A 131,700-nucleotide genomic window follows, 5' to 3' on the forward strand; every position below is an offset into this window, starting at 1 on the left:
TACTCTCACTTGGTCAAAAGCGTGCTTAAGGGTTTCATCTCGCGACTGCTCCAAGGGAAGTCCCCTCCGGGAATTCCGAGAGGAGGAGCGACAACCTCGCCCCTTCCCACGTCATTCGAGCAGCCGAGGGCGGCCCGGCTCCGCCTCCCCGCCAAAGCATCGCACATCACACATCCCTTTACTTCCATGCAGGACCCATCCGCACAAACCCCCTCCAGTAATTTTCTAAAATTCGGCCAATCAGTACCCAAGATTAGCGGATGGGTGAGGCGGAACTAACCGCTGCCTCCACACTATGTTTTTCTCCCGAATTTGATCGCCAGAGTCACCACGGGATACTTGTGAATATCCCCATGCACACACCTCACCCTCACCAGTTTAGCTGAGCCCAGAGCCCGGGTTGAACCAAGCGTTGGTGGATGGTGGTCTGGTTACAGCCGGTATCCAACAAAGCTTGGTATGTACCCCCTGGATTCTTACCGAATCCGATGCGCTCCAGCCCGATCGGGGCAGCCTGCTGAACATCGGAGACCCGCACCACTGCCCCTATTTCCATCAGCGGACACTGATCCGGAAGTGGTCCGGTCTCCGCACCTCCAGCAGACTGGCCCAGGCGCTGCGGCGCACCCGTGCTGGCGGGTGCCCCCACCTGAGGAGGAGAGCGGCTGAAGGACGGGGAAGGGCTAGGCGGGTGTTCCCAAGTCCGGGAGGCTGGTCTCACAAGCGCTCCGTGCCTGCGGGGGCAGGAACGGACCCTGGGGAGAGAGCAGAGCGAGAGGGAAGAGGGGAGGGAAAAAAACAGGGGAAGACACAGGGGAAGGGAGAGAGAGAGAGGGCTCATCCGCCCTGGGAATCGCCGCCATGTGGTCCTCCGTGAGTCGGACGGCTTCCTCCAGCGGCGCCGGGCGGTGGCACTGGACCCACTCCGCCGTCTTCGGGGCAAACGCTGGACAAACTGTTCCAGTACCACCTGGTCGACTAGCTCCTCTACGTCGCGGTCCCGCGAGCAGCCACCTCCGACAGGCATCACGGAGCCGCTGGGCTAACGCAAATGGGCGGTCGGATTTATCGAGCTTCAAGGCCCGGAAGAGCTGGCGGCTTTCTTCCGGACTCCGACCAACCCGTTGCAAGATGGCTCTCCTCAGATCGGGGTAAGCCAGGAGGCTTGTTGCCGGCAGCTGTTGCGCTGCGAGCTGTGCTTCCCCGGACAAGAGAGGGACTAGGCGGGCTGCCCACTGGTCTTGGGGCCACCCCCAAATTTCCGCCGTTCGTTCAAACAGATCGATGAAGGCCTCTGGATCGTCTGCCGGCCCCATCTTCTGTAACGCGGGTGGGGGCAATGTGGCTCGGGTGTCCGGGGTCGTGGCTGCGGCTGGAGCGGCCTCCTGGCTGAGGAGGCTCCGGATGGCGTGCCGGTCCTCTGCTTGAGCCCGCATGATCTCGAAGAACCGACGATCCTGGTCTTGCCGGAGCTCAAGCAAGGATTGTTGGTGGCTCTGATGGAGTGTCGCGAGGGACTGGAGGACTTCCGCCAGCTGGGAGGACTCTATGGGGCGACTCTGTTCCATTATCAAAGTCCCGGGTTTCGGCACCAGTGTAGTATCTTTCTTTAAAAGAGGACAGGAAAACAGGTCTCCGGCTCAAGGTAAGCCTTTTTAATTATCTTTTATAATGCACACACACACGTCAACACAGAAACGCTGGATTGCTGTAGGTCGGTCTCCTCCTGCTCTGTGGCTGCTGGCTTTTTATCCGCTCTCCTCGTTCTACTGCAATTAGAGACAGGTGTTAGACATAATTTAGCTCAGGTGTGAGCGCCCTTACCGCTTTTCTCTCCCGGACGGGCGCTTGACCACGCCCCCGCTGCCACATATGGTTTCATTTGTAATTTGTGGCCATGGTTTATAATAATTTTGAATGAGTGTTCCCACACAACCCATTTATTAATGATTGGTATTCATTAATGCACAGGCTTTGAATTCCATTTTATGTGCAGATTACTCCCAATTTACTCATATTTACAAATGTTTTATGAATGAAGCCTGTAAATGCAGCGCCACTTAGACAATGTGATATAGTGTAATTGTAAGTTGTGTCGTTAACTACAATTTATTCATATTTAATTAATATACTCACAAGACTCCAGTACCTGCACGCTGTTTGACAGATAGATTTCTGTGTGCGTGCGTACGCACAGAAAGACCCCTGTCAGACATAATGCCGGTACCAAAATCTGTTTTTTTCACAGCTTATTACGTTTTTAATAAGCCTTTAACATCAAGAACATCCCTGTCTTTATTTTCTGATTCATGCATGTTTCTTTAATGCTCAAATGTGTCAATAACTTTAAGCAGTCCTGCCCACTGAAAGCTGCACGGATATATTTACATATTACGATATAAACAATATAATTCTTTTTTATAAATTTTATAACGTCGCAATGATGTATATCGTCATATTGCCCAGCCCTATACCACAGATGTCACACCTGTTTTAATAACAATTTCCTCTTGCTCTGGATTCCATTGTGGGTCCTCCTGATCTGTGTGTTTATCTTTCTCCATGTTTCTTCATCTCACTCTGACTCAAGTGCAGGAGCTCTGCAGGTGAGAATGAGTTAGCCACGCCCACGGCGGTTGATATTTTATACTGTCACAATTATATGTATCGTCATACCGCCCTGCCCTACTTCAGATGAAGACAAAAAAGATTTTTAGAAAAGTAATCCATCTCTGTTAGTCCATATAATGCAAGTGATGCATACAATGCAAGCCCTCGTTTTAATAATAACCTGTGTATGTGTAGCAATTAATGTTTTATTTTTGGAATGAAGAGATCTGAATTCCAGAAAAACATTTTTAATTACTAAAGCCCTATTCAGACAGGATTAGTTTTCAGGATATATGTCAGTAGAGATATTTGTTACTGTGGACGTATTATCATTAACAGAATAAGCGATGCCTGTAAAAATCATTAAAATGAGTGTATCTACTGCCTTCACATGTAACTTAAATATCCAAAATGTATTTAGGTGCTAATGAATCCTGCAATATATATTAAACATTAAAATACAACAGAACTGTAGACATTAGAGAGTCTGTAATCCTATATTGAACATTATGCAATTTGTTTCCAAAATGCAGCCAAACACCACATACATACACACCTCATCTTATAATACATCTTTTCAATGAAGTGCTCAGAATGGCAGTGTGGAGCTTGAGAAGTCCACATGCAACATGAATAAGTTATGAACCGTGTCTCTTCATTTTCTGGTGTCAACTCCTCATGGAAAACAAGACACAATCTTTCTCTCTCCCTCTCTTGCTAGAATATATTTATACACAGATTCATTTATTTTTAAAAAAATGTAGATTTTTGTTTTTGTTGTCTCTTATTAGTCATTGCAAAATTAAAAGGATTTATGCTGATATTGTCAATCTCCACTATGCCTAGGGTGTTTCCAAACCTTTGGAGGGCTCTAGTGTTGTCAAAAGTACCAGTACTTCGGTACCAAGTCGGTACTGAAATAAAAAAAGATGTAATGATACCAGTGTTAAATCAGTATCGTTGAATGGCACACGAGTGATTTAAATGATCAAATGCTTATCTGAGCGTATGCTCCGTTACTCCTTTTACACTAAAGTGGACAAATAACACAAATCAAATCATGGGATGTCCTAGAGTGCTTATTAAACTGTGTATACATCATGAGCTACATGTTTAAATGAGTGTGTGAGATAGCCGAGCACTCATGCGCTGGAAACTCCACAGACATGGAACATCATTCATAAAAAAACATAATTTTTACAAACAATAGCCATGCACCTCTATTCTAGAAAAAAAGTGTATATACTGTACAGTGCCCTCTAGTGTTGTCACGGTACCAAAATCTTAGTTGTTACCACGGAAATTGATACCACAGTAGAAATATGCTAATTAGGAAATGTGCTATTGAACACACAACTTGTTACAGTTGTGTAATGATCAATTTAAACATGTTTAAACATGTTTCCTTCAAGTGTTTATTAATTAAGTGTGCATTGCTTAAGCGTTTTTAAGTGGGGCCCTACTAAAATGTGTATTTTTCCCACCAAATCCTGTATTCATTTTATTATTTTTCCAGAATACCATGTTTTAATGTTTAATTAAATTTCATCATCAAAATGGTGTCTAATCAAATTATTATTATTATTAGCAAGTATTAGTATTAGGGCTGTCAATCAATTAACATTTTTAATCGAATTAATTACATGGTGTCCCGATTAATTAATCGTGATTAATCGCATACAAATATTTGCTGAGAAAGCCCCTCATATAACAATAATTTATAATATATATATATAGGGATAATCACGGCTAGCCATGCATTAAAGGATTTTAATGCACGACGTAGGCGAAGAACCACCCGACGCGGCCGAGGGTGGTTGCCTCTACGTCGTGCATTTAAATCCTTTAATGCATGGCTAGCCGTGGATTATCCCGCTTATACCACGGTTATTTGCCAAGTTAAAAATAAGTTAAAGCTGTAACTGATGTTAATTTTGTAAAAATAATGTAATTTAACAGACGTGTAAAAATGACGGTTATTTTCTGAAGTTACGGCTCGTTAGTTCTAGCACTCCGTCCACTTTAAATAAAGTAGAGCCATCGGATTGCTTTTATTTGAATGAATTATCACATTTATTTAAATTCATTATTAAAAGAGAGAGACAAAGAACTGAAAGAGTCCCCTCGTTGCTTAAGCATATAGCTAACTTAATGATTATTTAATGGATTTATTAAAATTATTTATTAATGACAGGCAACACTGACAGTGACAAGGCAATCTTTATTTGAACTAATCATGTCATTTATTTAAATGAATTATGTAGAGTGTGAAATAAAACAGGTGTCTCTAACCACGATTAGGCTATATAAAGACACATTACATTTATTGAAATGCATTAAATTAAATGAAAACAAAAAAATCAAACAGTTGGAAATTTCGATAGGGGATTGTTTTACTCAGCATTATACTAATTGATGTTAAACTCCACATTTCCATTTATCGTGAAGTTAGACATGGAAAAGGGTAGGGTTATTTCAGTTTTAGGCTTGGAGGTGAAATTATGTTTCGCTTTGCTTGTTGAGGTTCTAGATGTCAGTATGTCACTCCATTCCTCCTCTCTGACAAAGATGGGGCCCAATATGACCGCAAACTCGCCTCGCATCGGTGGCCTGTCACTGACATGATCTGGCGACTTTCTAGTCCTGCATCAGAGAGTCGTCCAACGGCAGTGCTACGCAAACTATGGTTTGTGTACATTTGTGAGATACCTTCCACCTGAACAACAACAATTTAAAGTATACAATTTAGATTTGGAAAATAATATAAACACAGTTTAAATTTATGGGCAAAAACGAAATATCTATTACCAACCTCTTCACAAATACTTTTTAGCATATTGCCAAGGTAGTTGAGCCCCATCGGCTCCCTGGTGAACCACATTTCGGTGCTCTCGAGTTTGCACAGAGGGATGCGTCTCGGATGCAAAGAGAACGCTCCGGTATTTTCTGGACACTTTGACAGATATTTTTTAAAGCTGTCCACGGGACAAAGTGGGTCGCCGGGGCTCGCAAACATAAATCCTCGTAAATGTTCTCTATCCTATGCGGTGGGACCCTTGTGGTTTTTTGTCTCTGGGTTATGCGCCAGGGTCAGGTACTCTTTCCCATTCTCGTCTTGCCGGAGAACGAAAGACTCTTTTGATAGGTTACGGTTTCCTTCTCTTCCCTCCGTGCAAAAACACAGCTGTATGTCAAACCAAACTTTTCTTACAAGTCCTGTGGGTGTGAAAGGGAGAGTGCAGGTGCATTTCTAATTTTCTCCAAGTCAGACTCAGTAATACGCGGATGATGAACGCTGGTGTCTTTTCCATTTTTCCTGTAGCGCTTTAAAACTGATTTAAAGATGGCATTGCTTGACTTGAAGTCTTTATCACTTATGATGTTGTATTTTGTAATGTGACGGTTTATACCTGCTCTGAGACACATCAAACTTGCAACACTGTATTCGCGTCCAGCGGTAGACTGAACAGAGGCATAAAACTCCCGCAATGTCTCATTTAAAAGAGAAGCAGAGCAGGTCTCGAAATCAAAATTTTTCTGTCTTTGGCGCAAAAAGTCACTGAAAGTGTTAACTGCCCATTTAGTTGTCTTATTCGTATTGACCTCATCTTTGTCGTCTTCGCTCTTATCTAGCTCTGTCGGTGTTAATTCTTTGTGCCGCTTTTTGTCATTCAACGTCTTCTCCAAGTCTTCTATTTCGTCTTGTGCCTGGGCCCATTTCTCAAAATTGCCATATTCACCATACAAATTAAACGATATGCAAAAATCATCCATTTAGCCTACCTAAATAAACGTTTTCATGTTTCTCTCACTCTGTTTGCAAGTGTAACTGTGTTACTATGGTTACCAATGATTATAGTAGCGGATTAATTTCGAACTGTAATCAAACTGACTGGTACTACCTGTGCATTAAACGGTTTTACTGCGCACCTTCCAGCCAATCAGAATCGAGTAAATAAACAGCCCGTGGTATAAATATATATAATGATTTAATAATTATACATAGGTATCTTTATATATTAAAAATGATATATATATATATATATATATATATATCATAGGCGGAAATCGTGAGTGGGGGTCAGGACCCCCACTATCTGAGGGTTGTCCCCCCCTAAAATATAATTAAAATATGTGTATTGTAAATAATATAATGATATATTCTTAAAATAATTGTTTAAGAAATAAAATAATACAAATGCAAACAGGGCAACAACAAAAAACCCCTTAAAAAATTGCTCTTGAGAATTGTTATGTTTATTGTCCCCCCCAACATTTTGATGAAATTTTCGCCCCTGATCTATATATATAAAATAAAAAGTATATTCAGATAAGTAAAATGCATTACATTCCTGTAGCAGAAGTGTTAATCATTGATAAGACAATACAAAAAGCTGCTTTAGAATACAATGTATTGTTTACTACCATATTATTGATCATAAGTCAATCATTGTCACACAGTTCACAGCAATCCATTACACAAGTGAATTTGTCCATCAGTTGGAGATTTAATATGAGGGCTTGTTTAATTATTGTCCCGTTTATTGTTAGTAATTTATTGTACTGTCCCGTACTTTTGGCACACGTTTGCACGTGCACTTTATATAGGTATTTTATTTAGTCTGTGTAGTCTCATGTGGTTCTGTGTTTGTCCTATGATGTTTTATGTAGCACCATGGTCCTGGAGGAACGTTGTCTCATTTCGCTGTGTACTGTAATAACTGTATATGGTTGAAACAACAATAAAAAACACTTGACTTGGAGTGACTTTCTCCACAGCACATGCATGTGACTGGGTTTGAACATGAAAACTATGTGCTTTATTGGATCTGTTTGGATTCTTTTAGTTGTTCCCCACAACACTGTATGTTCTAAACCCTGTGCTTGATTTATCTGATGCCTTCACATTTGTGATGAATGAATTAGCCTTTGAGTGCTTAACTTCTCTATGTGGCTTTTCTTCAGCTGACTTCAAGGCGTAAAAGGATGTTGCAGGGTTGCATGCTATTTCTGCTTCATGTGACAAACAATCAGCAAACTCCTTGAAATTAGGGTATTCCTCTGTTTGTCTCAACTGCTTTGTGACATGGCAGTTCCAACGAGACGTCACCCAATCAGGGAGTTTTTGTAGAACGGCAGATCAGGACAGTTATGATTGTTCTAAGCTGGGTTCTTTCTCAGAGCGCTGGAAGACTAGATGATGCTTCCTTGAGAACTTTCTTCTATGAAGCTATGTCTATATCATAAATAGCCGCCCACTCACCACTGACACCATCAATGACCCCAAGGGTCTAGAGCCACTTACCCCAAACCATTTACTTACTATGAAAGCCTCTGTCCCTCTGCCTCCACCAAGAAAATTTGTAGCAGGAGACCTGTATGCTAAGAAAAGGTGGCGGAAAGTGCAATATCTGACAGAGCAATTCTGCGGAAGATGGAGGCAGGAGTATCTAGCAGACATCACCCTCAGACAACGTTGGCACTCTCCAAGACGAAATGTGAATATTGGAGATAGTGTCATTGTTAAGGAGGAAGGAATTCCCACAATGAGTCAATGAGACTTGGACGAGTCCTTGATGTTTGTAAAGATGAAGATGGACAGGTGCGAAAAGCCTCAATTCAAGTAGGAAATAGGAAGCTAGGGAAAGGGGGTCAACGACTCAATCATATATTCTCGAACGTCTCATTCATAAATTAGTTGTACTTGTAGAAAACCACTTATATCTGATGCAATGGAATCAAACTCTAAATGTGTGGAGAGTTTTTAAGTATCAAGAGTTTAAAGTGTTAGTCTTGATTTAAGAGTCAGCAAATAGACTATTTTGTTCTGGGATTTTGTTTGTGAAATTACTAAATTTATTCAAATATTTGCATAAAGTTGATCATAAATTATAGTAAATTGGTGGGAGTGTAACAGTCATAAAACATGTTTGTCATATGTTTTGTCAAAAATTCATGCTAATGCGAGTTCATTTAGTCTTTAAAAGGTGAAATGTATGAATGTGATGTTTAGAGGGTTGCAACAACCCCTTTTCTTTTTAGGTGTTACCCTGAGGGGGTTCAACAGAAATTCAACTGGTACTGAATGATAAAACCACTTCATTCAACAAATATTCTTTTTTTCCTCTATTTTATTCTACACGTGTGTAATATATATATATATATAAAATTGCCCCAACAAAAAAAACTATATAAGAAACAAGCAGTCTTTGTCTCTGTGTGAATGTGACAATATAAGGAATGAAACTTATCGTCAATGTCCAGTCTTTAGATGAGTTTCACTGATGATGGTGATGGGGATGAGATGATTATAAATCCACAAGGTTATTTGAGAGCGATGCAATGATATAATCCTGTATGAGTGTGAAGTGAAGATAGTCAATGGCATTTGTTGCCTTGCTACAGCGTGGTAACACCCAGATCCCTATTTTTCGCTTCCCAGAGAAGTGTAGTGGATCATCCCAACAAATGCTCATATAATGAACATGGGTAAAATTGCACAACAAGAGTTGATATGGTCCAATAGTGAAATTATATTTATATAGATTGAAAAGTCCTTTATCTGAGCGTAAACTCAAGAGTTCTCAAACAGCACCATGTGGTTTCCCTCTACCAAACTGAACTGTCTTGTTCGTGGGTTATCATGCTTATATATGGTAGCCCCGTGCACTAGTGCCCTCAAGCGGCTCCAAGTGGTATTACACATGACCAGCTACCTCTATTTAGGCAATAGCCAGAAAAAATACATCAATAAAACCCAGGTAACGTTTAGACCGTTACAGGGTAATACTTATAAAGTGTACTTCTTTGAAATGTTTGGTTAAAGTTAGGGGTTCTTTAATAAAGTTTACTTTAATGAAGCATAACAGATCACGTGACCAATGTTAAGTTGAGTGTGGGACTGTGTCGTTGTGGGCCAGAACTAACATGGATGCAGAGGGATGACATACAGCCCCAAAAATACTTTTTTACCTGCATGTGGTCTAAGAGGCGCACACGGTAATTTACTTTTGTGTTTGTGTTTTTTACTGTGCAAAATGTTGTTTTATATCTCTTTACAAGAACAATGTGTTGTGTTATCTGTGATCTCATTGGATTTGTCGTATGTCTGTTGTGTGAACATGTTCAGACTTGTATATCAGCGGACATTTGCATGAGAGACTTGAAAAGGACTGAGACATTCATCTTTTGAACATTGTATGGTTTTGTGTCTGCTGAAGAAAGAGAGAGGGACAAGAGAAAATAAATAGCAAAAAGACATCTGTATGATGCGTGGCCATTATTTCATTAGACCAGTGCAGCTATAACATCTCAATGAAAAACGTGTTTTATGACAATTACACCGCTTGTTTCCCAAAATTGCATCTTCCACATCACTGATCCTTTGCTCAGCCATACTAATCCAGCCTTGCATAGATGAGACCAACACTGTGAGAGTATCAATTGAGCCCTGTATGGAGTTGCAAATCAAATCAAATCAAATCACTTTATTGTCACACTACCATGTACACAAGTGCAACAGTAGGTGAAAGTCTTGTGTGCATGTCCGAGCAACATAGCAGTCATGACAGTGACGAGACATATACCAATTACAGTAAACAACATACTTACACAACACAATTTACATATCAAATGTACACATAATTACACAACACAATAATTAGATACAATGCACAGTAAACAATACACACAATATAGAATACACAATATACAATAAGTGGGAGTATATGAAATATATATATATATAAGTAGTTGAATTGAGGAGAATATGTTGACAGTCCAGTGTGAGATATAAGATGAATAAAGTGCAGTGCTAATTATTGATCGTGATAGATCAAGTGTTCAACAGTCTGATTGCTTGGGGGAAGAAGCTGTCATGTAGTCGGCTGGTGCGGGTCCTGATGCTGTGATACCGCCTGCCTGATGGTAGCAGTGAGAACAGCCCATGACTCAGGTGGCTGGAGTCTCTGATGATCCTCCGAGCTTTTTTCACACAACGCCTTGTGTATATGTCCTGGAGGGAGGGAAGCTCACCTCCGATGAGGTTTCTGGCAGTTCGCACCACCCTTTGAAGGGCTTTGCAGTTGTGGGCGGTGCTATTGCCGTACCAGGCAGTGATGCAGCCAGTCAGGATGCTCTCTACAGTACTAGTGTAGAACCGTGTGAGAATGTGGTGGTTCATTCTCGAAGGTCAAACATTTGAGAGATCAGCTCCCAATGATCTTGCAAACTCTTTCAGCGCGGCTGCAAGCACCCCCGCAGAACTTTCCCCCACAGAGATGTTCCCTTCAGTGCCATTTTACAGAGTTTTTCTCTCAGTAGTTTCGGCGGTTCTATGCTCATCTTTCCTAGGATTTGGTCGACGCTCCATTATTCCACGTTGCACACCAGCACCAGGCAACAATTTACCACTTTTTGGGCAATGTTTCAGTGATTATTTCAACAAATATTTTTTGTAGAAAAAATTAAGCGATTTCTAGAGGGCTCTCTTGGTTGTGTCTAACTACCTAGAGCGCATCACGTGACTCCCGGTCTCAATCTCATCTTAGATGGAAATTAGAACAGTGAATCTGATTTTTTTTTTTTTGTTCTGAAGAGTCCACATTTCAAATAGTTAAAAAAAAAAAAAAACAGCTGTTGTGTTATCCGGGCCATAGAGGAAAAGCTGTAATCCAAGCTGTAATTAGCATCAGGTCCAAAAGCCAGTGTCTGTATGGGCCAGGGGTGTGTCAGTACTCATGGCATGGGTAACTCGCACATCTGTGAGAACACCATGAATGCAGACAGATATGTACACATTTTGGAGCAGCATGGCTGTGTAAGCAGAGTGTGGGTGCCAGATTGGCCTGCCTGCAGTCCTGACAAGCTTCAATTGAGAATGTGTGGTGCATTATTAGGCACACCATCTGGCGACGAAGACCCCGTACAATTGTGCAGCTGAAGACCTACATAATAGATGAGTGGGGGAAAATTCAGTGCTTCAGTGCTCAAATGCTTAAGTGTTATTAGAAGAAATGGTGATGTTTCACAGTGGTAAACACTCGACTGTCCCAATTTCAATTAAATTCACAAGGTAAAACATTATATGTGAAGTTGTAGTGCTTTCAATATAGCAAAGGGTGAAATATAATTTACAAATCACTCTTTGTTTTTATTAGCATTTTTCATACTGTCCCAACTTTTTCTGAATTTGGGTTACATATGCAGTGTGACTGTCATATTCAGGGTGTGATTTTGCTTCACTTTCTGTGACAGCTGTCAGTGTCACGATTCACTGCTGTCTGGCCTGTGTTTCTCCCCTGTCATCTGTTCCTGGACTACACTTCCCATAATTCTCTGCTCTCATCTCTGCCAGCTGTCCTTCATTGTCCTCACCTGTGTTTCATTTAGTCATTATCCTTTGTGTATTTAAGCCCTGTTGTTTTGATCATTCGTTGTCAGTTGTTGTATGTGTTTGACATCCCGTGTGTCCCCTTTGCCTTTCTTAGATGTTTGCTCCTGCTAATGTGCCGGTTTCCCATCGTGGATGTTTTATTTGTTCATGTGTCTAACCGTTATTAATATTTGTTTATCGTTTCATTAAAAACCCTAGCCGCACCTAGATCCAGCTTTCAGGGTTGAGTCGGTCTCGTCCCGTGTTTTGTCAGGTCCGAGCCTGTAGAACTCGGATAATGCGGAACAGCTGACCTTGCGCCCTTCACCAAGTTGATCCAGTGCACCTTATCTTCCAGGTTAACCACTAAGCTCCCGCTTCCTGGATGTTTTTGCAGGCATGCATCTGTCTGGTCAGGTTTTTTCACTGAGGAGCCGAGAATAAGGTACAGAGCGTCTTAACGCTATAGATGCATAAGGGGTTTTCTGTTCCTATTCTTTCAGGGGGATAAGGCTCTGCGGAGACCATAACCTGCTCAGACTGTGGCAGAGCTCCAAATGTGTGCCAGTGGAAATAAAGCATTACTTCTGCCTATTGTCCTAAGAGGAGCATAGGCCATCGACAAATGTTTTCCAGCTTCAATGTTTTTTTTTCTCTTTCCATCTTTCCCATCTTTGTCAGTTCTGCCTCAGTGTTTCCAGGTGTTTTTTGGTCACCCCCTTTCCCTCATTACCTGGGGGTTCCAAGTTAGGGAGTATTCTCAGATGATGTTATTTGAAGGCGTTCGAGTGTTTAAATATCCACTCTTGGTATATTCTTGTCCGAGGGGTTGATGATTTCTTGGATCAACTGAAACAGACGAGCAAGTAAAGAGAAAATTTGACAGTCAACTGGACTTTTCGATGTAGCACCCTGCGCAAATTTGGTTTTGGAGAGTCATTTATCCATTGGAATAAAACACTGTACACCTCACCTAGAGACACAGTAATCACAAACCAGGTCACTTCCCCTAGCTTCACACTTCATCAGGGAACTAGACAAAGATGCCCACTCTCACCATCCCTATTTGCTATTTTTATCGAACCACTCGCAGCAGCAATACGACAAAACAATAAAATTAAGGGAATCCAGGATACCAATTCACAACATAAAATTAGACTTTATGCAGATGATTTATTATTATACTTATAAAACCCACATGTGTCACAACAGGAAACATTCAACATCATTAATAAATTCTCTTATTTCACACTACTCAATAAATTGGAACAAGTCAACTATACTAGCAATATCTGTAGATGCTTGCGATTCGGCAGCCCATGACTCCTTCCCTCTTCACACTGGTAACATAAAATATTTTGGCATTAACATTTCACATAAGATGTCAGATCTCTTACACCTCAACTAAAATAGAAAATGACTTTAAACGATGGACCAAACTTCCACTCACTCTCATTGGACGAATCGCCTCAGTTAAAATTAAAATATTACCTCAGATTAATTACCTTTTCTCAATGCTTCCCATCTCTCCTACTGACAAATGGTTCAAAACGTTAGATTCACTAACCATTCAATATTACTGGAAAAACAAAAAACCTAGAATTTCACTCTCTACATTACAGAATAGGAAATCACAAGGAGGCTTGGAAGCACCAAATTTTCTTCACTACTTCTTGGCAAATCAATAACAATTTTTATTCAAATGGACCCGAAAGCACAACTTCAATAACCCATGGCTAGAACTAGAACAAAATCAATGTACACCCACGTCACCTGAAGATCTTCCCTTCTTACCAGCATCAATCAAGAAATTAAATTACTGTCTGAATATTACAATCTCAACTCTCACAGTCTGGTGGAAAGTTAATAAAATCACTAAGTCATCACGAGCACCATGTAAATACACCCCAATCTGGCACAATCCGGATTTCAAACTGCATAACGCCCCTGTCTATTTTCCAGCATGGCAGCACTGCGGTATCACCCACCTCCACCACCTATTCTAAAAAAAACAACTCATATCATTTAATGCACTAATCCAGAGGTATGAGGTTGGGAAAGACCAGTTCCTCCACTACCAACAACTAAAATTCTTAATTAAATCCAAAATTAACATTACTAATAACACACTACAACCTGCAAAATGACATGATGAGACATAAAAATTCACAAATTCAAAAAAAATGATCTTCAAACTTTACAAACTCATATTTAACATAGATATTTCTATAACACTCCCAACTACAAAATGGGAAAATGATGTAGCTGTTTCTCCCAACTCTGAAATCTGGACACAAATCTGCAATAATACTTTTTAAATGACCACCAACACAAATTTGCAACTCATACAATATAAAACTATCCACAGAACACACATCACCCAAGACAATTGTTTAAAATGGGACTGGCCGATACAGGTATTTGTTCACAATGCACTTTAGGTAACACAGATAATTACCTCCATGCCAACCAGTTCACTCCCTCTGGACAGCAGTAACAAACAAACTCTCTCAGATCTTGGGCTGCAGAATTCCATTGTCCCCATCACTATGTCTACTGGGTGATATTACACAAATTACTCTACCAAATAGATATAAAAACCAGCTACTCATTTCTCTAACTGTCGCTAATAAAGTAATCTTTCAAAACTGGAAATCCAACAATTCTTGTCACATCACTCACTGGATTAATCTACTCACAGAATATATAGAAACAATAACTGCTTACCAAATAAGCAATATATCAGTCTTTAATGAATCATGGGACATATATTTAACCTCTTTCAAATCACATCCACCCCAAGACCAAGGCGACGTACATATCCACAGACCCCAGCTATAACATCCAATTCCCCAATAATATAATAAATCATACCCAATAAGCACATTCACAGACAATTTCCCTTTCCTTCTCTATTACTCTCTTTATTTATCACTCAGATAATTATTTGTATTAGCAATGTTGTTGTTTTCATTTTGTTTTTCCCTTTTCCCTTTTTTCTCTCTTTAAATTGTTAACATCACACCCAAATCTTATGCACACATGCATACATACATACATATATGTACTATTTTGTTATTTGTTTGTTTGTTATTTTTTTCATCTTTTCCCTAACGATTGTCTGTTTTGAAACATGTTATTGTCCTGTATGTTCTAACACCCGTCTTTCCACTACATGTACCTCCAATCTGTTTAATTTAAATCAAAAAGTTGTCCTCCGAAGAGGGGGGGTGGAAGGCGGGCCATAAAAAAAAAAAAGAAAAGAAAAGAAAAACCTGTGCTTGTACGTGTAATCCCCGCAAATGATTGTCTTTCCAGGAAAAGACCATTCCAGATGTTTGATTAGATAAGTGAAGTTAGGAAACCATGTGTAGTGTAACAGAGAGGATGTGAGTAGGTGATGGTAAAAACTGCTGAGTTCCGTTCATTGTTGGACAACTTGTTTTTTTATAACAAATATTATTTAAAAACCTTGCTTCAGAGTACAACAACACGCATCTACCTCCAGAACACCGCATGCACAGCAGGTGTCCGAGGCCAGGATGAGGAGCTGATTGGAGGAGAGAGAGCATGATCAGTGACGTACAGGTGCATGGTGAAGTTCCAATTGGGCACAGGATGCGACTCGGGACTATATATGTACTGTGATATTTCTCTTCTGTCAATTTTTGCCTGTGCTGGGAACAAGAGCTGCTGTTTTAAAGAAATAAAGACTTGCACTGTTTTGACTTAGTCCAGAGTTTGGCTTACTGTAACTTATTTCTTTACTTGCAAGTGTACACCGAACTTCTGATAAAGACAAGTGACTCAACAGATTTATACTGACTTATAATTTAAACTATACCAAAATAGAAATATTTCAGGAATCGGAATAGGTCAGGACATCTTGAGTATAAAACAGTGTTTCTCCAGAGTAAACTTCACAGTGCTACAAACCTACGATAGCAAGAGGATTGAGAACGCTGCTCCTGAACACAATGATAAGTCTGTTACTCCTACTGTGCTGTACTTCATACTACAGTGCTGAACAAACCTGCCCTGGTAAGTACTGTTACTTCATTTCAAATGTCACTTTAATATGCATTTCACTGCAATATCATTTAAATGTGGAGAAGTTATACATGTATTTGAACCAGATCTGGGGAAATTAATTATTTCAATTAACTGTCATATTTTTCACAAAGTAAATATTATTTGAAAATATTTCAATATCTTTTACAGAATGTAAATATTATTTAAGGTCATTATAAATGTGTAGAATAACTGATTATATATATTAACGTCAAACATTAACTTCAAATATGGCTGCAACAGTTGCTTGTTTTTAAAACCTGATTGAAGAGTTAAGCTTTTATAATTTATAATCGTTATAATCATTTTACTATTATGACTATTAAAAATTTATAAGCAGACACTCCCCTTCACCCAGGGCATTTTACAGTTATTATAAAAAATACATATTTCAAGAATCACAGTACAAGTCTTGTATATATTAGAAGCATCATTATTTGCTGAATGGCTCCTCCTGCTCTCCTCTCTTAATCTGCTCTCCTCTTCTTTGTTCCAGAGGTGAAGCTGGTGGGTCTGAATGACAATGAGAGGCTGACTTTCCTCCAAGGGTGTCCAGGACTTCCTGGGGTGCCGGGGACCAATGGCATTCCTGGAACCCCGGGCAGTAAAGGGGATCAGGGTTTTGCGGGGGGTAAAGGTACAGTAACACTGTTTCATCTAGTATTCTTGTAATTTAATTCTATTGTGATTCTATTCCTGATTAATGTTGTGTACCGGAGGAGTGCAGCGGCTGTACTTCTAAAAATTCTTGTATCAAAATCAGAGGCGTAGTCAAGGCCAGACCCTCCAAGACCCAGACCAAGACTAGCCCCTTGAGACCAAGACTAGACCCCTTGAGACCAAGACCAAGACTAGCCCCTTGAGACCAAGACTAGACCCCTTGAGACCAAGACCAAGACTAGCCCCTTGAGACCAAGACTAGACCCCCCAAGACCCCACCTCTGAAAAATACCCCTGTTCATTAACAAATCAAAATATTGTTATTTTGAGAATCTTTTTTATTATTTTCCGAATCTTCTTCAAAAATGCTAATTTTACCACTGCAGGCTCTGGGAATCTTTACAAGATGCCTTCATAATCCAGATATATATCAAATAATACAACTAAAGTGAAGTGACTTGTATTGGCTAGTCTGCATGACATTAGTCTGATTTTTTTCACTGCACGTACACTATTAATAATTATGTATACTGTCAAACAATTCCAATAACTATGCATAAAGTTATGCACTGAAAATAACAGTGAAGAAACAAAGCAAGAAAAATTCTGATGTGAAATATTCACAATAATTAAAAGAACTGATTAATTTAAATTAGTCTGACTTCCCAAAAGCATGGTTGAGAAATGTGTATCATATGCATTATTATTCTAATAAAATAATATTGTTTATTATTAATGTCAGCTGACAAATGCATCGACCAATTAGAGGCGGTTACGTCACCGACTCGGCCGTGAGTTCTGTACGTGTTTACTGCCGCACTCTCAAGCAAGTGCAATTACGACGGTTTTATTTATTGATTATAATGAGAGTTTTGGGGAGAGTGCAGAACTCAGTGAGCTTGCGTTTAACTGAAGGGATTAGAGCACTTTTGCTCGCTTTCTGTGTATAATTTAATCACAATTTAAATACGTTTTATTTCATGCTGCCAAGAAGAGGAACATTGTAAATTTGTCAATTTAGTCACTGTCTTAATTTAGGCTACTAATAGAATGAACTAATTCAGGACCACAGTTCTCTGCATATTTGGGAGGTGTAGCTGCATAAATATGGCATGCAATAAAATTATAGTAATAGATCTTATTAATAGCGATTACAATATCAAGGGAAAAAATCTTTAATTATGATTTGAGGCATAATAATTCAGCCAATTATCCTGCCAATGAAGAACACCTCGCACCGTAACAAGCTTATTGGATTGTGCGATTACCCCGAGTGAAGTCACGGCTTCTCCATGGCAGATGTAATCATAAATCATTCATGTTTGCTTTGTGAGGTTAAACCACAGTTCTTGCACTTACATTCATGTGATGAGAGATGATGCTTGCCGACACACGTGGTACGACAGAGGGAGAAGTATCGTGCTTGCAAATTCTCAGTAATGGTAAAGATGCAGCGCCAACTAGTGGCTGAAATATGAATCGCATTTAGTGCACTGGTAAATACACAGCGGTCTTGACCATCAAGACCATAGGCCGAGATCCAGACCAATACTTTAAATGTTGAGACCAAGACCACGTTTATATGTGTGACCAAGACCACAAGATCAAGACCACAAGACCAAGACCTCACCTCTGATCAAACTGCATGTGACTGAGATACAGTCAGAACTCTGTTCTATAGGCAGTAGTTTGAGTAATCCCAATATACAGTAAAGAGTGCAGCGGCTGAACTTCTAAAATGTCTTTTATCTTTTTATAGGCATGAAAGGAGACCCTGGAGTACCTGGAAAGATGGGTCCAGTTGGTGACAAAGGTGAACAGAATCACTGAATTGTATAAAATTGCACATCTTCACATTTCAATTCCTCCAGAAGAGGTGCCAGGTGTGCTGTTCAAGTCCTCTCAGGCCTCCCATCATGTCAACATTCCTTCTGTTTCATTATCGCCCTGAACAGAGACATGTTTGGCGGTCCAGAGAGAGCATCAGGACTGCCTGTCTGCTGAACTCTTCTATTCTGTGTGTTTTTAGGAGTGAAGGGTGACTCTGGACCCATTGGAAATCCAGGCCCAGCAGGACCCAAAGGTAGGTATTCTATAGGAACATTGAAATGGCTAATGCCTTTATCAGTGTATCATTCAAAATGTGAAATCCAATCAAATATAACTGTACAAAAAGGATACTGTAAGTGTGCGTAAATAATATTAACATTTCATCAAACTGTCGGTGACTTGATTCATGTTTTCCGCAGGGGAAAATGGAGATTGTCAATCCTCAATTCAAACAGGTGAGTGGAAATTAAAAACACTTTAATTCAACTTTCACCAGTGAATTATTTTATTTAAGGGACCCAGACTGTTGTAACAACAACCATATGGAGATATGAACAATCCCCCCTGTATTGACTTCCTGATTTTAAGATGCTGCTCCTGACATATAAAGCTCTCATGACTGTGGTCCTCTGTACCTAAAGCCCAAAGCACACAGCCCGACTGAACCTGTCCTTACTGCACTGCTGACTGCGTGTGTCCTAGTGAGTCACAGGATGCAGCCTTGCTCAACAATCCAAGAGTACTCTATACAGTGTGCTCAGAAAGTCCTTGTGAACTTTTTATAAAAGCACAATTCAGAAAACATAACCACCACCTCACACCATCTTTCATGATGATACATCGTTCAACAACCCAATGATTTTCCAACTCAATGTTGAAGACATCCTCTAGTTGCTGTGAGTGATTTCAGGAATTGCTCTTGTGATCCTGGCCCTACAGTAACAATAACAAGATGTTGTGAATTCTGCTTTCAAATACCCTTCACAGTGTGCTTACATCATGTGTACATCCAGTGATTAAACTGACTGATCCACAAGGACTTTATAAATGTCTTGTTTATTTGTGACAGACTGTTTGCGATCAATGCAGGTGCTGTGAGCTGTAAGGAGCTGCTGGAGCAAGGAAACACACTGAGTGGCTGGTACACAGTGTACACCGCCAGCAAGAAACCCATCAGTGTGTTCTGTGACATGCACACAGACGGAGGAGGCTGGCTTGTAAGTGATCTCACAAACCCCTCCCTCTTTCCTTAGCTCGGAGGGTCCCAAACTGTGGTCTGGGGTCCAGTTTAAAACAATCCCCTATTTTATTGAGCGTGTCCATTTCAATAGGTTCAGAAACCACTGGACAGGGCCGGAGTGGCAATCGGGAAGATCGGGAGAATTAACGCTGGTCCGGTAAAAAATTGGTCCGGTTAGGTCCTCATGTTGATTGACAGACTTTCATCATATGTCTCATAACATTTGCCAACAGTCATCTGGTATTTAAAGGATCAGAATTGCGTAACCTGTGAGAGACGAAACTGATGTTGCTGATGTTGCGCCGCTTCACTTGACAGTGCAGAAGGATCATGGAAGATCCATCGAGAACAGATAAACTACTAATAGTTTAATGGATGAATGTGCTTCAGGTACAAGATCATCACAAGATTAATACTGAGTCAGTGTCACAATCTCAATCAATTCATCTCTGAAATCCTCTTCTCTAGCGGTGCAGAATTAGAACAACTAAATGATTTAATAACAGAATACTTAAAGTAAACAAATACTGATGCAACAGCACGACACGGTACAGAAATAATGAGACTTCACAGTTCTCAAAAGATAAAAATCAACTAAACAAACTGCACAGAGAACCTTCAATGTCCTATCATGCAATAAAAACCTCTTAAAGAGACAGAAACCATTTGGCCTTTGTCCTGAACATTTACATTTCAAGTCAAAGAAAAGTACAAATGTGTTATTTTTAGTCTTTTATTTCAGTGTTATCGCTGTAAAATGTAAAAACAATCACTCAACCTTCATTGTTTCACTGGAACTGTTTAATGATCTCAAATACAAAGCACTGATCATTTAAAGTGTGAGCCTGTACAAACAGTTACAGTTCTACAGTGTTGTTATGTGCCTAGATCATCTTTAACATAAACGTAGTTCACCCAAAAATGACATTTCTCTCATAATTTACTCATCCTCATGCCATCCCAGATGTGTATGACTTACTTTCTTCTGCTGAACACAAATTAAGCTTTTTAGAAGAATTGCTCAGTTCTGTTGGTCCTTTCAATGCAAGTGAATGGTGATCAGAACTCAGAAGATACCAAAATCACATAAATGCAGCATAAAAGTTATCCATACAACTCCAGTGGTTTAATCCAAGTCTTCAGAAGTGATATGATGGTGAGAAACAGATCAATATTTAAGTCCGTTTTTACTATAAATTCTCCTCCCTGTCCTGTAGGTGTTAAAATGCATATGTAAATCACCAAAAACAGAAGAACTCTAAAGAGAGAAGTGCGCTGATGAAAGTGAAAGTGGAGATTTATAGTAAAAATGACTTAATTATTGATCTGTAACTCTGTAAAATTTACTTACATTGACTGGACCAACAGAGCTGAGATATTCTTCTAAACATCTTCATTCATGTTCTGCAGAAGAAAGTAATACACATCTGGGACTGCATGAGGGTGAGGAAATGATCAAATATCCCTTTAACATTCACTTATTTTTACAACACATACAATGAAGTCTTATGATAAAGTGAAAATCTTATTGAATGCCGTATGTGGAATAATGAGAAAGTGAGCTTAAATCTTTTTCAAGTAATTGCACATATTTAATATTTTTGCTGTGATCTTGTTTTATTGTTATCATCTTTCACCTCCATCCCGGGCTGAATATGAATCCCACTCCGGCCCTGCCACTGGCTGTTGAGTGAATTTAATTCATTTAAAATATTGAATCAATTTGTATTCATTTACTCATTCAGGTATTTCACTACTCTTCTTTCTCAAACCTGTTATTGATGCCACTGCAGGTGTTTCAGAGACGTATGGATGGATCAGTGGATTTCTTTCAGGACTGGAATTCATACAAGAGAGGGTTTGGCATCAAGCAGACAGAGTTTTGGCTGGGAAATGAGAACATTCATTTATTAACAGCAACAGGTAAATTCACTGCACTCGCCGTGTGTCTCTTCATTTGACTATGTGGCAACTAATCTAAACTCCTGTTAGAAGCCCTGCGGCAAAAACTGAATTAAACAGAACTTGTATAATATCAAACAAATCTCTGTTTCGGGTTCTTATTTCCAGAACCGTCAGTAAATCTTCTTTGTGAAGTGCAGTTGGGTGCACATTGCTCCTAACATTGAGTTTTGTTATTCTTAAAGGTTCTCATGAATTACGCATCGATTTTGAAGACTTTGACCATGTAAAAACCTTTGCAAAATACGAGTCCTTTCAAATCTTGGGGGAATCTGAGAACTATAAACTCGTGCTGGGTGTATTTACAAGTGGTACTGCTGGTAAGTTGTGTTTTTATTTCCTGTTTATCCATGATACTCCTTCACAATACATATTTACTTCCTGTGAAAATCATCAAACTAATGTATATGGCATTGTGATGTCTGTACTTAGTGTTGGATTGTTCCCTGATATATGATCTCTTTTAATGGATTAAACACTAAATATCTGTTTTAGATTCACTTATAGATCATGTTATAGAAGTGAGTTATTCCTATTACTGTACACAATGACATATCGGACAGAAAAACAAGTGATGTGTTGGAATAAATGGTTTGACATTGATATTGTACCTGATTCACACAGTCTTGCTGAATGAATGTGTTTTGAAGGTGCTGAATTTCACTGGAACACATCTTTCATTTTGTCCTCAGGTGACTCTCTAACAGGGCACAACAACATGTCCTTCTCTACTAAGGATCACGACCTAACTGCACATCGGTGTCCTGAAGTTTATAAAGGAGCCTGGTGGTATAATCAATGCCATAACTCCAATCTGAACGGTCTATATAAAAATGGACCCCATGAAACATATGCAGATGGAATCAACTGGCTGTCAGGGAAAGGACACAATTATTCCTACAAATACACTGACATGAAAATCAGACTCAAATAAAATATAAATCATAAGAACTATCTTGCCACTGCTGTGATCCAATGTCATCACTCAGGACAGGATGAACTACTAAGACATGTTTATCTTAACAATGATTAATAGATTAATAAAGAGAGTTATATTTGTGCTGAGTTATGTCTGAGAAGTTTTGTCTCTTAATAAGTACCTTTAAAAGTACCGTTTGTTCACTGCACTGCAAAAAATGATTTTCTTGACAAGTATTTTTGTCTTGTATTCCTGTCAAATTATCTAAACTTTCTTAAAACACGATTTATTTACTTGTCAAGCAAAATGGGATAAGATATTAAGTCTTGTTTTAAGATAAATCTGACTAAATTTAGTGAACTTTAGACTCAAAACAAGAAAAAAAATCTGCCAATGTGGTAAGCAAAATAAACTTAATTTAAAAGGAAAACAAGTTTATTTTGCTTATCCCATTGGCAGATTTTTTTTCTTGTTTTGAGTCTAAAGTTCACTAAATTTAGTTAGAGTTATCTTAAAACAAGACTTAATATCTTATCCCATTTTGCTTGACAAGTAAATAAATCGTGTTTTAAGAAAGTTTAGATAATTTGACAGGAATACAAGACAAAAATACTTGTCTAGAAAATCATTTTTTGCAGTGTGTCGGACATACAAATCCTTTGCTGTGATTAATGTTCCTGTTATAATGAATAATTCAGAGGTTTATTTGAGCGGTGTTGTGGAGAGCGTTTGTTAGGAGTCATTCAGCAGATTCTGACACTGCTTTAATAAATAAATTAGCTATAAAGGCTGATGTGTGTGCTAATGGTGAGTTCTCACTTGTTTTTCTCTGTCAGTCAACAGGGAGCAGGTTGTAAGAATAGAGATGTCTCTTTAAGAAGCTGCATATGCTCTCAGACTATCTCAGGATGCATAAACGAATAACATGCAATGACATTGGGTGTGTGTAGTTCAGTCCCGCCCCAGGAATGGTTCTTGATCAAGTATAATCTTTAGCCTCCATTTATATGTTGCAGAATGATCAATATGTTCCCTCTCGAGAGGTCTCTCCTATTGCGTAAGTAGCTTACGCTATGGGAAAACTCAGTTTCTCGAGAAATATTGAAGTCTTTATGTAAAACGCATTGCAGCTGCACAGCAGACAGCAATGAGCGAGGCAGCTCGGTCATTGGCTGTGCTGCGGCAACTTGCTCGAACCAATGACGGGGCGACTCTGAACGCGCGACCAATGGGCGCGCACTTCGCGCTCGCGCTCAGAGCCCGCCAAGATGGGCGTGGCTAGGGCTATATATTAGGCACCCCGTCATGAGAGTTCTTTAGATTTAATCTCCTTCAGCGAAGACCTTCTCTTCGCTGGATCCTCCGGATTGTTGAAGTCTTTTCGCCCGCCGTTGACAAGCCTACAGCAGGACTGCTAAGAGGACGCCGGCGCCTTCAGCCGCCTTCGAAGCCTTCTGCTACGCCATCCGGCGCGCATCACTGATATCCTTTTTTACTTGCAAGTGTTCGCCTCTGCGACGCTTTTGATTTAAGTAAAAGAGCAATTTTCGAGGCGTTGTTCCAAATGCCTTTAACCTGCGCCTCGTGCAGAGGCCCTCTTCCTGACGGGGACCGTCACGTTATCTGCACTCGCTGCCTGGGACCTGACCATACAGAAGCTGCTCTCATTCAGGGCGGATGCCCCGAATGTGACTCCCTGGGCCTCGCCGAGCTGCGCGCTCGCTTTGCCTCCTTCGCCGCAAATGAGCCTGCTTCCACCGTGCTGCCGTCTCCTCCGTTCGAGCCGTGCAAGAAAAAGCGCCGCTCACAGAGGCTGCCAGAGCACGCGGAATTCAGTGACGTCATGCCGGGCCAGTCCCCGCGTGCTTCACCACTACCCAAGATCTCCCCGCCGCCAGTCCATTTCACGCAGGCGGACCAGCACCCCTCCAACAGAGCGGTGGGTCTCGTCTCGTTCGGCGCGTCCGGGGACGACGGTGAAAAGGATGACAGCCTTTCTATTGACGCTGCATCCGACGACTGGCCGGGCTCAGCCTTCGACCCCGTGCCGTCGACATTAGCGGACACGAGCACGGGCACCAGCATGGACTCTGAGATCGTCTGCATCCTGTCCAAAGCTGTGGAAGACCTCGGGCTCGACTGGTCTTCTCCAGAAGAACCCGCTCGCAGCCGGCTGGACGAGTGGTTCCTGCAGGGGCGCCGGCAGGCCCCTCGACAGAGACCCTCCCCTTTCTTCCCCGAAGTTCACGACGAACTCACAAAGTCGTGGAAAGCCCCGCACTCTGCTCGCCTGAAGCCTTCTTTCTCTTCCTCGCTGTCCTCGGTGGACGGCGCGAGAGAAAGAGGCTACGAGGGAACCCCGCCCCTCGAGGAGGCTGTGGCCAACCAACGCCGCTCGCATTCCGCTAACCGAAGGAAGCCGCCTGAGCAACAGGGTCCTCGGCCCAAGATCGCGCTGAACCTGGAGCCTCGTAAGTCTTCCTAGCAATAGGAAGAAAAAGAGAGAGTGCGTGTCTCGCAAAAGCCGGACCACTCTCTCTAAATCGTGTGAAACATTACCCAGTCCCCTTACAGGCGGCTGGAAATGTCTGTACAGCAGTCAATGGGCCAGTCACAGAACTCGCTCACCTGCAATCAAACGCCGTTTTAACGGCAACACACAGAAATCACAAAAAGAGTCATTTTCTGCCTGTGTCACTAAGGGGTCACGTCTCCACACTAAAGTGCGCATTCCCACGTATCAATACTGTCCAAACAGTGCTGAATACTTCCCCAGCTCCAGCTGGACGCACCATATATGTAGATCGTGTGCCTATTGTCATGTATGCACCACTACACGCAAGCACTGTTCCCACAGTTATAAACACTTCCCCAGTAAAAGCAGGAAATACTATAAAGGTAGCGCCTGAACCAGTGCCTGAACCATGCAGGACAGCAGGCTATCAGGCCTGCTGTCCTGCATGCACCCCTACACACAAACACTGTATGCATAGCCAAAAACCCCCCGCCGCGAGCGGGAGGCTTTATGAAAGTGGCGCGCGTGCCTACTACGGTATATGCACCCCCACCCATAAGCACTGCCCATACAGTTTCAAACAGTTCTCCAGCTCATGCTGCGAGCATTTCGGAGATAGCGCGTGTGCCTGTAATCTCACACGCACCCCTGCACTCGGCACTCAACAAGGCTGCTCAGCGCGCCCGCGCCTCTGACAGCTGTAAGCTCAGTGTTAGCACAAGGCAATTTGCCGGTGGGGCCCATACGTCACTGCGGCATGCCCCCAGCCAGCATTCAGCCCATATCTGTGCGAGCAAAAGCCTGGGAAAAAATCCCCGACATGCCGAAATGGGTTTTGAACATAATAAAACACGGTTACTCGCTTCAATTCGCTCGCAGACCACCCCGCTTTTCAGCGGTGGTCGAGACGAAAGTGAGGAGAGATGTGTCACATGTTCTACGCACCGAGGTGCTCAAACTAATAGAGAAGGGCACTATAGAAACTGTTCCTCCCTCTATGAGCGAGGCAGGTTTTTACAGCCGCTATTTTCTCGTCCCGAAAAAGGACAGTGGCCTCCGCCCCATCCTAGATCTCAGACATCTGAACAAAGCTTTAATGATTCGCTCGTTCAGAATGTTAACGACCAAACATATCCTCGCGCAAGTTCGCCCGAGGATTGGTTTCTATCAGTGGATTTGAAAGACGCTTACTTTCACATTCCGATAGCGCCTCATCACAGGCCTTTTCTGAGATTCGCTTTCGAGGGACAGTCATACCAGTACACAGTACTACCATTCGGCCTATCATTGGCCTCCCGTACATTCACGAAATGTATGGACGCAGCACTTTCCCCCCTGAGACAGCGGGGAGTGCGACTACTGAATTACCTCGATGATTGGCTAATCATAGCACAATCAGAGAGTCAGTTAACGACGCACAGATCTTGGATTATCAGCCATCTAGAATGCCTGGGTCTGAGAATCAATTTTGCAAAGAGCGTGCTATCCCCCAGCCAGAATATCTCTTTTCTGGGAATAGTGCTAGACTCAGCGCAGATGACGGCGCGCCTCTCATCAGAGCGCGCGCGCTCTATTCGACGCCTTGCAACATCATTCAGACCGGGCGCGCGCGCCCCCGTCAAACGATTTCAAAGGATGCTTGGTCTCACGGCATCAGCTGTACTCCAGCTAGGATTGTTGCACATGCGTCCTCTCCAACGCTGGCTCAAGAGCCGTGTCCCCACTCACGCGTGGCGCTCAGGCCACTTTTTAATCAGAGCAAATCACGGCTGTATAAAAGCCCTGACGCCCTGGAAAGCCGTCGACTGGTATCGAACCGGCGTGAGTCTGGGCGTGAACACACGGAGAAAAATGATCACGACAGATGCCTCCAAAATAGGATGGGGGGCCCTTTACGAGGGGAGGCCTGTCTCCGGCTTTTGGTCAAACCCGGAAAAGCGCCTACATATAAACTGTCTGGAAATGAAAGCGGTCGCCTTGGCTCTCAGAGCCCTGCTTCCGTACCTGAAAAACGAACACGTCCTGGTCCGAATGGACAACATGACGGTAGTATCATATATAAATCGCCAGGGTGGACTCAGGTCGAGCTCCCTGCACTCTATGGCCAGGGGGCTCATCTTATGGTCACAGCACCACTTGCGCTCGCTGAGAGCAGCGCATGTGCCAGGTGTCCTGAACCAGGGAGCGGACATGCTGTCCAGAGACAAGGTTCTCCCAGGAGAATGGTCTCTCCACCCCCTGACGGTTCAGTGGTTATGTCAAACCTTTGGCAAGGCGGAGGTCGACCTCTTCGCCTCCAGGGAAAATACGCACTGCCCCCTTTTCTTCTCAAAGAGCACGGACACGCTCGCCCAAGTCTGGCCGAGCCGCCCCTTGTATGCTTTCCCCCGATCGCGATGCTACCTCAGGTCATCAGTCGGATCAGGGAAGTGAAATGTGCAGTGCTCCTGGTAGCCCCTCTCTGGAAAAACCAGACGCAGTTTCCAGAACTGAAGCAGATGATGCAATCTGCCCCATGGCCGATTCCGCTGAGGCTAGACCTCCTCAGGCAGGCCAACGGGATGATTCTTCATCCCCGCCCCGATCTGTGGGCCCTCCATGCATGGCCCCTCAACGGGTTCCCGAGAACCTCCCCAGTGGAGTTTTGAGAACCATCATGGAGGCTGGCGCCCTCTACGAGACGCTTATATGCCCAAAAGTGGAAAGTGTTCAGTGACTGGTGTGATACCAAGAGCTTGAACCCCAAATCGTGCGAGATACCAAGTGTACTCGCCTTTTTGCAAGAGCTGCTGGAGGCGGGCCGCACACCCTCCACGCTTAAAGTCTATGTGGCTGCCATAGCGGCGTCACACAATCCTGATAAACGACGTTCATTAGGGAAAAACGACCAAATCATTCGTTTCCTAAGAGGCGCTAGGAGGATGAACCCCCCTCGCCCCCCCTTGGTGCCGACCTGGGACCTGGCCACGGTCCTGGACGCACTCAAGAGTGCCCCGTTCGAACCTCTCCGAACCATGCACCTTAAACAGCTCTCGCTCAAAACTGCGCTCTTGCTGGCGCTCGCCTCAGTCAAGAGAGTGGGCGACCTGCACGCGCTGTCATCAAGCGCTGCTTGCCTGGAATTTGGATCTAACGACTGCAGAGTTGTCCTTAGGCCAAAGCACGGGTATATTCCTAAAGTGCTCTCCACACCCTTCAGAGTACAGGTGATATCTCTGGCAGCGCTATCGTCCCCAGTGGACGAAAGCGACGCTAATTTACTCTGCCTGGTCAGGGCGCTCAGAGTATATTTGGAAAGTTCTGCCCCGTTCAGACAGACGGAACAATTATTTGTATGCTTTGGCGGCCGCACTAAAGGTCTCGCAGTTTCAAAGCAAAGAATATCGCGCTGGATAGTGGATGCTATAGCGCTGGCTTATGAAGCCAAGGGCCTTCAATGCCCCTTAGGCGTCAGAGCTCACTCTACGAGGAGCATGGCCTCCTCGTGGGCATGGTCGAGTGGGATACCCATTGAAGATATTTGTGCGGCGGCAGGCTGGGCCTCGTCTTCAACATTTATCAGGTTTTATAACCTACAGGTCCCCCCATTGCATTCCAACATTCTATCAGCCTGACTGTAGAATGGACTGGAGTATGTATATGCTGAGCATTATCTCCTCCCTTATAGGTCCGTCTCTGACTGACTTAGAGGATTTTTTATGCATATCAATACATAGAAAAATCAGTACATAAGTTATGTGCTTGTGTTTTTACAATGAGCGCCCCACCATGGACCTCCTTGGGGCAATTTTTCTGTATTTTCCCATTATATAGCTCGCCGTTGGCCGGCTTGTTGGATAATCACTTCGCTTTAAGGCTCAGGCATCCGCCTCTGGCTTTATAGAGCGAAGTCAGCACGCACGGCGTTTTGCATGGTGTTCCCATAGCGTAAGCTACTTACGCAATAGGAGAGACCTCTCGAGAGGGAACGACTTGGTTACTAACGTAACCTCGGTTCCCTGAGAGGAGGGAACGAGTTTTGCGTAAGCTGCCGTGCTTGTGCTTGGTCAGTTCGCTTCAGTCGATTGAACCTAAAGAACTCTCATGACGGGGCACCTAATATATAGCCCTAGCCACGCCCATCTTGGCGAGCCCATTGGTCGCGCGTTCAGAGTCGCCCCGTCATTGGTTCGAGCAAGTTGCCGCAGCACAGCCAATGACCGAGCTGCCTCGCTCATTGCTGTCTGCTGTGCAGCTGCAATGCGTTTTACATAAAGACTTCAATATTTCTCGAGAAACTGAGTTTTTCCATAGCGTAAGCTACTTACGCAATACTCGTTCCCTCCTCTCAGGGAACCGAGGTTACGTTAGTAACCGAGTCGATAATAGCAATACCGTACGGTAATATATTTGTACTGTATATTCAAAAATAACAAAATTAGTTTGTTAAAATGAAACATTGTATGAGCTATATACATTTTTTTAACACAAATGGACATAATGCAAACTTATACATGGGTTCATTTGCACTAGTCACCTATCTCAGACAACGCACTGACTGGTCAAGGTTTTGCACATTCCTACATTTTACTGTAAATGATATATAACATAGTGAAACAATTGTCATTTTAGACACAACTGTTCTTCAATAGACATTTCTTTCTGAGAAAAAATGGGTTTGATTTTTTTATATATATATTATATAATCTATATCACAAGATCGTGATGGGAGAGAGGTGCCCCAAATTAAGCCACTCCGCCCCTTACAGAGCTAGCGAGCTCACGATGGTGGAAAGTTGCCCGAGTTGTTCCTGACTCAGCCTAAAAGGCTTTAAATGGTATTATTTAAGATTATAGATGTTCATAATGCATTCTTCCATTCTGAACAAACATAAGATAACCATTATCAGCAGTATGGGTACACCGTGACACAGAATCGACTGAACATATGTATGTGAATGCTGGGCACAAAGTCGTTGATGATTTTGCATCAATGAAAACTAGGAGGGGAGGGTTACATTTGAAATGTGGAATTATGTATAATAGCACAAGCAGCAATCTGAAAGTATTTTGCCATTTTCTTTATAGTATCATTTAATTGTGCAATTTAAGTTCTGTATATAATGTACATGTTAATACCATTAGCCACATATATATATATAGTTTCTATATTCATTGTCTAGTTAAATTCTCATCATTTTCTCACCCTCATGCCATTCCAGAAACATGGCTTTTTTGCTTTTGCAGAATGCAAATGAAGATTTTTAGAAGAATATTTCAACTCTGTAGGTCCATAAAATGCAAGTGAATGTTGGCAAGAAACTTGAAGCTCCAAAAAGCACACAAAGGCATTATAAAAGTAATCCATAAGACTCAAGTGGTTAAATCTATGTCTTTAGAAGTGATGGGATAGGTGTGGGTGAGAAATAGATCGATAATCCTGTTTACTCTAAATCTAGGAAGTTAAGGGGGGGTCACGTCAGATCTCGCCTAGGACACCAATTAAGCCAGATCTGCCACTTTATGGGTATAAATCCAAACTAATACTGTTTTCTCCTGGACTAGCGTAATGTATGATGTCTTTTATATTTACAGATTGTTTTGTCAGGATAAATCCAGAGCAGAGTATGTGCGCTTCCAAAGTCCAGGTGAACAGAAGGAAAGAATGAGTCCCTCAATCCACATGTGACATCACTCATCAGGGACTTCATTGAGTATGACTGGCAGAACAACTGATACCAGGTGAGACGGGTTATTCATTTTACCTTGAATACTTTCCACAAAGACATTTCTATAGAGTTCAAGTTTATTTATAGACCTTATTCACTGTTACACAGAACACAGTAAACTACAGGAAAGTAGTGTTGTTGTTTGCTAAATAAAATTGTTTTACAAAATAAAATCTATTTAGTGACCTATGTATTTTCAAATTTAAAATGTTGAAAGTTGAATGAAGTTATACAATAAAATATCATATTTGTGACGAAAACAGTGTTACATTTTACAGTAATTAATTTACAAAACACAGGATTCATTTAAGAGACAAATGATTTTATTAAGATATCAGATCAAACACATTTGAAAATCACACATATTGATGTTAATCCTGTAACCTGTCACATTTTAAGGAGATTAAACAAAGTTCAGTGCTATATGGATATTTGTGTATTGGCATCAGAACTTTTCTTTTGTAACAAATTATATTCATATGTTTTCCCTTCCCAACACCCAAACAAAATCATGTGAAATCAATGGATAAATCAGTGATAAAATCATGAGCAAAAATCAAAATGAGACTGAAGAAAGTTGGCCTCAGGATGAACATTTCTAGATGTTGACAAACATTGTTAAATTCTCACAATTCACAATATACTTTTTAAATACTGGATTTCTATAATAAGGTGTTGTTCATATCCTTCTGGCCATGTATGTGTTTATACAGATGAAAACATCTTCAGCTCACAGGTTGGACTCTTTAGTGTTCACTTTGATATCGGTGTAGGTGACACCTTTGTATTGGCCGCTAGTTTCATACTGTAGCACACTGCCATTCTTGCACGTTATAATTACTGTGCCCGTGTAAGGCAGATCAAAACTGGATCTGCCAATGGTGATATCAACATCAACCTTCTTTCCTGGAGGAACTTCTATTTTGGAAGTCAGAGTTTCCGTTCTTTCTTCCGTTTGCTCGTGACTGTATGTGTTTTCTGTTCCAACAGTAAAACGGAATCCTGTTGAAACTTCGGCAATCTCTGGAATCCGAGCCTTGACTTCCATAGAAAATGTAGCTGTGAAGTTGTTACTCACAGACCATGAGGATGTAGTGGATACTGTCTTTGAAATTCCAATGTCTTGTGTTTGAGTGACTGAGGTGTCATTTGTGTACGTGATGGCCTTAAGTTCTTCCAGACTGACCTGAGGAACCTTTTGGTTAATGGTGGGATAATTGACATTGGTGAGAACCGCTGATTGAACGGCATTGAGAAACAGAAATCCCATAGAGTCGATGTCTGCACCAGCTCTTCCTACAACACCCAGACAAAATCCAGATCCGACATCAATAGGGTATTCTGTTTTTAATGGCCAGCTTGTCATTTTCACAAAAAATTCTCTAGACTGACTGGTCTTGAATTTGATGGCTCCGAGATGTGTTCCAGCTCCATTTCCCCACAGGGACAGTGAGGTGAAACACTCACCAGGCTGGAACGTGAACTCTTGATACGGTCCTGATCGTTCCCCAAAGGTTTGATTGTTCCCATCTGAAAGCCAGACCCTGACAGCCCTCACCTGCCATCCTTCAACCAAAACCCCGATCTTCTCTAGACTGGCACCGTTGTTCTGACCAGTAAATGAAAATGGAAAACCTCCTTTACCACCAATTTTATATAGAGTTGTTGGGTAGGGCATAATGGAAGTAATCTGAAAATGAGATCACAGTTTCACATCAGTAGTGACCAAGTAATCAATGGCAAAGCAAATCAAGTAAACACAAACTTTAATGTAACTTTTCTTAATATTCTTTGCTCTGTGTCCTAACCAGACCCCTTACAAAAACTGTAGAGTTACAGCAAATTCACCACTCTTCACATGCAAATGTTCCATGTTCAGTGCCAGTGCAACTGCATTTTTGATGTTGATTGGCAAACACACTAAAGTGGAATGACCGGAGCAATTTTCAGCATGACTAAATCAATGACAGCTCCATGTTTACTGGCAGACCGGTCTCAATCCCACTACACAGATCATTATTAACAGTGCTGCAAGAATCATGAGAAGTGCTGATCACAGACATCAATTCTGCACTGAATTCTCTGTTGCAAACCCCAATGAAAACCCAAATGTCTCTGTAATTAAAGTACATTAAAACAATATTAAATCACACCAAAGTTCTAAACAGCATTGACAAAGGAAACAAAATGCTCAGACATGAATTTGGAATCTTTTCATGCATAAATTCATACAAAATTTGACAATTGGTTTACTATTGAAATAAACTTACATAGATTGCTGCGGTCTGATGACGTTCCTTTGCTAGAAGCCAGAAAATGTGAATGTGTTTGACCTGACTTCTGTTTAAATAGAGCTTCAATGGCGGCAGAACACACCCGAATACCAAAACATACCCAGAAGCCCTCACACAGAGGTGTCAGCAGTATCAGAGCATACATTACACCTTTACAAAGCGTTTTTACACTTAGAACATCAGAACAATATAAGGGTCATTCCTGGGATTCTGTAATATTTCAACTTTTCTTTTTCTTTAAGCATTTCATTTTAGTGAACCTGCACTTTAAAATGACTGATGACTAAAACATTGATAACTGAGATTGATAAATGCTGTATTTATTAGTGAAGTATTTTTATATGTTTGTCCATGTTAACTTTTGTTAATATACTACAAAACTGTTCCGATTCAGTGTACGAATGATATCATTGCAGGGGCGGACTGGCCATAGGGAGAACGGGACATTTCCCAGTGGACCGGCTGTGAAACGGGGCCGAACGGGCAACGATAAGCTGAAATGGACAGCAAAATGGAGCTGCGATATTTCGAAGGGGGTTGCTTTATATTTCAAATCCATTTGAATTGTATATTTCTCTAACCAGTCCGCCCCTGTATCATTGACAGATTTAAATAGAAATTCCTGTTTGACGTTTACATGGTGATGCACACAACACGTGCACATTGGATGAGCTGGTAAAATTGTGAATTATATGGAAAAACACACAGATAAAACTACAAAATGATTTTAAATGCAAACCAATAAAATGGACATGCAAGAAAATTGTGTTTACAGGAAAGTTGAAATCATCAGGGGCCAGTTGTTCAAAACATTTAATCTGGATCAAAATGATCCGGATTTGGAAATCCCATTTTTTCCTATCCAGGATCAGGTAATCCGTCTTACTTTTGTGCCGATTTTTCAAAGCAACATTGGACTGGATCACCCTGATCCAGATACACAGTTTTCAAGATTACCAAATCCGGATTACCAGTGCTCTAAATGGGACAACATATCACAATGTGGGCTACCAGCTATGTAAAGAACAGGTAGAAGAGCCAACATGAGGTCACTGTAAGTGTTTCTTATTTTGAGACAAAACACAAAAATAACATAAACATCCACTTCTAATCATAATTTATTTTATGACCCACATCTGAACCACAACAAAATAAACAACAAACATACATTAACAAATACATTGTGGACATTTTGAAAACGTCTTAAAAAAAATGAAATGGCTAAATATCCAATAGTTAACGAAATAAAGAATGTTCAGGGTTCTTCTTCATCTGAGGAGGAGAGACCAGCATTTCCAAGCCAAGCTTTTAGGAGGTGGATCTGAAGTTTCGCTTTGGTTTGCTGTAGTTTGGTCAGCTTGATTTGTTCCTCTGCCAGGAGTATCTGTGCCTCTGCTCTTTCAGTTTCTCGTTTAAGAAGTGATTCATAGAAATCATTATTTTTATTCGGCAAAGGACGCTTCAAGCCTCTTTTCTGAGCTCCTGTGACTGCTGGCTCTACCAGTGAGGATCCAGGTTGTTCTTCAATAATAGGGCTGAGATCCAGAATGAATGTTTCCTCTGCATTAGGAGGAACTGGCTCACTTTCCTCTACAATTGTAGGCTCACCATCCCCTACAACACCTTGAATCCCATGCAGAGCTTTAGAGTTCTCACCTCCAATAATGTCCAGAATCACATCTGTGTATTCACCTTTCTTAAAGGATTTGTTGCCTGTTTGGGTGTTTTTTGCTTCAGCAAGGTCCTTCGTTGCTCTGGCCCTCAGATTCTTCCATCTAAATTTCACTTGCTCCAAGGTCCTCTTCTGGCCAGACCCCATTGCATTTACATTCTGGGTGATTTCAAACCAAATGTCTTTCTTCCTTTTGTTAGTCACCATTCCACCTGCAACAGAGCTTCCTACTATTGAGGCATAATGGCACTTAACACCCTCCAGCAGTGCATGGGTTTCTGCAACAGTGAAATTAGGTCCTTTTGAGTCCATGGTTTCACCGCTTCTGTTGTAGTGAACATAGTATTTATAGGCCTTGGGCATGATTTATTTAATTGAACACCAGCCACAGCACGTCAGCCAATTGGTGTGTGGGTATTTGACAGCCATCTTATATTCAGCCTTTCTCAGAGGACTTAGAGAGAGGCACTGACATGGCAGGTATTGTCCATCGCTACCACCGTGTTGGTGGAAGAGGATACCGTCAAAGGGTGTATGTTGAGCGTGCACAACCACTGGAGCAATACACCACTGAAGAACTGTATGGTCGCTTTCGCTTTGGGAATGCTGATATTAAGTACATTGCAGACCTTGTCAGGCCAAAACTTCAACGGAGAACCCGAAGGAGTCACAGTCTGTCTGTGGAAGAACAGGTCCTCATTGGTCTGCGCTTCTATGCATCTGGGACTTTCTACCAAGTTGTTGGTGATAATATGGGAGTGGACAAATCAACTGTGAGTGATGTAGTGAAAGCTGTGTCAATTGCATTGGCCAGCCTGGTCAATCAGTTTGTTTCACTTCCAAAGGATGTCCAGATTGCCCAGACCAAGCACAAGTTTTTTCTTTTGGGGAACATGCCCAATACTATTGGGGTTATTGACTGCACTCATGTGCATATCCAAGCACCTCATGAGAGGGATTGGGAGTACATCAACCGAAAGGGAGGCGCAGCATCAACATCCAACTTGTGGGCTGATGCTGACCTCATCATCACAAACTGTGTCGTGAAGTGGCCTGGGTCTGTTCATGATGCACGCATCCTGAGAGAGAGTGCTTTATACAGAGAGCTCCAAACCAACCGACCGGATGGCATAATATTAGGAGACAGTGCCTATCCACTCCTACCATGGCTGATGACTCCTTTTCTTGCAGCAACCACACCTGCGCAGGCACGCTTCAACACTGCTCATTGCAAAACAAGATGTGCAATTGAGCGTTTAAATGGAGTTCTGAAGAGACGCTTTGCATGCCTTAACTACTTGCGAGTGGAACCACAGGGAGCATGCAACATAATACTTAGCGTGTATCGTCCTGCACAACATCGCTACCAGGCGCAATGTCCCTCTCTGTGATGATGTTTATGATGCACCTGAGCCTGTTGAAGAACCAGACCAACCTCTGGTGGTCTGTCAGAATCAGGGACTGACTGGACGTATAGTAAGGGATGCAATTGTTAGACATTATTTTGGACAGGCTCATCTCTGATGATTGTTTCTTTGAAATTAATATACGGTGATAAATGACCGAAAAATGAATATATTATTTTTATATACATGTTTAGGACCTAACTAAACATGACAAAACTAGACTTGACATGACATGACATGACTACTACTAAGACTATGGCTAAAAAAACATAACATCACAGCTGTCTTTATTATTATAATTATTTTAAAGCAGTGCTCAGTGGTCTCGAGTGACACAATCAAATTTTAACAGCATGGGACCTGTTCAGTCTAGTAAATAAAACAAGCTGAATCTAACAGACTAGTTTGTTCAAATCACATTTTATGCAAAAATACATTTCCTTAAGTAGCGACTAGGTTATGCTCCTTTATTAGACTATGCATGATTAAATGGTTTCTTACTGGATTCAGAGCATCTTAACCCTCTGGGGTCTGAGGGTATTTTGGGCCCTGGAGAAGTTTTGACATGCCTTGACATTTGTGCTTTTTTCAGTTGCTTAAAAACATATTAATGGCTAAAGTCTGATAACACTGTATTTAGCACAAACTGGGCTACAATAATATGAGAGCAACATTTATGTACAGGTTTGTATTTTTGAGAAAATAACGTTTATGCATGGTTTTTGAAAAAACAAAAATTTTAAGTCACTGAAATAAGACCATATAACACATACTAAACATTTGTCCATCTTGATTCCTCATTCATACAAAACAATATAGTAAGACAATTTTAGTGTTGAAAGGTAATATGCGAGGTGGCGTGAACTATCATGAATATGGATTGTAATTCACACCTGAGGACACAAAAGACCCCTCCCCTGGGTCTATCAATGAGGAATGTGACAGAGAGAATTAATGTGAGGAGACTTAATGATCAAAATCAAGTTTTAAGTTAAAAGAAGTAATCTGACTATATATTTTCTTTATATAAAGACTTTACTTAATTTAGACCTACACTACCGTTAAAAGAAGTCTCTTCTGCTCACCAAGGCTGCATTTATTTGATCCAAAATACAGAAACAACATTGATATTCTGAACTCATTTTACAATTTAAAAGAACAGTTTTCTATTTGAATATATTGTCAAATGCAATTTGTGATCAAAGCTGAATTTTCAGCATCATTACTGCAGTCTTCAGTGTCACATGATCCTTCAGAAATCATTATAATATGCTGATTTTCTAATATGGGCATATTTAAAGTGCATTTTTCTCATTTAACCTGAACACATATTTGCAAGCACAAGCTTTGTTGATGATAATGAGGCATTATAAACACTAGATAAAATATAATCTAAACATTCATATTATTTTTACATCATATTAAATATCATATAAATATGAAATTATATCATACAGCATACAATTGATATACCTGATTTAGCCGAAACAGCATTTAAATGTAACTAAACAGTCCCACTAGTAAAATATGCACATGTTTATATAAAATAGCATGTCAGCTAATTAAAACTAAACTTACTCATCCGAGTAATTTGGCCGAATTGTATCCTCTGCTGGATCAAGTCTCTCTTCAAAATACAAATGTTAGTCCCGCTCTTCTTCTGAGGAAAATGTGAACTCTTTCTTACAATCCTGGAGCTTTCTCACCTGTGTATCATAGCAAATGTGCAGAAAAATGAATGAAATGTGTTTGTTTACATTATACCTCACAGATGGGGGCGTGTACATTTGTGTTGATGTCTCAGCACATTACCGTATGAATGGCGCGCTCTGCTGGTGGGTGTGATCACATTACAGATAATGAGATGGACCAGTAAAAACTTTACATCGCTTTGTTTCAAACAGATTACATTGCAGGAGAATATTTGTTTTAAATTTCAATAGTTTTATTTAAAAGTAGACATTTTAATTTTTCTTTAGACATATGTTTCAGGTTTGTGTGATAAATATTCGCATATTTTCAGTTTTCAGAATTATGCTCGTGAACATAGAGACTGCTGTGAGCTCACCCTTTATATTTTCTTTATTTTACAAAAGCACAAACTTTTGTTGTTATTGTGACATATAAAAGTAGACACTTTATAGTCTCTAATGATGTCTTACATTTATCTGTATACCCAAAAATGATGGAGTATTTTAAGTTTCTGCTGTAATGACGAAAATATCCAGCAGGATGCACCGGCGCGTCCGTCGACCCCAGAGGGTTAAACTAGTAATATTTGTCGGATCTGGCCGCTTCGAGTGGGTCTTCTCCTTCAGAATGTGTCTTTAGAACTCCTGAGTTCACTTTTGATGAGGCACACTTGCTCTGTTTCTCGGTTTCAGTGTAAGCACTCTCTACATGATTATGCATTGGGATGGGGATGCTCAAAGTGAAAGGTGCCAGTGCTGTCATGTTTGGGGATCTGACATGCTTTAAATGAAGGACATGGGAAAGCTTAACATTTCTGGAGTCATTAACAGTGTTTACCTCTCACGGCGTAGCCAAAATACACATCTGTTATTTACATTATCCTGATATCAGTGCACTTCAGTGAAAAAAGCGGCAACTGGCCCTGATCGGGATACACATCGGTGCAGTTTGCGACAAGAAACATTCAGCCTTATCCTGGAAAAGCAGCTTATCATTCTGCCTAACAGCAAGCTCTGTTGTGATGTGAGCTCAGGGTGGATAATAGCGCTTGTTGCTGAGATCTACAGTATATTACTACATTAGCTATCAGTGTTATGGGGCTTTTCCACTGCATGGTACAGCTCAACTTGACTCGACTCTGCTCACTTTTTGGGGTTTTCCACCGTGGATAGTACCTGGTACCTGGCACTTAATTTAGTACCACCTCTGTCGAGGTTCCAAGTGAGCCGAGCTGATACTAAATGTGATGTCAAAACCTTGCAGATCACTGATTGGTCAGAGAGAATCGTCACTACCAGTGTCACTGGATTTGCAACGCGGGACATCAACCCGCTAGTTTTAAAGATAGCAACAGCGATAGCAGTATCATTTGTTCATGCGGCTTTCGAATTGTGAAAAGAAATGGCTGTGTGCAAAACAATGCCATGGTCAATAAACGAGGTGCATACGTTCCTCTTGTTAGCAACGAACGATATGTCTTTCAGGAAGTGTCTCAGCTTTTGCCCGCATACGACTACCACCGGACCTACCAGCAGTGTAGGGAAAAGTAAAAAAAAACTTAAAAGTGACTACAGAACCATCAAGGAAAAGTGGAAGTGGTTCAACAAAATGGATGCAATTTAGACCGGCGAGCAATGGGAGGGAGAGTGCCCTGGACTCAGCCATGGTTGGAGTCCACGATGGAGGATGGTATGTTTTGTTACGTTAACTCTATACTCTGCTTGAAAGCTTCACTTTATTTAGTTGACCAGCTACTGGAAAGTTTCCTTCTAAAACAACCAGACCAATTTAACTGTTACACTTGTGTAAATTCACCATGCAACAACTGCTTTATGCAGCACAATGAGCTAGTAGCTAACTGCTAGTGGTCGTGTTATTGTTTATGGTCAGTAATGTTTGTGTCGCATTTAAGATGATGTCACGGCAGCAGAGGCAGCACAACTATGACGATCAGCCTATAATCCCACCCACATTGAGGTGGTACTAAACAGCAGTAACGTGCAGTGGAAAAGTGCCATTAGTCACAGGACAGGGGCACTTCAGGGTCCAATCAGATTTAAGCTGGGGTCCAGTGCCCCCCTTGCCCCACCCCTCGATTCACCCCTGGCTCAAAATGTTGACATGCACCTGCAAATCTCTCTTCTCTGAGAGATTCTCAAACCCACAGTACAGTTTGAGCGTGAGCACGCATACTTTGAGCAACAGCAGACCCAAGAGCGAGTGAGCAGATAGTTTCACAGGTGCATCAGCAACATTTTGAGAGTGCACACACACTCTCTGATTGAGAGCAAGAAGAATCCATGACACCATGTGTGCGCATCCAGTTTTGTTCTTCTTTGAAGAGTTTAAGTGCTCTGGTGAGCTGTTTCTTCCGCTTCAGTTGGTCTCCATCAGAGACAAAGCTTTCACTATGCTGTAAAGTGACATCACTGGTGGAGCTTCTCTGTGTTTACTGCACATATCTAAATAACCCATAATGAAATTAATTGTCCATGATTTTCATGATCGATAATTATTGATTTTATTGATATACAACAGCAAGAGTGTAAGAATGTACTCTTGAGTAAATGATATATTTCTCTGTGCAAGTGTGAATTTAACATTAATTAGACGTTTACTTTAACACTGACGGGTGTAAATATAAACTCCCCAGCCCCCATTAATTTACTCTGAAAACATGTGTATTACGCACTGTATGTTAACACTAAATCAATGCTTATTTAACACTGAAAGGGATCAATTATAACTTTAGCACACGTTCATTTACTCTGAAATAGTGTTTACTACTCAATGTATGGACTGTGAGGTAACAAGTACACTTAAACAAAGCACATGTCTGGTACAACATAGAAAAGTGAACCGGTTCCATAAAGCATCTTGAGAAAGGGCTTGTATGATCACAACTGACCAGGCATAATAACTGAAAAGTTGAGCACTTTCTCTTCAACATGAAGTGCATGAAAGTGCTCTACAAATGTAGTCTCCATGTGTGAAACTGTAAAGTAAATATGCAAACATTCTAACTAAACAGTGGCATCTCATTAATGAATCAATGCAAACCACAAGATGTGTATGATATTCAACAGCTTCTTGTCCATCACATCATAAAAGTTGCCTGCTTGCTGATGCTTAAAGCCGGTACGTTGCAACCTACACAATGTTTGATTTATAACATCTATAGTAAATGTTGAAACTTATATTAAACAAGAATAAAAAATGCTGTTAAAATCTTGTTCATTGTTGGTTCGTGTTAACTCGTGTTTTTAACTTCTGTTAATTAAACCTTGTTGTAAAGTGTTACAAAAGTAACAATGTTTTAAATACAATAATGAATCATGATTATTTAATATGTCGTCAGCACTATTTTGTGATTTGTCTAATCAAGCATACTCAAAACACTACCCGTATTCTCGTGACATTCAATACTTTATCACATTGTGATTTCTCACAAACATTATGGGTTACTGCACCTTGGCGCATCTCTTTGGGTCAGTTAAGCCAATGTCTGTTATTATAAGAGGTTTGCAGTTCTTTGTATGCCCTGTAACATATAAATGACATATGTGTGTGTTTCCTTCAGAAGAGACGATCTCTATGCCCTGTTTACGTTCCACTGTGAGTGTAATGGGGCTGATTTGTGTGAGTGTGTTCTCAAGCGTGATCGGTCCAGTGGTGGAGTGGGGTTGAAGTCTACCCCTTTAAGAATTCCCGCTGTGTCACAAGAGGAAGAGGTTTTTTTGGAGGAGCTGCATTGCACAGGCGTCTCTGAAAGCGTGAGTGAGCTGTGTGAAAGGCAGCACGAGGAGACACCATGACGAGGATAGTGGGGTGTATTTGGCTATGGATTATGAGACGATCTGACAGTTGATGTCTGAGAGGGTGGATCATTATAACAGTGTGACGGAGGCCACAGATCACATAGACTGGGTGACGAGGGCCGCTACACCATCATCCTGTGACTACGCTAAATAATCAGCGCTGGAATCCATTTATTCACACACTAGTTCTCGTGTTCGATGAGACACATTCACTACAGTCGTTTGTTTTTACAGTGAGATTATATGTCTATTTTAAAACAATTGAACAAGCCATACCATCTGTGTAGTGATAAGAACTGGGATGATTATTAACTATTAATGATTATTATTGAGTAGTGTGTACTCTGAACGTGGAGAGGAACGAGGAATGAGGGAATTGAATATTAGTATGTACTGGAATTGAGAGACTGGCAGATTTGATTATTTTTAGTACGAGCTCCAGTTCCCTTCTGGACTCTATGGAGGGAAAGTTGCAATGGGACTAAAGACTCTGATTGAACCATATTTATTCAATGATTGTTGTCTGTTTTTTTAATTTACTGTTGTGTTTTCACCTTTTTAACTTTTGGAATAAATTGTGTGTTTTTGTACCATTTGAGTCACGATTCCTTCCCCAACAAACAAACCAAAAGAAAAGAAAAGAAAAGAAAAGAGATTTATTCAAGTTCAAGTTTCAAGTTTGTATTTATTTATATAGCACATTTAAAAACAGCAAACAATGCTGACCAAAGTGCTGAACAATACACAAAGTGAGGAACAAGGACAAACCACACATTCATGACAAAAACTCACAATGAATTAAAAGCTAGAGAAAAGAAATACGTTTTAAGAGAGGATTTAAAAACAGTTAGCGATTGAGCTGCTCTGATGTGAATTGGAAGGCTGTTCCACAGCCTAGGGCCAGCGATCCCAAAGGCTCTGTCCCCTCTATTCTTTAACCGTGATCTGGGGACAGACAAAAGTCTCTGATCACCAGACCTCATGTTTCGTGTGGGATTGTGTCGACAGAGTAGCTCAGACAAATAACTCGGTGCCAGATTATTTACGGATTTAAAAACAAAGAGAAGAATTTTAAACTCAATTCTAAAATTCACAGGTAGCCAATGCAGTGATTTTAAAATAGGTGAAACATGATCGAATTTACGTTTTCGTTTGAGGAACTTTGCAGCAGCATTCTGTACTAATTGGAGACGAGCGATAGAGTTTTTGGGTATGCCATAGTAAAGAGAGTTGCAATAATCCAACCGCGATGTAATGAGCGCATGGACAGCAATCTCTAAGGTTTTTTCAGAAAGGGAGGATTTAATCTTAGAGAGAAGACGTAGCTGGAAGAAACAAGAACTGATCACCGCATTTATTTGTTTATCAAATTTGAGATTATGATCCCAGAGAACACCTAAGTTCTTAATGCAAGTTGAAGTTTGATGAAGATAATCCAGATCAATATTACTACTATTGTAGTTGTTATGGGGGCCAAAGACTATAACCTCGGTTTTGGATTCATTCGTAAATAAGACATTTTGAGAAAGCCATATTTTTACTTCTTCTAAGCATACAAAAAGAGATTTCAGAGCAGTATCTTGGTTGCGTTTCAGAGGCAAATAAATTTGTGTATCATCTGCATAACAGTGAAATGATACACCATGCTTTCTGAAAATGGAGCCTAGAGGAAGTAAATACAGGGAAAAAAGAATGGGTGCGAGAATAGACCCCTGCGGCACTCCACATGAGAGTTGGACTGGCGAGGAAGAAAAATTACCCAATTTAACGGAGAAACTTCTATTTGTTAGATAAGATCTAAACCAACTGAGGACAGTTCCCTGGATGCCCACAAAATATTTTAGTCGGGATAAAAGAGTTTTATGATCAACTGTATCAAATGCCGAGGTTAGGTCTAACAGTATTAGGATCACAGAGTCACCAACGTCAGTTGCTAACAGTATATCATTAGAAACCCTTAATAAAGCAGACTCTGTGCTGTGCAGAGGCTTAAAACCAGACTGGAAAGTTTCAAGTATTTGATTTGAGCTAAGATAAGACTGGAGTTGCTTGAGAACCGTTTTCTCCAATGCTTTTGTGATAAAAGGAAGGGTCGAAATAGGTCGAAAATTATTTCATCAAGAAATTACATCAAGAGAGCAGAAGGAGGGTTTCAAATGATCAACAATTTCTCTTAGAGATAGAAGAGAAACTGGTTCAAAGACACTCCATATGGCCTATGAACAACCCGGTTCAAGTGAGACTTTAGTAGATGAGTGCAACTGAGATCTTAGAGAGGTGATCTTCTCACAAAAAAACCTTGAGAAACCTTCACATAATGATACTGAGGGATTAGAAACCACATTTCTAGGAGGATTTAGAGCAGAATTTAACACAGAAAATAAGGCTTTTGAACTATTTATGGTATCATTGAGCCATGGTTCTGTGTTAGATTTTGACTTCTTAACTTTTAAAGGAGCAGTAGTATTTAAAACCTCGGAACATACAGTATTAAACAGACTCAGATGTTGTTCAGCATCCAAGTCGGGTAGGGGTGACTCCAGGGACAGAGACAGACACACCTCATTGAAGGTGTTAGTGAATTCATCATGGAAACAGGGAGAAAAGGAACGAGTCCATTGTGCAGTAGGAGAAATATGCGATTTTGTAGAAGGAGAGGACATAGAAAACAGTACAGGCATATGATCAGAGATCAGAGTGTTAAAAACCTGAACATCAGTAATGGAAACGCCATGAGAGAGTACCAGATCTAAAGTATGTCCATGAGTATGTGTGGAATCTTTCACCCACTGAACCATGTTGAACGAGTCAATGAGATTTAAAAACTCCATTGTTAGAGGCTTTGACTGACAGCACACATGAATATTAAAGTCCCCTAGTAGAAGAATTTTGCTGCAATTAGTTACACATTTACCCAAAAACGCAGTAAATTCACTTATAAAATCTTTCACTAGGTGAGGGGGGCGATACACCAGCGCTAACAAAACAGGATCGTCAAATTCCAGTCGCAACAGCTGTACTTCAAAGCTACTGTAGAATGTGGAAGGGACAGAATGACAGTAGCTACTAAAACTGTTTTTTAGAATTACCGCTAGACCACCCCCGCAGCCAGAAGAGCGGGGAGCGTTAAAAAATGTGCAGCTTGCCGGAATCAGCTCAGCAAAAGGACTTAGATCACCAACCTTCATCCAAGTTTCTGTGATGCACATAAAATCCAATGCATGGGTAGTGAGAAAGTCATTTAAAATGAACGTCTTATTGACTAGCGACCGAGCATTAATCAGAGCCATCCTGGAAGGTGTAAGCGAGTCAGAGATCGCGGGAGAGAAGGCTCTATTCAAAAGGCAAAGATTCTCTTGAGTAGCTCCACCGCGACGAACACGGATAGGAGGGTAATAGGGGATCGTCGAAGGAGAATCCTGAATGATGGTCCGAAGCCAGCGAACAGGTGGATCGAGCAAACGGCACCCAGCACATCGTCCAACGCCTAGATTCCAAATCATCAATGGAAAGTGGCTGGACGCGCGGGCGGCGTATAGCGTCATTTTCAGTTTGACAGCAACCCCTCCGCGCTTGCCGCGTCTCCTGCGGCGCTTTCTGCGGGGAACCCCATGAGGCCAACTGCGCAGATATTCTGGAATATCCCAGGTAGAGTTTGGGAGCAGGATTGTGATCCAGCCAGAGAGCTTTTTAACTCTGGGTTATATGTGGCCACAAAAGAGTCTCGAATATCCAGAAGTAATTGGCGATCATAAACCAGAAGTGAGTAGCAGTTAGATGTGTTTAAAACCACAAGTATAGTGCAGAGAAGCAGAGATATCAGACGGCATGCCACGTACACCGGCGCCACATTTATTGTGGATTAGAGTTTTCTGGGGTTTCTCACATCCAGGTGGTGTAGTTGGCTGCTTGATATTAAACTGTAATTGTGGATTGGCATATAACATGAGAGTTTTGTAGGGCTGAAATATGAAATAAAACAGACTGAACTCTCTTTTGAAGTAATTAATATTCAATTCTGTTTGTAACAATACTACTGCGTGGCCACCATCATTGTACTGAATTCAAAGTGTCTTGTGAAGGCATTAATTATGATTCTCATCACAAACCTGAACTATCTGCACAGCAAATGATGAAAAATACACACATGAAATCAGATCTGACCATTCAGACTGAGATGCATAAGAAGAGATTTCATGTGTTTTTTTCTGCCTGTGTGAAACTGGCCTAATTGTTCTAACTTTGGTAATATATTGGTATAATATAAATATAAAGGTTGTTGCTTCATTCTGTGTAATCAGTTTTCAGTGTTGTACTTCAGAGTTCGCTGCACTCATTTTGGCTAGTAGATCTATTATTGTTGGTTTTTTAAAACTTCTTCCTGTTTTTCAAATCAGTATTTTTGTTATAGTATTTTATATGACTAGATTACTACAGTCCAGATAGCACACGTACATCAACTCAGACTATTTGTCTATTTAGTGTGTGTGATTTTATGTGCAAGACATTTCAACATTTACAGTTTCCTCACAAATGTCAAAAGGACATTGAGCAGATGTCTTTGAGACGTTATGATCTGTGATGTATGCAAGTCTCAGATAGCACACGTATATCACACAGACGTCATATTGCTGTTAACATCTGGAGTATGTATTTTTATGATTGTTTAGTCATCTGCAAATGTCTTTAAGATGTCTATTTGTTATCAACAATATAATCCAAATTGTAAAAAATTTATTTTTTGCAAAAGGTTTTTTTGTAAATTTTTTTAAGTGGGCAATTCTATTCATTTCCATTGAGAGAGCACATTGACGTATTGCTCTCTTCAATTGATTCCTTGCATTTCTTTAGTTGGTCTTAAAGTTTTTGAAATGTGTAAACCGATCACAAAATGATGTAGTAACAATTTGAACTCATTGAATGATATTTTGCTTTTTCTTAGTCTTGCAAGCGTCTAGAGTCAGCGACAGGTGCCACGCTTGCGTCCCGTTGGGAGAGATGAGGTTAAATGAGGCACAAGCCTGCGAGTACACCGGTGCTTCACGTCTCCACGAAGATTCCTCCCGCTACCTCACACAACCTAATGTTTTAATTTCATGACAAGATGAACTGAATTTGCACTGCGACAGTATTTGAGATAAATAACATCTTGAACCTAAGCTCTGACTACAACAGTGTTTGTTTCGCCATTCCTGTTACACAACTCTGTGACTTCAGCGGAATGACAATAATTATTTGTCATGTTTGTTGTTTTCAGAATATTCACTTTCTGGCTGCACTCTTATTGTCATTGATTGCCATGTATTGTTATTATATTGTTTTTAAAGCTCCTCCAGTAATAATACAATTCATCACTTCACTTGTCAACTCATTTCTAAAATGCAACGAGTCTCCGGCTCCGTCTAGTGGACACATTGAGAGTTGCAATAGAAAGTTATGTGTTATGTATTATTGTAACAGGTGTCATGTGACATTCGGGATGGAGATAGATAAATTATATTTAAAATCACAAAGGGTTGTTTACAAATCAAATTAAACGTTATTATTGTTGGCCAAAGCTAATATTCTGCTAGCCTATGTGCTGCTTTCATTAAACATGTGTCCTTACAGTCGTCTTCACGCAAACCATAAAAGTGTGCAGGTGAATTTTCCACCACTTGCAACATGCAAATGACTGTTTTTCTTTTTAAGTGCTACATGTGTATTCCTCTCTTTTTCTGTTCATCTTCCTCATCACATGAAAGCAGACGGAATTCTGAATTCAATGACACCAAACTTGGCAAAATCGGACCGACTGTTCTTAAGATTTATCTGTGAAAAACAGATTCGATATGCAAATGAGGATAGATATAATGATATAATAACTTCAGTTCTGTGTCCACGCTGATGTCCTGCAGTGCTTTGAAGAGGATGACATCCTTGTCCTCTCCATCTACCTTCAAAGCACATTGAAGTGGCTTCAGGTTGGGCCTCTTGGTTGAATGATTTATTCTTCTGCCAACCGTGTCTGCATTGGGGTGGCACTCGCAGGGAAAGGTCTGGGCATCTATGCAGAGGTCGCTCTCTCCAGCTGCTTTGGAAAAAAAAAACAGGTACCTTGCTTTGTCGACTAGGCCCTGCATCATGACTCTCCCCTCAACAGCTGGGATTACCTTTCCGTGGTAATCTCACACAACATCGCCTTTAGAAAATCAACGTGTTGCAATCACTCCTGTAATCAAGAGAACATGAAATTCTGAGTTAGATCAAAATAATAACTAAAACATTACCGGTTGGGTTAATAACTTTTCAGTATGTTTTGTTCTTGGTGATGCTGAATGTTGCAAAAATGCTAATTTACATGATTTCTGCCCTTAAAAGAAAAATGAAAGACTTTCTTACCTAGCCCTTTCGGTTCACCAAAAGATTTGATGGCCACCCCTTTCCAGTTCTGCCGAAACACGCTATTGAGGATGGCTTCATCGGTCTCAATGGTGAGTTTTGGAGCTGGTTTCCACAACTGTACAATCTCTTCTGGTTTTGGATGGTTGGCCTTCCACCCCTCCTTCTCAATTTGCCTTGCCACCTTCCCTGCTGATGTTTTGTGGTGTGTGAAGCGTGCTGAAAGAATAAAACAACTTTACTCATGCAAGTAATTTCTCATACTAAATAAATGGGCCTAGTTTGACTGATTTATGGATAGTTGATGCAGTATTTATGGATTGGAGTACTTACACAACAGATATTTCTCTCTCTGGGCATTCTGGGATCCTCGCCACTTATCTTAAAAAACACGGTCCTCAGGAAAACCTGCATCGACCCTCTGTTTCTTCAATGGTGGCTGGCAATCTAGCGATACCGGGAATCTGGCGACAAATGTGGAATAGTCCTTCCTTGGCTGACTGTGTGCCATGCTTGGTGGAGGGCAATCCAGGATGGCACCGGCACATGATCTGGAGAAGAGCTGTAAAATGAACGGAAAATAAATGTTAAAATATTACAGATAATATGATGTTACTACTGTCAGATGTAATTGTGATGTGTAATATTAATGTAGGAAGAAGAAACCTACTACAAACACAGATTCCAGCAGTGTAGCTGTGGCTGCTATAGACTGTAGCACTCGCATTCTGTAATGCTGGTCAGCACATGCTTTGCTGTGTGCCAGATAATGGTGTACATCCTCCTGTTGGTTCACAATTAACAGTTCTGCTACCTTCATCTCAACAGCTATCCGCAGCTCAGGTTGAATTTTGTAGCTGCAGTAAGAAAAATAAGGCATGTGTTACACTTTTAAGAATGATGCGGCGTCCACTCTTGGTACAACACATTTATTTCTGTAAGAAATATGAAAAATACAGGTGAGATCAGGAGCGCTCTCCGTAGCATGTACACTTGAACTCTCTAATCACATACTGAATACAATTTCAACTATATCAGCGTCACCTTTTCCTATAAACAGTTATACGTCATATAGTACAAACGTCTTCCCATATACATGACACCGGACACATTACTCTTGACACAGGTTACATTCTCTAAACCCATAAACACGATAATCAAAACTTAAACATGTTCAGTACTCTGTCATGACATAAAGGTGTAAGGCGGGGTGCCAATGTGTTTGCATTCAAAGGCAAATAGCAAATGCTTCCTGAGGCACCACACCCCACTGAGCGAAGACTGAAAAATCACACCTCATTGTCGCCCTTCCACATCTGTCCCATTCTCTCCCCTCTCCCCTCTCCTCCTCCTCATCCATTCCCTTTAAGCCCAGAATCACCCCAAACTCACCTAAGATCTGTATGTACCATATCTGATGTATACAAATAATGTAACTTTTGTAACATGTTTGGTATCATTTAAAATGTCTCGGTGCGTCTGGTATAGTGTTTTGTCCCCAGCTTTATAAAACTTAATGACAACAAAGTTATAAGGTCTATGCCAAATACTGAATAATTCTGGAGGCCTATCCCCTCCTTAAAGGTTTAACACCAGGAAGCCAAGAACCCTTTCACCCCCAAATTCTCATTGAACAAAGGATAATACCATTTGGTACACAATGTGTATTCTGTCTGGATATTTAAGGAAGGCTGGCCCAGAGCTCAAGGTTCTCTGTAGTCAGATGATCCCAGCACCTCAATGTGTGTAACTGTAATAATAGGAATCTGCATTCAGATTTCCCATGCTTTGCAATTACATGTACTTTTCTCAACTGCCAGGTATGTTCTTTGACTTGCTTCTTTAACTTGTGTTTTAAATCCTACCTGGCAAATAAATTGTTACTTTTTGATTTATTCTGTATTCCTCTGAAATCATTTATATCAATACTGGGTCTTTAAAATAGGAGAAACCGCTCTGGAGGAACCAAGCAGGAGAATCCCATTTTAAGAATCATTTCTATCATAACTGAAGCTTTAATGTAGGAGGAAGCCACTTAAAGACTATCAGTTTGAATCTCATTAGAAACTGATCAAAAGGTAAATGAATAGAAGAGGATTCAGAGTAATCAATAACTTAAATGATTAAAATAAAAGAATAATCAGAAAGAATTTAGAGCTTTAATCTAAATCAGAGGTCAACTTAAAATTGGAGTCAGATTAATATAAAATTGGAGTCAGATTAATATAAAATTGGAGTCAGATAAAATTAATAACGGGATGAATTTGTAAAGTGCAAATTATTAACAATAATTGCTTTACTTCAGTGCTCAGAAAAGACAGAACAACGCAGAGACCTTCAAGGGGCAAATCTATGTATTTTTAGCAGTTTTGCCTGCCATTTTACAAGTGGTGACCTGCCTCCGTGATCTCCAACGAGCGAGTGACGTCTTTTCAGCGCAACAACCTGTTTGGTACAGAGGATGAGTTTTGAGCTTCTTCTACTTCTCTGTCTACATCAGCTCTGGTAAGTCTATTCTTTTTGCCTATTAGAAGTTTTGAGGGAAAGCACAGACACATCCCATATAGACACATTTATAGAACGGGTCGGAATACCCACTGTTAGACCGGAGACCGAAAAAATCCGGTGGGGCTAAAGATATTAGTCAAAAACATGGATCAGGAACATGATAGAGGCAGAGCAGATGAGGAGGTAATGGAAGCTCTGGCCATAAAATTCAAAGAACTCCTTTTTCGCTTACGGAGAAAGGACTAAATTTAAAATGGAGTAATGATGAAATCTTATCATGGTACTCTACGGAGGGTTGGAGACTAGAATCTAAATCTAAATACCGAAAAACCCCGTCGCTATTGTTTACTTGCTTCGCACGTAACGACATCGACACCATGGCTAAAAAGGAGCAAATTATAGTAAACATTAACGATATAGAGAAATCGTGTTCGGAAGAATTAAAAAGTTGAGGGCTCAAGTCGACACATTTGTGTATAAAAAGCAAAGCTGGGCAAGACGGGTAGATGCGTTGGAAGCACAGATCAATGATCTCCAACAAAAACTTCGATCAGGTCGAAATTATGCATCCGCCTTAGAAGAGTGTTGTGATAACGCAGGCTTCCCAATATCAGCTATAAAAGAAGCAGCCATAAATTCACCTTTTAATGCGGAAAGAAAACAGGATAGTGACGACGATGATGCGGTAACATTAGCTTACGCAAAACACACAAGAGAGGCTCAGTAACCGAGCCCATGGGGATAGTCCCTCTCTGTGGACAAAAGAACGCAGCCCGGTTATGACGCGGAAAAAAGCTAGCGATGTTCGAAAAATCTGTTCAAGTCGCAGTCCTTAAGACAATAACAAATGCGGAAGATGACATCACAACTATCAGTCGTCCTTTAACGTGTGAGGAATGCAGCTCACACAAAGAAATAATTGGCATGATGCCAAGAAGAGGTCCATTCCAGCCTTACTGGGACACCTTAATGTTACAGGCCAATGTGTACAATCTAGAGATCAGAGACGTATGGCAAATTGCTCTCTTAACTATTCCGAACGAACTCAGACCAAAAATTAATGAGGAAATGAAATCGGGACGCATTATAAATAGACGCGATCGTGAAACCAACACAGAAGTGTACGAAAGACTAAAACAAACACTGCTAGATCTGAGAGGACCCAGCCATGCAGAATGGAGCAAAATTGTTAACATTAAACAATCAAATAAAGAACCATTCGAAAGTTATGCAGAGCGTTTGTGGGAATCGTACAAAGAATACTCCGGCCTAGAAACCGCAGATAGGGATCATGAAGTTTTACTTCAATTCCTAAAAAATAATGCAGGGCCCGCTGTTCAACAAGCTCTTTTGAGTGGTGCTGACCCAGCTGAAAACACGTACAGGGCAGTGGTAGACTGGGCATCTAAAATCGAAAATAGACACAATCAGTCTAAATCGCGTCATGTTGCAGCAACCCAGTGGGTGACAGAGGGCAAGGGTGCTGAAAAACGAAAACATTTAATTACACCCAACATCGATGCGATTATTGCAGAAGAAAAGGTCATAACATACGGGACTGTTATCAGTTAAAAGCTGAGTGTGAAAGAAAGGGAGCACCCTCCAAAACCGACACTGAAATTCTCAAACGTTTAGATACCTTGAGTACGCAAAACAACACAAGTGCTCCCCAACAAATGGAGGAACAACAACAGGGACAAAAACAACAAAACACCGAATTCCAAGCTGAACTCGAATTATTACTGCCGAAATATAACATACAATAGGGATGCGTGGCCTCCAATGAAATAGGGAGTATTATCAACAGCGGCAACCGTATCAAATTAAGGGCTAACATTGGAGGCCGGTTAGCCAACATACTTATCGATACCGGCACTGCATGCTCCTACACAAACATTCCTTTACCTCTAACAAATGAAAACATACAAATTAGAGGCATAGGCGACACACTAATGATCGCGACCAAAAAACAACCAGTTCAACTCGACTTAGGCATGATAATGGTAGAAGAGCCTTTTGGTATTTACCAGACAGCAGTGAGGGAACCGTGTTGGGAATGGACATCATGAAAAAACATGGCTTTTTGTTCGCTGCCTTGAAAAACAAATCGAACTGCGAACAAATAAAGCCATGAAAACATTTTTTTCACGAGACAAGGAAAGCATTATGTCCATTTCCAGAACGAACCCCATGCAACTGCTAATGGATAAATATAGCAATGTTTGGGCCAATCACGAACACGCCCGTGGCCTCATTGATTTTGAAGTATGCATTGAGGGGAGCCACCTCCCCACAAGAGCAATACCACATTAAGCCAGAGGCGGAGGCTGCTGTTCGTGAGAGAGTCCAACAGCTTGAAAAAAGAGGTGTAGTTCGACAGTGCAGTTCATCTGCTAACTCTCCGGTCTTCCAGTACCAAAATCAAACGGAAAATGGCAACTTTGTATAGACTATCAGCGTCTGAATCAAGTCCTGCCTAAAGCGACTGCAATAGTGGCAAATCCTTCTACCCTATTATCACAAATTTCAACAAAAGCCTCTTGGTTTACAATCTTAGACATCAAGAATGGCTTCTGGTCTATCAAGGTTAAGCGTGACGACCAGTGGAAATTAGCCTTTACTGTAAATCAAACTTGGTATACTTGGGAAAGGATGCCAAAAGGCCCTCACAACAGCCCTGCAATCTTCCACACAACTGTGGAAGATACACTCGACCCCCTACTGGGTGCAGACAGAGTAGCTGACTATGTGGTTGACAACATCATTGCCACACACATAAACAGGAACCCCAACGAACGCGAGCAAAACAACAACATTGCTGATAAATTAGCCAAAATCACAGCCACGAAAGGAGATGAGTGGCAACCAGACATACTACCTGCCCCTGCTGTGAGTGTGGCCCAAATCACCCCCATCGACCTGAAACAATATCAGAAAGATTTGTGGTCAGCTTGGGGGGAGATTGCACCGCACTTACAGCAGGATCAGTTAGTCACTGTCGCAGAAGACATAATACTCAGAGATGGGAAATATGTGGTTCCAAAAGTTCTTAAAAAACCCATAATCAAACTGTACCATGAATATGCCCATATATCTGCTGTTAAAACACAGCAATTGATACAAACACCATTTTGGTGGTCAGGAATGACTTCTGATGTCGACAGGTGGTGTAGTACATGCATAGTTTGTGAAACAGTGAATCAGGGTAAACCCGAAGCCCTAATCTACGCAGGTCAGACCCATCCAAGGGACCCTGGGAATCCTTACAGTTGGATTTCATTGGTACACTCCCCAGTGCCAAAGGGGATATCGTTATTGCCTGGTGATCATTGATATATTCTCAAGTGTTTGGAAGCAATTATCACCGCAATAACACTGCAAACACTGTGGCACGGGTGATGGCCAACCAAATCATTCCACTTGGGGTTGCGCCCATCTAAATCGAAGTCTGATCAAGGAACCCATTTCACTGGGCAAGTAATGAAAAATGTGTGTGCAAAATTCTAACCCTTACAAACCTGACAGACCACAGAGATCATAGATCATAGATGATCAAACATGTGAATAGCATCCTTAAAAAATGCTAAGCAGAAAACACATCACCAAAAAGATGAACTGCAGCTTAAGGTGCTACACACTTTAAAACTACACTAAAATATCACCAAAGATGCTCAGTCTAATTTGATCTCTGAAATTAAATTTGCATTAGACATTACAATGGTATATGTTTTTGTAAAGCAAAATGCTTATTTCCCCTGATGACACAGACCATGCAGTATGAGACTAAAAGCTGTCCGTAACAGTTTGGCTTTGACCATCAGAGGAAAATAAAAGTACCACATGTCTAAATGCAAATTAATTAAAGGTTCAACATTAACTGTTTTCTCTGTCTATTTCAGGTTACAATCTCGTGAGGGACAGATGCAAAAAGGTTTCTGATCCCCCTGCTTCAAGACAGGACAACAATTTGGCATGATGGAGATGGGTGTGGAAATACTCAAAGAGGCCTTTTACACCTCACAGCACTACACAAACAAAAATAGCTATATGGCCTCCCGGTTTAGCCCCGGAACCACAATTTTGCAACACCAAATTGTTCTAGAACAGATTCCACCCATCTCCTAAACATAGAACACACACTTTTATCACTACACATCATGGAACAAAATAATGGCCTAGATTCTGAAAGTACTAATCCACTGAAGATCTGGCCTGCCTCTCACATACACATAGCTCTCACATATAGGACATTACAAACCTGTTTCCATAAAACAGGCACTATTTACAACTTCCCAACAACTTATTTGAAATACTGTAATATGCATGGGACATTTGCATGGCTACAGTCACACATCGATGATTTAATTACAAATTGCAAACAAACTTGCCACCCAAATTTCTACATTTCTGCCTGCATCAAATTAAATAAAAAATTGTGCAGACACTTCAATCAATCCACAACCCACTTTGAATATAGACATGTATCATCGATTTTGACTTAGCCAGCAAATCAATCACATTGGATAATTTTGAATTAGCACTGTGATTATTATATATATCTATACCTGTGATTCTACACTCATAGAATAATTATTATTACTATATGCAAAATGACGCATACCACTGGAGAAGATACTAGTTATACTGACTCTGTGGTATGTTTCCTGTAATTTATTCAGACCAAATATCCATGGCAATAATGAATATTGGTGATGAATGTACTGGTTGCCTTGGGTTTTTGTCACCTTTCCTTTAATCCATCCAGACCAAGTATTTCCAAATTCCACTACTGTACACTCTATTGGTGGAATAGTGAATGATCAGATCATCAAATGGGATCACATTATTGGGTATATGACCTTGAAGGGTACTGAGAAACAATATACCAGTCGCACTTGCTGTCATGAAACTCACCATTATGTTGTTTGTACATGTAACACCTTATAACCTTTTCTCCTAATGACACTAAACTCATAAATGTACAGTCTTTATATGGTCATTTAAGATGCTGTTCAGGTGCTTATGCATTACCAGTGAGAACTCCTTCACCTAATTGAGGTTGGCCCAGAAGACCACCACTGGAGGTGGCAGAGTTCTTCTAAGAGTCAGATCATCATCAAAGGGAAGGTACCACCAGAAGCTCCATGATGGAATGACATGTCCACTGAACAAGCCAAAAAAAGCCTTGATGGATTCGATGAACTGAACACATGTGCTAACCTCAAACAGACACACAGGGACAAACCCAATTATCCACCTGCTACATGTATCTGGTGGGACTAGGTGTTCTGCAGATGCATACAAAGCGACAAAATGGACTTGGCACCTTGAACGCCTAATAGTGACCACGCAGAAACTATTGAGTTTCCCACTTGGCCAGAGAGCGGACTGTAAGGCGGGGTGCCAATGTGTTTGCATTCAAAGGCAAATAGCAAATGCTTCCTGAGGCACCACACCCCACTGAGCGAAGACTGAAAAATCACACCTCATTGTCGCCCTTCCACATCTGTCCCATTCTCTCCCCTCTCCCCTCTCCTCCTCCTCATCCATTCCCTTTAAGCCCAGAATCACCCCAAACTCACCTAAGATCTGTATGTACCATATCTGATGTATACAAATAATGTAACTTTTGTAACATGTTTGGTATCATTTAAAATGTCTCGGTGCGTCTGGTATAGTGTTTTGTCCCCAGCTTTATAAAACTTAATGACAACAAAGTTATAAGGTCTATGCCAAATACTGAATAATTCTGGAGGCCTATCCCCTCCTTAAAGGTTTAACACCAGGAAGCCAAGAACCCTTTCACCCCCAAATTCTCATTGAACAAAGGATAATACCATTTGGTACACAATGTGTATTCTGTCTGGATATTTAAGGAAGGCTGGCCCAGAGCTCAAGGTTCTCTGTAGTCAGATGATCCCAGCACCTCAATGTGTGTAACTGTAATAATAGGAATCTGCATTCAGATTTCCCATGCTTTGCAATTACATGTACTTTTCTCAACTGCCAGGTATGTTCTTTGACTTGCTTCTTTAACTTGTGTTTTAAATCCTACCTGGCAAATAAATTGTTACTTTTTGATTTATTCTGTATTCCTCTGAAATCATTTATATCAATACTGGGTCTTTAAAATAGGAGAAACCGCTCTGGAGGAACCAAGCAGGAGAATCCCATTTTAAGAATCATTTCTATCATAACTGAAGCTTTAATGTAGGAGGAAGCCACTTAAAGACTATCAGTTTGAATCTCATTAGAAACTGATCAAAAGGTAAATGAATAGAAGAGGATTCAGAGTAATCAATAACTTAAATGATTAAAATAAAAGAATAATCAGAAAGAATTTAGAGCTTTAATCTAAATCAGAGGTCAACTTAAAATTGGAGTCAGATTAATATAAAATTGGAGTCAGATTAATATAAAATTGGAGTCAGATAAAATTAATAACGGGATGAATTTGTAAAGTGCAAATTATTAACAATAATTGCTTTACTTCAGTGCTCAGAAAAGACAGAACAACGCAGAGACCTTCAAGGGGCAAATCTATGTATTTTTAGCAGTTTTGCCTGCCATTTTACAAAGGTATGGCAAACAACATTAAAGTATCACATTAGATTTCTTTGACATGAATACAGATGAATAATACATAAACTCTATATGCATATCCATGAAATGAACAATTCAGTACATCCACATTACTCCAGCATTAATTATTATATGAACTTCTCTTATTACTCTTTTCATCACTGCTTTGTTCCTTGTTTTAATAATATTGTAACTCTTTATGAATTATGCTTATTCTGACTTTATTCAACTAACATGTTCAACACAACATCCGTTACTGTGTTTCTTCTATATTATCTTCACATAAAAAAGAATTAAAAAACATTTTAACACTTAGTCTGTAACAATCTCTAACTAACAATACACCATTAAATGCTCTTTTAAAAATGAATGGTTGAGGGAACCATTAGATCTATATATATATATATATATATATATTTATATATAAAGTAATTGGCCAAAATCACAATATTATTAACCAAAAATTCAACATCACCATTGATAAAAAAGACCCCATATTTTATAGTTTTAAAATCAAAGTCAGGAATTACATATTTCAAACTTAACCAAACATGAAGATCATCCTCAGAGTAAAATAAATGTTCCAATGACTCTATGTCTGCTTCACAGACATTTCTGTCTGTACATCCAGGTGCATGGGTGGAGTGGACCTTTCTGACGCCCTGATAGGGTACTATAAAGTCATCCACAAGACCCAGAAGTGGTACAAGACGTTCTTTTATCATTTCATGGACATGACAATTGTGAACGCCTAAAGGTAAAGGAGAGGTAGCTATGCACCAGAAGGCATTCAGAGAGACCCCTGCTGAGGAGCTGGCAGAGTTGGGGTCTCACTCCACAGCCAGATACATATCTCCTGCTCCACGCAGAGAACATCACAGGTCAGTGCACATCAGTGGACTCGGCACCGCTGGTCGACTGAACTGCAGGCAGTGCCATGCAATGACACCAGTGAAGTGTTCCATTAGACTAAGGGAGATACAGAGTGCCATTATAGAAGACAACAATGTCTTTGTAAACATCCAATCTGTTAGCATCTCAAACATCAACATGGTGCTGAAAAAAACCCATATGAGCATGAATCAGCATTTGAAAGGAATAGTGACTGAGTGAAGGAGGTACGGTGCCAGTATGTACAGGTAAAATATGTGCATACAGTAATTACTTTGCAGTAAGTGTGAGCTGTATACATATGCTTTGGCTGTAGAAAAGAGCATGCAATGTGTATATTTGATGTAACTTTATGTTGAAAATACATATAACTCATAAATCAAATTTAGCATCTTCTGGGATATAGCATATAATGGAACTGGAATCAAGTAAACCATCTCACATCTTCATATACCTGGATGAAGCTGGCTTCAACCTGACCAAAATCAGAAGGCGTGGTCGAAATTTCATTGGACACAGAGCTACTATGGATGTGCCAGGCCAACGTGGAGGAAACATCACTATGTGTGCTGCTTTGTCAGAGAATGGTGTGGTAACGTGAATCCCCCTTACAGGGCCATACAACACACAGTGTCTCCTCACCTTCTTAGACACCCTATACAGGGATCTCATACCTGCTGATGAGAGAGGTCAGGTTCATGATGATTTACCAAAGTATGTGGTACTTTGGAAACTCGCATTATCCCATCATTCAAACACCATCAGGCAATGGTTTGTGACCCACCACAGGATGATTATGGAATTCCTTGCACCCTATTCCCCATACCTTAACCCAATTGAGGAGTTCTTTTCAGCATGGAGGTGGAAGGTCTACGATCACCAGCCACATACTCAAATGACCCTGCTGGCTGCCATGGATGCAGCATGTGAGGACATCACAGCCGACACCTGCAGAGGCTGGATAAGACACACAAAAAGATTCCATCCTCACTGCATCGCAAGAGAAGATATCCGCTGTGATGTAGATGAGAATCTTTGGCCCGACAGTCTGGAACGTCAGGACCCCATACCATTCTGATTGTACAGAACTCTCTAAGAAGCCTTTCCTATTGTAACCGTTTCTATGAATACATAGTATGTTTTTCCTTTGTGCTATAAAATAGTTTTGTGCTTTTTGAATCGCGATGACATTGTAATTTGTTGACAGACCAAAAGTCAAAGCAGTAATGTGAATCCTGTCCAATCTCTTGCAATCCTAATCTAACATAAAGGAAAGTGTGACTTTGTACTGTTGAAATGTATAAATGCCATACAGAAAAAGTGCAGTCTTGAGCATTTTTAATCATTATCATCCAAAATGTAGCCATAGAGTACATCACAAAATACCAACAGCGTGCATTTGTATATTGACAACACTACTAAGACTAAGCATGTTGTTCGTGAACAATGACACAAGGACTTGACATCCTGATGGCACTGATATGTTCATTGACACAGATTTTAAGCAAGTTACAGGCTTTTGCAGGTAATCCGTTGTGTGTTGCTTTTTTTACTATTTATTTTGAGAAATCGACTTTCTGGTTTGCAAATGTTAAGAATGATTTGGAGGAAAAACTGTAAAAAAAATATAGACACAAACATAACGATGAGCTTAACGTCAAATACAATAACAGAAATCGGCCAAACAAGTATTTCTTTATATTCTGCAGGACCAGGAACGTGCTGAAGAAATGTTCCGGATCAAGAGGAGGAGGGTGGTGGATAAGTTGGAGGAGCTGCGTGCATCCAACCCAGATCCTTGCCCCATGGTATCTGACTTGGATCGTGGGCAGCTCCCTCAGACACCCCCTCCTCTAGAAGAGACACAGGAGCAGGATGATGGGGCAGAGAGGAAAGAAGAGAGGGGACGTGGGAGGGTAAGCAAGCTAGTCTGAGACCGGCTCCGTAGGGCCGACAGACAAGTCATTGACCTGCGGGTGCTGGTTACGACCCTACTGAGCAGTATCCACGTGCTGAGAGCCAGGGTCCCTAGCAGGTCCCAAGACCATTTCTAAAGGGCCAGAAGCCCCCAATGTCACCCTCCTCCAAGCCCAAGTATGGGGAGTATTTTTTTATTTAATGTTACTATAGTTGTTAGTGTATTTAAATATTGCATTTATCACATCGTTCTTTTTATTTGCTTCTCTGTGATTGGACAGTTATGAGCTGTGACTCATCGGAACGCAGCCAAGTGCAAAACAGAGAGAAAATGGCCGGCAAAGGGTGGCCACAGTCCGAAAATTCCTTTGCTGGTGCACTAATGAGGGATTTTAATAATGGCTTCAAGGGAGGATGTTTTCATGAAGTAAGAATTGCAATAATTTAATCTCACATAAATAGTTGCTCATATAATTTGAGATTTAGGTGTAAGTTATTAGAAAATAAGCAGCCATTGTGCATGTTTTTGAACTATTAGCCTTTTCAAAGGATTTGAAGAGGCCAATTACAAACCAACAACAATTAAGCACAAGTTGGATGACCTCACCAATTTTTTAAAATGGATAAGGCTAGCAACGCCAGACTTGGATGGAGGCCTTCTTGTAATTGCCAGGTTAAAGAAAGACATTGTCTCACCAGCAGGAAAAATCTGGTAAGTTTTACCGTTTTGTCTAGTGCCAATCGTGTGCACATTTAGTCACTTGGTATTAAACGTTTAACTTCACATTTTTATTACTTACAAGTATCTATAAAACTGTTATTATCGCTATTATCATTTTTGTATGTTTTCAAATGTCAGACAACTTGATGAATGTGGAGATCCACTTCCAGTTTATTGAGATGGTGGAGAAACGTCTGCACGATGCCCCGAGTAAATATTACAGCTTCATACAAACAACTCGGCTAAGTATTGCATTCGATTGAGTGTCTAATTATATTCATTACAAAACAATTAACCAGCAAACATATTTTTTGTGGTACTGACCATTGTTCTGTTACAGAGGCCGTCCAGAAGACCTGAACGAGGCAGTCTTTAGACAACTACTGTATTTTGGAATTCTGTTAGGGCTGCTCATTGCATCCTCAGGGCATCGGGCAGGCGTTCTCTTGAACTTAACCATTCAAGAAGTTGTCAAAGTACACAGAAATGATGACGGTGTAGTCATCTATGTAAGTCATAATAATAATATATGGCAAGTGCTCATGTCTTTTACTTTACAGGTGAAGGAACACAAGTCTGAGAGGTCCTTTGGCAATGCCCTCTTGGGAATGTTGAACAAAATGAGCACAAGACTATGTTGGACAGTCTTGTGATCTGACAACATTCCTCTTTTTTTTTTTAACAGTGCCGGTGGGCATTTAAAATCTTCCTGCTGCTTTTTCAGACGTATGGGAGAACTTTGGGGGTCAGCACCCACATTCACCGTTTTGAGGAGTTCAATGACCACTCAAGTAAGTGTGGTTGAATATAAATGACATTTATTGCAGAACTGACTGGAAATCCATCCACATCAACCCTTATTTACATCATTATACATAAATATTCATCTGTAACCATATTACATGAAAGCCGTATGACTGTAAATAAATGTCTATTATTTGTTTGTGATTTGTGTAATTTCTTCATCCAGGCGCAGAGGCACCTCTCCAAAAGAGAAAAAGATTCTACTCATATACAAAAGAGTATATGTGCCATGACTCGGATACTGCAAAGAGATTTTACAAAGCCTCTTCGATGGTCACCAAAGTCATAAGACTTAGAAAAATGCAGCGGGTGAGTCTGGAACATGGTGGAAGGGTCAAAAACCCTCAAAACGGGTCATGGATTCCAACCAGGAAGAAGAGTTGGGTGCTGGCTCTGGCAGCACACAGAAGGCCCCATAAAACGGGCATGTTCATTTATGGACACACACACACACACACACACATATTCTTAATTTTATTTCCATTAACCTCCATTGACTTCAATGATTTCATTATTTTGGTTCCAGAAGTCGGCTACTAGCCCCCGTTCAGTCAGATGTGCATGTAAAATATATGTACAGAGATCAGGAGCTGATTTCAGGAACCAAAATCTGATTAATGCAGAGGAGATTTTGTACTTGTGTGTATTTGTGGGTAGTTATATTACACACACACACACACACACACACACACACACACACACACACACACACACACACACATCACACATCACACATCACACAATACAAACACAAAAAAAAACACAAAATGTCTTACACATTATTTCCAATGACGTCCATAGACGTCAGCATGAACCTGCTATATTTCTGCATAGTTACCATAAACTTTGTAACTTTAGGCTCTACTTAACCAATCATCACTCCTAATGCCGAAACCTGACAGCCAATCCGAGACAGAGTAGGGCAGGTTTTTTTCAAAGAATGCTACACCGCGAGTCTGACAACTGGACACATTGCCGAACAAACTGCATGTCGGAAAGCAAGCCTGAGGTATGTAAGTTAGTTTACAATGTTAACTGTCCTGTCAGATACAGTGATGTTGCCGATTTCATTATTTAACACAATGTTATTAACCAATAATGATAGCTAAGCTAATTGTTCATTTATGGAGATGAGTGGCAGCAATCTGGATGTAATGTAGGCTAACGTCAACAACAGGATAAAACGTATCGATATCTTTCTTTTGTTGTACGTTATCTATACGACTAAGATCTAATGCAAGCAGGAGCAAGCTCCTATCTGCTAGCTTTTAGAGAAATGAGCCTGACCTCCATTTTACATGGTGAATACGATGCTGATAAATGAATAATGCACTTTATACGTTTTAAACGATCATGGCCAGAAAGATACAGATTTTACAAAAAAATTTGGTCTTAATATAATGTTAAAAAATGTTTTTTCCCCTCATAAAATGTCTGAAAATGCACTCGTCACAGCCGCATGCACATGGAGCAGAAATGCACTCCAGATACTGTTCTGTGCGTGTCTGGAGCAGAAATGTGCTCCAGATACTGTTCTGTGTGTGTCCGGAGCAGAAATGCGCTCCAGATACTGTTCTGTGTGTGGCCGGAGCAGAAATGCACTCCAGATACTGTTCTGTGTGTGTCCGGAGCAGAAATGCGCTCCAGATACTGTTCTGTGTGTGGCCGGAGCAGAAATGCACTCCAGATACTGTTCTGTGTGTGTCCGAGCAGAAATGCGCTCCAGATACTGTTCTGTGTGTGGCCGGAGCAGAAATGCACTCCAGATACTGTTCTGTGTGTGTCCGGAGCAGAAATGCGCTCCAGATACTGTTCTGTGTGTGGCCGGAGCAGAAATGCACTCCAGATACTGTTCTGTGTGTGGCCGGAGCAGAAATGTGCTCCAGATACTGTTCTGTGTGTGTCCGGAGCAGAAATGCACTCCAGATACTGTTCTGTGTGTGTCCGGAGCAGAAATGCGCTCCAGATACTGTTCTGTGTGTGGCCGGAGCAGAAATGCGCTCCAGATACTGTTCTGTGTGTGTCCGGAGCAGAAATGCACTCCAGATACTGTTCTGTGCGTGTCTGGAGCAGAAATGCGCTCCAGATACTGTTCTGTGCGCACCAGGAGCAGAAATACGCTCCAGATACTGTTCTGTGTGTGTCCGGAGCAGAAATGCGCTCCAGATACTGTTCTGTGTGTGGCCGGAGCAGAAATGCGCTCCAGACTGTTCAGTGCACTCCCGGAGCAGATATGTGCTCCAGATACTGTTCTGTGTGCTCCTGGAGCAGAAATGCGCTCCAGATACTGTTCTGTGTGTGTGTCCGAAGCAGAAATGCACTCCAGATACTGTTCTGTGCACTCCCGGAGCAGAAATGCGCTCCAGATACTGTTCTGTGCACAACCGGATGCACACCGAGAGAGCTTGGCCACCGATTTAACATCCATCGGACAACAGTCAGCAGGATCATCACAACCTGGGCCAACTTTCTTTACTGTGTACTGGGAGCTGTGTGTATCTGGATGACACCTGAAGAAATCACAGCCAACCTACCCCCTGAGTTCAAGGAATATGCAGACACTCAGGTCATTGTTGACTGCACAGAACTACGGTGCCAAACTCCATCCTCACTTGTGCTACAGAGTGAGGTGTACTCGCACTACAAATCACACTGTACCTTCAAGGCCATGATTGGCATGGCAACACATTTTCCTCTGACATTTGTTTCTGCACTCTATGGGGGCTCTATCAGTGACCGTGAACTCTTCAGATTGTTGGGCATCATACCTCTCCTGTCCCCTGACATGGCTGTGATGGTGGACAAGGGCTTTAGGGTGGACAACCTTGTGCCAGGAAAACTTCACAGGCCTGCCTTTTGCTCCAACGAGGAACAAATTGCAGCACAGGACGTCCTGGAGACCCAGTCAATCGCGCGGCTGTGAGTTCATGTTGAAAGGATAATCAGGCGGATTAAGGAGAACAAACTTTTTGACACTGTAATCCCTTTGTCTATTTCAGGGAGCATTAGCCAACTTTTCACTGTAGCTTGTATCTTGTGCAACTACCAGAATGGACCTCTGGTCAAAGACTGGAGAGAACATAAGAGCCAGGTCGAAATCTGACTGTTTGCCTCATGGCTGGTTGCTCCTCTTCCTCTTCCTCATTTTCCTTTTTTATTTTTTACAAACAATATACTGATTCACACCACAATTTAGTTTTGGCTTACATTTACTGACTTTTTTAATTAATACATTATTTATTTGAAATCTATATTAACCTGGTCTCCCTTTGTGTTGTTTAATTTCCCCTCAAGTGGGCCTGACTCATTGAATATTAGTTTAACCCCTTGACTGTCACCATTATATTTTTAAAACAATATCTTAGTAAAATCCTAAAGTAATATTGACAAACTATATATAATTTGAAAGCTTACAATCTCTAGTTTTCATATTTGGTGGCTGTTTTTAAAAATAATTAAATTTATCAATTTGCAACAAGAATATTTCATATTCATTAGGCGTGTTAAGACCTTTATTTTGAAATAGCAATAAACATGAAAAATCATGAAAGATTGGTAGAAACCTCAGTTTGTTTTGCATGCCAAGAGTTCAAAAGATAACACCAATTCAATTGTATTAGAAAAAAGGTCTGAAAATGTTTTAGATATAAAGAAAAATATTATGGATTCTCGATTTGTGATGCAGCTGCGAGCTATAACGTACATATGTGCTCTTTTTATGCATTTATTAAAAGTTGAATTCAAATCAAATACTGACAAACCACCCATACTACTTCTGAATAGGATGTCTACTTCATAGATTGTATGAAAATTATGGAAATACATGGTTCAGATCACTCAAAACATATATGAAAATGGAGGCGCCCTTATATGGTCAGTAAGGAAGTTTGGCTTGTGCCACTGTTGTTCACTCTCCGTACAGCTCAGCACTGGTGGAACAACTGGCATGTCTAGCTGAGAATAATGTGCAGACTGGAAAAGTAGAGCCACACAATGGTTACAGAGCACTGATCCAGCTACACATGTACAGCTGTGATGGACCAGCTCAACAGGGATCGAGTCCTTCAGCCCCACCTGTAACAAGATGTTAAAAAAGGAGTAGCATAACTGATTTGTCATAGATTTATATGGACTACTCAAGTAAGCTACTATTTATTTTTGTACACTGTTAGTTAAAATAGCTAGTAAAAACTTAACTTTTTTTCCCTTGTAAACACTTTTAGTGAAGGGATTAATAATCTTTTTCTTTTAATGTGGTCAGTGGAGCAGTCTATTTGATTTGCAGGTAACTTACACTCAGAATCCCCACTTAAAAAGTACCAAGATTGCAGTATACCTACTTAGACTTAGCAGGTTTACATAAACTTCTATACCTATCTTATGCGTTTCTTTCACCTTTCACCTGGGATGTTCAGCATACCTGGAAAAACAAACTATCCTACACCACTGATTGCTGTTAGTGAAAACATAGTAGTAACGTAGCACTAAGCGTACACTGGTCGTTTTTAACGTGAATGGGGGACATGGTCAACCAAATGAACATGGTTAACCTAGAGCAAAGAACCAAAAAGAACCTAACGCTACACTCATCATACACTTAAACTGTGAGGTGGTTTAGATCGGTCCATTGACGGATGACATAACGCCCTCACACACACTACTCCTGTCACTGGATCTTCCTTGGACACTGAGAGGAAATACAAAACCCAAATTAAATATACACACAACCAGTTGATAATCATATCAACATAACAAGGTATTTAACACTAATAAAGTATGTCGTAATATTGACACGATTTGATGTGAGTTAAAATACTAGCTAGTCAATGTCTAACAGCTGATCTAGCCGCTAACAGCTGAGGTAACGTATCGCTACTCACCCTCAAAGTTGTGGATGTAACTTGATATGTACAATCTAAATCCTTTTTCACGCTTGCAACCGGGTGCAGGTGAACAGTGATCGACAATCCTGTGGACGTCGTTCACGTCAATTTTCGGGAGGCTTTGTAGACAACGGGTGAAATATGCCATCTTTCGCAATCAAAACCTGCCGTCTCGCTGCTATAGCAATGTCGCAAACCGGAAATGGTCGACCGCACACTCAAGGCGGCGGAAGTAGAACTCCTTAGTTACATGCACGTAGCCTATTGTCACTCTAAATCTGCATCATGAACAATTACATTTTGAAGGCTTAACATCTGACATTATAATTATTCTGTTAATCTTTGATGATGTTTGGTGGAGCCAGTATTTTAAGTTGGAACATTTTATTTTATTTATTTTTTACAAAGTTTAAATGTTTACTGATGCCATTTTGTCTGTGCAATAAGATGTATATTTACATCATTAAACAGATTTTAGTTTTTTTACTGATCTACAAAATTAAGAACAATTTGAAAAACACCTAAACAATTTCCTGAAGCCGAAGGTGTCACTGGAGATGGCATCATCAGAAGTCTGATCAACGGTTCTAACATAGATTTTTATGTAGTCTGTTAATGAACCACAAACTGCATTTTTTTTTGCATTATTTGTCCACACTAAAACAATAGCACCCCATGAAAAGGACCTCCCTCTGCTGGTAAAACGCTGCCCTTTTCTGTTTCTGTAAATGTAGCAGAAATGGTGGTCCTCGCTTAGCAGGTTAATTTACACGGCCCTCACCTTGATAGATGTACAGAAGTGTGTGTGTAAGTGTCCTCTTCTGTTCTATTGTGTTTGCCAATATTTATTTACACCTTTGTGTTCCCATTTGCTTCAACAACAAAAGAAAAAAATATTTTTATTTATATCTATTATATTTCCAGAAATTTCCAAAAGAGGAAAAAAAAATAGAGATTGATTACAACAGTCAGTAGAGAGACAGATGCCAAATGAGATGTCAAATTTACTGTGTCCTCTCAATAGTTTCGCATTCCCTCATAATTAATGTACCGATAATAACAAACAAATAAACAAAAATACTTGTGCAACTACAGAACGCTGCTCTTTTTCTCTGGTGTTTCGTTTGTGAATGAATCAGTGTTTTTAAGTGATTGAATCGTTCTCATTCACTTAAATTGTTTTGGCGGTGTTGAACAACTCTTACATTGACACCTAGTGTCTTGAATGCATCATCATTTAAAATCACTAGTTTTCAGTTTCAGATGGCATTGTAGAAATGTATTATTCACAGTCAGACATGATTACTTTAATCAATGAAAGTGTCCAATAACAGGACGTTACTGAGATTACACGAGTACTATTCGGCTGATCATGTGACTCTAACATGTGTGGACCCTCTCCATGTAGAATAAAACTGCTTTTATAAGAGTACTGATATGACTGGAGTCTTCATTTTAATGTGAGTGCTCATGATATATTACAAAATTACAGTTCATGTCTTTAGGAGTTAAACTTCTTTAACAAGGAAACAATGACTGAATGCACCTTTAAGGAGGGGAAAATATCATCATTCTTTATGCTTGAGAGTCTCTGATGTGACACAAATTAATGCAGGCTAGTTGTAACTCACGTGTTTCCACACACACACACGGGTATATCGAAACTTCATTTGTTTACTCGTTGCCACATCAAGGATATTTGTAATAAACCTTGAAATGTTCATTTTACAGAAGGAAATGTAATTGTGGCAGCGGGGGCATGGTCAAGCGCCCGTCCGGGAGAGAAAAGCGGTAAGGGCGCTCATACCTGTGCTAAATTATGTCTAACACCTGTCTCTAATTGCAGTAGCTTGAGGAGAGCGGCATAAAAAGCAGCAGCAACAGAGCCCAAGGGCAGAGCCCGACACGAAGGCCAAGAAGCTACTGTGTTGAATCTGGGTGCAAATTATTGTTTGAAAATTAAAAAGCAACCTTACCTGAAACCTGTTGCTGTTTCCGTCCCTTCCTCAGTGGAAACCCTTTACACTGGTGCCGAAACCCGGGAATTTTTTAGGAACAGTTGTCCAAGCTATGGAACAGAGTCGCCCCATAGAGTCCTCCCAGCTGGCGGAAGTCCTCCAGTCCCTCGCTACGCTCCATCAGAGCCACCAACAGTCTCTGCTTGAGCTCCGACAGGACCAGGATCGTCGCTTCTTTGAGATCATGCGGGCTCAAGCAGAGGACTGGCTTGCCATCCGGAGCCTCCTCAGCCAGGAGGCCGCTCCAGACACAGCCGCGACCCCGGACACCCGCGCCACACTGCCCCCACCCGCGCTACAGAAGATGGGGCCGGCAGATGATCCGGAGGCATTCCTGGACCTCTTTGAGCGCACGGCGGAAATTTGGGGTTGGCCACGCGACCAGTGGGCAGCCCGCCTAGTCCCTCTCTTGTCCGGGGAAGCACAACTCGCGGCACAACAACTTCCGGCAACAAGCCTCCTGGCTTATACCGACTTGAGGAGAGCAATCCTGCAACGGGTTGGTCGGAGCCCGGAAAAAAGTCGCCAGCTCTTCCGGGCCTTGAAACTGGGTAAATCCGACCGCCCGTTTGCGTTCGCCCAGCGGCTCTGTGATGCCTGTCGGAGGTGGCTGCTTGCGGGGGACTGCGACGTCGAGGGACTTGTCGATCAGGTGGTACTGGAGCAGTTTGTCCAGCGCTTGCCCCGGAGAACGGCAGAGTGGGTCCAGTGTCACCGCCCAGCGACGCTGGAGGAAGCCGTACGACTCGCGGAGGACCACATGGCGGCGATTCCAAGGGCGGATGAGCCCTCTCTCTCTCTCTCTCCTCAAGCTACTGCAATTAGAGACAGGTGTTAGACATAATTTAGCTCAGGTGTGAGCGCCCTTACCGCTTTTCTCTCCCGGACGGGCGCTTGACCACGCCCCCGCTGCCACAGTAATATTTCACTTGGAAGTTCATTTGTATAGTGTTTATTTAAAACAAGGTTATCTTGGATTATCTGTTAGCTAGCTAACATCTGGGATATCCTTTCTTGCATTATTTAAGCCGTTGTCGTGTCTTTGTTGTGTACTTAATATTAAATGTCCAAATAAAGACTATAATTTTTATGAACATTTTAATAAATAAATTTATTGACACATTATTTGTCATAATACTTTAGTTTATCTTCTATTTATTTGAATAAGCTACAGTTGTTAGTGGGGCATTTTAAAATGACTTATTGTGATGATACAAAGTGCCCCACCTGTAACATGAAACATTTCACTTCTTTCCTGTGAGATCATGAAAATAAGTGTATACCAAGTATAAGTGTGTACCTAATATTTGTTCCAGACGTGTAAAATTCATAATATTTCAAACCTTAAGTGCATGTACGCAAACTTCAGAAAGCCGAAAAGTGTTAGTCAGTGCCCCGCTCACCCCTATATAAAAGGAAGATACATTTGAGCTAAATGTTGCAATTTACATTTTTATAAATGTTGCAATAAACTGACAAATGCTTCCTGTATTCCACGTTTGTTGTTTTACTTCCCTATATAAATTTCTCTCTCTCTCTCTCTCTCTATCTCTCTCTCTTTGACAGAGGAAGAGGAAGCAGCATTTGCACACACTGAGAGCTTCAGAACTGTGTCACAGACATAAAGAAGAATGAACCACAAATAACAGAGAAGATCACTTAAAGAGAGAAGAATGAACATTATCTTGACTTTGATTCTGCTGATGATTCCTGGTAAGAATCTGATCATGTTCTGATCCAACAATCACAGAAGAACTTCAACTCATTAGAGGAAATACACAGATTGCAGGAAGAAAGTCTTTAATTTTAGTTTATATACCAAAATGACAAATAGTCTGGAAGTTTATGTTCAACATCATGACTGTTTGTTCTGTCAGGTGCTGTGACCTCCATCAGTGTGACAGGATATTCAGGGGGTGGAGTCATCATCACATGCAAATATGAGAGACAATATGGGTCAAATAATAAGTATTTTTGTAGAGGTAAGTGGTCATCATGCTCTGACCTCATCAGAACTGATATTAAAGATAAATGGGTGCAGAATGGAAGATTTTATCTGTATGACGACACAAGATCTGCAGTCTTCACTGTGATCATCAGAGATCTGAAGAAACAGGATACTGACACATATTATTGTGGAATTTATCGTTCAATCGCATTGGACTCCAAAACAGAAGTGATTCTGAATGTTAGAGAAGGTGAGTAACTCAAAACCTTTAAACTCACAATACACCATACATAAACATTGACTGTTATTTCTGCAAAACCCCATACTATTAATGATCAGGACAAACGTGAGATCGTTTTTTCTGCCTATATGAAATATAACAACTCCTTCTCATGTTCAAATCTTGAAATGTTTCTTAAATTGTGTCAACAGGAAAGTTAAGGTAATATACGCCATTAAAGGGAAAGTTCACACACAAATGAAAATTCTCTCATGTGTATGACTTTCTTGCTTCTGCTGAACACAAACAATGATTTTTAGAAGAATATCTGAGCTCTGTGGGTCCTTACAATCTAAGTGAATGGTGGCCAGAAATCTAAGGCCCTGTTTACATCTTGTATTAACATGCGTTTCTTATCCGGATAGTATCTGGATAGACTTTAGCTGGATTGCATTTACACATTTCAGTCAAATCTGTCCCCATGGTTATCAGATAGATATTCCATCACAATTTCCCACTCAAAATAATTTCTCTCCACTTCTGATGGTCATAAAAGCTGCCTCGCGTATCAGGCAGCCACACAGGCAGCGTATTACGAATGGTTCATGTTTCTTTTCTCATGAAAGCCACTTCAGCTGCCCCCCACGTCGTTCCTTCTTCGAACCACCAGCCCCCCGGCACGCTTGTTTGCTTTCGTCTGAGCGGCTCGCCTTGCAGCCAGCCGACATTCTCCTTTGAGCCCCCGGAATTGGATGACGACTTCGCCACTGCATCGGAGAGCGTCACAGCGGCGTCTGATGCTGATGACTCGTCTGGGCTGCCACCTTCACGTCTGCTTGCCCAGTCTGAGGCTTATGAGGCTGATGTCCGCTATGCTTTCCCGGGCCGCTGTGAGCGCAAGGCTAGACTGGAAAATTCCATCTCCCCCTCACGGCTACTCGATAGGTTCCTCGGGCCAGAGTTCTGCTCATAGACACGCCCTTTGAGTCTTTCTCAGCACCCAAGCCTTCTGCCTCCTGACGCATTATTAAGTGCTGCGAAGCCCCACCTGGTACATCAAAATTGATCGTCCCATTAGTGCCCCTCGTACGGAGCTTGGACTTCGCTATTCAACCCATCGCGTTGGCTGGCCAGGACTATACGACTCGGCTACGCGTTTCAGTTCACCGGGCTCCCGCCTTGTCTTGGCGGTATTCGCTCCACTGCATGTGCAGCGGAAAAGCCAGCACCTTACGTACAGAGGTTACGACCCTGCTACTCAGAGATGCGATAGAGCCTGTCCCTCCAGCCATGATGGAGAAGGGTCTCTACTGCCCTTACTTCATTGTACTCACGGTGGGTTGCGGCCAATATTGGACCAGCGAGTTCCCAACTGAACTTTACACATACTCCCATTCAGAATGCTCACGCAGAAACAAATTATGACCTGCGTTTGCATTAGATTGGTTCACAGCAGTAGACCTGAAGGACTTCACATCTCAATTCTGCCTCGGCATTGACCCTCCTTACGGCTCGCGTCCGACGGTCAGGTGTATCAGTACAAGGTCCTCCCCTTTGGACTGTTCCTGTCCCCTCGCGTCTTCACCAAGGTCGCAGAGGCAGCCCTTGCCCCGCTACAGGAAGTGGGCATCCGCATACTCGATTACCTCGATGACCATCTCATCCTAGCTGTAACCCGCACAAGAAGAGACAGTCACAATGTCGATGAAAACTGCTTTTATTGTATAGCAGGCAAAAGTACAACAGGGTAAATCCAGAAGAAGAGTGGTCAGGGGGAGCGTAAGTTCGAAGCCGGGGAATCAGGATATGGCAAAGGGGCAAATCTACGAAAGAGTGGTCAAGGAAAGCGTAAGGTCGAAGCCGGGTAAATCGGAATAGTATAACGGGTAAACAAGCGAGTTGAATAGATAGGGGAGCTAGGGGAACACTAGAGCTGGCAAAGCGAAGGGGTAAACTAAACAATAACCAACAAGAGTGAAACGAAAGGGTTGTGATATATATAGGGGAAAAAACGAGCGGTGCAGGTGAAACGAATAACCAGGTGATTGGGACGAGTACAGGTGAAACTAATATTCTGGTGATTGGGAGCGTGCATGAGAGCCAGAGGGGGGTGATTGGGAGTGAGCGTGTGAGCTCGGGGAGCGAGCCTGTGAGCTCGATGAAGCTGGGAGAACTAGAGGAGCGGGGTTCGTTACACTAGCACACTCTCAAGGGTTACTATGCGCCCACAGGGACCAGGTGCTCGCGCACCTCAGCCGTTTGGGGCTTCAGGTCACCTGGGATAAAAGCAAGCTCTCTCCGGTTCAGAGAATCTCTTTTTATAGTTAGACTCAGTCTCAATGTCAGTCAGTGCTCAGATGCCTTGCTCGCTTCAAGCCAGGCACAGCGGTTCCTCTCAAACATTTCCAGAGGCTCCTGGAGCATATGGCATCCTCGGCCACAGTCGCGCCACTCGGGATGATGCATATGAGGCTTCAGCACTGGCTTCAGACTCGAGTCCCGAGATGGGCATGGCGCCACTGCACATACCGTGTGTTAAACACCCCTTCCTGCCATCAGACTTTCAACGCTTGGACAGACCACTGATTTCTGCGGACAGGAGTCCCCCTAAAGCAGGTGTCCAGATGTGTCATGGTCACCAAAGATGCCTCTCAACGGGGTTGGGGCATCGTGTGCAACGGGCACGCAGCTGCTGGCTCCTGGACGGGGCCCCGCCTGCATCGGCACATCAACTGCCTCGAGTTGTTAGCTGTATTACTTGCCCTGCAGACATTTCTCCCACTAGTTCAGGGCAAGCATGTCTTGATCTGTTCAGACAGCACCACAATGGTAGCGTACGTAAACCACCAAGGCAGCGTGCGCTCTCATAATATGTCACAACTCGCCCACCATCTCCTCCTTTGGAGTCAGCCGTGACTCAGGTTGCTGCACGGCACTCCTGGGCGACCACAACATGATGGCGGACACGCTGTCATGATAGGTTACGCTGAGCGGAGAGTGGAAAGTCCAACCCCAGGTGGTCCAGCAGATCGGGGACCGGTTCGGCATGGCACAGATAGATCTCTTTGCTTCCCAGGACAATTCCCATTGCTCACTCTGATATTCCCTAACGGAAGCCCCTCGCGGCACAGACACGCTGGCACACAGCTGGCCCTGGGGGCTGTGCAAGTACGCATTTCCCCCAGTGAGCCTTCTTGCAATGGTGCTGTGCAAGGTCAGGGAGGACGAGGAACAGATCACCTTAGTGGCTCCTTACTGGCACACTCGGACCTGGTTCGACAGCACCTCCCTGGAAAATTTTCCTTCTTTCTCAGGGACAGGGCACCCTTTGGCACCCATGCCCAGACCTCTGGAACCTCCATGTCTGGCCCCTGGATGGGATGTGGAAGACTTAAGCGGTCTACCACCTGCAGTCGTAGACATAATCAACCAAGCCAGAACTCCCCAGGCAGCTTTATGCCCTAAAGTGGCGTCTGTTCACAAAATGGTGCTCTTCCAGATCTGAAGACCTGCAAAGATGCACAGTTCGGTCAGTGCTTTCATTGCTGCAGGAGAGGTTGGAGGGGAGGCTGTCCGCCTTCACCTTGAAGGTGTATGTTGCTCCTATCGCAGTCCACCACGACGCAGTGGACGGTAAGTCCCTTGGTAAGCACAACTTGATTATCTGGTTCCTTAAGAGGCACCAGGAGGTTGAACCCTTCCCGGCCAAGCCTGTTCCCCTACTGGGATCTCTCAGTGGTCCTCTCAGGCCTTCGGAGATCCCCCTTTGTGCCACTTGATTCAGTCGTGCTCAAAGCGCTTCCTTGAAGATGGCCTTCCTGATCGCGCTCGCTTCAATCAAGAGGGTTGGGGACCTTCATGCGTTCTCTGTCAGCAACACTTGCCTGGAGTTCAGTCTGGCAGAGCCTCACCTCATCCTAAGACCCCCTTCAGGAATCAGGTCGTGAACCCTCAAGCGAAGCTGCCCTGGGAGGAGGCAGACCCAGCCTCTTCGTTGCTGTGTCTGGTACTTGCTTGCATATCTATGTGGACCACACGCAGGGCTCTAGATGATTTGAGCAGCTCTTTGTCTGCTTTGGCGGAGGGCAGAAAGGGAACGCCGTCTCCAAACAGAGGTTAGCTCATTGGGTTGTTGATGCTATCAACTTGTGGGTTTCCCTTGCAGGTTCAAGCACACTCTACAAGGAGTGTGGCATCCTCATGGGCACTGGCCCACGGCACCTCCCTAGCAGACATCTGCAGAGCAGCAGGCTGGGCAACACTCAACACTTTTGCTAGATTCTACAACCTCAGGGTTGTGTCGGTCTCATCCCGTGTTTTGTCAGGTCCGAACCTGTAGAACTCGGTAATACGGAACAGCCGACTGGCTGTTCCGCTTGCACCTTGCGCCCTTTAACAAGTTGATCCAGTGCGCCTTCTCTCCCAGGTTTGCCACTAAACTCTTGCTTCCTGGATGTTCTTCATCCATAGCCCTCTGGCTTGCGAATTCAGCAGAGGAATTTGCGCCAGACCCACCACGAGTCAAGTGCCCCATTCTGGGCTTGCGCTCCACAGGCATAGTTCCCACTTCTGGCAACTCCCTTTGATGTATTTTCTGCGGTACAGTCCCCCTGCAGCCAGGACCCACGTCTCCCTTGGGCAGTCCCCGCTGTCCCCTGGTCGCCGTGTCTGTAGCAACCCCTCCCTTGTCAGGCAGGATCTACCACTGCACCATGTCCACATATGGCTTGACAACCCCCATGTTTATTGGCCACAAGTTACCTCCCCCCAGTCTGGGCAGGTTGTGGTCTCCACAGAGCCTTTTCCCCCTGAAAGAATAGGAATGGAAAAACCTGACTGACAGATGCACGTCCGCTCCTTTATATCCATATGTCCGGGGGCGGGTCATGCAAATTCTATCTGCCAATTTCACATTATCCTTTTCTCAAGTTCAGAGGTACGCGAGGTCCTCAAGAAAGACCCCTTGTGTCACTACAATCGACACAACGTCTCGTTCTCTCCATCAGGGAACGGTGGTTACAACAGTAACCATGACGTTTTCTGCTTAGAATAATTTAATGTTCACCTCGCGTTCGGTGATTTGTAAGCACTAAATATGCTGCATCTGGTGCCATGACTGAAGCCTGTGGATTCACGCGCACTACAGTGATGGGAAAAAAAGAGAAGGGATTTGAGGAGAGAGAGGATATTGCTCATGTAAATTAGGTGACAAGATCGCAAGACTTCTTCACATTGTGATGGCAGAATAAACATAAAAAAGCAAGAGCTGTAACCCAGTGCTTTAACAATGCGAGTCATACGGTATGACTGAAGCAAACTCATTACATAATTAATCACTTATATGTTTGTATCCAGATAACACATTTGCATTTAAACAGTCTATAAATGTGGTCAAAATCCGTTCTCTACTACCTCCAAATGTGGTCAAGCATGATCCGATCACAGAAAACGTCTCGGGTTACATGTGTATCCCTTGTTCCCTGAAAAAAGCGGAACGAGATGTTGCGCTGCTAAACGCTAGGGGAACAGCTCTCGCTGTGAGCCAAGCTGAATAATGTGTGGAACACGTCAATGAACATTGACCAGAATTTATAGCCTCGGCTGATGTAATCATTAGATGCACCTGAGGCCAGGCTATAAATGGATATGTCACCAGGTGTCGTCAGATACTTCTTTTTGAAGAGCAGTCCTGGTACGTCCCAGTGCGGCAAAGCAGCGCAACATCTCGTTCCGCTTTTTTCAGGGAACAAGGGTTACACATGTAACCCGAGACGTTCCCTTTACAAAAAGCTTCACTACGATGTTGCGCTGCTAAGCACTAGGGGAACGCAATACCCACGCCCCCGCACTTGGGGCTGTCCGGACCCCTACGGTTGTGCAGTGTACTCACAAAAACGCGAGAGGTCTCAGACATGAGCTTGAGATGTCGACTCAAGGGCATAAGAGCCCGGAGTAGCATAAACATCTAAACCATTAAATTTTGATGAATGTGTGCGGAGAGGACCAGCCTGCCGCTTCACAAACTTGTTCAGGCATGAGCTGAGATGTCGACTCAAGGGCATGAGAGCCCGGAGTAGCAAAGCATCTAACCCATAAAGTTCGATGAATGTGTGCGGAGAGAACCCTATCGCACCACAAACTTGTCATAAAAACTGATGAATGTGAGCAGAGAGGACCAGCCTGCCGCATCACAAACTTGTTCAGGTATGAGCTGAGATGTCGACTCAAGGGCATAAGAGCCCGGAGTGCAGAACATCCAAACTAAAAAAGTCCAATGAATGTGTGCGGCGAGGACAACCTGCCGCATCACAAACTTGTTTAGGCATGGGCTGAGATGTTGACTCAAGGACATAAGATTCCGGAGTAGCAAAGCATCTAGCCCATAAAGTTCGATGAATGTGTGCGAAGAGAACCCTATCGCAACACAAACTTGTCATAAAAACTGATGAATGTGAGCGGAGAGGACCAGCCTGCCGCATCACAAACTTGTTCAGGCATGAGCTGAGATGTCGACTCAAGGGCATAAGAGCCCGGAGTAGCAAAGCATCTAACCCATAAAGTTCGATGAATGTGTGCGAAGAGAACCCTATCGCAACACAAACTTGTCATAAAAACTGATGAATGTGAGCGGAGAGGACCAGCCTGCCGCATCACAAACTTGCTCAGGCATGAGCTGAGATGTCGACTCAAGGGCATAAGAGCCCGGAGTAGCAAAGCATCTAACCCATCAAGTTCGATGAATGTGTGCGAAGAGAACCCTATCGCAACACAAACTTGTCATGAAAACTGATGAATGTGAGCGGAGAGGATCAGCCTGCCGCATCACAATCTTGTTCAGGTATGAGCTGAGATGTCGACTCAAGGGCATAAGAGCCCGGAGTGCAGAACATCCAAACTAAAAAAGTCCAACGAATGTGTGCGGAGGGGACAACCTGCCGCATCACAAACTTGTTTAGGCATGGGCTGAGATGTCGACTCAAGGGCATAAGAGCCCGGAGTAGCAAAGCATCTAGCCCACAAAGTTCGATGAATGTGTGCGAAGAGAACCCTATCGCAACACAAACTTGTCATAAAGACTGATGAATGTGAGCGGAGAGGACCAGCCTGCCGCATCACAAACTTGTCCAGACATGAGCTTGAGATGTCGACTCAAAGGCATAAGAGCCCGGAGTGGCAAAACATCCAAACTATAAAAATCTAATGAATGTGTGCGGAGAGGACAACCTGCCGCATCACAAACTTGCTGCAGAGGGAGACCTCTAGCCAAGGTTTTAGAGGAGGAGAGCCCTCTGGTAGAGTGCGCCCTGAAACCTACTGGCGAAGCTTGACCGCACGCCTCGTAGGCCCGGGCAATATTGCCTCTTTGAGGGCACCCCGCCCACCAAGCCGTGGCAAACCGCAGTGGCCACATAGAGCCTGGCAGTGGCGAGGCAAGTGCCCGCTGACAGTTCTTTCTACAGAAAATCCAGAACTGAAGCAAACTGGCAGTTAGCTGGTTCTGTAATAAGAACTTTGGCAGAAGGAAACGCATGCAGGTGCATTTGCGTTTCTACATTCAGCCCCTCCCGAGGGGGAGGGGGGGGAATGGGCGACTCGGGGAGAAGTAGAGGAGACATTGCGCTATCAACAGAGGCGAAGAGGTCCTCTTCTGCCCTGTAAAATCTACCCAGATCAGTTCCAAGTGGAGGGAGCCCTAGCACTTGAAATGCTCTCGATGACCTCAAGGATGAGAAGGTCCTCCCTGTTCGGAATCGCCCAAGGCGAGCCGTCGAGGAGAGGAATTAACTCCGAGAAACATATCCTGTTCGGCCAGCGCAGCGCCATTATTAGGAGGCAAGACCCTTGCTGGTGAACATTGCCAAGACTCCCGGGAGCAGAGAAACCAGGGAGAGAAACACATACAGACGCATTCTGGGTCATGTATGTGTCTTAACATCCAGACCCAAGGGGGGCTGGGTGATTTCAGGGAGAAGTAGAGGAGACATTGCGCTATTCATAGAGGCGAAGAGGTCCTCTTCTGTCCTAAGATCTCACCCAAACTTGTTCCAAGTGGAAAAAGCCTGGCATTTAAAAAGGTCTCGATAACCTCAGGAGAGAGCCCTGTGTCCCTCAGTTGGTACCCTTAGGGGCCAAACATGAAAGATTCCACAATTTGGGGCAGGGATGAAATATTGCCCTGTGCCTGAGATAGAAGATCCTTCCTGTTCGGAATCGCCCAAGGCGAGCCGTCGAGGGAAGAGATTAGCTCCGAGAACCAAGCCCTGTTCGGCCAGCGCGGTACCATCAGTAAGAGGCAAAAACCCTTGCTGGCGAACTCTGGGCAACTGCTACCTTAGGGTGGAGTTCTTAACTCCCCCGTTGGTATTTTCTGTCTGGACCGTAAATCTGCTCCTGTATACGGGCACCCAGGGATATAACTGACCTGAGTGACAGGAGCTTACCCTGGGCCCTAAGGAGAATCCGACGTGTCAGAAATACAGCCGACAAGAACGTGGGTCTCCTTGAAGATTTATGTAAGAGGCTACCGCTGTATTGTCCACCCGCACCAAGACATGGCAGCCTCAGGAGGAGGTATTTCAGGGCCAGAAATACAGCCATCAACCCGAGACAGTGACTGTGACAACCGAGCTGACGACCCTCCTATCCCCTTAAGCTGGACGACCACTTAAGGCCGCTACCCTGCCCATCAGGGAGGCGTCTGTCGTTAGCAGTCTGCGACAACAAGATGCACCTAGAGTGGGACCCAAGGCAGAAAACCGGGGTCTGAACCACATAGAAAGGGAACGAAGCCTGAGGCGCGTAACCCTATTTAGCCCAGGGGTTTTGGCGCTTGGAAGAAATCCCCTGGCTTTTGGCCACAACAAAAACGGTCTCATGAGCAGAAGGTCCAGAGGGATCACCGTGGACGCGTTTGCCCTGAGACCTGGAAATCGTTGATACTGATAACAGTGCAACCTTGACCTAGCCTGACTTTGCTCAGGGTGATCTGAATGGACTCAATCCTAGCGGGAGACAGTTGTGCCCGCATTGTGATTGAACTCCATATGATGCCCCGATAGACAGTGTTCTGAGTGGGAGAGAGGACGCTTTTCTTGGCGTTGAGCCTCAACCCCAGAGAAACAGATGAGCTAAGACGATGTCCCTGTGCTGAACTGCCAGTTCCTGGAACTGCGCTAGGATCAGCCAGTCGTCTACGTAATTCAGAATGCAGATGCCCCGGAGTCGCAAGGAGCCAGCGCTACAACATGCATTGTGAATGTGCGGGTAAAAAGGGCTAGGCTGAGTGAAAGAACCTGACCCTGGAAGACTTCGCCCCCGGAAGTGAACCTCAGGAACTTTCCATGTTGCGGCAGAACTTCTAAATGAAGTATAGAAGTGCGTCATAAGATCGATGGTGACCAGCCAAACGAGTTGTAGGGCTTGAGACACGACCGTCTTGACAGGCATCATCCTGGACTTGAACACCCACGGGTAGTTCAAGCTTTAAGATCTAAGCCAGACGCCACCCCTCACCCTACATGGGAAACGGGAAGTATTTAGTGTAATAACCTAACTCTCTCTCTGGAAGGGTAACACATACCATGGCCCCTTTAACCAGGAGATTGAGTTTGTTTTTTTTACAAAAAAAGAAATCCGGTTTACGGTAGTGAGAACATGCCGTTGAAACACGAAAAAGCGGCGAGAGAATTAAATCCTGACGCCCTTATAAGACCCACAGAAAAGAATATATCCGGCAGAAGTTTCCACGCTGCCAGGATCTCTGAGATGGGTATTATATTTTAACACTTCCTGTTGAGGGGTTGTCGGGTGTTTCGCGTCCTGAATAAAATGCAGGAACAGCGAAAACACCCAATTTTGACGGAAGCCTCTGCAACCCGAAACACCAAGAGGTGGCGGGAATGGAGGGGCTTCGAGGGGGTACCGGGAGGGGTGAAGTGAAACACGCGCCCCGTCCCAAGGGGAGCTACCCCCTAATCTAGGCACAAGACCGTCAGGGTTTTCTCTTACTAGAATTTATAGTCCTGAGGTCTTGCTTCTGGGGCTGGCGAGGGCGGCGAGACTGTCCCCAATCTCTGGGAGGAGGAGCACGACTCGCCACGCTTTGCTTTTGAGCCTCCCTTCAGTCAGGACCGAGGTGGGTCTGAGGCTTGCTCGTCAAGCGCAGAACCCACACTCAGGTCGTCCAGGAGGTCAGCCTGGTACGCCTGAAAAACAGCACAGTGTGCAGAGCAGCACCAGCCTGACCTGCTGCTTGATAATCCCTTCCCACTAAAGTGGAGGTTGTCCTACAAGGCTTTGAGGGGAGAGAGGGCTTCTTAAGTGACGATGCCGAGCCCGGTGAGAGATAGCCCACAAGCGTCTCTTCGACCGGCGGCATCACTGAATACCCCCGTGCCTCAGCACCCACGAGAGTCGAATATAATGACGTCGAGGGTATGTGAACACGGGAAGAAAATATATATATATATTTTTTATATATATTTTTTTTTTTTTTTTTAGGGGTTCTCCATGAGCAAAAAAGCTCTTCGTGGAGGTTATCAAAGAAAGGGAAGGGACCCATGAGGCGTTCCCTTTCTTAGACTGGAAGATAAAATCTATCCCTTAATTTGGAGCGTTTGGGGGTCTCTTTTTCGCATGGCCAGTCCAATCTGGCAACCGCACGAGTAACAACATCGAGCAATTCCTCCGTAGATTTTTTATCGCGGACGGAAAGCTCGGAGGCGGGAAGAGAATAGCGATCCACCTCATGATCCGAAGAAGCGTCGGAACGCGCTTCGAGATCATGTGAAAGACCAGCTGGGTTTGGGGAGAGAGTGAGAGAAAGGGATCAACCCGTCTCTTGCTCCTCAGCCAAATCCATGCACGAGCCCCACGAACGATCTTTTCGTGAGTGCTGACTCCCGGAAGCAAGCGAGGCGAGCACGACGCACTCTGCCTGTTAAAGCAAATCGCAGTGCTCGCACCCGCCCTGCTGCAACGCGAGAGCAGCGTGCTCTTACCCCCAAACAAACAGCAAAAACTGATGTGTGCCGTCTTCAGCTATAGAGCGAGAAGAGGGAACACGCACCGTTCTGTGGCTTTCAGTCATTCTCTCTTTTTTTCTTTTTTTCTTTTTTTAGAAATATATATATAATATTTTCTAAACAGAAGAAAAAATAGAACAACGTTCACTGCACACTGCCTAACTGATTCTATCTCCTAACAGAGGAAAGAAAGTTTTGACAGGGTGTGTGAAACACACAGAAACAGAATCGCTCTGAAAAAGAGGTTTTGACCGACACCTGGTGACGTATCCATTTATAGCCTGGCCTCAGGTGCATCTAATGATTACATCAGCCGAGGCTATAAATTCTGGTCAATGTTCATTGACGTGTTCCACACATTATTCAGCTTGGCTCACAGCGAGAGCTGTTCCCCTAGCGCTTAGCAGCGCAACATCGTAGTGAAGCTTTTTGTAAAGGGAACGCATGTTAGCGTTAGACTCCAGTTGTTAAATCCATATATTCAAAGTGACATGAAGGGTGTGGGTGCAAAAACAGATAATTAATATTTTATTTACATCTTTATTTGTTTTTTATTATGTTAAGTAAATTAGGAGATGTGTTTTAATTTTGGGTGAACTATCTCTATAAATGCAAATAAGATCAAAACATGCCACTGAAGATTACATCACTCATTTCCATCTTTTTATCTGTTTTTGTGTTACAGGTCAACAGATCAGGACTGTGAGAGGATATTCAGGTGCAAGTGTTATTATAAACTCCAAATATGAGCATGAGCACAAGTGGAAGTTGAAGTATTTTTCGAGAACTGAAACACTTCGTCAGTATTCTGAACTGATATCCACAAAGAAAGTTGAGGAGTGGCAGCACAATGGCAGATTCTCTGTTCATGATAACAGATCTGTAGGACTCTTGCAAGTGTTTATCATACAGCTGGATGTGGAAGATTCTGGAGATTATAAAATTGTGTTTAAAGTTTCTGAAGACTACAGTTTCTTCTATGAACTGAACCTGGTTGTAAATGATGGTGAGTTATTCTCATTGGTTTTGTTTCTCTCTTTTTATCCTAACAGTGATGACCTTTATTTCATGTTTAACAGATGGTTGTTGTGAGAACATCATCAGACTCTCAGTTACTTCAGGAGAATCTGTGAACATCAGCTGCAGATATCCACGATCTCACAGGAGCGACCGCAAGTTTCTTTGCAGACGATCTAACACTTATAAATGTTCTCAGATATCATCTGTGAATGAGAGCAGAAGATGGACACTAGAGAGACAGTTTCATCTGTATGATGACAGAGAAGATCAGCTCCTGACTGTGAGCATCAGTAATGTGACTCGACACAATTCAGGAGAATACTGGTGTGGAGTTCAATCTGATCAACAATACAAGATCTTCATTACACAAGTCCAGCTCACTGTCACTGGTGAGAACTGATGATTTCTCAATGTATAACGTCATTGAATATCACAATTCAGTGGCCAGTCCTATTTTTGCAGGTTTACAAAAATACTAACTGTTGCATATGCATGTAGCGTAATGCTGAGTTTTGTTATACAGTGAGGAAAATAAGTATTTGAACACCCTGCTATTTTGCAAGTTCTCCCACTTGGAAATCATGGAGGGGTCTGAAATTGTCATCGTAGGTGCATGTCCACTGTGAGAGACATAATCTAAAAAAAAAATTCAGAAATCACAATGTATGACTTTTTAACTATTTATTTGTATGATACAGCTGCAAATAAGTATTTGAACACCTGTCTATCAGCTAGAATTCTGACCCTCAAAGACCTGTTAGTCTGCCTTTAAAATGTCCACCTCCACTCCATTTATTATCCTAAATTAGATGCACCTGTTTAGCTGCATAAAGACACCTGTCCACCCCATACAATCAGTAAGAATCCAACTACTAACATGGCCAAGACCAAAGAGCTGTCCAAAGACACTAGAGACAAAATTGCACACCTCCACAAGGCTGGAAAGGGCTACGGGGAAATTGCCAAGCAGCTTGGTGAAAAAAGTTCCACTGTTGGAGCAATCATTAGAAAATGGAAGAAGCTAAACATGACTGTCAATCTCCCTCGGACTGGGGCTCCATGCAAGATCTCACCTCGTGGGGTCTCAATGATCCTAAGAAAGGTGAGAAATCAGCCCAGAACTACACGGGAGGAGCTGGTCAATGACCTGAAAAGAGCTGGGACCACCGTTTCCAAGGTTACTGTTGGTAATACACGAAGACGTCATGGTTTGAAATCATGCATGGCACGGAAGGTTCCCCTGCTTAAACCAGCACATGTCAAGGCCCGTCTTAAGTTTGCCAATGACCATTTGGATGATCCAGAGGAGTCATGGGAGAAAGTCATGTGGTCAGATGAGACCAAAATAGAACTTTTTGGTCATAATTCCACTAACCGTGTTTGGAGGAAGAAGAATGCCATCCCAAGAACACCATCCCTACTGTGAAGCATGGGGGTGGTAGCATCATGCTTTGGGGGTGTTTTTCTGCACATGGGACAGGGCGACTGCACTGTATTAAGGAGAGGATGACCGGGCCCATGTATTGCGAGATTTTGGGGAACAACCTCCTTCCCTCAGTTAGAGCATTGAAGATGGGTCGAGGCTGGGTCTTCCAACATGACAATGACCCGAAGCACACAGCCAGGATAACCAAGGAGTGGCTCTGTAAGAAGCATATCAAGGTTCTGGCATGGCCTAGCAAGTCTCCAGACCTAAACCCAATAGAGAATCTTTTGAGGGAGCTCAAACTCCGTGTTTCTCAGCGACAGCCCAGAAACCTGACTGATCTAGAGAAGATCTGTGTGGAGGAGTGGGCCAAAATCCCTCCTGCAGTGTGTGCAAACCTGGTGAAAAACTACAGGAAACGTTTGACCTCTGTAATTGCAAACAAAGGCTACTGTACCAAATATTAACATTGATTTTCTCAGGTGTTCAAATACTTATTTGCAGCTGTATCATACAAATAAATATTTAAAAAATCATACATTGTGATTTCTGGATTTTTTTTTTTAGATTATGTCTCTCACAGTGGACATGCACCTACGATGACAATTTCAGACCCCTCCAAGTGGGAGAACTTGCAAAATAGCAGGGTGTTCAAATACTTATTTTCCTCACTGTATGTAGCACACATTAACAGTGAATTGGAAACTTTTACCTTCATTTATTTTTGATACTTTTCAGATACCTTTTATGTACTGTATACATTTAATTATTTTAGCCTTGTCTTAGACCCAGACTTTTATTATAAAATTACATATTTTTATATGTTTAAAACTAAGATCATATGCAGTTAACAAAGGTCATGACAAAATGTGAGTGACTATGTCTGCAAAAATGAATTCTGGTTATTGAACGTGTGAACGTTCTTTTTCACTGTAAGAAATGGGAAGTAATGCTTTGTGAGAAAATTGTCCCTTTAGTTTATGTTTCCATGAAATCATTGTTTTAGGGACAAATGTTCTGAAACCATCACCGTCATCTTCTTTCTTCTCATCAATCACAACTCCACTGATCACAGAAACCTGTCGATCTAACATCACATCCATGTCTTCAGTCTCATCAGGTAACATTGTGCTGGAATACAAACATATTGATCTCACAGTACACTCAGTGTTGACTGTTCATAGTGATCCGCTTCTCTTTATTTCATCTTGTGTATTTTCAGACTTGTCTCTGATCATCGGTCTGTCTGTTGTTCTGGTTCTGATCTCTGCTGGACTTTTATTACTGATAGTGACTCTCTATAAGAGGCGACAGACACGAGGTAAAGCTGGCCACAAGTAAACATGAGCAGAATAAAGTTATTGATTATGTAAAACAGAGATTACATGTTTCACAGGCGCTGATTCCTCATCCAAAATATCTCACATCAGACCAGGACAAAATGAAGAGGTTAGTACAATAATATAGTTTGTTTTGAGAATAAATTAATGAATGCTATCAGAACGTCAGACCTCTAGAGCTGTATTTTCACTTTTTATTCTCAGGTTCCTCAAAAAGCTTGTGATTACGAGGAGATTAAAGACATCAGACTTCACAATGATTCATATACAGGAAGATCCACTGTCTACAGTACTGAACAAATGGCCAAATATCCATCTGATTCTGTTCATGCCACTGTACAGTTACTCTCTAAACCCTCTGATTCTGATATTGTTTGTACAGTTCAAGATCCCAGAAGTGACAGTCGGTGCTGTGTCACGTCTACTGAGGATCTGAATTATGCAGTGGTGAACTTTCACAAGAAACCTGACTGTGTTGATCGGATCAATTTGAGCAATAATCAGAATGACAGCGAATATGCTACTGTCAGTTATGCCACTGTTTGAGCAGAAAATTATTATTTTAATTAAATAATTGAAAAGGATAATTAGGTGAACAATATCTGAGTAAGAATGTGTGTAGAAGTGTCTTATGAGTGAGTTAAAGATCAAACATTTGCTGTATTATTTGAAGTATTTGCTTTTAACTCATGCCGGATGGCGCCAGTGTGTAAGGCAAGCCGTCTGTCAGCATCACGCTGCGTCTGCCTTTTGTTTGCTGCTGTTTTATTTCTGTGTTTTTGCTGCCGGGATGTAACTAGCCTTCTCGTATATGATCGGCAAACTTTGTTCGACATCCGAGTGTCCTGTGAAGCTTTGGGGCTGTCTAGAGATCGTTCGGGAGAACAGGCTGGAGGCCTCCCCCCATGGTTGTTTAACATCCCAGACTACCTGCGCTGTGTCCCGTGTGATTTTCCCCGAAAAAAGCACCACAGGAGACGTGGAAGGCGTGCCGGAGTGCTTGTTCGCCTCAAGGCTTACCTGAGGTCCTCGGATGTGCCTCATCCTCGTCTCCTCTGCGGTGGGGGTTGCGGTCCCCCCGCTGTTGAGCCCGATTGCTGTTGCGTCGCAGCCTGTCGTGGCTCCTTCCAGCCTGACACATGGTGCCCCATGGGCTGACACCGGGTGGGGAAACCCGACGTCGGTGAGGAAATTTCGGCATGACTGTCGACGTGGTGTGAAAACGGCTAATCTGCGCGCACTGCGGCGGGCCCCAAAGCCAGAGAGTTTGGATTTAACTCTTCGTATGGCCCTGATTAATGTCAGATCACTGGCCAACAAAACTTTTGTGCTAAATGATTTTTTATATCTTATAAATTGGACTTTATGCTGCTGACCGAGACTTGGCTTCATGTTGGTGAGTCTGCTTCCTTTTCTAAACTTTTTTTTTATTTTCAAACTGTACATTTTTTAGCTCTCCTCGGACCACTGGTAAAGGTGGAGGACTTGCCACTGTGTTTAAATCCACCTTCCAGTGTCGGCTGTCTGCATGTGTCAACTATTCGAGCTTTGAGCTGCAGCTATTCGAATTAAATGCCTCTTCTCCGACGCTGTGTGCAGTTGTGTATTGTCCACCGAAATTCAACAAAGATTTTATGCAAGACTTTGCCGATTTTATAGCAGGTCTAAGGTTAAACTATGATCATTTTATAATTTGTGGTGATTTTAACTTACATGTATGCTGTGAAAACAAATCTATGGTTAAAGATTTCTTACATCTTCTTAACGCTTTTAATCTCACTCAGTCGGTGTCTGGCCCAACACATGAAAAAGGACACACATTAGACTTTGTGCTGTCTCATGGCTTGTGTGTTCATGTAAATGAAATATGTAACGTATGTATTTCGTATCACTTCCCTGTCTTATTTACGATTACAGTCCCATGTTTTGTGGTCAAGTCTCCTTTTGCACACTGCCGCCGTGTAATTAACAGTCAAACCCCGGCACAGTTTTCTGCTGCTTTCAAAGACTCTGTGCTCTATAACTTGGATGGAGGTGATGTTACTGGTGCTGATGGACTTATAACTCTTTTTAATTCAACCTGCACAAACATCTTAGACTCTGTAGCTCCTTTGAGGATGAAACGCACTAAAACGCTTTCGGAGCCTTGGCTAAATGACACCACCCGAGCAATCAGACGTACATGTCGGCAAGCTGAGAGAAGGTGGAAGAAAGACAAACTCAGAGTGTTATATGAAATTCTACAGCAATATCTATCTGATTATCAGAGAGCTGTAAAATGTGCAAAATCTGATTTTATTTCTAAAATGGTCGCAAACAACCGTCACAGGCCACAGGTTCTTTTTAACATGTTTAACACCATTACAAATCCCCACAACTCTGTTCCTATTACACCTACATTGGACCTCTGTAACTCTTTCCTAGAATTCTTTGTTGAGAAGATTTTTGCTCTTCGATCTTCTGTAACCACATCCTGCGACCATGATCCCTCTGTTCCTCCTATATGCCTTGCGGTACTAGATCAGTTTGAGCCCATATCAATCTTCTCCCTATCTGAGGTGGTCCATCATCTGCGGCCCACAAATTGTCCCTCAGACAGCATTCCCTCTCGTTTGATTAGAGAAGTCTTTGATACCATTGGACCATGTATTTTATCATTGATAAATACTTGTCTTGTTTCTGGTCATGTTCCATCCGCCTTTAAACACGCTGTTGTACAACCCCTGCTAAAAAAGGAAAATCTCAACCCCTCTGTTCTCTCCAACTTCAAGGTCAAGGTCAAGGTCAAGGTTAACTTTATTATCCCACAAGGGGAAATTCATGTAGTCATTCATACGCGCCCTTGTCACAACATATTCTCTAAACAACACATAAACACAATAACTAAACAACACATAAACACAAAAAGAAATAAAAATACTGCAGAATTGAAAATCACAATCCAACATTTAACGCTAAAAAATGTATAATATTATCAAGTGACTAAAAAAACTATGATAACTTGCGATGTACTTGATCATTATACAATCTGATCGCTGTAGGTACAAATGATTTATTGTACCTTTCTGTTCTAATTCTCTGTTGTAAAATCCTACCAGTTGACCTATTGCTTCTCATAAATTTATGATATAGAGGGTGAGCAGGATTCATGGGACTTCAGGCCCATCTCTAAACTGTCCTTCTTATCTAAAGTCTTGGAGAAAGTAGTTTTTATGCAGCAATAACAATGTTTATGAAAAGTTCCAGTCCGGCTTTAAATCCCATCACAGCACTGAAACTGCACTTTTAAGAGTTTTTAATGATTTGATTTAAACTGTTGACTCAGGAGTATCTGCTGTCCTAGTGCTCTTAGACCTCACTGCTGCCTTTGACACTGTGGACCACTCAATCCTCTTGTCACGGTTGGAAGATTGTGTGGGAATCAAAGGTACTGCACTAAGGTGGTTTCAATCCTATCTAACCGACAGGAGCTTCTCTGTCCACCTTGGTGATTATTCCTCTGAAACAGCCCCATTTACCTGCGGTGTCCCTCAAGGTTCTGTCTTAGGCCCCATCTTATTTTCTTTGTATATGCTGCCCCTGGCCTCCATCTTTGAGAGGTACGATGTCTCTTTTCACTGTTTTGCAGACGATATTCAAATTTATTTGCCCCTGAACGTAAAGAAAAAGGGCCCACTGCAGCCCGTTTGATTGTATGAAGGACATTAAAATGTGGATGCATCTAAATTTCCTCAACTTAAATGGAGACAAGACAGAGATCATAGTGTTTGGACACCCTGAACTGCTTGATGTAGATTCTCTCGTCCCTTTAACTTCAAACAGCCGCTCAACTGTGAGGAGTCTTGGTGTTGTGTTGGATGGTGCATTTAAGCTTGATAAACAGATATCCGCCACTGTTAAATCGTGTTTTTTCCAGTTGAGAACTATATCCAAGGTAAAGGCTTATCTCCCTCCTAAAGATTTGGAGAGGGTGATAAATGCCCTTTTAACTTCCCGCCTTGACTATTGTAAGCGATTCATTGATTGATTGATTGATTGATGTGTCATATATGCACCTTTACACAATTACAGTGCATTGGCATAAAACCATCAACATACCGTTACAGTTAATGTATTTCTGAACATTTAAACATTCATTTGCATCTGTATTTGTGTATTACAACATTGAGTGTACTGAAATGATATTGAATGGTGAATATTATGTGTTCCTGTGTCTTGGTCTGTATTAATATCACTGTACAGAGTTTGGATTGATGGACTTTAGAGGACATATTTTGAGCTGGTCTATCTTAATTGCCTGTTTCCTTTACAGCTTTTTTTAAGTCTGTAAATATACCAGGTCAAATGTATTTTATAACATCATTTATAAATGCATGAAATTAATAATTTTAACATTATCAGATTTAAATCACCTCCATGGATGAAATTAAGTTCCAGACCAAAAAAGTTACGTTGATGTAAATCAGTGGTAAAAGTTCAAACAGGTCAAATTGACCTGTAAATGCATACAAGGTAAAGTTGATTTAAATATATGTCATATTGAACAACTATGTACCAAATACCAATAAAACACAGAAGTGTAAATGAAATGAAACGTATCTGCATGTTAACTTCGTGTTGGGCTGTTGTCAGTCTATTGTTAATATTAAGGAATAATTCAGATTTCTCATTAATATGCTATTTTAATCAATGAGCAAATGTGCAGTTACGATAGGAACCAGTGTGATTGAACATATGTCCACCAAATGCCACTGTAGATGCCAGTCTTCATTGTGACAAGTTTTACACAAAACGTCATGGTTACGGTTGTAATCTCCGTTCCCTGATGGAGGGAACGAGATGAATGTAGTGACACTAGGGGTCTTTCTGGAGACCCTCGCATACCTCTGAACTTGAGAAAAGGCAAATGTGAAATTGGCAAACAGAATTTGCATGACGGAGGATGACGTGAGTATCTGCCGGACCGAACTCCAGGCAAGTGACACTGAACACTTGCAGGTCCACAACCCTCTTGATGGAATCAAGAGCTATCAGCAGGGCCGTCTTCAAGGAGAGGGCCTTAAGCTTGAGAGTCAAGCGGACTCAAAGGGGTGGTCTCTGAAGGCCTGAGAGGACCACTGAGAGATCCCAGGAGGGGAACAGGCTTGGCCGGGGAGGATTCAGCCTCCAGGCACCTCTAAGGAACCTGATAATCAAGTCGTGCTTACCCAGGGACTTGCGTCTTGGTGGGCCGCGATAGCGGCTACATACACCTTCAAGGTGGAAGGGGACAGCCTCCCCTCCAACCTCTCTTGCAGGAATGAAAGCGAACAAGCGGCACTTTAGGGCATACAGCTGCCTGGTAGAGGGAGTTCTGGCTTGGTTGATCATGTCTATGACGGCAGGTGATAGGTCACTCAGCTCTTCCGCATCCCGTCCAGGGGCCAGACGTGGAGGTTCCAGAGGTCTGGGCGTGGATGCCAGAGGGTGCCCTGTCCCTGGGAAAGAAGGTCCTTCCTCAGGGGAATTTGCTAGGGAGGTACGGTCGTGAGGAGCATGAGATCTGAGAACCAAGTCCGAGTGTTCCAGTAAGGAGCCACTAAGGTGACTTGTTCCTCATCCTCCCTGACCTTGCACAGCACCAGTGCAAAAGGCTCACTGGGGGAAATGAGTACTTGCGCAGCCCCCAGGGCCAGTTGTGTGTCAACGCGTCTGACCCGAGAGGGGAATCTGTCAGGGACTACCAGAGCAGGCAGTGGGAATTGTCTTGGAATTGTGCCAGTTGAGAGGCATCTGTGGTGACCACAAAACGTCTGGACACCTGTTGTAAGGGGACTCCAGTCCAAAGGTTGAAACTCTCATTCGATCCCTGTTTGATGGGAGATACAGTATCTCACAAAAGTGAGTACACCCCTCACATTTTTGTAAATATTTGATTATATCTTTTCATGTGACAACACTGAAGAAATGACACTTTGCTACAATGTAAAGTAGTGAGTGTACAGCTTGTATAACAGTGTAAATTTGCTGTCCCCTCAAAATAACTCAACACACAGCCATTAATGTCTAAACCGCTGGCAACAAAATTGAGTTGCCCTGTGAAAATGTCCAAATTGGCCCCAAAGTGTCAATATTTTGTGTGGCCACCATTATTTTCCAGCACTATTTTAACTCTCTTGGGCATGGAGTTCATCAGAGCTTCACAGGTTGCCCCTGGAGTGCTCTTCCACTCCTCCATGGTGACATCACGGAGCTGGTGGATGTTAGAGACCTTGTGCTCCTCTACCTTCCATTTGAGGACACCCCACAGATGCTCAATAGGGTTTAGGTCTGGAGACATGCTTGGCCAGTCCATCACCATCATCTTCACCCTCAGCTTTTTTAGCAAGGCAGTGGTTGTCTTGGAGGTGTGTTTGGGGTCGTTATCATGCTGGAATACTGCCCTGCGGCCACTCCCGAAGGGAGGGGATCATGCTCTGCTTCAGTATGTTGGCATTCATGGTTCCCTCAATGAACTGTAGCTCCCCAGTGCCGGCAGCACTCATGCAGCCCCAGACCATGACACTCCCACCACCATGCTTGACTGTAGGCAAGACATACTTGTCTTTGTACTCCTAACACACCTGCTCCCCATTCACACCTGAGACCTTGTAACACTAACAAGTCACATGACACGGGGGAGGGAAAATGGCTAATTGGGCCCAATTTGGACATTTTCACTTAGGGGTGTACTCACTTTTGTTGCCAGCGGTTTAGACATTAATGGCTGTGTGTTGAGTTATTTTGAGGGGACAGCAAATTTACACTGTTATACAAGCTGTACACTCTTTCACTACTTTACATTGTAGCAAAGTGTCATTTCTTCAGTGTTGTCACATGAAAAGATATAATCAAATATTTCCAAAAATGTGAGGGGTGTACTCACTTTTGTGAGATACTGTGTATATATATATATATATATATATATATATATATATATATATATATATATATATATTATGGCTGTCAATCGATTAAAATTTTTAATAGAATTAATTACATGGTGTCCCGATTAATTAATCGCGATTAATCGCATATACAAATATTTGCAGAGAAAGTCCCTCATATAACAATAATTCAATACATAATGATGAAATAATTATACATAGTTATCCTTAAATATTAAAAAATTATATATATATATATATATATATATATATATATATATATATATATATATATATATATATATATAATAAAAAATATTCAGATAATTAAAATGCATAATTGTGGCAGAAGAGTTAATCATTGATAAGACAATACAAAAAGCGGCTTTAGAATATAATGTATTGTTTACTACCATATTATTGATCATAAGCCAATCATATAGTTCACAGCAATCCATTACACAAGTGAATTTGTAAATCAGTTGGAGATTTATTATGAGGGCTTGTTTAAGGACCGTCAATGTACACCTGAGTCAGACATTTTTTTTTTAAACAAGCCAGGGGTACACATAGTACACAATACTACAGATATATTTTACAATAATGCCAAGACATTATACTCATTACATAGTGCAATGATTTTAAATGCTTTGGAGTTGTTGCAAGTCTTTATAAAAAAGTGCAAATAGGGGCTTTATAGACATAAATTTACACTTGTGTATAAAAAAATTGGCAAGAAAAATAAACGGATTAATAATAAAATATTAACGTCTAGGTTACGTATGTAACCTCCGTTCCCCGATGGAGGGAACGAGACGCTGTGTCGGAGCAGCGACACTAGGGGTCTCTCTTGAGCGCCGATATATGCCTCTGTTCTATGAGAAGTTGGCAGACGGTATTTGCATATCCCGACCCCGGACATATGGGCATTTAAGCGGGGTGAATACGGGAGTTCATTCAGGATTTTTCTGAGGAGCCGGAAATGGTCCGGCCACAACAGTGGCTCGGCTCAGCGACGTGGCGGGGAAGACACAACGTCTCGTTCCCTCCATCGGGGAATGGAGGTTAAATACATAACCTAGACGTTCCCCTTCTGTCGCTCTCTCCGCGTTGTGTAAGAGAAGCGACACTAGGGGTCCCACTTCAATCATGCCATGCACTGAGCCGTGTACGTGAACTGCTGATACAGGAGCGGGCAGGTATTCTTACGTGCAAACGCGACCAGCTGTATCAGGCTGCATGTACCCTTCCCCAATATCCCATTAAAGTCATCAGAATCCTTCTGGTTACCCTAGTGAGGGGAACAAGCTGATGCTTGCCAACCTGGGAACGGGCCAAGCCTATGTTTCTCGCATAGAGCAATTACGGCCGGGGCCCTTACATGCATTAAGGGAAGGGGGTCTTACCGTTTCCTATTCTTTCAGGGGGAGAAGACCCTGCGGAGACCACACCTACCCTGCAGGGGAGGTAAAAGTGTTGAATACATCACATGGCCGCTTAGGTCCTATGTGGGAAAGTTAGCGCGGTGGTAGATCCAGCCTCGTAGAGAGGGGAAAGCTATAGCAGAGCGACCGAGGCAGCTGGAACTGCCTAAGGGAGACACGGGGGTTTGCTCGTGAGGGGACAATACTGCGGCAATTACACACAGGAGGAGTCCGAACAGGAAGTCTTAACCTCTGGAGCACCTATTCCAGTACAAGGTAGATTGAGTACCCGTAGTGGCTTGGGTCGGCGAGTTCCTCCGCTGAACTGCGGACCCAAGAGGGCTAGGGAGGAATCAACAAGGGATCTGAGAGATGGGGTCTCCTGGGAACAAAGGCACACTATTTTACCTCGGCTGAGGGAAAGGGCGCTAGGCGCAAGCGATTCACCCGGCCAGTTCGTCAGCGTGTTACCGAGTTCTACGGGCTCGGACCTGAGAAAACACGGGACGATACTGACTCAACTTGGAGATTGTAGAATCTCGCGAAAGTATTAGGTGTTGCCCACCCTGCTGCTCTACAGATGTCTACTAGGGAGATGCCCCTGGCCAGTGCCCACGAGGACGCAACACTTCTGGTTGAGTGCGCTCGAACCCGCACGGTCTGGGTGTGATAAGCCAATGAAATGGCATCGACAACCCAGTGGGCGAGCCTCTGTTTGGAGACAGCGTTCCCTTTCTTCTGTCCCCCGAAGCAGACAAAGAGCTGCTCAGAATGTCTAGAGCTCTGCGTGCGGTCCAGATAGATATGTAAAGCACGTACCGGACACAGCAACGAAAGAAATGCCTCTTCCCGGGGCAGCGCTTGCAGGTTCACTACCTGATCTCTGAAGGGTGTGGTAGGAACCTTGGGCACGTAACCCGGTCGCGGTCTTAGGATCACGTATGTGTCTGCCGGACCGAGCTCCAGGCAAGTGTCGCTGACAGAGAACGCTTGCAGGTCCCCGACCCTCTTGATGGAGGTAAGCACGATCAGCAGGGCCGTTTTGAGAGAGAGGGCCCTGAGTCCAGCTGAATCTAGCAGCTCGAAGGGGGGTCTCTGGAGGCCCATGAGGACCACCGAGAGATCCCAGGAGGGGAACAGGCTTGGTCGGGAGGGAGTTAGCCTCCGGGCACCTTTTTGGAACCTGATAATTAAGTCGTGCTTACCCAGAGACTTGCCGTCTATCGTGTCTTGGTGAGCCGCGATGGCGGTGACATACACCTTGAGGGTGGAGGGGGACAGCCTCCCCTCCAGCCTCTCCTGTAAGAACATGAGCACTGACCTATCTGCGCACCTCTGCGGGTCTTCAGCCCGGGAAGAACACCAATTTACGAACAGGCGCCACTTTAGGGCGTAAAGATGCCTGGTAGAAGGGGCTCTGGCTTGGTTGATAGTATCTACGAAGGTCGATGGTAGACCGGCTAGATCTTCCGCATCCCGTCCAAGGGCCAGACGTGGAGGTTTCAGAGGTCTGGGTGCAGGTGCCAGAGCATGCCCCATCCCTGAGAAAGGAGGTCCTTCCTCAGGGGAATTCGCCAGGGAGGGGCTGTCGCGAGAAGCGTGAGGTCCGAGAACCAAGTCCGAGTGGGCCAATAGGGGGCCACTAAGGTGACATGCTCCTCGTCCTCCCTGACCTTACACAGCACCTGTGCAAGAAGGCTCACTGGGGGAAATGCGTACTTGTGCAGGCCCGTGGGCCAGCTGTGTGCCAAAGCGTCTGCCCCGAGGGGAGCCTCTGTCCGGGCATACCAGAGCAGGCAGTGGGAGGTTTCTTAGGAGGCAAACAGGTCTATCTGGGCCTTGCTGAACCGCTCCCAGATCAGCTGGACCGACTGGGGGTGGAGCCTCCACTCCCCACTGGGCAAGTGTTGTCGTGACAGCGCATCCGCTATCACATTGAGGTTGCCGGGATGTGAGTGGCACGCAGCGACTTGAGGCAGCTCCAAAGGAGGAGACAACGGGCGAGTTGTGACATGTGGTGGGAGCGTACTCCACCTTGGCGATTTATGTAGGTCACCACTGAGGTGCTGTCTGACCTGACTAGGACTTGTTTGTCTCGAATTAACGGGAGAAACTTCCTCAGGGCAAAGAAAACAGCCAAAAACTCTAGGCAGTTGATGTGCCAGCGCAGCGGGGCCCCGTTCTTACACGGCACACGGCGCCCCAACCCGATTTGGAGGCGTCGGTTGTGACCACGACGCGTCGGGACACCTGCTGCAAGGGTACTCCTGCCCGTAGAAAGCAGAGGTCTGTCCAGGGTTTGAAGGTTTGGCGGCAGGCTGTGGTGAGGCTGGGCCCAGGTTGAGGTGGAGCAGAGTGTTTCTTAGCCGCAGGGGGACGCCCTCGGCGAGCAGACAGGGCATGGCCCGGGCGGCAGGTTTGCGGCAGGGCATGATGTGAGAGATGGCCTCCGTCTGCTTCTTCACCGTCGAGAACTGTTGGGCGAAGTCCTCGACGGTGTCGCCGAAGAGGCCAAACTGGGAGACAGGGGCGTTGATGAAGCGAGTCTTGTCGGCTTCACGCATCTCGACCAGGTTCAGCCACAGTTGACGTTCCTGAACCACGAGCGTAGCCATCGCCTGCCCGAGCGACTGCGCTGTGACCTTCGTCGCTCTCAGGGCGAGGTTGGTCGCTGAGCGCAGTAACTGCAGCGTGTCGGGATCAGGGCCACCCCGTGGATGTTTCTGAGTGCCTTGGGCTGGTGGACTTGCAGGAGGGCCATGGCGTGCAGGGCGGAAACGGCGTGTCCAGCAGCGCTGTAGGCCTTCGTGGTCAGCGAGGATGTTGCCCTACAGGGCCGGGAGGGGAGTACAGGGTGGCCCCGCCAGGTGGTAGGGTTTCTGGGGCATAGGTGGAGCGCAACTGCCCTATCCACCTGGGGAATCGCCATGTATCCGTGGCGCGCTCCGCCATCGAGGGTGGCGAGAGCGGAAGAGCAGGTGGCGGTGTGATGAGTGGAGAGGGGTGCACCTCCAGGAAAAAACGGGACTGGGGGGTCTGTGAGCGGCACCCGGACCCCAGGGACCAGTCGTCCAGCCGTGATGGCTGTGGGGAGGATGGAGGGTTCCAATCCAAGCCCGCGCTAGCGGCGGACTGGGAAAGCATGTCGGTCATCTGTGCATCGGCCTCAGCCTGGGTGTGCAGGCCCGAAAGCGGCAGCCCAGGGGAGTCCTCAGCGTCAGATACCGTGCTCTCCGATGCAGCGGTGAGCTCATCCACTTCGGTCTCGAGAGGATAGGCAGACTGGCTGTGAGGCGAGCCACTGTTACCTCGAGCACGGGCGGGAGTCAATGAGCGTGCCGGGGGGCGTATCCGGCGGAGCTGCACCCGCTGCCATCCCCAAATTGCCTCCATCGCCAACCGCATCGTCCTCAATTCCGTGGGAAGAAGACGCAATGCGGGGGGCGGCTGGAGTGGCTTGCTTTCCGTTGAAAGCAAGCCGTGACCGCAACGTTGTCATGGTAATGTTCTCGCAGTGAGAACTTGAACCAATCACAAACACAGCCTCGGTGTGATCGCTGCCCAAACACACGAGACAACGCCTGTGGCCGTCTGAAGTGGAGAGCACTCTACCGCATCCAGGAACAACACAGGGGCGGAAAGGCATCTTGAGAAAGACGCGTCCTAAAAAGGACGTTCAATGCCGCTGTGTTTTGCTCTTTTAGAGGAAATTACTCTTTTAATAAAATCGCTCTTTTTTGAAAACTCTTTCTGAGATTGTCTGCGCTGTCGAAGCGCCCAGGGGCAAGAATGCACAGCCGTGCACGAAGGAGAAAGCCGCTGTTGTGCGCCGTCAGATCCAACAGCATGCAGAGCGTCAGAGGAATAGCAGGAACTGGTGTGTAACTCGCAGCAAACTGCATACAGGACCATCGGCTTCGAATAAATTTTCTGAACGAACTCTCGTATTTGCCCCGCTTAAATACCCGTATGTGCGGGGGCGGGATATGCAAATACCGTCTGCCAACTTCTCATTGGCCTGTTTTCATAGAACGGAGGCATATATCGGTGCTCAAGAGAGACCCCTAGTGTCACTGTCTGACACAACGTGGAGAGAGTGACAGAAGGGGAACTTAAGTTATCAAAACTGTGAAAACCAAATCAAATGTCTTTATAAAGCAAAGTAAACCAAGTTAAAATAGAGGTACGTACAAACAAAAAAATGTTCTCCAAAATACTACAGCACGGACACATTGCCAAAAAAGGTGAGGGGCAGATTCATCTACAGCATTACAGAAGGAGCAAAGTGGATCTATTTCAGGGAGCATGTTTCTTAAATAAAGATTGACGGGGTAAAAACGGTGTAACAGTTTAAAGGACACCCCCTTAACCTTGTTGGTAATTAAATATTTGTGAGGTATAGACTGTAGGCCTACAACCTGTATCAGACATGCTTGTGTCGCGTCTCGGGTGTGCTACGTCCTAAATGTTTAGGTCACTGTGTCAAGTTAAATATAGTTTAATACTCAATCTTTAAACACATATTGAGATCCCTCAGTTCGCATTTGAACCCTTAGTTATGCATATCTGTGTTGTTTTCTTCACTGTATAAACTGTGTGTTGCTCACACAGCTGAAGTTTCACTTACTGCCCTCTGGAGTATACAGGTGGTACTACAAGCATGCATTTCTCAGGAAAGCATGCGATTAAATGTGTACATTTTTTTTAACGAGTTATTTTTTGTCAAATTAATAGCGTTGATTAAAACGCGTTAAATCGACAGCCCTAATATATATATATATATATATATATATATATATATATATATATATATATATATATTATCACAAAACATTTTGTTTTAAAAAGACTAGATTAAACCTACCTAGCATAAGACCAGACCTCAGAGTTGCATGTGGGAGGAAGTACTTGGCCAAAGGTGGTGAAGGTGCAGGTTCTAACACACACACAATCCATGCAATTCTTGGTGCCATGGCTCATTTATAAATTCAAATATCATTAAGTCTCTATTGTACAAATGTTTGGTTAAATCTGTCACTAACACCCATGATAATATTAAAATAAATTGCATCTCAGGTCCTAACTTACTATTTTTATCAAATATATTTATTGGTAATAGTAGCCTAATTGTTATTGATTAAATAACAACTGACCTTGAAAATAAGTTTAGGACTAAATCAAGTAAAACTTGAGTAGACTTGAGTGGTTTGAGTTTGATAAGGTGCTTTAATTAAAACTTTGAGAAACAGAAAATCTGCTGCTCTCTCTATACACACTGTAAAAAAAAAGAAAAAAAAAGAAAAAACTTATTTTACAGTAGTTCAGTTTTTTCCTTTTGTATTCAAAATTCTGTAAATTAACAACCCAACTAGCAATTGAAGTTTATGACAAATTACATGCATTTCCCATTGTTTTACAGAAAAATTACTACATTATTTATACAGTATTTTTACTCCTTTCTAAAATTACAGACAATTTTATGTATGATGACAATAATTATCTGTAATTAATATGTAGCTCATTATATAGGCCTAAAGGCTTTTGTCCATACTAACAATTGTACTTTTTTCTTTGTAATTTTAAGTTAAATCTTATTAGTTGTATATTTATGTGTACTTTTACATTAAAACTCTGTAATTCTGGATACAGATATAGCAAACTTTTCTCATTACATCAAACATAATCCATTGCCTTATTGAAAGAGTGCAAATCTTCACTGCTCTCGAGGTTGAAACTTCCAGTCATATTACACATTGTAAAAAAAATACCTTTTACAGAGAAAATACAGTCAAATTAAACATTCATTTAATTTTTTTAATAACAGTTTTAAATTACCTACAAACTTAAATACCTACAAAAGAGAAACAAACAGACTTATATAGGGTAAAACACAGGTGAAGGGAATGAGGGTTGATGAGCGGATGGTTGAAGTGGGTTAGGGGCGTTGGTGCCACCTGCAGGAGTGGAGAGGAGCATTGCATGGGAGGGCCAGGGGGAACGCCCTCTGCTGGTCTGGAGGAGAACAGCACCCCGAAGAGGAGATCCTTTACATTTTCAGCAAATATTGCTTATTGAAAAAAACTGTTTGACTTGTAAAGTACAAAACATAACTTTATTTGTTACTACATTTGTAACAAAATATATTGTTTATGCTGTATTCATAATAATGAAGAAACTCAACAAATCATTTAAAGTGTAAAAATTAGTCTGTAAACTCCAAAGTAAAAAAAACATTTTTGCTGCTCAAATGAATCAAACAAAATTTAACTTAGTGAAAAACACTTACTGTAAAAATATTGTATACAAGTTTACTTAAATCCATTTATGTTGGGATTTCAATAACTTTAAAAAAAATGTCTGTAATTTAACAGAAAAATGCAAAAAAGAATTTGAGGATACATGTAATTTTACAGACAAATATTGTAAAAAAAAAGTTTAGATGTAAAGTACCAAACAATTAAGCTACAATTATGTCAAACAAGAGATTGCATGTACTTTTACGGTTAATTGTTTTTAAAATCATGGTGAAAAACAATAATTGGACATTCCCAGAATTCCCTGCGTGAGCATCGCATTTTATTATATTTTATGGAAATTGATGTGTCTTCTTAGTTTGATATCAATTATGTATAGTGGGGTGTTCTATGCTATATTTTATGCAGTTTAGTTCATGATAATTACATAATTTTAGTACATGTGTTACCGAGATGGTGTTTTGTGTGAGTAACACTGTGCATGTGAATTAATATAAATATTGCTCCTGGAAAGGTTGATGAACTTTAAGTCATCATGTGACCTTTTGTAGTTACAACGTTTAACATTATAGACTGAAAATAAATAAAAAGCAGATAAAGTGAAAAACAGATATTTGTAGTTGCAGAAGGTTCATATCTGAAGTTTTTAATATTTAATAATACAAACTGTAATGAACTGTACATTTGGGAGTTACCACTGTGGTGTAGAGTCAAGCTTGAGCTTAAAATGTCCTAAAATGAAAAGTTTATGTCTAAATGAGTTTAAATGCATGGTGGAGTAAACCAATTTGTACTCTTAGGGTTAAAAAACTGAAATAAGTTTGTTGGCCAGGCACAATAATTCAAGTGGTGCTTGCTGCAGAGCAAGCTCCTCCTCGCTAGACGTCCAGCGAGGAGGAGCTACACGTAAGGTCCTCCTCTCTTGACCTAGTCTCTTGACCACCTCTATGGATCTAGTGAAGCAGCACTCATTTCGCCACCTAATGGCAGTTAACGTTAATGCAAGACCTTCGTCAGATCGAACTTAACCTAATGAGGAATTGTTTTTATTGTTGATACGCAAAGATTAGCTCAAAGTAACCATAGACTGCATGGAACTAGAGATGCTGGCATAGCTGATATTATCTGACCTTTCTTTAACATTTTTCATGATTTCTTGGCATTGTTTCTGTGACAAACGGCATGACTAGACTATCTGTGCACCCCTGCTTTTTTTCTTCCCCATCGTATTAAGGCTATTTGTGAATTTATCTCAATTAAATTAATGTAATAAATTATGCTCCTAATATGGAACGTGGGAACTGAGTTGCCCTTGCAGATGTGATACAAAAATAAAATGATCACCTATTTGCTGTCTTATCTGGATTATTCCTTTTATATGTACACTTTGGATCTCCACCTCAAAAAGAAAAATGAATGCATGTACAACTGTGTAGTTGTGAATTTAATTTACATGGAATATAATTTTGGATGGACTCAGTCCACATCTTAATCAAATCACTGTCTTAATCAAATGGTAATAAGTAATCTGTCCAGTAGTCTCAAACCAGCCACGAGTCACACTAAAGAAAAAGCAAGGCAACCAATCCAGGAACATTTATTAGACTGGAAGTCTTACTTAATTTACAATTTATTAGTCACATACTTCACTGCCCTCAAGTGTTGCTGTATTTATTTTATTTCTGTTAACCTTTATTAGCAAAATGTACAGCTAACATAAAAATCAATCTAGGATAATAAGATATAAGATACAAAACTGAATTATAGTATATTAAGTTTAAAGAACACTTTTATTTCTCCACAAAACTTTAATTGGTTGAAAATACAAGACATTTTTACAAACCCTAAAACTACAAGACAAAACAAAGTTTACAAAACAATATTTACCCAGATCTACCCCATCAGTTAGCTTGTTGAAGGTGAGGGTTTTGCAGGCAAGACACAAAAATATTTCTTTTATCTATCTTTCCTGCATGAAAAACTCCATGTTCTCAATTCTCTCAAAGGTGAAAAGGAAGGGAGCCTGGATTTTGTCCTCATCCATTTCACCTTCATAGAAAATAGTGTCAATAAACAGGTCCCGCATTGTTATGGCCAACAAGGCATCGTCCTCGTTCATCCTTATGACCTGTGGTAAGTGAACTTTCCCAGCAAATTTGGTTCTGTTCTCCTCCACCCAGTCACAGGCGAGCAGAATCCGTTTCATCACCGCCGAGTCCTTTTGCTAAAAAGATATGACATTTCAATAATAATGTAATTAGTAAAGTGCTGCTCAAACACTTTTATGAAACAGGAAAGGTTATTACATAAACAAACAATAGTCAAACAATACATAAATATTCCCTGTTCAATTCTCGTAGATGGGGTGACCTCCATGACCTCTGGTTCAGATGGGATGACCTCCATGACCTCTGGCTCAGATGGGATGACCTCCATGACCTCTGGCTCAGATGGGGTGACCTCCATGATCTTTAGATCCGGTTGGATCATTTGCTTGGTGACTGACTGTTGGCTTTGAAGAAAAAGTGACAAAACAGTACATTTTAAAACTGGAAAATGTTCCAGTGAGCATTATTATTTTATTTATTGCAAATGACCTGCATACTGGGAATGCACACATAAAGTATAGTTATCAGTATCATGCCTTACCAGAGGAAATGCCTGTAGTAACTGATGGCACCACCACCTCCTGATTACAGGCATGTCAGACTGATGAAAGTTGGCAACTGAAAATCTTAAGCATAAAATGTTAATTGTGTTTTCAACCCTTTTTGCTGAACAAATAACCAGAAATTGGTAAAAACTCACTGCTGAAAAATCAAAGGGCTTCTCAAGAGTCACATACAGGGCATACTGAAATACAAAATCAAAACTCTGATGTTATATTAACAAATGCAGTATTTAGCACACACAGAGACAAAGGTATAGCAATTATAAGACCACTTACCATCAACATGAATATCCCACAGTCAGTCCCTCCAAGCTGAAGTGCTGCACCCTGTTAATTAAGAGTGGAATAAGACCATATTGTACATACAGTATATAGTGTACTCTGAATGTGTTATATGATGACATTCCACTGCTGATAATAGTGCTTTACATGCAAAGAAGTTAAAAGCTGTACCTCAGTCTCTCAGTAAGGACATAGTCCAAAGGCCAGGTGACATTTGATTTGTGAAATTTTTATGATAAAACAATAACACAACACATTTAATTATTACACAACAATATATCTTCTGGAGCAGTCACATGTAAGCAGAAAACAAAGTTGATCATATTGTATTATACCATGCTCAGTCTAAATACTGGATTCTGATTGGCTGGAAGGTGGTGCGCATTAAAACAGTTTACTGCACAGTTAGTTCCAGTCAGTTTGCATAGATAGACACTTAGCAATTGTTTTATGGAGACATGTCTGTCTTGCTTTGGCACATTGGCAGTGCCATGAATTCTTTTTAGAAACATATGCTGCTATGCTGCTGCCCAGTCTGCTGTGATGATATCATTTATGCAACTTTGCTTCCTTGCGTCCCCAAATATCATCGCAGTATCCATTTCTGACAGAATCTCCTCCTCCAAAATGATGAATGTGGTGTCCATTCGAGGGCAGAAGAGCAAAGACTTTAGATGCAATCATAAGGAGGAATTCCACTCCTGACTGCAAATTCAGCATTTGTCTTGCATTCATCCAGTTCACGGATTAGGTTTTGCCTCGCACCCTATGTTTTTTTTCTGAACATGTATAGAAGAGCAAGGCTTAAAGAACGATTTATCAACAGCAAAGATGCCATTTTTGGCATCAATGCAATGGCATGACAGGTGCCGTTTAGCTGAAATTTCAGTTACCCTTTGCCTCTGTTTTCTGTTAATGTGAACCAGCAAGTTCCTTTTATTTATTTGAATGCCACAGTGTGTGCAAGTCACCCTGACATAATCCAACTACTGACAATGGTGCTGCGGGGATGGAGGTGCTGCTGCTGGAGATGGAGATGGAGGTGGTGCTGATGCTGGAGATGGTGCTGATGCTGGATCTGGTGCTGCTGGTGGATATGGTGCTGCTGCTGGAGATGGTGCTGCTGCTGGATATGTTGCTGCTGCTGGAGATGGTGCTGATGCTGGATATGGTGCTGCTGCTGGAGATGGTGCTGCTGCTGGATATGTTGCTGCTGCTGGAGATGGTGCTGATGCTGGATATGGTGCTGCTGCTGGAGATGGTGCTGATGCTGGATATGGTGCTGCTGCTGGAGATGGTGCTGCTGCTGGATATGTTGCTGCTGCTGGAGATGGTGCTGCTGCTGGATATGGTGCTGCTGCTGGAGATGGTGCTGATGCTGGATATGATGCTGCTGCTGGAGATGGAGGTGGTGCTGATGCTGGATATGGTGCTGCTGGTGGATATGGTGCTGCTTCTGGATATGGTGCTGCTGGTGGATATGGTGCTGCTGCTGGATATGGTGCTGCTGCTGGAGATGGAGGTGGTGCTGATGCTGGATATGGTGCTGCTGGTGGATATGGTGCTGCTGGAGATATGGTGCTGCTGCTGGAGATGGTGCTGCTGGTGGATATGGTGCTGATACTGGATATGGTGCTGCTGCTGGAGATGGTGCTGATGCTGGATATGATGCTGCTTCTGGATATGGTGCTGCTGGAGATATGGTGCTGCTGCTGGATATGGTGCTGCTGCTGGATATGGTGCTGCTGGAGATATGGTGCTGCTGCTGGAGATGGTGCTGCTGGTGGATATGGTGCTGATACTGGATATGGTGCTGCTGCTGGAGATGGTGCTGATGCTGGATATGATGCTGCTTCTGGAGATGGAGGTGGTGCTGATGCTGGAGATGGAGATGGTGCTGATGCTGGAGGTGGTGCTGATGCTGGATCTGGTGCTGCTGGTGGATATGGTGCTGATGCTGGATCTGGTGCTGCTGCTGGAGATGGTGCTGCTGCTGGATATGGTGCTGCTGCTGGAGATGGTGCTGATGCTGGAGATGGTGCTGCTGCTGGAGATGGTGCTGCTGCTGGATATGGTGCTGCTTCTGGAGATGGAGGTGGTGCTGATGCTGGAGATGGAGATGGTGCTGATGCTGGAGGTGGTGCTGATGCTGGATCTGGTGCTGCTGCTGGAGATGGTGCTGCTGCTGGATATGGTGCTGCTGCAGGAGATGGTGCTGATGCTGGAGATGGTGCTGATGCTGGAGATGGTGCTGCTGCTGGAGATGGTGCTGATGCTGGATATGATGCTGCTGCTGGAGATGGAGGTGGTGCTGATGCTGTAGATGGAGGTGGTGCTGCTGGAGATGGAGATGGTGCTGCTGCTGGAGATGGTGCTGATGCTGGAGATGGTGCTGATGCTGGAGATGGAGGTGGTGTTGCTGGAGATGGAGGTGGTGCTGATGCTGGAGATGGTGCTGATGCTGGAGATGGAGGTGGTGCTGATGGAGATGGAGATGGTGCTGCTGCTGGAGATGGTGCTGATGCTGGAGATGGTGCTGCTGGAGATGGAGGTGGTGCTGATGCTGGAGATGGTGCTGCTGCTGTGGGTAGAGGCTGTCTAGACGCTGTATTTTTTCTCGTCATATGTTTAATCAGAGCATCCCTTCTGATTAATGTTGACGTGCAGTAGCAGCAGTGAAAATGTGCTGCTTGTAGGACAAAAAAGAGAAGGGGGAAAAAGAGCAATACACAAGAATAAAGAGGCCAATTATCCTATAACTGTGGAGCTAGGGAATATTCATCATTTGTTGAGGAATCTACATTTTGGCAAATCACATATATTGATTGAATTAAACTGAGTTTATGAACCCCTTTAGAAATGTGTTTTTCATATTTTCGATGTACTTCATTATGGGCCCTATCTTGCACCCGGCGCAAATGACTTTGTACACTGATGCATGTATCATTCCTATTTTGCACCCGCGCAAAGCGGGCTTTTCCCTCCACAGACGCACGTCGGTAAACTAGGAAATGAACTTGCGCTCCCTGGGCGGGTCGGCGCAAAAAGGAGGCGTGTTTCGGCGCAAACATTCCCTAGTGCTATTTTGCAGTTCCAGAAAACAATTCCGCCACTGACCAGAAAAAACCTAGTCTAAAGTCAGTGGCGCGTTGCGCGTTGTTCATAATGTAGGGTGCACAACGCGCATACACTGTGATTCTCTCATCAACACAGATGCAGCAGTTTTTATTTTTGCAAATCATACATTATAACAAGGAAAAATATTAACACATAAGGGAAATCATTGTGGTGTCCATGAAGATGTAAAAAAAAAATGCGTCAACCGCAAGGGAACCTATTCAATCCACATACATTCATTTGCGTTGCTAATAGTAAAATCACCCATGTCTTTGAGAATTATCCAGGCTCGAGCCACGACTCATTTATACTAGCAAACTCTGCCATTCCTGCCATCTTCGAGGGGAATCCCCCGTTGGATGGGTGGCTAGGGGACAACGGGTATCCGTTGCTGATGACACCATTTTTGATGCCAGCAACAATGAGTGAAATACGGTTTAATCGAAACACACACAAACACGCTGTGTCAGTGTAATTGAACGAACGTTCGGCATACTGAAAATGCGCTTCAGGTGTTTGGATAGGTCAGGAGGCACTTTACAGTACAGTCCTCAAAACGTTGCAGCATTCTTTGTGGCATGTTGTGTTTTACGCAACATTTCCATAAATCAAGGTTGTGTTGTTGACATAGATGAGGAAACATTAGAGGACTTAAGGAGACGTGATGGTGAACTGCATGTGCCGATGCCACTTAACCCAAATGCTCCAGCAGCAGCACGGGACAGGAGAGCTTATTTGGCAGAAGAGCTGCTGCGTCATCTATAGTGAGGTAAAGCAAATTAATCTCGGTCTAATGTTCGACTACATTTCAAAAATATAACCATGCATATATCGTGATTCAGAGAGAACGAGTCCAAAACATCCGAAAGTATTTATTTGTGACATTTCTTTATTTACATTTGTCAAAATGAAAAATCAATATCAAACAGTAATTGATAAAAAAAAAAAATACAAACGGAAAATTAGGTTGAAAAGATTTAAACAGAATAAATGTAATTCTTTTCCCCTCCTCTGATAGTAATGCAGCGCGCGCCTGGTAAATCCCTCATAATAATAACAATCCGCCATGCAACATGCGCACCTGCTCTTAAAGAGTATGTTGGATGACGCTCTGATTGGTTTATTCCACGTTACGCCCAAACCACACCTATGAATAATGAAGCTATTTCAGACCAACCCCTTTTAAACTTGCGTCGGGCGCAAGAGTCATTTATCCCGCCGGTAATATAGCAACAGCGCCCAAGACCCGCCCACAAAGTTACTTTCGCTTCGCGCTTGATACTTGCGTTTCAGATCGTTAAAATAGGGCCCTATGTCTTCATCCACGCTACATTTTCTGATAAAATATGGCACGATTAACAGAAAACACAAATAGTTTGGATATATTTGAATTATTTACTTAATACATGAAGTATCCTTGTGTGCAGAAGTATGTGAACCTTTGGGACTTCCCAATGGTTTTGCAATGAAATGTTAAATGGAATTATATATTCTTACTTTCAAACTCTAGGGAAAAATGAGAGAGGCCAAAACATGCAAAAAAAACTAAAGGGTTCATAAATTTCAAACATGATTTACACACACAAACAATAATTAAACTGTATAAGAAACTTACAATAATTCACACACAAACCTTTGTAATGAACTCCAACTCGAACATGACTTACTACATGAACCATTCAAATGGTTAAAGACCAATTTACAGTAGGCACAGTGGTATTTTCTGCAGCACACTGTGCATCTCTCAATAGAGAGAAGGGGATCATGTCCTTTCTTCTGTATTGTCTGATGCTTCTGTGCAGGTTAAACAGACACACACCATTTACATATATCAGCAAAAAGTAAATAACTAATTATACAGATATATAAATCTATATATATACTTATCATAATACACACACTGCCCACACTTGCTAAAAGTTGCCAAAGGCAACAAGTGGTGTCCACATTTTAATGCCAATAATATGAAATGAATCGGTTATAATAGACAGTGTTAACATAAGCTGAGATAAAACTTAAAAAGTGTCACTGAACCACAAATAATGTAAATACACTTGGGTTTATTGACTTTTTTCATCAGTGTGGATATATTTATTTTCTCCACTCCATTACCTATCAATAGAAACAGTACGGTAGATCCCAATATTAGTGTAAACTCCTTCTATAATATATTGGAGAGTGTTACATAGTGGTGGCCCGTACGGGGACGTGCTGTTTCTATTTATTGATAGTGTTCATTAATATGGAAAACATGACACAGGTAAATGGAGCAATAATCAATGTACATAATGATGAAATTGAGAATGATGTGAATGAGTTAAGGTGTAGCTCGGATGAAACTAAGGATGCTGATTTCACTGCGGGCCCGTTTGTTACCAGACGTAACCCGACAGATGAAATAGCATCTATTCTTAGTTCATTATATAATTCTGATGATGATGACGATGATGATGAAAAAGAAATGGTTAATATAAATGTTGTACAGACAATGCAGATGGAGATCGATAAACTTAAGGTGGATTTATTGGCTCTAAATGCAAAAATACAACATAATGAACAGGAATTACAACAGTCTGTAGATAGTTCCCTTAATAGGGAAACTAGTTTCCGGGAGTCAGTGGACGCTAGCTTAGCAGACTTAGAAGATCATTTTCAGAGGTCTGTAGAGAAGTTGGAGAGAGCGGTAGTTGATTGTTTCCTGCGAAGAGATGCAAGATGGGAAAATCAAATGAAAAAAATAAGATTCACCAGTACCCCATCTCGATCTCAAGTACAGACTTTTTACCCTGCCTCTTCCCCATCTACAGCTAATGTCTTAAATACTCCCGTACCAGCTACCAGACGTAAAGTCCCCCCGGTTAACAGAGACAATGTTACCTACGACGTCACTGCTGGAGCACAAAGATCGAACCTGGCTCACCCTTCATGTATGCCCAGTATGTCATCTTTCTGTGGGAAACCCCCAATCCACCTGGAATTTCCTTCCTTCGGTGACTATAGCGAAACATCCGACGTACTCCATTTCGTCGAACAGGTCGAAAATTATCTGGCCATTAGACCACTACCTAGTGTGGAGCTCGTTGGCACCCTGAGTACAGTGCTCAAAGGACCCGCTTTAAGCTGGTGGAAGGCAGAAAAAAACAAGGTAACAGATTGGCAATCCTTCAAAGATGCTTTCATGTCTGCCTTTCTTACAGATGATTACCTCACTGAAGTGGAGGACAGGTTGAGATCACTGGTGCAGCAACCCAATCAGCGTTTGAGAGATTTCGCCTATGATTACCGAGCTCTCTGCCTCAAATGGAAGCCAGCTATCACTGAAGAGGAGATGGTGAGCCGTATTCTCAATAACATCAACCCAAGGGTTGCGGGCTGTCTGAGAGGCACGGTGAAAACAGTGGAACAGCTGGTGAAGGTGGGATCTATGGTGGAGAAGGACTGGATGGGAGCAAAAGATTACTGGCAGAAAGTGGGTAAATTGAACAGCAAAGAAACCACAAATAAAAGACCACCTGAACGCCATACTGCTAAAAATCTAGCAGGAGTATCCATTGCTCAACCCCACCCTATGACATCTCTTCTAGTAGTGCCTGTGACGATAAAAGGACAAGAGGTGAAGGCGGTACTGGATACAGGGAGCACATACACCCTTATGCAGGAGAGCCTCTGGAGACAGTTAGGAGGGAAGCTAAACCTGACCCTTCAGCCCCTCTTCAACGGTTCATTATGGCTGATGGAAAGATGCACCAGGCGATTAACAAGAGATCAGTCTGTTATGAGTGGCATGACAAAATATGCAGGTTGGACACCTATGTGATGAAGGATGCTCACCTGGCATTTCCCCTTATAGCTGGTCTGGACTTCCTGAGAACCGCTGAAGCCATAGTGGATGTCGGACAATGGAGATATGGACTGAAAATGGGCAAAGGATATGTTTATCATCCATTTCTAACTGCACTTCTAAATCCGATGCTGTCTTCACGACTAATGGGTGAAAACCTAGGCATGACTGCTGCGGTGACTCTCTATTATGCCGTACCTCCAACCTGGAATCCACCCACACACGACTTACCCACACAAATTGTTCCCAGCTGGGACTCCGACAACCAGGATGAATTGAAAAAGCTGATGGAAAATTGGCCTCATACCACCTCTCAAGTCCTGGGAAAAACGTCTGTGGAACAACACAAAATTATACTTTCCGATGAAATGCCCATGAGATCCAGAGCTTATAGGGTCTCACCATTCAAAAAAAGATTATTGATGCACAAGTGGAACAAATGCTACGAGACCATATCATCGAGCCTTCTTTCTCTCCTTGGTCATCACCTGTAGTCCTGGTCCCCAAACCTGATGGTTCCTACAGGTTCTGTGTGGACTATAGGAGGCTGAATAGTAAAACCATCCCTGACGCTTATCCAATGCCAATTATCCACGACATCTTGGAATCCATGGAAGGCGCCTCCTGGTTCAGCACATTGGATTTGCAGTCAGGGTACTGGCAGGTTGAAATGGAGGAAAGTAGCAAAGCCAAAACAGCCTTCATCACCTCCCAAGGACTATTCCAATTCTGCTCCATGCCATATGGATTACGGAATGCCGCTGCCACCTTCCAGAGGCTGATGGAGAAGGTCCTAGCAGAGTTGAGAGGGAAGTTTTGCTTTGTCTATATTGATGACATCATAATCTATTCAAGGTCTTTATCAGAACATGTCCAACACCTGAACACCATCCTGCAACGACTACACCAAGCTTCACTTACACTGAACATGAAGAAGTGTCACTTCTTTAAGAAGCAGCTGAAGTTTCTTGGACATATAGTCTCAGAGAAAGGGGTGGAGGTCGACCCTGAAAAGACCCGAGCGGTGGCTGAATATCCTCCTCCCAAAGACATTAAAGCCCTCCAACGCTTCTTGGGATTAGCCGGGTGGTACCACAAGTTCATTCCCCATTTTGCCGACATCACAGCTCCATTGAACAACCTAAAAAGAAAGGAGTTAAGTGGGATTGGACTCCTGAGTGCCAAACCAGCCTGGAGACTATTAAACAGCTGTTACAAGACCCACCTGTATTGATGCAGCCTGACCTCAATCAACCTTTCCAGGTTCATACAGACGCCAGTGATGTGGGCTTAGGAGCCATCATTACCCAGCAAACTCCTGAGGGGAACGGGTAATAGCATACGCATCACCGAACATTGCGTGGACCTGAACTGAATTATTCGACGGCTGAAAAAGAGTGTCTAGCTGTAGTCTGGGCGGTGGAAAAATGGAGACATTACCTGGAAGGAAGACAGTTCGACATCTATAGCGACCATGCTGCCTTAACTTGGGCCTTCAACAGTCCTAAAACCTCCTCTCGGCTGACCCGGTGGACTCTTAGGTTACAGCAATTCATCTTCCAAGTACATCACAGAAGAGGATGTCTGAACCTGGGACCAGATGCCTTGTCACGAGTCTGTGAAGCTCCTGAAAGTGAAAGTGTGCCCTGTTTAGCCATAATAAAACCAAAATGTGCCTCTGACATACCCCACACGTTACAGGAAATCTCACAAGCACAAAGTCATGACAATACGGTGTCTCTCCTCCAACTGGCCCAAAAAACCAGAAAGGTTCAGGAAAACCAAATTACCTTTGAGGTCCACCAGGGGGTGCTATATCGCCAGGTTTCTGTAAAGAACAATGGAAATAAATTCCAACTGGTTGTTCCTCAGGCATTAATTCCTGGTTTCTTGCACTATGTACACAATAACCCGCTGGGAGGACATCTGGGACGGCTGAAAACCTTACTGAGGCTCTTGGAGGTGGCGTGGTGGCCAACTGTCCGTAAGGATGTCTGGGAGTATGTAAAAGGATGTGAAACTTGTCAAAAATACAAACATGACAATACAAAACCCAGCGGTTTCTTACAGCACACACAAGTGACGGAACCAGGTCACACTTGGGGGATGGATTTCATGGGACCTTTCCCGACCAGTAAGAAACGAAACGCTTACTTACTGGTGTTTGTGGATTATTACACCAAATGGGTAGAGATGTTCCCCCTTCGAGACAGTAAGACCCCTAAGATCGTAAAAATTCTAAGGGAAGAAATCTTCACCCGTTGGGGGGTGCCAAAGTACCTCATTTCCGACCGGGGAGCCCAATTCACCTCCAATGTGCTCGCTGAGCTATGCAGGTCCTGGGGAAGCATCCAAAAGCTCACGACCAGTTATCATCCTCAAACAAACCTCACTGAAAGAGTAAACAGGACGTTAAAAACAATGATTGCGTCATATGTGGGACAACACCATGATAGATGGGACCAGTGGTTGCCTGAATTAAGGTTTGCCATCAACACCGCACATCATGAAACTACAGGTAGAGCACCTGCTGAATTAATGATGGGCAGACAGCTACCCGGTCCACTAGAGAGGTTGATCCTCAAACCCCCCACTCCTGACCAAACTTCGTATAACCTAATTGATAGACAGAAAACCATGGCAGAGGAGGTAAAGCTTCGAGTAGGAGTGCAACAATCTAGACAAGCTAGATACTACAATGCCCGACGGAAAGATGCGCAGTTTCAGCCGGGTGATCTAGTCTGGGTTAAAACTCACCCTCTCTCGTCTGCCTCCAATAAATACTCTGCTAAGCTAGCGCCCAAATGGGAGGGTCCAGCTGAAGTATTAAAAAAAACGGGGCCAATAAATTACACCGTTCGCTGGGGAGACCCATGTTTTACAGACATTATAAATGTGGTTAACTTGAAACGCTGGTACGGACGATCTCCTCCTATGCCGAAGGCTGGGGGATCTATGTAGCGTGGCCACATAACGGAAGGTTTTATATATGGTTCAATGACTGAAAACTAATTATGTTTGTCATTTATGCCTATTAGTTGTATTACTTTCCCCTGTAATCTGTCATTCCCCTCAGCTGTTGTGTGTTGTTCCCCGATCTCTGTTCACGCGAGATCTTCGCGTGAATTCATGTTACGTGTTTTCCTGCCACGTAAACAGGAACTAACTGTCATTATCTATTTAAAGAACCGCTATGCCGGTGTTCGGTGCTCATTTGTGAGTACGCTCACGCACAACAAACCCGCTCATTCATAAGAGAATTACGTTGGTGACTGACTTGGAAGCGCTGGGACGCCGTTCCTCTTGAGAAGTTTTTTCGGTTGGCTCGCTGCCAGGAATACTTTTATCGGAGGACATTGGTCTGTCATCTACTCATCACTTCATCACTTGATCACGCTCACGGACAATACAAACACCCGGTGAGGCTGATCTGAACACTGATAATATCTCTGTGCACTCTGGACTTCACTATTACATGTACATACACCTTGTGTTGTTATTGTTGTAAATATTATTTTCTCCAATCCATTACCTATCAATAGAAACAGTACGGTAGATCCCAATATTAGTGTAAACTCCTTCTATAATATATTGGAGAGTGTTACAATATGTATTTAGGTTCTCGGGTTTGTGATGTTAACGTTAACATATCCACGATTAAACATTCAGGGACTCTAAAATAGCTAACATTAATATTCATGTCGAGATATGTCTAAGGAAACATTTTACACACGTCTCAAAGTTCAGTTTATCTTTAAAGTTCAGTGTTTACATACTGCCATTATGTTGAATTGCCTGTGACTGTCCGCCATCTTTACAAGTGGTGCGATGCGCATGCGCTCACTGCATGTGCTTACGAGCTTACGTGTAGCTCCTCCTCGTTGGACGTCTAGCGAGGGGGAGCTAAACGTAAGCTCCACCCATTTGCTCTGCAGTGAGCAGCCTATCAGTGTGAGAGCATTGTAGATTGATCTTTAAACTTCTTTTCTATACTGTTGGGAATTTTTTTTCCTCTCTCTCTCACCCTAGTTAAGTAAGGGATTATTTGTAAATTAGTAAAACTTTTTATTTTTTAGTTTGCATCCATTTGTGATAGATGGACATGGCCTCACTCTCTGATGAGAGAGCACCGGGTTTCTCTATTAGAAATGGATCAGTGGGGGTTTCTTTAAGACTGCAAGGGAAGCTCAGCTTCCCCTATAATGTCAAAAAAATAATGGTCAAACATGTACTATTGTGTAAACAATTTATTGACTAAAAATGCGTTAGAACACGTTCATCTCGAAGACGAGTTCGTTCAGAATCAGCTACATTACATATAGCAGGTCGGCTGACTCGATTTACTTCTCATACATTCCCGTAGCGTCAGTGCATTTCCCTGTTGAAGCCGAGCGTCCATTGACTTCAATGGGGCTGCTCTGAACAGTTTTTTTCAGTGCTCCGAAAATAGACGGTCATTGGATAAATGCTGCGATTATGTCCCGCCCACGGACGCTCAGCGTCTCTGGGGGTGAATGAGGAGTGGGCTGGCCCGGACTCCGGGCTTCCGCGTGATGATTGGAGGATCTGTCGAAAGACTGCATCTCCTTTTGAAGTCACTGAAGCTATTTCACGCTCAGTCCCATCGTGGATTTCTCAAGTGTAGTCGAAAGACAAACTGCTGCAACCTATTTCTTTATATTTGTTTGGCGAAATTGCTAGTCAATTTGCATAATACATTTCACACAATTATACACCACATTCCTTGTTTCAGTTTTACCAAGTTTAATATATTTTGTTTTAGAGCGTTCGTTCGTTCGTTCATTCATTCATTCATACAGTAGGCTAGGCTAGCGTCGTACGGGTGAAACTGCGCACGATGGCAGACGGTGCTAATATTGTCGACCTGATTTTGGCGAAGCCATTTGAAAGTCTTCCTTACGAAAATGAGCTTCCCCTCTTTGAAAGACCAGCAGCCGCCACTGAAATGGATGTAAATGTTTTCCCGATCAAACCTGTACTGTGGAGGATGTTCTTGTAGCCATGGGAAATGCTGTTGGTCACGATAAAATCGTTTCAGCTACAAGAATGAACAAGGCGGTTGTTGTGTTTCTGAAGGAGGAACATTTTGTGAACATTCTTGTGGAGAATGGAGTTGTGATATCTGACACTTTTGTGCAGGTAATACCTGCAACAAGAGTAACGATTTCAAATGTGCCTCCATTCATTACAAATGAAGTGATTATAAAAGAACTTGGCCGCTTCGGAAAATTTGCAAGTGCAATTAAAATGGTCCCACTTGGCTGTAAGAACACTGCGCTGAAACACGTAATGTCTTTTCGGAGACAAGTTTTCATGTTTCTGAGCTCACAGTCTAATTTTTTGGAAGTTTCCTTCCATATACAACATGGTGATAGCTCACTCATGATCTTAGCAACAACGATGATGAAGTGTGTGTTGAGGATTTGAGAAACGATAGTGACAGTCTTTCAGACACTTCCGAATTTGATTTTACTCAATCATCTGGAGGAGTTTTACATTTTTTCCCTGATGCTGTAAAATTCTTGAAGTCGGTGATGGATTTACATAAAAGTGTGGGTTTTGATGTTATATCGTTTCAAAACAATTTCAACAGCAGTACGTAAAAGTCAAAAAGGAAAGTTGAAAATGTCAAAAAAAGAAAAATAGGTTCACATGGTTATGGGTCCTGCCTTCATCCATTTCTTTATCTGTCTGTTTTCTTGTTTCTTTCTAAATCTTTTCTCATGCAAGTTTTATGAGTTAGCTCTTTAAATGTTAATGGTGCAAGGGATAGAGGAAAACAAGTTTTATTATCAGTTTCTTAAGCTTAAAGACACACATGTAATATATTTACAAGAAACCCATAGTGATGATAGAAATGAGACAGACTGGGGATTGTGCTGGGAGGGCAAATACTCTCTTAGTCATGGAACGAATTTAAGTGCAGGTGTAGCTATACTTTTTTCACCTTACCTCAATGTAGAGATCATGTCAAAGCTAGAATTGTAAAAAGGTCGTCTTCTTATTGTAAAAGCTAAAATTAACGATCATGCTTTCATGTTTGTTAATATGTATGCCCCTAATAGAAGTACAGATAGAGTTGTTTTATTTGGAAAATTGAGAGATTATTTGAAAAATATACATTCAGATGATTTATTAATTTTAGGAGGTGATTGGAACTGTACAGTTGACTTCACCATGGATAGAAATAATGTTGAACCAGATTATGTTTCATCTGTTTTTTTAAAAAGCCTTCTGACTCAACATGATTTGCTGGATGTGTGGAGAGAGAGGAACTTGGATGTTAAACAATATACTTGGATAAAATGTCACAAGGGAGAATTAGTGCAGCCAGATTAGATAGATTTTATATAAATAAATCGATTAATAATAGGATTATAGCTGCTAACATTGTACCATGTTGTCTATCTGATCATCATTTTGTTACTTTTCAATTTTCTTTATCGCAGACTCAGTTGAGGAGTCCTTATTGGAAATTTAATGTACGAATGTTGCAGGATAAAGTTTTCTATGAAAAATTCAAACTTTTTGGGGGAGTTTGGGTTTCTCAGAAAGAGAATTATGACAACCTAATACAGTGGTGGGAATTAGGTAAAACGCAACAGTTTACTTCTTTCTCTACCACAATGATTAAACAAAAAATAATTCAAATAGAAAATGAAATAGCTCAGATTGTATCTAATATGGTACAGCAATCTGATACTTTATTGGCTGCGAGCCTACATGAGAATAAAAGAATACTCTTTCCTCTCTACTACAAGTACAAGCTAAGGGGGCGCTTATAAGGTCCCGGTTTTTGTCAGTTCATGATATGGATGCACCTACTGCTTACTTTTTTAACCTTGAAAAAGTAAAAAAAAAAACAAAGTGTCATGCATTGTCTGTCATCCCCAGATGGGTCTCCGGTCCTCCATTTAATTCAGATGAGGAAAAATCATTGCATTTGTTATGCCCTGTGCGGGCGCTACATTCATACGTTGAGCCAGTTCAGACTGTCTGATCAGATCTTTGTATGCTATGGAGGACGTGCAAAAGGGATGTCCGTCTCCAAGCAAAGACTTTCTTACCCTGGCTTATGAATCGCAGGTTCAGACTTGTCCAATTGGTGTTAAGCACACTCAAATAGAGGCATGGCCTCCTCATGGGCATGGACGAATGGTGTGTCCTTACAAGACACATGTTTTGCAGCAGTATGGTCCTCGCAAAACACGTTTGCAAGGTTTTACAACCTAGAAGTAACATCTCTTTCTTCACAAGTCCTTGCTATTCATTGGCCATATACATATATATATATATATATATATACTTATCACAAGCAACAATTATAAATAAACTCCCTTCCCGGCCGGGTTCATAAGGAGTAATTCATACTACAGTGAGGAAAATAAGTATTTGAACACCCTGCTATTTTGCAAGTTCTCCCACTTAGAAATCATGGAGGGGTCTGAAATTGTCATCGTAGGTGCATGTCCACTGTGAGAGACATAATCTAAAAAAAAAAAATCCAGAAATCACAATGTATGATTTTTAACTATTTATTTGTATGATACAGCTGCAAATAAGTATTTGAACACCTGAGAAAATCAATGTTAATATTTGGTACAGTAGCCTTTGTTTGCAATTACAGAGGTCAAACGTTTGCACACACTGCAGGAGGGATTTTGGCCCACTCCTCCACACAGATCTTCTTTAGATCAGTCAGGTTTCTGGGCTGTCGCTGAGAAACACGGAGTTTGAGCTCCCTCCAAAGATTCTCTATTGGGTTTAGGTCTGGAGACTGGCTAGGCCACGCCAGAACCTTGATATGCTTCTTACAGAGCCACTCCTTGGTTATCCTGGCTGTGTGCTTCGGGTCATTGTCATGTTGGAAGACCCAGCCTCGACCCATCTTCAATGCTCTAACTGAGGGAAGGAGGTTGTTCCCTAAAATCTTGCAATATATGGCCCCGGTCATCCTCTCCTTAATACAGTGCAGTCGCCCTGTCCCATGTGCAGAAAAACACCCCCAAAGCATGATGCTGCCACCCCCATGCTTCACAGTAGGGATGGTGTTCTTGGGATGGTACTCATCATTCTTCTTCCTCCAAACACGGTTAGTGGAATTATGACCAAAAAGTTCTATTTTGGTCTCATCTGACCACATGACTTTCTCCCATGACTCCTCTGGATCATCCAAATGGTCATTGGCAAACTTAAGACGGGCCTTGACATGTGCTGGTTTAAGCAGGGGAACCTTCCGTGCCATGCATGATTTCAAACCATGACGTCTTAGTGTATTACCAACAGTAACCTTGAAAACGGTGGTCCCAGCTCTTTTCAGGTCATTGACCAGCTCCTCCCGTGTAGTTCTGGGCTGATTTCTCACCTTTCTTAGGATCATTGAGACCCCACGAGGTGAGATCTTGCATGGAGCCCCAGTCCGAGGGAGATTGACAGTCATGTTTAGCTTCTTCCATTTTCTAATGATTGCTCCAACAGTGGACCTTTTTTCCCCAAGCTGCTTGGCAATTTCCCGTAGCCCTTTCCAGCCTTGTGGAGGTGTACAATTTTGCCTCTAGTGTCTTTGGACAGCTCTTTGGTCTTGGCCATGTTAGTAGTTGGATTCTTACTGATTGTATGGGGTGGACAGGTGTCTTTATGCAGCTAACGACCTCAAACAGGTGCATCTAATTTAGGATAATAAATGGAGTGGAGGTGGACATTTTAAAGGCAGACTAACAGGTCTTTGAGGGTCAGAATTCTAGCTGATAGACAGGTGTTCAAATACTTATTTGCAGCTGTATCATACAAATAAATAGTTAAAAAATCATACATTGTGATTTCTGGATTTTTTTTTTAGATTATGTCTCTCACAGTGGACATGCACCTACGATGACAATTTCAGACCCCTCCATGATTTCTAAGTGGGAGAACTTGCAAAATAGCAGGGTGTTCAAATACTTATTTTCCTCACTGTATATGGCTATAGCTCATATATTCATTATGAGTGCTCTCCTCCTGGCCATCATGAGGATCACTCACTGCGGCATACTCATGTCGGTCGCCGTCCCACGCCGCCATGTTTCCTCTTTAGGAAGTTATGTCATGTAGTGCGGCGTGATGGGATTCTGTTCCCCATATGCATTAGTAACGCAATGTCAAGTGGACTGAAGTCGTAAGGGAACGTCTTGGTTACGTACGTAACCTCGGTTCCCTGAGACGAAAGGAACGAGACATTGCGAACGCTAGCCGCACCACAAGACTCAGAGTTCTTGAGGCAGGCGCAATGCGCTCCTTGTTCTCAGTCAGAAATTCTGAGGAAATGGTGTCTGTGCACCTGTTTTATAGTGGTCAGTTCGCGCCGAAACGAGCGGTCAGTTTCGCGCCAAAACAGGCTGGCTCAAACACCATAGCCAATATTAGAATATTGGCGTTATTGTAGAGAGGGTTCAAATAGGTCGTGTATGAATGCACTCCCATATGCGTTAGTAACGCAATGTCTCGTTCCCTTCGTCTCAGGGAACCGAGGTTACGTACGTAACCGAGACGTTCCCACCAAACATTAGTTCTGAAGACAAAATGGAGGAGAAACTGATTATTGCCGTGGCGATTTTTCCCCATAATATGATCTGTCCCTGTTTGCTTACAGGGATATAAATAAATAAAAAAATGATGAGTGGACAAAGGTGTCTGAAATTGTTCATGTGCCAGGTGAGTTGAAGTGGATATTATGGTTTATATCATATTATTATATAATATATTAAAATATTTCATATTTTTTAATTTTTGCAGTCATGCACAGATGTGTAAAATTACAAAAACTTTCAATCCTGTTTTTATTCTCTATTTGCTTTTACATTATGCTATTTACCTCAACATATTTACTGTAATACTTGCTTTTTTATTTGACATGTAAACTCAAACGTATATTATATTTGACCTTGTGTATGATTTGGTCCCATCTGTGTCTTTATAAGTTTGATGTATTTAATGTTTGAAGTACTTATAATGTGGTTCCTTTGAATGCCCAAAAGATGGAGATAATGTTTTAGTTTGGAGAACAATGCTGAAACAGTGTAACAGTAACCTTCACGAAGAAAACTACATTTAAACGGTTTATTATATACTTGTGTTTAGAGTTAAAGAGCATACATGTATTGGGGTATATATATATATAAAACATATTTTAAAACAGTAATTACTTTGATTTATTTCAGATCATACTCTGTTCATCCTATCCAGAGTAAATCATTGCGGTTTTCTATTATGTTGTTTAACTGGATTATCAGTTTGTATTAGGTTAGTAAATGTTTCTGCCCGTTTTTAATTTTACTGTTAGCTTTAAAGAAATCATGTTGTTATCACTGATATTAAATCACAAATATCTGTCAACTGTTGAATAACTGTTGAGTGAATTGCAGGGCTCTACGCTAACTTTTTTCTCAAGGAGTACATGCGATCCTAAATGAAAAAATGTAGGAGCACACAAAAAAATGTAGGAGCACAGTGAAAATGTAATACAGAGTTTATTAACAAACAACTTATTACATACATATTTATACTGCGTGTATGTGTGTGTACTAAGGGACACACATCTGTGGAACAGCATATACCTCCCAAATCACACATTGAACCCATGCCTACTAAAATCAAAGGATATCAGTTGTCCAGCTGCTTTTGTATGTTGACCGTCTGGCATAGTTAGAGGTCAGCCAGCGATCTCTCATTATGTCAGCAATTTGACCAATCATCTCCACACATTGTCGTATGTGGGATTCATGTAAACTCAGTTTTTGTGGTGGAGTCTGAAAAGGTTCTTCTTCTTTCACAATGAAGTCTGTGATGTTTATCTTTATTTTCAGCTGCTTCCTCTTCTCCTCCTCAGACTGCAGCACTTGTCTCCTCAAGGCTGCTGACACAGAGCTTGATGGTTTCTCCGCCGTGAGATGTTTCGCTACACTATCTCTTTTCAGATTAGCGATGGGCATTCGGCTCTTTTCATAATTGGTGTTAAAACAATTCGAATTAAATTATTAAATGTAATTACACTCTACCTTAACCACAATTTATTTAAAAATGCATTAAACTCCACGATCCCGGATTTAAAATTACGTCAGTTATAATGTACTTCAAATTTTAAATGTATGCGGAGGAGTTATGAGCTCATATCTGGTACCATTTGAAAGCTTAGAATGTGTACTTTCTTGAGATATGCATCACTTTGGCATTTGTTTTACACTAAGTAACTTATTTACAATAAATTACATAGTTCCACCCATCAAAAGTCGTGTCATAATTATGTGCGTTTTTGAATACAAATATTTCTCATATCGCTCAAATATGACGCACATGTACAAACCATGTATCAAATGAAAGCTCTCATTGCCAGTAAGAAGTTCCAATAAGTCTTTTTATTGAGGTATAATCACATATCTAATACACTTCGAATGAATCATGAAGTATACAATCATACAAGTGAAATTATTGAATATTTGCCGTGCTACTCGCACTAGACAGCATAGTTAGCCACAAATGCTACATCATCCTTTACCTTAGGTTATTCTCTGCAAATGAGCCGTTTGTCAGTGTTTTCTGTGGTTGTGTGCCCAAGTAATCCCTCGATATGTCACGCGAGTGCAGAAACACCACAAAGTAATGTTATATGATATTCAACAATCCAGGAAAATATGTAAACATCCGATCCGGATAAAGCATATATTGCCGTAAAGCTTAGACCCTCTGCTTTCCGGCAATGTCTCTCAAGATCACATAGACCAATCAGGGGCTGTGATATTGACTGTGAAGGGATCACTAGGTAGGTGACGTGCGCAAAACACACAGACGCGTCTCACCAGACACCTGAGCGCACAGATTTATTTGATAATATTTACCACTTTTTCAACAGTGAATGACAAAGGGTTTTCTGTAAAATTACACTGGGATTTTGCATTTATAGCACTGTATATGGGTATGGGGAGACTTTAGATTTGGGTAGGCGGAAATTACACCAAAAAAAGGTAATATTCCTCCCTTCAGATACATTTAAATAGATATTAAATAAAACATGATACAGACAAAATTCCTTTTTCAGGTATTTGCTGACATCTAGTGGAAACAGCCAAAACTGTCTGCTTGCTGCTAGGGCAAACAGGGCCAGAGTTATACACTTTCAAATATGACTTTATATTAAAAAAAATCAAAAAGCGCCTCTTTTTTTAGGAGGGTTATTACTGTTCAGACAACATATATTACATTTATTTTAATTTTTAGCAGTGTTTTATGCAACTTCAAAGGGTTTCCTGTAAAATGACTGTAAATGACCATGCAAAACTGTGTATTTAGGCCAAAGTATGTGGGAATGGGAAGCTCTTCAATTTGGGTAGGCCAAATCCAGGTGGAAATCCCCAAAAATGGCAAGGATCTTAAGAGGTCCTAATAATAAAATAATACATATTAAACATTTGCATTTAAAGTATAACTTATTGTATATAAAAAAGTGCATATTAGTCTAACCAATCAAAACGAATACAGTCTGAACAGCATAATAGACAGGGCCACCGCTGGCCAAATTGATGCCCTACGCGTGATATGAGCGTGAAGTGATTGTCTGTGTTCCGCAACTGTTTTTGGGTCCTTGAATAACGTATAGCGAACGAGTAAGGGCAGCCGGTGGACTTTCTGGTGCCATCCTAGGGTAAGATGGTGCCCCACTAGGCAGTTGATGCCCTACGCAAACTACGTAGTATGCATGTAGGTAGCGGCAGTAGCCTACTGATAATAGAATAATACACCATATCAAAGAAAAATAAATAATAGAATAATGCACCATAGCAAAGAAAAATTAATAGTTAGCAAAACTGCAGCATCCCACAAATTGAAATAAATGTAAAAAAGGATGTTATTTCACGTGTGCATTTAAAGTATAACTTTTCAATGTATATAAACAAAGTGCATATAAATGTAACGATTCAAATACAATCTGAACAACATAAGTTGGCTCCGCCCTCCCTCATGCATCTTTGGTTCATTGGTTGACACTGCGTGTCTGATTGACAGGAACAACAGGTGAGGCTTTTAGTCTGAGCAGACAGTCAGAACTAATGTGTGCGCTTGAGCATTTAGGCCTATATTATTTTATAAATATATGTTCGTTATTTTTAAATCTTTTGATTATTCGTATCTTAATATGTTTTTAAATATTTGTATAAATAGATTCTGATATGCTTGGCGACTCGTTCGCAAATGACCATCACTATTTCAGATGCGGGTTTCCTGACACGAAGGACGAGTTGCCCACCTGTTTCTGCCCTCTACAATATTTGCAGAACATGACGTTGTTTTCAAACTGTAGTCATGGGAACATTTTGAGACAATTTGCATTGAATCTACACTCACCTAAAGGATTATTAGGAACACCATACTAATACTGTGTTTGACCCCCTTTCGCCTTCAGAACTGCCTTAATTCTATGTGGCATTGATTCAACAAGGTGCTGAAAGCATTCTTTAGAAATGTTGGCCCATATTGATAGGATAGCATCTTGCAGTTGATGGAGATTTGTGGGATGCACATCCAGGGCATGAAGCTTCCGTTCCACCATATCCCAAAGATGCTCTATTGGGTTGAGATCTGGTGACTGTGGGGGCCATTTTAGTACAGTGAACTCATTGTCATGTTCAAGAAACCAATTTGAAATGATTCGAGCTTTGTGACATGGTGCATTATCCTGCTGGAAGTAGCCATCAGAGGATGGGTACATGGTGGCCATAAAGGGATGGACATGGTCAGAAACAATGCTCAGGTAGGCCGTGGCATTTAAACGATGCCCAATTGGCACTAAGGCCAAGAAAACATCCCCCACACCCTTACACCACCACCACCACCACCAGCCTGCACAGTGGTAACAAGGCATGATGGATCCATGTTCTCATTCTGTTTACGCCAAATTCTGACTCTACCATCTGAATGTCTCAACAGAAATCGAGACTCATCAGACCAGGCAACATTTTTCCAGTCTTCAACTGTCCAATTTTGGTGAGCTCTTGCAAATTGTAGCCTCTTTTTCCTATTTGTAGTGGAGATGAGTGGTACCCGGTGGGGTCTTCTGCTGTTGTAGCCCATCCGCCTCAAGGTTGTGCATGTTGTGGCTTCACAAATGCTTTGCTGCATACCTCGGTTGTAACGAGTGGTTATTTCAGGCAAAGTTGCTCTTCTATCAGCTTGAATCAGTCGGCCCATTCTCCTCTGACCTCTAGCATCAACAAGGCATTTTCACCCACAGGACTGCCGCATACTGGATGTTTTTCCCTTTTCACACCATTCTTTGTAAACCCTAGAAATGGTTGTGCGTGAAAATCCCAGTAACTGAGCAGATTGTGAAATACTCAGACCGGCCCGTCTGGCACCAACAACCATGCCACGCTCAAAATTGCTTAAATCACCTTTCTTTCCCATTCTGACATTCAGTTTGGAGCTCAGGAGATTGTCTTGACCAGGACCACACCCCTAAATGCATTGAAGCAACTGCCATGTGATTGGTTGATTAGATAATTGCATTAATGAGAAATTGAACAGGTGTTCCTAATAATCCTTTAGGTGAGTGTATATGTTCTCCCTCCACCAGCTACAGTGGACGTTGAAGTGACAGCTGTGGTCATGGTAGCTTTGCTCTCAGCATCCCTAACGTTAGCCGTCTCCGGTAAACCTTGTGAAGAGACTTCGTTAGTTGAACCTTGCGAATCCTCCTCGCCAAATTCCTCTTTCTCCTCATCCCTTTTTCGCTTAAAATAAAATGCGATGTCGCCTATACCGCTACTTTTTCCATTGTTCACCTTTCTCTCTCTGACTGGACCGCGTCATCACAGAAAACTCCGCTTGTGGAATGTGGGTTTTGTAATTTTTAAACAAATATCTTAAAAAAGGGGGGGTTACGTTTGAAATCTTTATTCGCACACTGTGCTCGTAAATAATTTTTCCAGTTCGCACATGTCTATTGTTAGGGGCAAATGTGAGTGAAATAGTCGCACTGTAGAGCCCTGAATTGTGTTTTATTATTATTATTATTTTAATAAGAGATTCTATGGAAGCAAATCTTTCTCACCAGATTATGAAATTAAAAAGCCATTGCATTTCTAGAACTGAATTTTTCAGCATGTGAAATTTTTGCCTTTGAATTGAACTCTTGAAAATGTAAATAACTCATTTTCACTTTTATTTTTCAATGTTCACACATTCAGAATCAAACATTCAACTTTAAAAATCCAAATCCTGTATATTTGAGTTGCTCAAATTCTGTGTTAAAAACTTCAGATTAAACACACGGGACACCGAGGATAAGGGGTCAAATGTGCTAAAGTGTCCTAAAAGGAGGCTTCATTTTCTGTATCCAACACACATATATAATGTATGTATTTATTTGGGGTTAAATATGACGTTTCTTTGACAGGTTTAGTGAGAATCGCCCATTCTACATAGAAATACATTTAGTTTAGTAGATTTCTTTGACTTTGATTTATTTACAATTTCACTCTCTGTTTTCAACATGTCCGGAGCAAGAACTCCACACACTGCAGCGACTGCATTTACATCGTGTGCAGCTTCCTGTTCACAAGGGAAGTGTGAGAGGGCTGTCTGCAGTTGGACATTCTGGTAAGACTATTCAGTGTATGGATTTATGAAGAACACACTGCTGGCTATCAATTGTTGTACTTTTTTATCCTGTTGTAGAGATGGATAGAGACTATGACTCCCTGCTCAACACCCTCAAGAGGAGGAGGCAGCGGACTGCTGATGAGTTTAGGTTCATAGCAGATGAGGACAAGGGTCATGAGGGCATGAACACACAGGAGGAAGATCTGCTGGACCAGGAACTACTGCAGGAACACCCGGACCATGAGGAGATGGAGGATGAGATGGAACATGATCCCCAGCCAAGACCATCAACTGGGTATGCATGAATGTGTATGTGTTGTTTGTTTCTATTTCTCATATGACTGATACTCACAGTAACACTAACACTGTTACTCTGTGTTATTATTTTGGTAAGGCTTATCTGAAATCCGCTTTGTGCGCATATTTGGAAACTTCAGCTGTGCTTACATGGCTGAGGCTGAGACCAGTCGTTTTCAGAGGTGAGGCACCATTTCCAATTTCTAACAGGATAGAGCGTATTGATGTTCTGAGGTACAATATATTATATTATTTCAAACTATATTAGACTTTAAAAGTTCAAACTACACCAAAATAATGTCATTAACTGTCAAATGTGTTTAAAGGTTACACATATCATGAAAGTAGAAACATAATGAAATAGTTTGACAGATACTCTGACAGAAGAGTCCCAGACAAGACCTGAGGCACTTTTCACTTTACAAGATATTATATCTATGACTTTGTAAATGTTACAACTTCACATCAAATTTAAACAATAAACTTCAAATCAAAAACATAAATAGTCGTGATAATGTGACAATATTGACATATAGATCTAATCTGACAGGATAGTTTCACACTTGCCACACGATGAGACACTTTCACTGCACTGGCAAATAAAGTTATATCAATAACTGATAAAAGTTATATCAATAACTGATAAACGGTTCAAAATAATAATAATAATAAATACCACAGAAGTCATGACATAATGACAGTGTCTGACGGTATAGACCATTTTCATCTTTTTTCAAAAAATGTAGACTAATAAAATTTCATGTTTCTCTTCACAATATTGCTTTTAGATTTTATTACACAATTTCTTTCTCCCGTGAATAACATGTCAAATAAAAACACTTGATGGCAGTTTTCACAAGATTCATAAAGTATTTCCTGTGTATTTGTTTTCTTACCTTCAGGATAGAAACACATTCAGTACCTCGACACTTCTTCTGTGCAAGTGTGTGGACACCAGCATAAGCCCAAGAACTATCACCTACACAATGAAAGAAAAAGACACAATTACAACAACATCAATTAGTGCCGTTACAGATGGGGACAGAGTTTACCTGAATAAAAAGAATGTCTTGACCCAGAGTTTGAGGAGGGGGTTAGCTATATTACAGAATTACACCCTCTCATAGACGTATGGCCAGATGTATTTGTTTGTTGACCCTGGGACTCTAAAATTCAAAACAGTTCCAGGAACTTCAACTAAAAGACAAACACACAAAATCATTAACAAACGATTATTAAAATGATTTTTTAATCCACGATTGATTTTCCTCATCCGCCATGTTTTTATGTTGGCTCGGAAACTGCAGTCCGGTGACTGTTGGGTAATATTCTGCTGTGGAGCCCGCACTGAAGGGTGCATTGGGGTGCAAAGGGAGGGCTTGCACCCCTTAGAGTGCTAAAATGTCAAATGGGACACCCTACGGTCTCGTGGACTTCACAGGAATGCAAAAATAAAGGCCACGAGACCGTAAGTCATGTGTGCTATTTGTGATGTGGCCTTCTTCTCATCCAAATTCTGTCTGTTTCTTCACTCAAAGCTATCGTGTTGTTCCAGGTTTGGAATGTAGTGCACTTTAAATGATTGATTACTTCATGATGATTATTGGTATTTTGGAACTTTATATCGTCAGTCACACTTAAATTTCCTTATGTACAAACAATGTCCAGGAGTGTTTTATTCTTCCTTGGGGAACACAAAGGGAGATTTGAAGAAGGTTCATTGAAAATGTTTTAGGATTGGTCAGAACCAATGGGGTGCACAGTAATGTAGCAGCAGCCATTGTTTAATCACTATGAAAGAGAAACGTCTCGGGTTACATGTGTAACCCTTGTTCCCTGAAAAAGGCGGAACGAGATGTTGCGCTGCTAAGCGCTAGGGGAACAGCTCTTGCTGTGAGCCAAGCTGAAATAATGTGTGAAACACGTCAATGAACATTGACCGGAATTTATAGCCTCGGCTGATGTAATGATTAGATGCACCTGAGGCCAGGCTATAAATGGATACGTCACCAGGTGTCGTCAGATACTTCTTTTTGAAGAGCAGTCCTGGGACGTCCCAGTGCGGCAAAGCAGCGCAACATCTCGTTCCGCCTTTTTCAGGGAACAAGGGTTACACATGTAACCCGAGACGTTCCCTTTACAAAAGGCTTCACTTTGATGTTGCGCTGCTAAGCGCTAGGGGAACGCAATACCCACGCTGCCGCACTCGGGGCTGTCCGGACCCCTACGGTTGTGCAGTGTACTAACAAAAACGCGAGAGGTCTCAGACATGAGCTTCAGATGTCGACTCAAGGGCATAAGAGCCCGGAGTAGCATAAACATCTAAACCATTCAATTTTGATGAATGTGTGCGGAGAGGACCAGCCTGCCGCATCACGAACTTGTTCAGGCATGAGCTGAGATGTCGACTCAAGGGCATAAGAGCCCGGAGTGCAGAACATCCAAACTAAAAAGGTGCAATGAATGTGTGCGGAGGGGACAACCTGCCGCATCACAAACTTGTTTAGGCATGGGCTGAGATGTCGACTCAAGGACATAAGAGTCCGGAGTAGCAAAGCATCTAACCCATAAAGTTCAATGAATGTGTGCGAAGAGAACCCTATCGCAACACAAACTTGTCATAAAACTGATGAATGTGAGCGGAGAGGACCAGCCTGCCGCATCACAAACTTGTCCAGACATGAGCTTGAGATGTCGACTCAAGGGCATAAGAGCCCGGAGTGGCAAAACATCCAAACTATAAAAATCCAATGAATGTGTGCGGAGAGGACAACCTGCCGCATCACAAACTTGCTGCAGAGGGAGACCTCTAGCCAAGGTTTTAGAGGAGGAGAGCCCTCTGGTAGAGTGCGCCCTGAAACCTACTGGCGAATCTTGACCGCGCCTCGTAGGCCCGGGCAATAATGAGGATGCCTCTTTGAGGGCACCCCGCCCACCAAGCCGTGGGCAAACCGCAGTGGCCACATAGAACCTGGCAGTGGCGAGGCAAGTGCCCGCTGACAGTTCTTTCTACAGAAAATCCAGAACTGAAACAAACTGGCAGTTAGCTGGCTCTGTAATAAGAACTTTAGTAGAAGGAAACGCATGCAGGTGCATTTACGCTACTACGCTCAGCCCCTCCCAAGGGGAGGGAGGGGGACTGGGCGACTCGGGAGAAGTAGAGGAGACATTGCGCTATCAACAGAGGCGAAGAGGTCCTCTTCTGCCCTGTAGAATCTACCCAGATAAGTTCCAAGTGGAGGGAGCCCTAGAACTTGAAATGGTCTCGATAATCTCAAGAGAAAACCCTGTGAACCTCATTTGGTACCCTTAGGGGCCAGACATGAAAGGTTTCACAATTCGGGCCGGGATGAAATATCGCCCCTGTGCCTGAGACAGAAGGTCCCTCCTGTCCGGAATCGCCCAAGGCGAGCCGTCGAGGAGAGATATAATTTCCGAGAACCAAATCCTGTTCGGCCAGTGAGGCTATCAGTAAGAGGCAAGACCCTTGCTGGCTAACTCTGGCTAAGACTCCTGGGAGCAGAGAAACCGGGGAAAAGCATACCGACACATTCTGGGCCATGTATGCGCCATCGCGCCCAGACCCAGGGGGCTGGGTGACTCAGAGAGAAGTAGAGGGACATTGCACAGTCTCTTGAGAGGCTAAGAGGTCCACTTCTGCTCTGTAAAATCTCTCCCAAATTTGTTGTACTACCTCGGGTGGAGTTTCCACTGCCCCTTGGTATGTTCTGTCTGGACAGCAAATCTGCTCCCACATTTAGGCGTCCAGGGATGTAAATTGCCCTGAGTGACAGGAGCTTGCCCTGGGCCCAAAGGAGAATCCGACGTGTCAGAAATACAGCTGACAAGAACGTGGGTCTCCTTGATGATTTATGTAAGAGGCTACCGCTGTATTGTCCACCAGCACCAAGACATGGTAGCCTCAGGAGGAGGTATTTCAGGGCCAGAAATACAGCCATCAACCCGAGACAGTGACTGTGACAACCGAGCTGACGACCCTCCTATCCCCTTAAGCTGGACTGACCACTTAAGGCCGCTACCCCGCCCGTCAGGGAGGCGTCTGTCGTTAGCAGTCTGCGACAACAAGACGCACCTAGAGTGGGACCCAAGGCAGAAAACCGGGGTCTGAACCACATAGAAAGGGAACGAAGCCTGAGGCGCGTAACCCTATTTAGCCCAGGGGTTTTGGCCCTTGGAAGAAATCCCCTGGCTTTTGGCCACAACAAAAACGGTCTCATGAGCAGAAGGTCCAGAGGGATCACCGTGGATGCGTTCGCCCTGAGACCTGGAAATCGTTGATACTGATAACAGTGCAACCTAGCCTGACTTTGCTCAGGGTGATCTGAATGGACTCAATCCTAGCGGGAGACAGTTGTGCCCGCATTGAGATTGAACTCCATACGATGCCCCAATAGACAGTGTTCTGAGTGGGAGAGAGGACGCTTTTCTTGGCGTTGAGTCTCAACCCCAGAGAAACAGATGAGCTAAGACGATGTCCCTGTGCTGAACTGCCAGTTCCTGGAACTGCGCTAGGATCAGCCAGTCGCTCTACGTAATTCAGAATGCAGATGCCCCGGAGTCCCAAGGAGCCAGCTACATCATGCATTGTGAATGTGTGGGTAAAAAGGGCTAGGCTGAGTGAAAGAACCTGACCCTGGAAGACTTCGCCCCGGAAGTGAACCTCAGGAACTTTCCATGTTGTGGCAGAACTTCTAAATGAAGTATAGAAGTGCGTCATAAGATCGATGGTGACCAGCCAAACGAGTTGTAGGGCTTGAGACACGACCGCCTTGACAGGCATCATCTTGGACTTGAACACCCACGGGTAGTTCAAGCTTTAAGATCTAAGCCAGACGCCACCCCTCACCCTCCACGGGAAACGGGAAGTATTTAGTGTAATAACATAACTCTCTCTCTGGAAGGGGAACACATACCATGGCCCCTTTAACCAGGAGATTGAGTTGTTTTTTGTTTTTTTTACACAAAAAGAAATCCGGCTTACGGTAGTGAGAACACGCCGTTGAAACACGGAAAAGTGGCGAGAGAATTAAATCCTGTCAGCCCTTATAAGACCCACAGAAAAGAATATATCCGGCAGAAGTTTCCACGCTGCCAGGATCTCTGAGATGGGTATTATATTTTAACACTTCCTGTTGAGGGTTGTCGGGTGTTTCAGCGTCCTGAATAAAATGCAGGAACAGCGAAAACACCCAATTTTGACGGAAGCCTCTGCAACCCGAAACACCAAGAGGTGGCGGAATGGAGGGGCTTCGAGGGTGTACCGGAGGGGTGAAGTGAAGCACGCCCCATCCCGAGGGAGCTACCCCTAATCTAGGCGCAAGACCGTCAGGGTTTTCTCTTACTAGAATTTATAGTCCTGAGGTCTTGCTTGGGGCTGATGAGGGCGGCGAGACTGTCCCCAATCCCTAGGAGGAGGAGCACGACTCGCCACGCTTTGCTTTTGAGCCTCCCTTCAGTCAGGACCGAGGTGGGTCTGAGGCTTGCTCTTCAAGCGCAGAACCCACACTCAGGTCGTCCAGGAGGTCAGCCTGGTACGCCTGAAAAACAGCATAGTGTGCAGAGCAGCACCAGCCTGACCTGCTGCTTGATAAGCCCTTCCCACTAAAGTGGAGGTTGTCCTACAAGGCTTTGAGGGGAGAGAGGGCTTCTCAAGTGACGATGCCGAGCCCGGCGAGAGATAGCCCGCAAGCGTCTCTTCGACCGGCGGCATCACTGAATACCCCCGTGCCTCAGCACCCACGATAGTTGAATATAATGATGTCGAGGGTATGAGAACACGGGAAG

The 131,700-nt window shown here is 42.5% G+C and overlaps 4 protein-coding genes across 4 annotated transcripts; 3 read left to right on the top strand and 1 right to left on the bottom strand.

The window, feature by feature from the left end:
• Positions 1-15,641: 15,641 nt before the first annotated feature.
• LOC127636147 (ficolin-1-B-like) lies at positions 15,642-22,917 on the top strand. Its single transcript, XM_052116565.1, has 9 exons — positions 15,642-16,024; positions 16,551-16,691; positions 18,474-18,527; positions 18,744-18,797; positions 18,964-18,999; positions 19,634-19,761; positions 21,578-21,707; positions 21,932-22,066; positions 22,439-22,917. Exons 1-9 carry the CDS (start codon positions 15,961-15,963, stop codon positions 22,678-22,680), a joined length of 984 nt encoding a protein of 327 aa, XP_051972525.1. The 5' UTR covers positions 15,642-15,960; the 3' UTR covers positions 22,681-22,917.
• Positions 22,918-31,618: 8,701 nt separating this feature from the next.
• On the bottom strand, positions 31,619-32,727 carry LOC127636148 (aerolysin-like protein). Its single transcript, XM_052116567.1, has one exon. The coding sequence runs from the start codon at positions 32,564-32,566 to the stop codon at positions 31,619-31,621; it is 948 nt and encodes a 315-aa protein (XP_051972527.1). The 5' UTR covers positions 32,567-32,727.
• A 2,600-nt stretch (positions 32,728-35,327) lies between these two features.
• On the top strand, positions 35,328-36,245 carry LOC127635498 (putative nuclease HARBI1). Its single transcript, XM_052115588.1, has one exon. The coding sequence runs from the start codon at positions 35,328-35,330 to the stop codon at positions 36,243-36,245; it is 918 nt and encodes a 305-aa protein (XP_051971548.1).
• A 33,821-nt stretch (positions 36,246-70,066) lies between these two features.
• Positions 70,067-86,007, top strand: LOC127636145 (polymeric immunoglobulin receptor-like). Its single transcript, XM_052116563.1, has 8 exons — positions 70,067-70,188; positions 70,353-70,673; positions 82,353-82,673; positions 82,747-83,076; positions 85,120-85,233; positions 85,336-85,434; positions 85,510-85,562; positions 85,658-86,007. The coding sequence occupies exons 1-8, from the start codon at positions 70,149-70,151 to the stop codon at positions 85,997-85,999; spliced, it is 1,620 nt and encodes a 539-aa protein (XP_051972523.1). The 5' UTR covers positions 70,067-70,148; the 3' UTR covers positions 86,000-86,007.
• The last annotated feature ends 45,693 nt before the right edge of the window (positions 86,008-131,700 follow it).

This window comes from Xyrauchen texanus, chromosome 43, assembly GCF_025860055.1.
Source record: "Xyrauchen texanus isolate HMW12.3.18 chromosome 43, RBS_HiC_50CHRs, whole genome shotgun sequence".
In the NCBI taxonomy this organism is placed as follows: Eukaryota; Metazoa; Chordata; class Actinopteri; order Cypriniformes; family Catostomidae; genus Xyrauchen; species Xyrauchen texanus.

What these genes read in the sequence shown, in the direction of transcription:
- LOC127636148 (XM_052116567.1), bottom strand. Translation starts at nt 32,566, where the DNA reads ATGCCCTACCCAACAACTCTATATAAAATTGGTGGTAAAGGAGGTTTT.
- LOC127636147 (XM_052116565.1), top strand. Translation starts at nt 15,961, where the DNA reads ATGATAAGTCTGTTACTCCTACTGTGCTGTACTTCATACTACAGTGCT. An exon ending in TGCTGAACAAACCTGCCCTG is followed by an intron (nt 16,025 to 16,550) that starts GTAAGTACTGTT and finishes TCTTTGTTCCAG; the next exon opens with AGGTGAAGCTGGTGGGTCTG. An exon ending in GGGTTTTGCGGGGGGTAAAG is followed by an intron (nt 16,692 to 18,473) that starts GTACAGTAACAC and finishes ATCTTTTTATAG; the next exon opens with GCATGAAAGGAGACCCTGGA.
- LOC127636145 (XM_052116563.1), top strand. Translation starts at nt 70,149, where the DNA reads ATGAACATTATCTTGACTTTGATTCTGCTGATGATTCCTG. An exon ending in CATGTCTTCAGTCTCATCAG is followed by an intron (nt 85,234 to 85,335) that starts GTAACATTGTGC and finishes GTGTATTTTCAG; the next exon opens with ACTTGTCTCTGATCATCGGT. An exon ending in TAAGAGGCGACAGACACGAG is followed by an intron (nt 85,435 to 85,509) that starts GTAAAGCTGGCC and finishes CATGTTTCACAG; the next exon opens with GCGCTGATTCCTCATCCAAA.
- LOC127635498 (XM_052115588.1), top strand. Translation starts at nt 35,328, where the DNA reads ATGGCAGGTATTGTCCATCGCTACCACCGTGTTGGTGGAAGAGGATAC.